Here is a 113,180-nt window from a genome sequence, read left to right as displayed (position 1 = left end):
CACCCATTGTTATGCACATGTCCTATGAGGTTGTCTAGAAAATGTGGTATGTGTAGCGTAATGAACATGCTTTTTGATCATTTTTACAAGTGTTTTATGGTCTTTTCGACTTTCCTATTCATGCAAAAGTTTACATTCTAAGAATCAAGGATGTGGGACACGCATGTGAAGGGTATGGGCACGGGACGCTCATGGAAACTGCTGGGGTATGTAGGAATAATTGTTTGAAATAGTTTTATGTTTGCTGTATTGGAATTTGGAATATTAATATATGCAAAGACCGTTAAAATATAGAAGTTAAACTATTTCACATCGAACTACAATTTGAGTCTTTGATGCAGCATAATAAAAGGTCCTTCAGGACACACTAGAGCAACTCGTTAACATAGTAATGCAATGAAGAAGTGTAACTTGCGAACTCACTAACCTAGACTAGTTAATATAGTACTACTGTCCACTTCAGTATAGAAAAGCATAGTCTCCAATGTGTTATTGTGTCCTGACAGAGTTTAGCCTCTAGACATGGGAAACATGTGGCCAAGCTATGTTCCTATCATGTCTACCATGACCTTACTCCTAATTCCGGTCATTTTTCTCGTCTAGGAAACGACATCCTTCCCATCACCCTGCATAAATGATACGCAATGTGTTGGATTACTCATCCACAACCTCAAGCTTGAGTCGAGTAGTGCTTTAGGATTTTCAGTGGTTGTTGCCAAGAATGGGAAGGGTACTATTCTTCCCACTTCCATGCAATGTTAAACCAGAATACAACCCCATTGAGGCCAATTGGGCAGGGAAGTGCTCTTTTGTTGCTCTAAGTGCCTTAAATGCTGGAGCATATAAGCATGCCTATCCGATGACTTATGATATATAAGAGTTAGGTATCTGCTTCTTTGTATCATTCCAATGTACGTCATTGGGTTGGTTAATCAATGTAAAGCTAACTCAAAGCAGTTGTAAGTCTCTAATGTATATTACTTCGTATCCCGATACTACTCATCCTTCAAATATCATAGGGTAATTAAGACGTATGAGCAAGCAAGATTATTATCAAGCATTTATTTCTCTTGTGGCTCACCGACGGAAAACATGCTTTGGCTCAGGATTGTGTTACAGGCTATAGCGAGAGGAGTGATCTGCTCTCTCTCTACAGAGCAGAGCTTCTTATGTTCTCTGCAGGAGGCATATGAATTCCCACAGCACCATATATGATACAAGGAGTAGGTTTGGGGTTTGAAATAGGGTTAATGACAGGAGGCGGCTACTTCAAATTTGGTGATGACTCTCTATGCCCAACTGGGCTAAATGTTTACTCTTTTTGGCAGGCCGTCCAATATAAGCTGACATGTCAAGCTCCCTGCTCTGATACGTTGGAAGGAAAAAACAAATTTCATGCTGACAATATACAGCCTAAGACGACATATATAGTTGACATATATGATATATGGTTTTACTAATGTGGGCAATGAGTCCATGATTACGGCGACCACCAAAGGTGTGTAGATGCATCAGGCAGAGGTGAGCTCTCCTTGGGGTTCTGGTCTCTATGAAGGTGGAGGCCTTATATAGGGGAATGAGCCATAAGCCAGTTCATCCTTGAGAGTAGGGCTGAATATGTGTGATACAGCTTACAAAGGGTCACACATCTTAGTTGAAGGTTTTTCTCCCATGCCTAAAACTTGTTAGAGTAGGGCCACCTCGAAGGGTGAGCCCAGCAGCTCTGACGATGCCCTCAACTCAACCACCAATCCCCAATCCACAAGTCCCCTAGGCCCTGCTCCCAACTTAAGGCAGGCAACAGAATATAGCTGCACATACCTAGAGAAGCTTGAATTTCTATGAAGCTCTTCTTTGCCTTGGCATGGTACCTTACCAGTTTTAAGCTTTAACATGACGTGGTGTTTTAACATTTGTATTCTGCTGACTTGTTGCAGGTGATTTAGTGACTGCATGAAAAATGCACCAAACAAAGCTTGTTAACAATTTGACTCTCATTTACTAGTACCTTTGGCTGGGTTAGATACTAATATTGCCCTTGTCTTGGACTCAAAAGTGATTTTTTGATGATTGGCCTACCATTCCTTAGCATTATGAAGATAGCAATAGATGTTATCTATCTCTTGCTTTTGGTTTTTTGGGTAATCCGGAACGGGTTCCACCAACAGCAACCGTAGGTTGTGTGACCGAATTGTTATCGGAGCCCCCTTCCACAACTATTTCACACAAGCTTTAGCTTGCGGAGAGGGTTATCCAAAGGATATTCCCTTATTCATGCATATATTATAAGCATGATATTTGGGAGAGCTGAACAAGAAATGCAGAAAAGAGGTATATTGCATTTGAGAAAGCTTGTGGCATACTTCTGTTCTGCCTGCTGGATAGTTCTATTAGGGAGCTGAAACGCCATTTGTACATAATCCGTTCATCCTGAATGGATTGTTAACATAGGTTGATTTATATAATGGAGTTCTGATGTACGAGAATGTAAATGGAGGCGAACCCCAAGAAAAAGTGGCTATTGCAGTTCAGGTATGTGCATAGAACGTGCACATGGAACTAAATCTGGATCTATGCTACCAAAATATGTTTTCTGATTTCCTCATATGGTGTCCTTTATTGTTTGTAGCCTTTGTATTTTTAAAGTGGTTGGTCGTGATGTTTCAGATGCTAATGCGGTGAGATCAGAGTACTCCTGGACCTGGAGAATCTCCTGTTGAAAATGTGTTACTGCTAGGATTAGGAGAGAGATGATCACCCCCATGGTAAAGTGACCAAAATGAAAGAAGAAAATGCAAAGGTTTTTTCCAGGGGTTAGTAAGTTTGACCGTAACCTTGTCCTTCTCATAGCGTAGTAGTGTACAAGTATATCATTCCATGTTTATTTTAGCCATATTTCAACGGTACTGTCCTATGGATGTGGGCATGTGATGTATTTTCACCTTTTTCGTCTGGCGGAACTGATTCCATGATTAGTTTTACTGGGCTCATTTTGTTCCCTTTTATAAGTATATAGGGTTCTGCGCATTTGTTGTTTGAATTATTTGGATAGTTGGTTCCTTCTAAATGTAGGTGGATTTGACTAATTGGGTTGCGTAATCTAATTTTGTGTCTCATGCCAGTTCAATTTGCTTGATACATTATTACTTGTATCATATTCCAAGATCTCACATACCACCACATCATATGACTTAATTAAATTTTTTTTTTCTTTTCTGCACAGCCATACCATAAAACTCTTACACATGAATTCAGAGCAGATGAAATTACAGTGGAATTATTTTCACCTGACATTGGAAGCTGTTATTTCCAATTTTGTGAAGTATGAGGTTAATGGACACTATTGCAATTAGATGTCTGATTGAATAATGATTGGTGTTGAAATTCTTAGAAGTTATGTAGGCTGAGGTTGATGATAGATGCAATGTTGCATGCTCGATGTATGCTGCTGGCCAATCAAACTCTTATATTGTCCCGTCTAGAAATCTTTTGCATCAAAATTTTAAAAATTCTTCGGATTGGTTTGAATTTGGACAAGATGCCATTTTTTCAGTCAATATTGCCTATTTTGGAATATTTATCGCACTTTTTATCTACAAACCTATTTATTCATCTTTTCAAAATTTGGAATTAATTAATTTGTTTGGTAAACTAGATTCTAAACATTCGGGTTCCTAATATTACGTTCTTGGGCTTTTATGCTTACCTAATTGTACTTACAAAACTTACTCCCAACCAGCTCTCTTGCTACCAACTGATGCATGGTCCTAACCTATAAGGATTATTTAGGTTGGATCCTTCTAGCACTTTCCCTTGCTGACTAAATTGAAGAAGCATTTGTTCAAGCTTCATAAATTTGAGCTTTACATTTGTTTCACAGCCTCCTCGTGACCTGGACCAATAGCAATGTTAATCTGCTGTAAGCGTTATGGCGGGATCCAAGACCTCAGGGGATCAGCTTCCCTCCACAAGTGTGGGAAGTTGCTAATTGTGCAACTTTTCTTGTTGAAAACAGTACAAAAAAGGGAAAGGCCTTATAGTAACACATTTAGGTAGGTCTGTAGGCATGGAAATGACAAAGGTAGATTTCATGACCTGTTATAGCAATTATGGCCTGCAAATATTAACATCACTATTAGTGTCCCAATAGTGGATTCTTGGGAAAGTGTACCCCAGATACCAAATTGTTGCACCTATAGGTAAACTGGTCTCAACAGGACACACTGATCCTTTGGCCTTTTCATGTACGTCAGTGAGAGACCTTCTATGAGCTTAGCAGCAGACTAGTAAAAGTGTTGGTTATTGTGAACTGAGAGCTTGATTAGGTTACTGACAATGCTCAAGGTATTAGTAACAATGCAACTATATTTCATAAGAATCCAACCGTAATTGCAGCTTGTTTGACAAAGATTTTAGTATCAATTGTGACTGAAGAACTCTTTTTGTGCTGTGAAAATGGTATGAAGTGAAAACTGAAAGTGAATTTCCCAACTATTTTCCTGTTTTTTTTTTTGAAATCTTCCCCTGGTTTATTATCATGTAAAGGCAAATGGACCTCTCACTTAATAACCAAGAAATTAGATAATGAGTCTTAGAGGTTTGGTGTTACTACCAAACCAAACCGAGCCTTGTGTCCCAATCAATTGGGGTCAGCTACATGAATCCTATTTTTTCCATTGAGAGTTGTCTAGGGCTACCTCTTCACTTAGATTTAGTTAGCCCAAGTCATTTTGTATCATAGCATCCAAAGTCAGTTTAGGTCTTCCGTCTTCCTCTCCCCCTTGCCCGACTATCTACTACAATCATGTCACTCTTCTTGACTATTGCGTCTGTAGGTCTATGATAAATATGTCCAAACCACCTTAATCTATTTTCTCTCAACTTATCCTGTTTTGGTACAACTCCTACCGTCTCACGAATAGTAAGAAGAAAATGACGCAGAGGTCCTAGAGTTGAATTAAGATACAAATTTTGACTGCAACTATGCTGGAATTTCGTTCCAAATTATATACACATGATTATTGAAAACCTACAGGTATTTCGTATGCCTTGAATTTTTGACATCTCATGTTCTGAAAGTCATTGGTGCAAGACTCATTTTCCCTTGCTTGTTTAACAGAGTCAATACAATTTTAGTTTTTCATACATTCTAACATCTATGGCTTGCAATTTTTTGGCTTTCCCTATAAGCTAACTTTGAGAGGCATTGTGGGAGTAGAGTTTATGACAAAATTCTTCTGTGAATTTTTGTTGATACTTGGTTCAATACTCTTCAGTCTACAGTTCTTGGTTTGATATACTGTTGTAACAACTTACTTCCACCGAGAAGCTATATATCGGAAGTTAGCATCCAGTGCAACAGGACACGATGGGTTTTCTTTCTCCACTGCTTGATCTCTTTTATAGGAGGACTAGGTTATCTGATTCTTGAATCTATGAAAAAAAAATTCCAGGACTGTTCAGCTAGTTCATTGTTCAGGATTTGACACAGGCCCTGTTTGTATGTCCGGATTAAAGCATTGGATTGGACTATAAATTCAAGGGAACCAGATATTTGGTTTTAAGCTAGAGCAGGTGGCTAGGACTAAACGTCAGATTTGATGTCCCCCAAAACGTGGGATGTACACTTTAGGTATGTGATATTAGTAATGTCCTACTCTTAATCCTATAGGATTACTGATCCTATGGGAATGTATATCCCTTCAGTATTAGTCGAGTCACAAACAAGGCCTTTTGGTATAGTTTTGTAGCTAAAGTGGGACAAAAGGAAGGATTCAGGCAGCAACATTTAATTGGAATTATGTCTTTGTTGAATTAACGTTTTTTTCCAATGGGTTAGGAGATCTGACAAACTTGCTCAGTTTACATCCGTGACACAATTTTTCCTAGTAGAATGGAGCGAATCCCCTTTCTGTCGATCAAAATCATAGTCCTAGAGAGGACATAAGACAAAATGAGACAGGAGAACGACAAAGGATTTGATGCCAGCAGCATCGATAAGAAATGAGTAGAATTATCATTCCTTCTCTTCGGATTGAAGTACATTGATAATAGACGTACTGCAATGAGACAATTATACAACAGGTCAAGGCTACACATATTGTTACCTAATTTAGGATAAAAACATTGTAAAATGAATTTTATCAAAACTTCTCCATGAATAACCCTTCACAGGCACAAAGAGATTCTACGATCCTGCGGAGATGCGGCACACCGAACAACACTAAGGAAGATGTTCTCATCACAAGGGATGCAGAGTTTTGAGGCTGCAGTGAAGTCATATTCTTCCTGGGCTTGATCCAACAGTGCCTTGAAGAGTGGGTGCTTGAGTAAGGTGATATTGATCACGTACCTCGTGTAATCTTCGCCTACGTATACTACTAAGTGACCCTTCGGAACATCGCTTGGAATACACTTGTCTTCTTGCTTGGAAGGCCACAAGGCCCATTGGCGGCAGCAGTCACAACCAGCTGCAGAAGGTATGACTCTACTCCCCATCTTTTGCCACTTGTTAAGGCATACCTTTAGGAATTTTGCCTTAATGGTCTTCATGAGAGACAGAGAGAGAGAAAGGGGTATTGAATTTTTGTGATGCATATGAAAGTGAAAGAGACGGATATACATATATATGAGTGATTTTTTTAGAACATTAAATGGTTGACATGATATGTAGCTAAGGGGAGAGTTTAAGTGTTCATGTGATATTTTAAGTGTGTGTACTTTTCTTTCCTCCTTGTATGTCATCTCTATACGAAATTGTACGAACATGCATCACATTGTTTTTGAATATTAAATTAGGTCAGTGATATTTCGAAGTTTTTTCAACATAAGAAAACAATAAAAATAAAGACCCCACAAGTTGAGAGTGGAATGGATAAGATATGAAACAAGCATGGGATAAGCTTCTTGGGCATAGTGCAATGCCCACTTATAATTGTAAATTGAGTACATGTGGAATGGATATTGTAAAATAATTGGAGTTCGAGAGAGAGGGGGAGTAGGAGAGTGAGAGTGGAGAGCAAGGGTAAAGCATTGTTGGTTAAATTCTTCTTTTGGTTCATCTTGCATTCAACTAGAATGATGACTTCGATGATGATGCGCAAGAAAGTGAGGTTTTAATAGTACACAAACCAAAGTGCACTTTTAGTTGAAAGTTCATTATCAGCCACCTACCGTTAATATATCGTCTAGTTTGCCAAGAAGCGTGGTTGAAGATCACGTGTTCTGATGATGTGAGACGAGACTCAAAGCTGTTATCTAACCACGTTTTTTGGCACAAAATTCGTCATGGTACCAAAATGTGTACAAACTGTACCACTTGTTCTGCCATGTAGGCACATTGACGTTTTTTCCTCCATTTATGGGGATAAGTCCTGATATCTGTACTTTCAGACAAATTGACCATACCGTACCATACACATGCAGGAGATAATAAGTCACATGCTATGGGAGAGGAGATACATATGGTTTGACCGCATAGGAGATGGGTGGAAGGAGTAAAAAACAAGGTTCATCCTTCTCTCGAAATCGATAGTTGATACTTTTGTACTATGGTGGTTCTAATTTGCTGATATTTGTTGCGTTAAAGCTTTCTATTTTTCTTGTCACATGTTAAAAGAATTTACACTACCCAAATCCAATTCAACCTTTTAACAAGGGTGTCAACTTCCTTTACATATGAGATGTAAGATGATATTCGGTGGTTATGGATGTGTGCTTATGATGTTCATATGTTGATGCCGGTTGAAATGAGGATACAGTTGGGTAACAGAATTAGAGACTTGAGATTCGAATATTAAAAATTCATTTACTTACTTTGTGTTGATTCATTCTGTCACAGTAGGTACAGGAGAGCGAGTTATGCTTTACAAGCCAAGAAGAATTGGTTAACGAACCCCCATTGAATGCTTAATTATGGCGTGATTTAGTGATATGGTGGACTGTCCAAGGTAAATGTTAATGGCTTTCCGTGATTAATTGTCACGCTCTTTTTGTTTATACTTGTATGCGAGTTTACAACATTGACCTTTCATGTTTGAAAAAGCGCATGCATAAAGGGTATTTAGGTGAAATGCAAGATCTACTATTAATTCTATTCTCATTATATATGTGGTATTCTCTTTGCTCAAAAAAAAGATAGCAAGATGTCAAAAAGGAAGTGTGGATATAGATAGAGGGAGTGTTAAAGGAAGTGTGGATATAGATATATATATTGTTCACTACTGACACATTTTCACTTTTTTCACTTTTTTTGGTTTTGTTCTTTATTTGAATTTTTTTCGTGTTTGTTCATTTTTGCGCCAAATTTTTTTTTGACTTTTTGATTTGTTTTTTTACTTAAAAGTGGTCCTTATTCAAAATATTTGAGTAAAAGTAAATCTTTTTTACTTTTCCAAGACGAATCAAAAATTCAAAAAAAAAAAAAAAATCGGCGCAAAACAAACAAACATGAAAAAAATAGACAAAATCAGACTTTTTCTAAAAGTTTTAGTGGAATACCACCGGGGGAGACAATTGTTTGCTGTATTTGGTTGTGCGAAGGGTGAGATTCTGGGTTGGACACCCCATTCTAAAATTATTGCCAACAGCTAATGCTTACATTATGAGAGAGAGAGAGAGAGAGAGAGAGAGAGAGAGAGAGAGAGAGAGATGGGCCCTTCTCTGTTGCGCACACAGTCAGAAGCATCAATGCTCAAATGAGTAGAGATACGAGTCGCTATCCAAGAGAGATGCTATTCAAGAGAGATGGCATGAAGGTAGAAAGTTAATTTGAATTGAACATGTTCGAGTTTTCTATGTTCATATGCGATTGGCTCGTTATTGAAATATGTAAACAAATATTGAGGTTCGTTAATTTACACTAGTTTGATTGAAACTCGTTTGATATGATTTTAAAGACCTAATAACCCATAATTGAACACATTTGTAACTCCTTTAATTTTTCGCCAAGTACAAGCAATCGGTTACTCGATCCCTCTCTTACAGCTCCTCAGAAGATTTTGAAGTGTATACAATATTAGGGTTTCTTTGAAAAAGGTTGGGAGAGAAGCTTCGTGGAAGAAAGCCAAACACAAGCACAAAAATGTCGGAGATGGGGGGGGAGCACATGAAGGCTGGGCCACCAAATTAAGCGCAAAGGAGGAGGAGGTGGATATGGAGACAGCTAGTTGGTGGCCACTCAAAAGCACCACCATGCACCTCAGCCTACCGGCCGGTATCTATACGCGTATATATCTGTATGAATATGTTGATTTTATTCTATGAATGAAATTTTAATACACTAAATTCATGGAGTACAAAAATCATGTGGTGGTGGTTGATTTTACGAATGTAGGCAGGGAGATACGTATTTTGATTTAAATGAAAATAAAAAAAGAAGACTCATTTTGGAGAAAACTTAGTTCTCTTAGTATTTCTCCTAATTTTGTGTTGCGTACGTCTATAATTATGAGTACAGATATTTATATGCGTCAGATACGCTCCATATATTCTCCAAAGTAAGTAAATAAACTTACTGGTCCTATTGAATTCGTCTGTGGGCTCTTTTTGGGCTCGTTTGGATAATCAGGAGAGTTTGAGTTTTAGAGTACGTCGAGAATATTGACTACATCATGAAATCAAGATAACTAACGACATAAAATCGCAACACATTTATTTTGAGTTAAACACGTTTTGATACGGCTTGATAAACAATGAGGTTTTGATTAAAATTGTCTTTGTATTTTTGCAACATACGAGTGCTCTACATCCGTATTAGTAATTGAGATCCCATCTTTCATTTTTTATTTATGAATAAATTACCCACCTATGATTTGGTTTGGTTAAAATATGGATATATATATATATACACAAAGGGTGTTTGTTGATCATCTAAACACAAAGAAAGGGTGTTTGCACGTGCATTTAGCTGCCTTTCATTAGCTGGCACCTGTCACACCTTAATTGGTCCCCAACCACCAAATCCAACATCTTACAACTCCCTCCCATGCTTCCTCTGGGGTGGCATTGGCAAGCTTACTCACTTATAATTCAGTATTTTTGGATTGTGATGAAGGCACCAAGGCAGGCATGAAGTACAAGACTAATATTTAAACCAATTAATTAAGGAGGAAAAAGTATATGAATATGCGTGTAAATACTCTAAGTTGATCCTCCATTTTTGTTCTAAAATGATGGAAGGTATTCTATACAACCTTAACGTCGGGGGAGAACGAATAAAAAACCCTCTAATTTCTTGAACATTTGGCTTTAACTCCGCTTTGGTGTTGATTATCAAGTTGTATTCTAGTTTAATTTGAGTTACCAGCATTAGGTTAATATATGCTCTCTACATCAACAAAAATTTTATTCTTTAATTAAATTACCCTCTGGTTCAAATCTAACGGCCCCTTTGAATTGAATGATTTCATGGGAGAAAAAACGAAAAAATTGTAGTCTCTAGCCAACTTACTCATTTGGATCGAGTACTGTGGTGAGAAAAGTACAAGAATAAATTTTTTTTGATAGGTTACTCCCCTTTTCAGCCAATCTCACAAAAAAAATGTGAGATATGATGAGAAATGGCTCCCCTTTCTTATTTTACTCATTTTCTTTTCTTTTCTTTTTTATAAATCTGCTATCTCACCCTTTTTTACAGCCATATCTACCAATAGTCTAAAGTTGGAACCGCTGTTATTATGGTACTACCATTTATTGGCAAATCTAAGGGTTGAAAACTTGAAGATAAATGATTCTCACTTGAGAGAGCTAAATATTGGAAACAATAATTTCACATCCGCTTTTTCTCCTCATTTTTTCACAAGAATTAGACTAGTTTCCAAGAAGATATGTCACTTATTTTCCAGACTAATTCCCACTACTGTCCCAGAATGAGATATGGCTATGACGCAAAGTTCATCTCTCTCTCTCTCTCTCTCTCTCTCCACAATGGAAGTCAATGATCTCCTAAAATTAGGAGTATATAGTAAAACCATTCAGTAACAGTTCTGTCAGTTCAGATGCATGATTCTCTGTTGTTCCATTCCATCCTCACTGCTGAAAGGTTACCGTAACTCTAAATACTTGGAATGAAAATCGAGCTACTATGATACATGGATAATCACAACTAAACTTTCTATTTTTGTACACATCAAAATTGTTATTAAGATCGTGAAGAGAAGAGGTGATCACTTCTTTTGGAAGGTCAACATACAAAAGAAAGCTATGAAACGACTAAGTACACCACTGAGTACGAGGAAAATCAGACAGCGAGTCCAATTGTCAAGATCGTAGCCACTTTCCATCAATGAACCACACCGCGTTATAAGCCACACCCCCGAGTACCTGAAATGAAACTAAAATTTTAGCAGACTTAAATCTACTACAAGGCAATTAAAACTAAAAAATTGTTAAGGGCAGAGGCCGCGCTTTTCACCAAATACCCTGTTAATTAACTCATCTATATCATGATCCGTAGTGGGAAAAGTACATCGAATTCTCCAGTTTGATGAGGTGATTCAGGACCTGGACTTTGGACAGCACCAAAACCAAACCAAAATACGTCACATGCACTTTTTAATGGCGTGTAACACCTTTGGATCGATTTTCCTCATTGAATCTCTTTATTGGACTGACAGAGAATGTATTCATTGGCAGTTGCAACACATTGCTAGGACCGAATGGTTGGATGTTTCGGAATTCTACGGCAACCATTTCAGTAAGCAGAGCCATATTGAAGCATCCAAATTCCCACAGGTCATAGGTATTTTAGCTACCTTCCAAACAGTCTTCTAGCAGATGTAAGGTGTCTTAGAATATACTCCTACGTTTTTAGATATTTTTCCGGAATACCCCAGCTTCTATGTAATGAGCGGTTACCCAAGCACCCAAATAGTGATTTTCCCAGAAGGGTAAAATAATTGCATGTTGTGCAAATATCATGTAGAATCCCTTCCGAAAACCTGATATTAATCAAGCTTGATCGTTCAACAAGCAATGGTGTACGTGGAAGAGGGTGCAACATGTGTGCATCATACTTACCAAAAATAAGAAAACCATTTGTACATCACTCTATTCATGTAACATAAAAAAAATTGCAGCAAGAAAGAAAAGCCAGTTAGGTTACCTTTCAGCATTTGCAATGACAAAAGCTTCTAAAGCCCACTTTGGGTAGGAAAAGTTTCCTACATATTTTGCAACTGCAGTATCTTTATCCTGGTTCGCGATAAGAGTCAAAACAACCGGAAGAAGAACACACCACTGCAGGAGCAAATGAAGTGGCTCATCATAAACAACAATGGAAAATCCAGTAGTACTCCCATCAATTAACTGTGTATATATTTACCATTATGACCTTGTAATACGTACCAGTTGGGCTGGACTAGGTTCGAGCAAGAGGGCAAATACGTAGGCCATGCCAGTCACACAGTATACAAGGCAGAGCAAAACTGCGTAATTGTCTTGAAAGGAGGATCTGGGGTTGTTGAAGAAATAGAACATGGAAAGATAGACCAAAGGCTTGACGACTGTGTTGAAATGGTCTATTGTGTCCTTGGAGAGAAAATAAGCTAGACTGCTCATGCCCGATGAACTCTCTCTCCAGTAATGTATTTTGTCCAGTGAAAAAGATCTCAAGGCTGCTATCTTGCACAGGAGCGCTGCAACTCAGTAAGAATACGATGATGAGTAAGTGGTATACGGTACGACGAAACAAAATATTCCACTCAATATTGCACAATACTAGCATCTTCAGAGTCGTTGCAAGTGTATAATATACACGGCAACATTACATGATTTAATCTTGCTACCCATAAAATGGAAAAAAGATTCAAATCCATTACCACGAAATAAATCAAGTATAATTCAAGAGGAACAGGAATATGATATAAAGCTTCCAAATCATGATTTTCCAACTTACAAATAGCAATCACGGTATACGTATAACCGAGAGCGCCAAATGTTTCATCGCTCACTTTAGCAAGAGTTCCTAATGCTGCTCCAGCAAGTAATAGGATCAGATAATCTGCTGCTTGTATTTTAGCTTCTCTTAGTCTCTGCTTGCCAACCCTGAAGAATATAACCATTTCTCACTATGAAGAAACAAATTCACAAAATATAACATATAGCTTGAGGAAATAGTGATGCAGAACCTGGAAAGATGAAAAATGCACATGGAATTCACATGTAGCAGAGGTTGGGTTAGTTTGGATCCTGTTTTCAGTTTCAAAAGTTACGGGGCAAATTTATTGTCTTATTTGGTTTCAATAGTTGGTGTCATCAAAATAAATTTGTGAATTGCTGAATATGGCTGTAGCAGTAGGCCTGGGGCATTTTATTGGTCAAGTTATGTTATTGCATCATTGTGTATTGTTTTAGTCTCGTCTAGTATTGCCCGTCAAGAGACAAAGTTACCCAACATTCATAACAGGACACGGCCTTGGTAGAATTTGGAGAGCCTACAACTTAGAAACACATATTTGACCTTGATATCTATTAGAGACGAAGATTTGGATAAGTGTGTGACACTTCACGTCATGCTTTGTAACACAAGTTCGACTAGTGTCTGATACTTGATGGGGAGCTTCGGATGTTGGTGTCCCCACAAGCCTACAAGACGCCACCTTCTCAGCTGTGTCTGTGCTTCTTTAGCAATACCTAATGACCAAAAAAGTACCATTACGTAGCTACACCTTTTTATATAAAGTTGTGAATGTCTATGTAACCATGAGATTGCTCACTCTCGTTGATTCTTTCCGAAGCTAGCACATCAACAGCTTGCAAATGATTCTAAATTAATGCAAATGAGAATGGAGAAAGTTTTGAAAATGAGATGTAATTAAAAGAGAGATAGTTATATAGTTATACCTTCCGAGGAAATATCTATACTGGCGCATCACACCAGGAGTAACTCGGTTAGATAAGTCGTGGGTTTTTAAGAAATTGTGCTCTAGACTATCTCGCTTACACTCAACATTGAACATCATATCCTGCCATAAGTCTCCAGCAAAAGATTGTTCAGAAGCCACATCAGGATTTGAATTTGTTCCCCTTGATGATGCTTCAATTTGATCACAAAAATGCATCATATCTGGGGGTACTGGGTAACCATTATGAAGCATCCACCTGACAGGAAGCTGTTGAACAGTCACCCCAGTGCCAGGTTTAACTATACCCTCCAAAATGTCAATGAAGTGGTCTGGAGGATTAACACGTTCTGGCACAGTAATTCCAAGGCCCGTGAAGTATTCTTCCACCTTTTTTACAGATCCATGGTACACAGTAAGACCACCTTTGGCAAGAAGTACTAAGTCATCAAACATCTTGAACAGTGCGTAGCTGAGGCATAAAAGAATAAACTGTAATTAATAAGTTATATGTGGAAAAAATACACACCTGAGTCCTGAGTCTCTTGACTACTATTTTACTTGAGTTAGTATCAAACAAATATGACAAATGGAAAGAAGATGGAAACTGTTATCCGATGAATCCACATTAATCTGTGAGATAGATTGTATGATCAATTCTTGTTCATCAAACATTAATCTCAGCTTGTTCTTCATCTTGATCACTCAAACAAATCCTTTTAAAAATAGACCCTCAGTAAGTCATGCCGACTGCCCATCTAATTCATGCAGGAATTCACCAGTATTGATTTTGACTACAGTATATATTTCTGGATACTGATATTATAAACTAAATGTACTTCTCCATCAAGTTTTCCTCTTTTGTAGCAGTTTCAAATCTTTAGTCCCAGTGTAACAGGGAAAAAGATGGCTAAAAACTTGCTTAGTTATGGTGATAATGGAGTTTCCAATAACAAAATCATCACTATTTGTTCTTTTGCTAGGATATGATGATTAAAGGGCTTGCTTCTAGAGTGCACACAAAATCCAAATACTAGTTGCCATAATAGATTGCCAAGTTACTCCAGTCTTAAAGCTGGATTCTATAAACCAAGCGATTGGGAAGATGAAGGGGTCATAGAGGCGTTTACTGGAGTGGCCTTTACCCGACAACACTTCCTTCACGATGGCCCAGCTCAAAAGGAATTATGGAATCAAGGTTCTATATTAGTACCCCAACAGGGAATTTTAGGATGCTGCTATGGAGCTTAAGGTGGATCCCTATGTCAAAACGCGATTGGGTTTCTGGTGAGTTCTCCACTCCTAATAGCAGTTAATATTGGCTCTATTTGTCATGCCAAGGTAACCACGAAGTGTAAACCTATGGGAATTGCTGAAACACGTAAATTCCTTGTGTCCAGTTGCCATATGGTTCTCTTCACTTTTCACGTATGGCTGCTAGTGATGTGAAGATTACCTTCATTACGCTCCCAGTCCCGATGGCCAAAATCAACAAAAGTTGCAACAAAACCGAAAGCAAACAAAAGTCATGTAAATTTCCTGTTTCAACTCATGCTTTTAGACACTATACCCTCCATTGAGACATAGCAATGCAACTATTAGAGAACATACCTAGGTTGGTGAACAACCATGCAGATGTTTACCCCTTCAAGAGCTTCACGTCGAAGAGCTCTAAGAAGCAAATTGGAAGAGGAACTGTCCAAACCAGATGTAGGCTCATCCAAGATCAAAAGTGAAGGTTCCATGACCATTTCTAGCCCAACATTTACTCGCTTCCTCTGGCCTCCAGAAATTCCTCTCTTCTCTACAGTTCCAACCAAGGAATCCCTCACACCCTGCAGCCCTAAGCACTCAATAACTCTTTCAACAACCAGAACCTTATCAGCTTTCGGCAAGTCAGCAGCCAATCTCCATTATTTCAGAACCGGGAAAAAAACCCAAGGACAATCAGCATTTTGAAACAAAAAAAGAAAAAGAAAAAGAAAGAAAGAGTGAAAACCAAACAAAACTCAAAGTTATAGTGGATAAAGAAGAAATGGCAAGGAACCAAACATTAGGCCTGAAACAAGCTTTGGAGCAGAGTTCAGATATGCCAACACATTGTGTGATGGAGAGAAAATTTCAACATTACCAGTAGAAATAATTAGAACTACTGCACCATTATTACTTGCAATTAAATTATGTGAAGAGCTGAACATCACATACCTGCACCTAGCACTGAACCGGAGGTTCTCCTCCACTGTCAAGTTTCCATGTACAACATCATCTTGTGGGACAAAACCAATAATTTTCTTATATGAGTGAATGGAATCGACTTTCCCGTTTATAAGAATTGAACCTGACATAGTGCACCCAGCAACCTTTCCTGCCAAAGCAGAAAGAAACGTCGTTTTCCCAGCTCCCGATGGGCCCATGACAGCAGAAACTCGACCGGGCATAAATTTCCCTGTAATGCTCCTCATTAGATGTTTCTTCTTCCCTTTCAGCGTAAGGGTTAGATCCTTGAAAGCAATCTCAATTGGAAGCCTCGTCCTGATTTCATCATCAGTTGCCATAGATATTATTCCCGAGAAAGTCAAATTCTTATTCTTCTGCTCCTGAGCTTTCTCCTTCTCAAGTTGACCGTACGCATACTTAAATATTTGGCTCTTTGTATGCAACTGTTTAGCCTGCTTAGGCATTTGCTTTTTGATATTTCTATCACCAATCTCCAGATTAAACCCCTCATTACTCTCTGGGTGATCATCGAGGGAATGCAACATCTTTGTGAGATTGCTGGGTTCCTTTTTGTTTACTTTTGGAGCAGGAGATGATTGCTGAGCTGAACTTGGATTACTGGGGACCATTGGTGGTAATACAGCATGACCTGGTAACTTGAGTTGATCTGATTGTTTAGAAGTTGTCTTCCGTGAAAATGTGCGAGATAATTGTTGCTGCAAACCCACTGCGCGCTTTTTGGCAACATTCTTCGCTGACTTCCACCTTTCTCTCGCTTGTGCAGTTTCGCGCGCACTTCTTGCTGCCGCTTCCCTGGATTTCGCCAGCCTTTTATACCGAGTACTGATGATTTGGTCGGAGAAATTATAAATAATGAGGAGTACAATACTCAGCGCAGCCTACATTGACAAGGGGGATATCATTATAATCAACTCAAATCATCCTACAGCAGTAGTAGAACCAAAGCTGAGGTCAAATTTAACAAATATCAACCTTTTCAGGTTGTACTATAATCAAACACTTACAATAAGAATGATCCCATATGCATGGATGTTTTGATTTGCTGTATTTGCATTGCAGGTACTCAACTTGAAACATGCTGCAAAGTCAAAAGTCGCAAGGAAGAGGTTAGAATACAATGCAAAAATTGTTATCAAGCAAACTAAAAGTTGCAGCATCCTAAAGTAGGCATGCAGAATGTGTGAACAAAAAGGCCAATTATTGTTATTGGCAGAAACAAATCTACATGGACCAACAGTTGTAATTGTACCTTATCCTTGAAAATAAATACGGAATATTATTCATCCTATTACTTGGCAACAATTTAGAGACGTCACAACAAATCAATCTAGAACTATAATCTATTAAGCACGCTATAAGTTTGTGCAAGCTTTCCATCACCAAACCATCAATATCTTGCAATGCCTCCCATTTGTCTCAATAACCAGGGAACTAAATCGAAGAAGGCATTGCATTAGTATTTAATGAACTCTGAGAAGTGCTCCTCTATTCTGATGGTTATACCAAGAAATAGTTCGTAAATAACTTTCTGATTTGGTGGCCAGTGAAATATTGTAACTCAGCAATGAGACAATGCCACAAACATGTTGTGTAAATAGTTTGTTAGTAGACTTTCTCCTTGGAGCTCTACTTCGTGGAGCTTTCCATGGGGATTCTAGGACGTGTAGGTAATCCAGCTATCATCATGACCTAAGTAGGCCGATGACAGCCATTGTTAATTTAACAATTAAGTTATGAACAAAGAACGCCACTTACAAATGGTGCACTTCTGGACACAAGATGTTGATAAGACAGAAGGAAAAGTCAAATACCTGGCCATGCTTGCTAATGACCATTAATCTGTCACACATTTATGCCTCATTGTGTAACCACTTCAACCGAACAGTGGCGCTTTTGTAAGGAGGAGAAATACTCTGGTTTTCTGTCTAGACTCAAGCCCTACGTATCTTTAATTAGCCTGCTGTTTACGTGGAGCTACGTTATTCAAGCTTGCCAATAATTAATTCTCGCACTCTGAGTTCATGGTTGTAAACATTAGCTCAAACCAATTCAAGCAAACTACGCTGGATTTTTTGAATTACTTTGAACCAACCTAAATTCTATTTCTGTTTGATTTTTCAACATTCTAAAGTCTCCTACTTAAGAAACCTAGTGGTGTAATTATAATAGTGGCAAAACAAACGCCAAACAAGTGTATAGCAGCAATGCGAATAAATGTGTTTTACAAGCAACAATACTTGTCCGTATGTCCCCAAAAAAAGAAGAAAGGGAATTACTTACTTGTTTCTGCTGTAGACCCCATCCGGCAATAGTGTCTGGAATGACCAAAGAAAAAATCATAAGCAGATGCAGATGGCAGGCATCAAATACATTGTCAAATTCATGGCCAACATAGACTTATTCAGATGACACTTGGTGAAACATGCAGCAAGTATTTGAGACTTTGAGCTGTAAACAGATAGAGTGATAGACAAGTGATGAGTTTTGGGATATAAATTCAATACCCACTACTGCATGAAATCTTTTGGGTAGTACTTGGACAGTAAGATCCTGCTGAACAAAACATCTCGCTGCTACTAGTAACATCAGCCCAAGTATCTGCTCCACCACAGGTATGATTTACTTTTCCAGGAGGAAGTTGGTAATTGTATCTGCAGATTTTCTCTACCAGTGCATGTATTAGTGGACCATATAAGCCATAACAAACAGGTGATACTAAGGAAATTTTGATGGTGAAAGTAACGAGAAAGACATCTTTTTAGCTTAGAGAATGAACTCACGGATCACATATGCCGGTAGTTTTGTTGAGCTTCGAAATTGGGCAATAGGAACCTAAGGGACAAGCTTCAATGACAAAAGTAACAGACAATGTGTTAAGAACAAGCTTGAGATGTCAATGACTATACGGAAGATATACATACATGTAAAAAAAAAAATGATATAACGATAGAAGTCCAGAGGATGATTTAGAAATTTCTTCTGATGAGCATGCCTAACACTTTTATCTAGGAAGCAACATAATTCTTATTTTGCTGAGATTATCGGTCTTATCTTTTTACCACGTATATCGTGTAAAATGATAAATCCTGAGAAAACTTGACACTACAGTTGCTTTCACTTATCTACAGACTCTTCAGCCTCATTTAGTCAATATAACTCTCGGGCCTCAGCTCAAGTTTTTTGGCATTAACTAGTACATGGAAGAATAAAAAAAATATATCAATCAAAACTGGTTGAGCCTCATTATCCTTAACGTAAGAATTCTTAGATCAAGTTTTTGAAAGTAATCGAATACAAGATTGTAGTTCACTCTGGAACACTTAAAACCAATTCTCACCAGTCACCACATTATTGATGGCGAATAAACAACAAATAGCAAATAGGTAGCACCAAAATTATAAGTATTTCAACTCAAGTGAACCTAAACATGTGTCTGTTAAAAAAAACAACTAAACATGTGCCAGAGATAAATACAAGCACCAATGATGGAGACATTAGAAGTAGACTTACGAATCATGCAAGTAATACCCTGAGGGCAAAAGAAGCCCTCACAACATGGCTGACTGTCAAGAGTCCGCTCTGGTATATCCTTTGAGTTCTTGAGCTCAACCTTCACATTTGGAGCAACTGTTGAAGCCCACCCCGACTCACAACCTGGAACCCAAGAGGTCAAGTTGCAGTTCTTGTTTGGCCGTAAAAACTGAGCATTCGACGACCCCCTCTCCAAGAAGCTATTGAAGTAGAACTTTATTTCTGCTGCAGTACATAGTCGCCGTGTAACATCTCCTATAGTCGCACAAGATGAGAACATGAATAGACAACTCATATGGAGGAGAATTGGAACGTTCAAAGACCCCATTAATTAAGCTCTTTATTGTGCTGCACACTTAACCGCCATTGGCTCTGTTCCCGCTTGCTTTTATTGGAATTAGTCATTGCAAACATTTCCGGGAGTAGCAACAGAATTGGAAAAGGGGTAAATACCATTTTCTTGTTAGTTATGTAGCTGAAATCAAAGGTGTGATTCTTTCATTTATTTTCATTGAGTAGTTTGATAAGAAAAACTCAACGGTTTTTCCACAATAACATGCTATCATATGTATTTGACATTCTAAACCATCTTTTGGTGCTATAAGATGAACTTGAAATAAATACAATACAAAGTGAAAAAAATACTACCTTTTATTTGCTTAACGCAATTGGTCACAAAATCCAAATTGTTCGAAAAATTAAACGCTCCATTCCAATCAGCATCCCTGCAAAACCGCGAACATTTTCTTTCTTCGTAAACAACACAAGAAATAGATTGAGAAACATTCAATAAAGCAAGACACTTTACGAAAAAAATTAATCGATAGATGGCATCCATATGAAGACATTATTATTTCCTTTATATCTTATACAAAAAATAAAATACTCACACATCCTTTATGCAAAAGCCCAAATTTTCGGTGATGTCTTTGTTAAATACGGAGGTGAAATTGGATATCTGGCTGTATATAAGCGCCGTAACAAAGGGCGACATTGCAGCATTACTGGATTGGCTGTCGTCATCTCCATCGGCACACCAAGCACATGGGAAAAACCCCGAAAGGAGAATCAGAAAGAATAGCAATTTCATAACCCAAAAGGCATTATTAACACCAGCTCTGCTCGTCAGAATCATTTCCCCGACTGGTGTAAAATCTACGAATGTGTAAAATATGTGAAGAGGGAAAATCACTCAAGAAGACAGCACAAAGTACTCAAAGAATGGATTGAGTTTGTGCTTGTCCAATGGTGATTAACCATGGCACAAAGCCGAGGCAAAATTTTCAGTTTAGGATTGTGAATGGTGATTCCAGATTTGATTTGGGTATGTTTTGTTTGGGACGTGGTAATGAAACAAGAATGGAGGTTGGTTACATGGGCATGGGGATGACGGTTGGAGAGAGAGAGAGAGAGAGAGAGAGAGAGAGAGCTGTTTTGGGTGTGTGTGTTGTGGTTTGAGAGAGTTGTAGGGTGTGGAAGGAGGTCCATGGTTTTTGGATGAAGAAATGGCGGGGAGTGATGGCTGGCGAAATAGATGGGGAGTGATTTCTGCTGTTCAAAAGAAGAGTTTAATAATTCTTTTGGGCTAGCTGGAAATTCCACGGTTTCCACTTTCCACCACTGGTTGTGGCCCAACCGTGAATTCATAGTAATAATTTAAATTATTTATGTTATCGAGCCCGCATAGTAGTATGTCTGTGAAAAAAATCACTTAATCAAACATCAATAGATACATAAAAATGGAAACTTTGGTACATCAAAATGACGGTCATAGACAATTTAATTTAAACTTATTAATTTTTCATTTTACAAATCAATATTTAATTTTTTATATATCTATCGATGTTCAATCAAGCTAGTTTTTGGTATGGATGTACTACTTTGTCTCTATAAAATGAACGGTTTGTATTACTACAATAAGCACACGATGAGGCCCACAAATGTCAATGATGGAAATCTTTGAATTCTACCTTAGGTGGACAGAATTTAAACTCTAAAAAAAATAGTACTCCGTATACAAAGGAATTGGCAGGAATTGAAATGGAGTAGATCGGAGTCGTGGAAGTCATATTTATAGTCTCCTATCGCCGTTCTGTTTGGATCTTATTTGATAGATTTCATTGAGATTTTTAATACGTTGCAAAAAAAATTGAAAATTTATTTTTCATTTACATTATTTTTAAGTTTGAAAATGTGAAATAAGTACTTATTTTTTTTAAAAATGTTCTGAAACAAGGCCTTAAGTCTCTTGAGAGGGTTTCAACTTTCAACGAAAAGACATAATGTTGATAGAGTGATGCGGGTTAAAAAGATAAAATTTAAAAACAAAGTCGTTACTTGGTATTTTACTGTTACTATATTGTAATTAAACAAATGAAACTACATAAATAGATATGTAACCAAAAAATATTAGTTACAATAATGGGGGAGAGTGGGGTAAAACGGGGAAGCAAATATCAACCCGTCGTATTTTCTTATTGAATCGAGAAACACCTGCTCGGTTTGGCGACGGGAGGTCGGAGACGGGGCAATGAAATTGTCACACTAGACAAGCAGCTACTAGGGTGATTCATGATTTTTTTTTCTTGGATATAAGATATGGTATGGTATTTTCTTTCGGGCCAAATTCTGAAGAAAAGTTGTATGATTCGTAAACACTCTTACCGATATCGGATTGAGATGATTTTTTACAAGGACCTTAAACAACATATTCTGAACAAAATGAGCGGCTCCGATCATCTTTGTGGGACCCAAGATAGGCGCAAAATGGATCTGTACGCAGCTACTGTACTTGGGCTGCTGTACCCCTAGCATTTCTCAAAAAGTTACACATTACTCTACACAATATATTTTTACTTTTCATTATTCCCCATGAAACAAAATGAGACATCATTATTACATATTGAGGGTTGCCTTTTTTTGTCTCGATCAATTTTTTAAAAAAAGGGTAGAAGAGTAAGTTCATCAACTCCTACTCGTGAACTTCGGAAGAGCCAAATCTTTTTGGGACTGCAAAAGACGTTGAAAGGAAACAACAACTAAGGATGGCTTAAGGCAAAAGCCAAGCATCCAAAACTTAAAACAATCAAAGGCTAATAGTTTGTTATAGCCGTATATTACTCTGTTTGGGAGCTAAGTACAAGATATGAAGGTGTTAGCTGGCACTCCATCTCGCCTAACATTAGAGTTAGTCTCTAGTAATCAATCACTTACAAGATTTTGTACTAATTAACTTAACAACTCAGGAAGCGATATGTAAAAGGGATTGAAAAGTGGTAAACAATTATGCATGCCTATATCGTTAAAGCAGGAAATATGGGCAGAATAGCAAGTAAAGCAGTGAATGACGGAAGAAATACCAACAATAAGAAACTCTCTCAAGCAGTCAAAATCTTGTGCATGCCGTGGTATTTGTTGCATAGGCAAGGACCAAGCTTGAGCATGTCAAGTTGTCCTCTGCTACTTTTAACATAAAGATATGCATAGAAATTGATCAATATTACACCAACCATGAAGTTAAACATCAAAACAAAGCTATCAATTATCGTTTGACGGAGCTAGGACAATATATATTTGCATTTGGATGACATAAACTAATGACAGAACAATTGGTGACATGAAAATAGTAAACTGGACAGAACAAAACATGGCTTCTTGCGTACACAAGGTAGTAGCATGAGGACGGTAGGTTGGTGATCTAACAGGAAACTGGCATACACAAGGTAGTGGGTTGAATACGGTAGATTGGTGATCTAACAGGAAACAGGGCTCCATTCTTTGATTTCGAAATGCAGATTATCCAAGACTCAGAAACAGTACAAATCAAATCACTGTTATGACCTTGGAAGCTTCCCCTCAATCTTGGAACAAAGGCATGAGCCATGTCTTTTACTTTTTTCAAGTCAGGAGATGTATGTGAGTGCTATTATAACTCAAGGGAGATATGAGATATTTTAAGTATCAAGAGTGGACCTTAAAAACTTAAGCATCAACCACTTTATAAAATCCTAGGATATTATGTTACTCTCAATCCTTTACCCTTTGCCAATGCACTATACATGGGCAAATAGGGTCGTCCCATTTGCTCAGGCATCGGTGAGAGTCAAACAAACCCAATGGATTATTTGATCCAATCTCAGTTACTAGCTATGTTGTCTTGAGCAAGATGCTGACAAGAAGTCTATGAGATTTAGAAAATCCATCGATGTCATGTCCCAAATCTGGGAACATGAACGGTTGTGAACCATGAAGCAATCATGGAACACGAAACTTAAATAAAAATACTTTAACAACTCGAAACAAGTAAAAACTGAATACTATATAACATTAAAATATGCAATCTAAACCAATATTTTCTGTAACAAGATGGCACAATGTCTCATATTTTCCAAACTCCAAATTTAACAATGGAAGTGCTAATAACTAAAAGTGTGAAAGTTGATTGACACGAGAAAAGAAATAAAGATGTAAATGTCCTAAAGGTCCAAGCAGAAGGTCTCGACAATACCACAAAGTCCACTACACTGCTCCATAAACTAACTTCGAAAAAAAATGTGGAATAAATCCTCAGCTCAAAGCTCAGTGAGTAATCAAGTACGCTAAGGATAAAGAGCATAACGTGGCATACGTATAAACGAATGATAAGTGAAGGTTCCAAAGATGTGGTTTCAAATAATAAAGGTCGATGGCTCAACGAATCATATCAATAACTAAACAATCATGAAGTCAAAGGCTCAAAAATAGTGTCAAGGAGATGAATTGATTACTGATTGAAGATTTATCACAACAATAATCGAACAATGATAACAAGCATTTTATGCCCAACAATTTTGCACTATAATATCATAAAGATGAACAACAATAATGAGGTAGTCCAAACCAAAGTAGGAACCATAATTATCAAGTACCAATTACCAAATGCCAAATATTTTCTCAGGACTTTCCCCTAGCCGATTCGAAATAAGGTCACAAGGTATTTCACAAATCTTTTTCCTATCCATTGAGCACTAGAGTCACTGGGTATTTGAATTTCACAAGTCTTTTTTCTAGTGGCCAAAGTCACCATGATATTTCACGGGTCTTTTCCTTGGACTTTCACAAATATATACATGGTCCCAAACACAAAAGAACAATGGCGAATCGGAGTCAACTGCACCAAGAATATTCTCCGCGTAGTTGCATAGTTTCAATAATATTATGAAGACAACGAAATATTGACACCAATAAAAATAAGAGCAAACAATCAACCATAAGTTTTATCAATGAACCTTGTATGCCAAAGGATATGTTAATCGTCAATAAATATGAGAGCATTGAATAAGAATAATTTGTATTGGATCACAACAAATAAACGAACGGTCAAGAATAGATAGGGTCAAGAGGATTCCAAAAGAAGGGATCACATGTTTAACCACTCACCTCAATCAGAATGATAGATCGCAAAGTGTAATGCTCGAGTACTATCTAGTTTGAATAAAAAGAATGCAAGTACTAAAATCAGTGGTCTGCTTGGGCATTACAAGTGGTATCAGAGCAATTCGTGTACAAGACCATGTGGGCATTGGACTTGGTAGGTTTAATTTGGTTTGGATTGGTAATTTTGTGCTCAACCCCTCTTGAGGGTGTGCGGCAATAAAGGTGGGGAGATTGTAACACCTCGTCCCACATTGGAAGTTTACGTGAATGATCTTGGGTATATAACAAACCATGTGAGCTACTATACTAGTACATTGGATTTGAACATTTTGGGCCATATGGTATAGCTTGTAGATAAAATCAAAGTACTAGACCAGTGATCTGCTTGGGGCGTTACAGTTGAGGTATGCATGCGTGTAGTGATCAGACCTTGGATCACTTCTATATCTACTCAATCTGCTAAGTAACTAAGCTATGTCTAACATTGAATAACTCATCGAGCATTTGAGACTTCTAATCATCCAACAATACCTCAAAAAGGTCCATGGGGATCCTAACATATTCGTCAAACTTGTTAAATTTTTCAAGAATTTTTCTAATATAATGATTTTGAGGCAAAACAAGTTCATTAGATGTTTTGGTGATTTTCACATCTAGCATACCATGCTAGACCCTTATCTTTCATGTAAAATTTTGAATTCAACATATTCTTGATAGATTTGATAATTTTATCATTACTTGCGGTAATGGGATCATCGACTTAAGACACAAAACAACATATTGTCGTTGGCATAAACACATTTGTCGCACTTTGAATCCACTTGACAACATAGCATTATCAAACTTCTCATGACATTGTTTTGGTGCTTGCTTCAAACCATATAATGACTTTACAAGTCTACAAAATTTCCTACCTTGCCCCAGGGCAGAAAAACCATCAAGTTGTTCTTTATTTAGATTTCTTTATTCAAATCTCCATTTAGGAAAGTTGTTTTAACATCCATATGATGTATCTCATGATTTCACAAAAGTGTGATTGCTAGTACCATCTGAGTGGATATTATCCAAGTAATAGGTAAATACGTGCCGAAGTAATCTAGACATTCCTTTTGTATCATTTGATCAAAAGCCTAGCCTTGTACTTGTCTCTTTTCTTTTCTTTTTTATCCGAATACTTGTCAATTGATCCATCGACTTTTATCCTTATTTTCAATATCCTTTTGTACCCAAAGGCTTACAACATGGAGGAAGATCCACCAATTCTCACTTATGGTTTTGAAAAACAGAGTCAATTTCATTTTTAATAGCCTCTTTCCATAAATGACCATTTAAAGTGCTTGCAACTTATTTGAAGCTTTGAGGCTCATTTTTCAATAGATATTTTAAAAAGTATGGACCAAAAACATTGATGTTCTAACCCTTTTGCCAACTTCATCTTCTTGCTCTAGAGTGCTTTCACCGGTAGTCTCCAAAGTTTGCTTAAATAAAATTTGATTCTTTTATAGACCGACATAAAAAACATGTGTTCAAAGAACAACGTGTTTCTAGACTCGCATGATCATATTTATAATTTGATATCTCATACTCAAGACACAAGATATCGATATGAACTGCTATTGTGTGCATAAATAATGAACACAAAATCTAACAATTTTTGGACCTATCTTGACCCTCTTAGGTTTAGGTACAGTCACATTTGCAAGACAACCCCGCATTCTTAAGAACTTATAAGAAGGCTTTCAACCTTTTCGAAATTCATATGGGGTTTTATCCACTTTATTGCGTGGTATGTTATTTAGAATATAACTCGCGGTTAGAATCCCACCACCCAATTTTTTCGTTGCAAATCAGAACTTAACAACACAACACTAATTATTTCATAAAATACAATTCTTCTGTTCAACAATTCTGTTTTGTTGAGGAGAATATTGTGATTTGATGAACAATTCTATTTTAGGCACAAAATTCATCGAACAGTGATTCATACCCACTAACTACCTCGCATACTACCCAAAATTTTAATCTTTTTTGGCAAGTTAATTTTCAACTTCATTCTTATACATTATTAATTTTCCAACGCTGCATCATTACTTTTAAGCAACTAAACATGGTAATATTTTTTGCTATCAGACAAAAGTAACAAAAATACATATTTTCACCACAAGTTTGTACATACTTCAAATCGCACAACATTGCGGATTAGTCCTAGTGGCTCAGTACTTCTTCATTCACTAGGAACGCAATTTTAAAACACAACTCTAGGCACAACTGCATTCAAAATCGTTTGATATACATGTTGATCCACGTACATTAGACGGTTCCAAACACAATTATGTCCGAAAGTTGCATTCCTAGACTTACTAAAATCAAAATGAACGGTCCATTCTCTTAAGAGTCAAGACCAATTCAATTACTCACGTCACGTTGCATTCCACATTCATTTCTTCCCACAACTGAAGGAAAGTGTTCAAACTATCCTAATAAAACCGGATCCATTTGCTTCAAGGGAAAATTATTACCCAATGCTCCGACCAGCGGTGCTCCACGAGCTTTGTTCACCATAGTTGTGGAGTCAGTGTATGTGGGACTCATATTTGATGTGAGTGAATTTGTGTGATTATGTGTATAAATTTGTGTGATTATATATTAATTATTTGTGGAGCATCGGTGCGTGAGAGAATGGTCCTCCACCACACTCCCCATGTGGCTGTGCTCTAGAAGACAATGATGATACTGAATAATCACTCAGTCCATGTTTTTATAACAAATTGATGTCTTTTTTTTCCAAAGTAACGTCTTATATATATGTAAATTTTTTTCAAACATCGATTCATATTTTTATACTCCTTTGATTTCGAAGAATTATTAAATCCCAAAAATACAACAAAAGCTCTACAAAAAATAAAATTACCGGAAAAGGTCTTACGGAAAAAAAAAAAAGGAGAACGCAGCCTTAAAGCCTTGAATTGGAATCATTGGATCATCAAATCCAAGTCCATGTCCCAACTCGCTTTTTTCAAGAAGACTTTTGGCTGCCCCACCCGTTGGTTCGTGTCCATTTCCAAATGCCGCCTTTCACACGTTTTACGTTTAAAGCCCGCCTCTGCCTGCCTGGATTGGGTTTCCTTGTACCACCTGCTCAAGACTTGAGACTTGTCCTTCACGCGGCACTCGAATTCCTGCTTTCACATTTGAGAAGCTTGAAAAGGTGGGTCTTGTCAAAACTTTCTTTATTATCCATGACTTGGGCAGGTGATTTCTTCATGTGTGAAAACACAGTGCATACACATTATCCGTATCTGCTTACAAAACTTGGATTTGGGTATTCTTTTCGCTTTGGTAATTTTTGGAAACTTTAGCTTGTCAAAGGTCTGGTTCTTTTACATTTTATGTACCAAGATTCTTCTGGGTTTCGTTTTGATTTGACTTAGAGGTGGGTTTAATCATATTTTCAAGATTCATCAGTCTGCCATATGATTTTTTCGAATTAAAACAAGTGTGTGTGTGTACATTTTTGGCATATAAATTGAAAAGCTTGATTTGGGTATGCTTGTGATTATGGTAGCTTTGGGGGACCTTTACATTGTTAAACGCTGCTTGTGCATATCACGCTCCAATGTGCTTCTGGGTTTGATTTTGCTATATTTATGGACCCCTTCATTTTGGGGGCGCTTATTAAATTATTGGTCAATTCTTGTTGGTGTGCTTGAAAATGGTAGTCATAGTATTTCTTTTGATTGTTTGTTGTATGGACAAGTCAATAAACCACATTGGAATCTTAGCCCATGGAAATGGTGGTATTGTTTGTGTTGAATTGGTCTTCAATGACTGATTTTGTTTCTATATTGAAAGAGCATAGTACAAAGATCCCAAGTTCTACTATTATTAGATTTCTTCCTATTTCTTTTGTTAATTTTACTTTCTCATTAGTAGTGATTTTCGATTCTCGCAGCCACGATTTTTCCCTAGTACTAGTACGCCCACTCCCTTAGTTCCAACATATCAAGAATATCCTATAAATTTTTTTTTTATTGGAGTGGATTCATGATTTGAGGCTTTCATTTTTTTTGAATTTGTAGTAAAGGTTTTGGAATTTATTGGTGGCCATGAAGTGTTTCTACTTCTACTTTGGAAAGAAGAAGGATGAACTCAAGAGCAAAAAATCCATATCGATTCACTCAAATTCCACACTTACAAGTAGTAACACAAGGACATCTGGGTCTAGTATATCAAACACAAGCACAGAGTCAACGGGAAGAAGCCCATTTCCATGTTTTACTCAGAGGTCTACCAATCTCAGATTATTCTCACTTTCAGAGCTTAAGACGGCCACAAAGAATTTTAACCGTGAGGCCAAAATTGGAGAGGGTGGCTTTGGTTGCGTATATAAGTGTGTTGTCAAGAGTTCTGAAGATCCACAAAGGAAACTTGATGTTGCTGTAAAGCAATTGGGAAAAAGAGGATTGCAGGCAAGGTTATTTATGTTCTTTTATGTGTTGTTTCGTTATAACATGAGTTGAAAATTTCATCTTGTTTTTTCTATATTCAAAAAAGGTGGTAATTGATGTCATTTGGGTCGAAGTACGTGTGTTTCTTGCTGGGATGTACTCAGGAGTTGGTGTTTCAACTCCCAGATCTTAGGATTCTGCATTCCATACCTGCAGCATGACTTCAGAGATTTAGAATAACATCAGTAAACTTGGAGTAGGTACATAATTGCAGATTCTGTGTGGCATTCACAAATTTAATTGTCATGTTATTCATCTCTTTAGATATGAGTATGTCTATTTGCTTTTGGGAACTGTGCAGTTATGGAGTCTAATAGAGTGCCATACAAGAATTAGAACGTGTCAAAATCACACAATGTTAGTGGAGCCGTGTAGTTTGCAGGAAAGCGAAGTGGTACATACTCACAGGTCCTATATATAATTCCATTTGATAAGTAACCCCTTCGGGCGATAATGAGGGAATTATTAATGCCACATTCTGTGAGGGTTTTCTATAATTTTTGCAGTTTCATGTCTTGCGGTTATTTAATCCGACTAGCAAAATGTTCCGACCAAAAGCGTTATACATGGTCCACTTGGACTTATAGGCCTATCCGATGCTTTAATCCACAAACACACAGACCACAAAGGATAAGCATGGCATCTTAACTGCTCAGTATTGGTCAGAATTCAGTGATTGACCAAACAAGGGTGTGTTAAGAGGAAAGGAAAGGAGAGGAATGAAAAATCAGAACGAATTTTAGTGTGATGCTATCTGTTACTGCTACCTTCAGTTTTGCGGTAGTAGATATGAGTTGATTAAAAGACTGCTTCTAGAAAAATTGCTCATCTTTTGACAGACTCGTCTTACGTAGACATCCAAAATTTATTCCGGCAAAGGTCAAGTTGAACAAGAAGTAAAAGGACAAGGACAAAATGAAGATGGTTTCCTTGCAAAGGCACCATGAAAGGGTCAAACCTTCATGTTGCTGCTGACATGTCACATTGAAAGTACTCATATTGTCCGCACCAACAATTAGCATGATGTATACCTCTCATGCAATCCTGCGTGAATTTGTTGTTCACCTGTCTTTGCCTGATACTATCTCAGTAGTCATGGACGAATGGAAATTCAATCTTTTGGGAGGCGAATGCATGTATCCTACTATTGGGGTGGCAAATCTGTATCACTTGAAGATGTTCATAAAATTATGCTTTTCAAAACTTTGGGGTCCGTCACCACCCCCACCTTGGGTCCATTTTTGTGTAGTCTCCTGCTAACAATCCTAATATATTTACCTTGTGAGGCAGTTTAGAAGATGGGGAGATACGAAAGGTTTTATATGCTGTTAATGTTCTCTTCCCACCTTTTTTTGGCAGGGGCACAAGGAATGGGTGACAGAAGTGAATGTTCTTGGAGTAGTTGAGCATTCAAACCTTGTCAAACTAGTGGGCTACTGCGCTGAAGATGATGAGAGAGGAATCCAGCGACTTCTGGTTTACGAATATATGCCTAACGGAAGTGTTGAGGACCATTTATCAAGTAGGGCGGAGTCACCTCTTCCCTGGGCCATGAGGCTGAAAATAGCCCAAGATGCTGCCCGTGGCTTAACATACCTACATGAAGGAATGGATTTTCAGGTACTTTTGGCTGCTAGAGTTATGTTGAAGGATCATCATTCACAGTTGCTAGGTGTTTTTTGGTTCATGACACATGAATGTTCTATCATACATCAAACAAATATTTTGGGTACTTGTGTTTTAGATCATCTTCAGAGATTTCAAATCTTCAAACATTCTCCTGGATGGGCAATGGAATGCAAAGCTTTCAGACTTTGGATTGGCTAGGTTGGGCCCTTCCGAAGGACTAACCCATGTCTCAACAGCGGTATGCTTCAACAAAATATTATGTTATTACACATATTATTTACTCTTAAGTGCTACCTAATTTAAAATTTGTTTAGTAAGATCTTCAAAGAAAATGTAACCTAGGCACCAAATCTTCTTTTACTTTGCCAAAAAAGCTGAATAAGAGTCGTGGACCCAGTTTGAGTCATCTTGTTGCATAGACATTCTTTTTGGTGTATCTTTCATGTATTTCTTACGAAAAGCTGGATTTTATGGTTGGCCATAATTTGAGTAAAAGGTTATATGGAAGAGTCACTTTCTGTAAATGATGCCAGGATTAGAAGTGGGTACGCAATCTACATCTTCTAGACAATCATTAGTGGGGTCTAAACTGGGCATTGTTTTAGACTGCAAACATTGAATTTATATTTGAGCTATTATTTTCACTTTCCGATTTTGCTTTCATGAACAGCTTAGCATTGTATCTACTTTGCCTTTTTGTGATTATTTGCATATAATCAAGTGATTTATACCTTTTACATACAAGCTGCTTTTCAATGCTTATAACTGTAAGCATGCATTCTACACTTTCTGTTTTTTATGATGAGGATGTGCGGCCCACATATACCACGTAGTTACCTAGCCTTGGGATAGCAGCCTCAAGGGAGAGTGAGGAATGGAAATAATCATTGGTCCACCTCTTGAGATTCAAACATAAGACCTGTTGAAGAGAGTCTCAAACCATGGTCACTCGGTGCAGTCCACAGTACACTTCAATGAGCGTTTGTCGTAATTAAGCAATGAAAGTGATCGTCAAGCTAGGATACTTAATAATAATCTGGTGTAAAACCTCCTACAAGTTTCAGTAGCTGAGCCGGTAGGTATTGTTATGTAAAACGAAGCTAGTATCACTCTATACTTGGGCATTTGCAGTAAGCTGGATTTGATTTCAATCTATAACTGCACATTGGTTTGCTATTGATTTTGGTGATGCCTTAAGACGAGTCTTCTTTCTTTCCTGTTTAAATCACGAGCCCTTGGGTTTTCCTGAACTCAATTCTCTCAATATGTTTACTATTGCTTGAATTGAAGGCCTTCATTTTGAGATTTAAATGATGTTGATTTCCAAAAAGTATGTTCCATTGTGAGTGAGATCAAGACTCAATGGCAGAATTCGTTTGATAAAGACACAACAGGTTCGAATAGCAAATATGAGAAATGAGAGTGTCATGTCCTTCACATAGTTGTGCTGGCAAAAATGCTTCGCGAATTAACTCACTTCTTTGTGATTTATTGATCATTTCATCAGGTTGTGGGAACCATGGGATATGCAGCTCCCGAATACATTCGAACTGGACACCTCACATCAAAAAGTGATGTATGGGGTTACGGCGTCTTCATTTATGAACTCATCACTGGTAGACGCCCTCTGGACAAGAACCGCCCCAAGAATGAGCAGAAGCTTCTAGACTGGATAAAGCCATTCACATCAGACACAAAGAAATTTCACCAGATATTGGACCCTAGGATCGAATGGAACAGTTCCCACAAGTCTGCCCAAAAGCTAGCTGCAGTTGCTGACCGGTGCTTGACCAGGCATCCAAAGCAACGCCCAAAGATGAGCGAGGTGTTGGAGATGGTGAACCGGATTGTTGATACATCACAAGAAATGAGCAGTTCTCAATTACCAAAAACAAAAGGCTTGAAGCCAACGGTATCAACCTCATGGAAATGATAGTGGATAGGTAAGAGTGAGCAAGAGAGTGGTTGTGGATATGAAAATGGTGTATAGTCAAATCTTGAAAGGGCACGACGAGTGCACTGCAATTTCAGCAGAATCTGTCACCTGGGTTTGGTTGGTATTTGGAGAAGCTTATGGAGGTGTGAAGGTAACAGTTCCTGTGGATTTGTGTATGGTTCAGAATGCTAAAATGTGTGTAAGGCCAAGCTTGAACTGGGTTAGAAATTTAGGAGGGCGCAAAACAGGGGTTTTGGTTTTCTACAAATTGGGAAGTTGAGAATTTTGGTCTTTAGCTATTAGAACTAGTACATTTTCATTTTGAAGTCTTCATTTGGATCATGGATTTGGGGATGGATTTACGGAGAGCCCATTGAACCCTGTAGCACTCAACAAAGGAGAATTTACCATATCATATTCACTTCACTTTTGTTAGCTGTTCTCTATGTCAATCCTTCACAAGTCAATGATCCATACAGAGCCTAAAGCTTGCCAGGAGTTTCTGAGTACTCCTTCCACGTTTGAGCTGTAAATTGCGGATGGAAATCGTTTGGGTTGCGGAGAAGCTTCCTGAGATGCCAACCAGGTGGTTGAAATGAAACTGCTGAAATTGGAGTATTTATTATGATGTGAATTGGAATAAATATTCTGTTCTCTTTCCATTCGAGGCATGTAGAATATGGTTAGTACTTCTTTAGTTCAAAAGCAATATGTATTGTTCCCTGCCGATAAAAATGAAAGAAAGAAGGTATCGTTCCCTTCTTCAAAATATTCATTTTAACTTGAAAATATATTGGTGTTTAATTTGTATGTTTAAAATGTATTCAGTTTAACTTGAAAGAGCATGTGTTAAATGGTGTTTACATAAGCACCCGGCTCCATCGTCTTTTTGTTTTGTTTTTATTTGTTGTTTCTGTATTTTCGGACTGGTAGTGTCCGCTTTTATTGTACTGTTTTCTTGTATATAATATTTGCATTTTTTGGTTTGGTCGGGAAAAAAATGACCGGGCTTCTCAAAGATGCTTATGATGTTTAACGATGACATTCATCTCGACAATTAATGGTTTAGATTTGCGAAAGCATCTATTGTAGGATACTATATCATCAAAATTGGCGCATTAAAAACACTTTGGACGGGCTAGGATCATGTGAGCGGAGCTCGTAATCCAAACCGTTTCATTTACGTAATTTCTGAACTAGTGAACTGAAGGGGTACCGAATCTGTTTGGTCTTATATTTGAATGAAAATAATGAAGTTAATGAACTCAAGATGTGCTGCTGGCTAATTAAAGAAATGCAATTGGATGTAAATAAGGGAGCTCATGGGTAAAATATACCTAACTTTATCCATCAAATATGTGGTACCCACAAACAACAAAGTCAAAATTTAGTTTTAAGCAATTTCACATTTTTTTGGCCCAGATATTATTAGAACAACATAACACAATCGACTGATCGAGGGGTCACCTTGTATTTCATTTTCTAATACTCCGTAGTTCATATTTTCCTTGTACTGCCTCAGTAAATACCACAAAAATACCCTTTTGACCCACACAAAAAAAAAAAAAAGAGAGAGTCCCGATTGGAGTACTTGTAGCAAATTATATGAAGTGCATTAAATTGGCGGTCTTAATCGGCTCCCATGCCAGAAAAAATAATTTGCAGTTTAATTTGGTCATGCACTGATAAAATTACATCAAATTTAACTCATAATACTCAAGATATAAACAAATCTTTTTTCAGTATACGAAATTTTGGTCTGTTTTATCTGCACAAAGTGATTTACTCCAATTTTTCAAGAATTAATTCTTCAACTTGTCAAAATCTTCTCTTTGACTTCTATAGTACAATTTTAATGAAAATGGTTGGTATGAAACAAAAATGATTTTTGCAATCTAATTTCTCATAAATGCACTTCAAATTTGTGTTTTAGTACTTACATTGTGTGAATATTTAAGAATTACGGTAGTAAATGAAAATTTTTTAGTGTATTTATTAAAAAAAAAAAAAGTGGAGTTTAAAAATCATTACCTGGCATAAAAAGCTAAATACTCTCTCCATCTCATTTTAAATGTCTTTTTTATTTGCTCCTATTTTGTTTGTTTGAAACGTCTGTCTCATCCGGCATGAAAAACTAAATACTTTCTTCGTCCCATTTTATTTACGGAGTGCATTTTTTTAATCTGCCTCCTATTTTGTTTGCTTAATTTCCTTTCAATTTTGAAATATCACCAAATATTTACACTCTTCGAAAAGTCAAGGAAAATGCGGTGCATTTCCATAAACTACTCCTCATGAATGACTAAAATTCGATTTGAAAATTAAAAAAAAAGGCGATAATATTGGCAATGTAATCAAATTTCACAAGGAGATTGTGCAATCATTACATGTCTCCATGGAAAACAAAATACTGTACTACTAGTACGATTAATTAATTACATCTCCTTCCCGAGGACGTCTTCTTCGCATCTCCCATCACCCACCGTCTGCATCAACAACGCCGTGAAAGGCATGTGCCGTCCGTACCCACTTCCGGCCAAGTGCGGCGGCGCTTGGCACAAGTCCAGCCTCCAGCTGGGCGGCCCCACAGTCCCCATCCCACTCGCTATCTGTCCCCCTTTATTATCATTACTATTAACTAAACGCACCGGCTGCACTCTACAAGTATTCGCCACGACTGCCGCCGCCGCCACCGAGGCCGAGGCCGGGGCTGCCGAGAAGAGAGAGAGCGCGCGGGCCGCCGGGATGGCAGCGGCGCCATCGGTGGTGGAAACGGGCATGTTAACGGCGGCAGCGGAGGGGAATGTGGGTTCGGCGTGGCGGAGGAGCCAGGCGATGGTCTCGCCGTCGGAGCGGTGGCCGAGCTCGCGGGTGAGCTGGAAGATGCGGGCGGCGCAGAGCGGCGGCAGCCGGATTCGGCGACCACGGCCGTTGACCTTGGTGTGACGGTCTTTAGATGAAGAAGAAGAGACGCCGATTTTCCGACTAGGAACTAACTTAGTGGTAATGTCCAACGGAGGGGGAGCGAAGGGGGGAGTTGAGAAATGGGTTTGTTGACGGGATGGTGGGTGTGGTGAGGGAAACTTGTGTAGGTCCTGCTGGACCATCTCTGAACACATCTTTCCTACTCCATAGAGAGAGAGAGAGAGAGTGGTGATGGGGTGGGGGACAATGAAAGAGTCAGATTTTAGGGTTTCTTCTATATGGCGGAAAGAGGGGCGTGCGTTGGGGATTCTATTGACCCCACTGAGGGAACACCTCCTTTTATACTCCGTAGATAGAGAGTTGGGCTGGGGCATCAGAACTTGTGGGCTCCGGACCCACTGAGGTAGGACTCAAAACACTCGAAAGGAAGAAAAGCTATCCAGGACGGTCGCTTTTCGCAAAAACAAAAAGAAGTGAATTTAAATTATTTTTTTCCTCTTTATTTATTATTTTATTTTTTAATTTTGTGTCAAATTTTTATGAATTATTAATTCATCTAAACTAGAGAAATAAAATAAATAAAGACAATATAAGTTACATCAACTCAAAGTAGGAATTCCTTTCCTTTTAGCACTTTCAGATAATAACGGAAAATAGCTTCTCATGAACTTGACTACGGCCGCTACCTGTTTACACCATAATTTAGTATTTAGTCTAATATGATCGATTGGGTCAAAATGTTACACGTGTCAACACGTTTTAGACTAATTAATAAAATGTAGTATGAAGCCTGTTAAGGAAAAATCAAGTGGACTGATCGACGGTTGATATTCAACTGAACACGTTTCAGAATATGCATCACATACAGATCGTGGGCATGACAGTTAATGCAAGCAGGCAGTTGAAGTAATTACAACGTTGGGAACATGTGAGATCATGGAGAAGTAACCGCCTCGTGCAGATAGTGGAGCAAGAATAGGGAGCATGGAGCCACTTTATTCAAATCGAATGAGGGAATTCCATATGATTTGAATTTCAAGTCGATGACAACCTATAAATACAAGAATAGAAGATATTTAGAACCCCCCAATCAATCGCCCGAAAGCTTCTACTTTTATCTGTACTTTACATTTCTTGCTCTAGGAGTAGCTTGTAACGTAACTGTCTGTTCGATTGTGTTCTCATAGTCGATTGACTTCTACCTCGAGGAATAATAAAGTCCATTTTGTTGTTCTTCTTCCATCTCCATTCACTTCATTAAGTTTGCTTCCAAAGAAGTCCTGAAATACGGCAAGGAACCAAACTCCACCACAACAAACACCCACATTTCCAGCACGCTCAACAACTCTTAGTCGATTCGTTGACTGTAAGTAAAATAGACAAACAATTTTGGCGCTAGAAAGGAGGGCACTTACTAATTTGGAAGTAATGGCACCAGCAACAAGAAAGCAAGGCGACCGACCAACAGAGCCTCAGAATGAAGGCTTGGAAACCCAAAACGATGTGATGCATCCTGAACAAAGGATGCCAAAGAATAGCCAAGGAAATGGCTTGAGTGCGCCAACGGATATACAGAGCCGGTCCATGCAGTTGGCACAGGTTTTGTCTAACCCAGAAGACGAAGCGGCACAGGAATTGATTACCCTAATGAGAAGGGTGGTTACACCCCCATCTATCATAGATGTTGATGCAAATGGTGTAGTTCATGAACAGTTGCAATCCGGTGATTTGCCTAGACAGGCCCCTCAACAGGTATATTCAAACCCAGTATTTGACTCAAATATGAACATGCATAGTCGACCATTTGTAGGTCCAATTGCTTTACGATCCGCAAGGCCAACCAGTTTTTATCAGAATGTTCCATCTATATATGAAGTTGGAAACAGAAGTGGGAATGGTCTAAATAATGGTCTAAATCCTAGTCAGAATCCTCAAAATGGTTTCACATGGGTCCATGTTATGAACAATGGTCAGCACATATACAGTTCTGCACAAACTGTGCCAAATCATGGCAATTACACTTACCACACTATGCCAGCTGTGTCAAATAATGGAAATAGTGGTCAGTACGTTCACAATTTGCCAAATAATGGCAATGGAAACGGTCAGAACGTCCCTTTCGTACAACCTCACGTACCAAATGTTCTTAGAGCCCCAGATCCCATGAATATTAACAGGGCACAAATATTAGAAGTCATTCAAGATGTATACGGACCAGGGCTGCGCAAGGTAGAGAAACCTATGTTTAGGAAGCCTTACCCACATTGGGTTGACAGTGTGCCTTTACCAAGGGGATATAAAATACCTGAGTTATCATTCTTTAGTGGTATGGAAAACCAATCAACAATCGAACATGTGGGCCGGTTTTGCCTGCAGTTAGGCGAACTGGGCTTGGATGATGTTTTTAAATTGAAATTGTTCCCGCATTCATTAACCAAAACAGCATTCACGTGGTTCATAAGTTTACCTGCAAATTCCATTCATACGTGGCAAGATATGGAAGAACAATTTCATGCTCAATACTTTAGGCACGAACCAGAGGTTTCGATTGCTGATCTGGCTAAGTTAAAACAAAGGCCAAATGAAACGGCAGAACAGTTCTTAACTAGGTTTAAGAGATTAAGAAACCAGTGCCACTGTAATGTGCCAGAGACCGAGATAGTTCGAATAGCTCAGGATGGTCTCGAGTTTGACTTTAAAAAGCAGTTTAATGGATCTAATTTCAAAGATCTATTTGAGCTTTCTATGAGAGCATCTCAATTTGAAGCTATTCTGCAGGAAGAAGAGCAATTAAAGAATACATCTCTAGGAACATATTACCAAGATGTAGAAGGAGATATTGAAATCGATGTAGCACAAGTTGTGGGAAAGACCCCCATAGTTTGTGACGCTCTGGTTAAAGCAGAAAAACCAATGAATATGCCTTCATCCCAACCCAATAGGCGTGGGGGGCAAGCAAATTATAGACAGTATTCGTTTGACTTAGCACAAGCTGACCAAATATTTGATGAACTGTTGAAACAAAAGTTTATCACCCTCAGTCCTGGGCATATTATTCCTTCTGATAAAGATAGAAAAGGAAAAGAATACTGCAAATGGCACAATTCATTTAGGCATAATACTAACAATTGTGTTACATTTCGGAATTGTGTACAGGATTTGATCCAGAAGGGGTTGCTGCAATATGCTAAAGGTGACAAGGACCCGATGGGTATTGAATCCAATCCGTTTCCAAAGATTGAAGTGAACATGGTGACGGCCAGCCTAGCTAAAAGGCTGGGTTCCAATATTGAGAAACAAAAGCAGAGGGATGAAGATCAAATGCAGACTGAAGAAGAGTCAGCAAAGTCTCATACTTCCAGGTTCCCAAACGATTACCTCTGTATCAGGTGTGGACATGAGGTCCAGTATGGAGAAGCAATCATAGCAGAAAAGGAGCAGAAAAGTGCATTCTCCAAGTCCGGACTGAGGTTCAACACAATGGGGGGAAACGATCTTCAAATATATGTTGGAGCCAAACTGATTTATGAAGGCATAGATCCAGGGCTTTTTAACAGAATAGAGTCAGAGCATTGCTATGGGCCAGATGATGGACCATTCTTATTCAGAGGACACCCAGTGGTGCCTGCAAGGCCCGGGGTACCTTCTTGCCAAGACCTTGAATCAGTGGGGTACCATTTTCCTAATTGAGGGAGATACCTTAGTCAAAGGGGTGTTGGTTCTAGAAGAGGTATTGGACCACGAGGTAGAGGACCTTATGGACGTGGGTGGCACCAACCCAGGATGGTAATGCCGCCTAATCATGATCATGAAGATTGGAGCACGCTTAACCACCCAAAATTCCCAGCAGAGGGTTGGTATACCAAAGTATCCAATTCACAGAAGAGGAGGCTTCAAAGGAAATTTGCAGCCAGGGCTTATAGTGGTCCATGGGATCATGTTTTCGAACCACGAGAGAGAGTGGAACCATCAAAGGTTTCAAACATGGTGTGGACCCGAGAGCAAAGAGAAGCCAGTGTGCAGGGAAAACCAACTCTTAAGCATGGGGGGCAAGAAAGTAATGCTGCAATTTCTCCCCAGTCGACTGCCCAACCAAAGGGTAGGAAAGAGTTGAAGCAGAGCTTGAAGAAGAAAATGGAGGAATTCCAGAAACTCATGGAAGCAGACGATGATGATCTCTTTGACGAGGGTTCAGAACAGGAAGACCTAATCAAAGATGCGTCCCCATCTCCATAGAGATCTGCAACCTTTGGTGAAAGTCTGGCCGCAATCCAATTCGGGTCAGTACCTATAAATTATCAGTGTAATATGATTTTAGTTTTGCCAAAGCAGTTCAAGGCAAAACCAAATCAGCCTAACTTGGCAGGTGACGTCGAAGATACCACTCAATCGATTGTAAAAATAATGGATAAAGAGAAGCATTCTCAGTCACAGCCCATTAACGTCGAGACGGATGAACACGGAAACAGTATCGTGGTTCTTAGAACACCTGATGATGCCTCCATAAGGCATTTGAGACCACTATATATTAAACTGCATATGAATGGCCAGCCTATTTCAAAAGTGTTGGTCGATAATGGGGCAGTAGTCAATATATTACCCTCTAGAATGTTGAAAGTCTTGAACAAAACCGATGACGATTTGATCCCAACAGAAGTCACAGTGGGCAATTTCGCTGGAGGATGTTCTCCTGCTAAGGGGGTTATATCTTTACAACTGCAAATTGGGACTAGGAAGATGAATGCAACGTTTTTTGTAATCGATTCTTCATCTAATTACAATGCCTTACTAGGCAGGGATTGGATCCATATAAATAGTTGTGTACCATCTTCTTTGCATCAGGCTTTGATCTTTCTGAAGCAGGAGGAAGCAGCAGGAATGGAGGTCTTTTGGGCAGACCGACATCCATTCAAAGCAGAGACCAATAATATCGAAGCAGATCTCTACAACGAACATTTGTGGCCAACAAGGATAGAAGACTCAGAAGTCAGATCTAACCAAGTTGGGGTAGCTGAGAGTCAATTCCTCACATACATTAAGGAAGGATTCCAGGAGCTAAGCAAGGATTTCACCAGGCCTAACATTATATCAAGGCCTGTCAAAAGCGACCAACAAGTTTTTAATGTTTAGAAATTTATTCAATACAGGAAGTGAAGAGTTGACTACTGTTAAAGCCACTTTTAGGAGATTGTTTTCTTTTCTTGTTGACAGAAAGTTGCAGGCAGACGAGCCTATTTCTTGTAATTGGGCTGAATGTGTTTTTGATGATAGCCCATTAAACATGAAAGAGTTAGGTCTAGCAGACTTGAAACCAGCACCGGCTAAGCTGGATGATGATGGGGCCCAAGTGAAAAATCCCATGGAAGAAGTAAATCTAGGAACTCTAGAAGATCCTAAGATCACGTATGTAAATGCCACTTTGCCTGATGAAATAAAGGAGAAGTTTAAGTATTTGTTGCGTAAATTTAAAGATTGCTTTGCTTGGAGTTATGATGAAATGCCAAGTTTAGATAGATCTTTAGTCGAGCACAAAATACCTATAAAAGAGAATTATGTACCTTTTAAACAAGCACCCGGAGAATGAAAGATGACGTTCTTCCTCAAGTCAAAAAAGAAATGGAACGCTTATTCGAGGCAAAGTTCATTCGACCGGTCAAATATGCTGAATGGGTCTCAAATGTGGTCCCAGTGTTAAAGAAAAATGGGAAAGTTAGAGTTTGTGTTGATTTCAGAGACCTAAATACCGCATCACCAAAGGATGAATATCCAATGCCTGTTGCTGATTTGCTAGTCGATGCAATGGTAGGTTATCAAATGCTGTCCTTCATGGATGGTAATGCTGGCTATAATCAAGTATATATAGCAGAAGAAGATACACATAAAACAGCATTTAGATGTCCTGGATACATAGGGACGTTCGAGTGGGTGGTTATGGCCTTCGGATTAAAAAACGCAGGAGTAACCTATCAAAGAGTTATGAATTTGATTTTTCATGATTTTCTACATAAATTCTTGAAAGTTTATATAGATGATGTTGTTGTAAAGTCAAATTCAGTTGATGAGCACTTACATCATCTTGAACAGACTCTGGAAAGGATGAGGCGTTACAATTTAAAAATGAATCCTTTGAAATGTGCATTTGGTGTTACAGCAGGAAACTTTTTGGGATTCTTGGTGCATCAAAAAGGGATTGAGATTGATAAAACTAAGGCTGATGCTATCTTGAAAGCACAAGCCCCAACCAATAAAGAAGAGCTCTAACAGTTCTTGGGAAAGATTAATTTCCTTCGAAGATTTATTGCCAATCTATCTGGTGAAAACAATGGCATTCTCCCCATTATTAAAATTGAAGTCAGAAAAGGATTTCAAATGGAAACAAGAGCATCAGAAATCTTTTGATATTTTAAAACAATCATTGGTAACGCCTCCCATTCTGATGCCTCCAATAAATGGAAAACCATTGAAGCTATATATATCAGCAACACACCGTTCGATTGCAAGTCTGTTAGCCCAGAATAATGAACAAGGCCGAGAGCAATCAATTTACTACCTAAGCAGAAGGTTAAATGATTGTGAAGGAAGGTATTCATGTGTTGAAAAGATTTGCTTGGCATTATATTTTTCAACAATTAAGTTAAGGCATTACCTTTTGCCAGCTAAGGTAAAGATCATTTCCCAAACCGATATAATAAAGTACATCTTGTCTAGGCCCATTTTAAGGGGGAGACAAGGGAAATGGATATTAGCCCTAATCGAGTATGACTTTGAATACGTGCCTCAAAAGGCAGTAAAAGGACAAGCTTTGGCAGATTTCCTATCTGAGCATTCAAATTTACCCCTGGAAGAGGATACCTTTGAAGTGCATTTTTTGGAACTCAGACCTTGGAAATTGTCTTTTGATGGTTCAAAAATAGACAATGGAGTTGGGGCAGGTGTTGTTTTGACATCTCCAAAGGGAGAAATGTTGCAATTCTCTTTCCAACTCGATAAGAGTAGAGTTTTGACAAATAATCAAGCAGAATATGAGGCCTTAATCATAGGCTTGGAAATAGCGAAAGATTTGAATATACGATATCTGAAAGTCTCTGGGGATTCACAATTGGTCGTTCGACAAGTTACAGGGCATTATAAGTGCAATCACCCATTACTGAATTTGCAGCTTGAAAAAGTTCGACGTCTTGCTCAAAACTTTGATGAGATATGTTTTCAGCATATCTTGAGACTTCAAAATAGCGAGGCCAATCAAATGGCTCAAGCAGCTTCGGGAGTTAAAATTCCTGAAGGGGACACGGAAAAAGTAATCAGAATCCAAAAAAGGTTTTTACCTTTCTCAGAGGAAAGGGAAAAGAATCGATTGGATGTATTGGTAATCGACGTTTCTGATGATTGGATGGTTCCAATAAAGAGTTATCTTCTGAATCCTAATGACAAAGTAGAAAGGATTGTCAAATGCAGATCCATCAATTATGTTCTGTTAGGACAGGATTTGTATAGAAGAACTTCTGATGGTCTACTACTGTTATATGTTAGCAAAGACCAATCGATGAGGATCATGGGAGAGGTTCATGAAGGAACTTGTGGTGCCCATCAAGCTGGTGATAAAATGAGATGGTTGATTAAGAGACACGGGTACTATTGGCCAAACATCCGAGCTGATTGCATTCAATATGCTAAAGGTTGCCCACAGTGTCAAAAGCATGGACCTATCCAGAGGATACCTGCTCATCAATTGCAATCGATTATTAAACCTTGGCCGTTCAGAGGTTGGGCAATCGATATGATAGGAGAAATCCACCCAGCGTTTTCATTACAGCACCAATTTGTGGTAGTAGCAACTGATTATTTTACAAAATGGACAGAGGCAATACCTTTAAAAGGTGTTTCACAAAAACAAGTGATTGATTTTATTGAGGAATATCTTTTATGTAGATTTGGAATTCTTGAAACTATTACTGTTGATCAGGCATCCGTATTCAATGGTAGAGAAGTTATCCAGTATGCTCAAAAATATGGAATACAAATTTTGAATTCTACTCCGTACTATGCCCAAGCTAATGGGCAAGTCGAATCGACAAACAAAATTATAAAGAATACCTTGGCGAAGGTAATCGATGATAACCCAAGAGAATGGCATGATCTGTTGCCCAGAGTGTTGTGGGCATACAGAACATCACAAAGAGAGAGTACTAGGGTAACTCCGTTCGAATTAGTCTACGGGCACGCAGCGGTTTTGCCAGTCGAAATTAACGTTCAGTCTCTAAGGGTGGCACGTCATTATGATCCTGACTTGCAATATGAGGAAGCAATGTTTTTGGACATCGATGGATTGGAAGAAAAAAGGTTACATGGCCTAAACCAAATTCAAGCCCAAAAGAAAAGAGTAGAAAGGGCTTACAACAAAAGAGTGAAACAAAAATCTTTTGCAGTTGGAGACTTAGTGTGGAAAACAATCCTCCCAATCGATTCAAAAAGGAAGAAAGGAAGATTTGGGAAATGGTCTCCAAATTGGGAAGGTCCTTTCCGTATTGCCCAAATCCTACGAGGAGGTGCATATCATTTAGCATCAATCGAAGGGGTTCTTCATGAGAGAACCATTAATGGTAAATATTTGAAACATTATTTTCCGTCTATGTGGGAGAACATGAGTTAAAACAAAATATTTCATTTCATAATCAGAAGTTGCCCATGAGTAGGGCAGCATTACAAGAGGCAGCCCAAACAAAAACAAGAGATCCCAAAAAGGATCTGACAAAAGAAAAGAACCCAAGAAGGATCTAACAGAACAAAAGAGAACCCAAAGCGGGAACCCAAAAAGAAGAAACCCCTATGGGGACCAACCTACAAAAAAGGAAAAGATCTCAAGTGAGATCTAACAAAAAAAATACACCAGGACTTCCCCACAAAAGAAGGCCTATTCTTTAGGCCATTCTTTCCACTGACCAGAGGTGCCAGCCATGGAGGACCTGATGTCAGCAGGATCAATCGAAGGAGGCTTGTAGTCGATGGTGTCCCAGTTGGCCACCACAAGTTTGATGGCAGACTCCATCTTTTCCAGTCGAAGCGCCATGCCCTCCACTCGATCGTGGATAGCCTGAATCCTTCGTTTGCACTCATTATGATTTTCCATGAGTGCCCACGAGAGCTCGGTGGCCAGTTGCTTGATGTGAGCAGGAGTGATTTGCGTAGAAAGAGGAGTAGAGGAGATGTTGGTGGCCATAATGTAGAAGCACAAGTGTTTGAGCTTATACTCAGTGTTGGTATTTATAGACTAAGGAAGATCTAAAGACGTGGGTCGTGGACAGTTATCCCGAGGTAAAAATCAAAAGACGTGACAACTAATAGGGTTAGTGGGTTTCCCAAAGTAAGGTGGCTTAAAATGCTGCAGCATGGCATTATTTGTTGTACTTAACCGTCAGTTATTATTGTGCATGTTCCCTAAAAGTAGAGGGAAACGTCACCATAATCATAACGTAGTGTTTTCATGATTATAGGTGCCCACGATCCGGATATATAGGAATCAAGGGTTTTGATTGTATGGTTTGCTCACATCACATTTGTAAGTAAAGGAATACGAACCAATTATGTGAGGTTTATTCCTATTTGAACATTATGTGAGTTTAGTCCTTGATTCAAACATGTGAGTATTCCTTGATCCAATCCAAACATCTATAAAGTGGTGTTCAGAGTCATTTCAAACAAGAAAAGGGCCATGGAAGGCCTAACACTTGTTCAATTGCCATTTGAAATATTGGCATATCACCGGCTGATAGATAATAAACAAAAGTACTTATAATAAAACTAGTCGATTGACTGCAAAACTAAAGTCATTCATGAAGAAAAGAGGACCTAAAAGCCTCCCATTTAACTACAAGTTCATCACATTTAACTCTGTTTCTCTGCAAGTCCTCACGGGCAGCAGAGACATGAACTGAGACTCCTTTGCCTTCCTTTGCTAAGTGTTTGAAGTCTTTGTCAAGTTGGCTTGCTGTTACCAGAAGATTTCCTTTCTCAGTCTGCAGTTGACCCAATCGGTGTAACAATTCCTTTTCTTCCTGATCAATAGCCACGAGTCTCGACTTCAAAGTCGAAGCATCAACATGCATATTCGATAACTTCACTGTCAAGTTGGAAAGGTTACCAATCAAGTCCTGCTTTTGACTTATTTCCTGCTGGTAATATCGGAAGAGGCTGATGTTGTCACCCAATGATGATGCATAATTTTCCAGGATGATTTGTTCCCTGAGAGGGAAGACATGCCTTTGTGACAGGGATTCAACACAGGCACTAAAATCTGTGGACTTCACTGTCATTAATTCCTCAAAAGGAAGCTTTAGGAAGTCAAAGAAAACTTGGATTTCTTTCTGGGTCTCTGCACTGAATTGAAGGAAGAAGAAAGAGCTACTGGATTCTGAAACTTCAGTGAGGGATCGAAAGACTTGAGAAGTCGACTCTATCTCCTCCATCAGATGGTCCAGTGAATCACTAGAAGACTTAATATGAGCAGAATCCTCAACACCCACAGGATTTGTTGCCGTTTTGTTCACTGAGCGAGGAGATGTGTTTAGAACAAGGACCTTTGGAATACTTGCAGGGATCATACCTGCTGGTGATAGGACTTGATTCCCAAAGGGATTACCAGAAGGACTAGAGGCCACATCCTCTGCACCTTGTCCACCTCCTTGGTTAGGACTGGTTTGGGCAATGGGGGCAATCTGAACAGGACCCTCTACTGGTCCTTTCTTTTCCAAATCCTTTTCGATTGGTGCTGATGGAGCCTCCAAATTAGGTACATTTGCCACCCGTGGAGAAATCATTTCCTCCCTACCGTCGCCTTGTTGATTTAAATCAATTTTCTGAATTTGTTGAGGATTGGGGTCAACAGTGGTTTTCCGCCCTGGTACAGCATTGACCACATCTGTTGCAGGCTGAGTTGTTGTGACAATGGGTTGTCGAATGGATTGTACACCAAGCTCAGCAACATCTGGCATCAGCACCGAGCCCTCACCAACTTGCATAAAAGGACTGTCATCCTGCAGCAAAGGATTTTCTTGGTGTAGCAGTTGTTCCTGTAACTCTGGCAACCAATCAGCCTGACCCAAAGGGTCTGATACTGCTGTATCAAAAGATTCATATTGATCAATTGCCAATTCGGTGTCAATTGTCTCTCCTGCTGAAAAGGAGAATTTCTGGACTTGTGAGGATTTTGAAGAATTTTCCTCTTCTTCCATTTCTTCAAAGGCATCTACAATTTTGGTCCCCTTGCCTTTCTGTAAAAGAAAGAAAATGAGAATAGAAAGGCTTTTGAAAAGAATGAAATCAATAATGGAAAAGAGAAGATGAGAATGTACCCTTGGAGCCAACTCTTTGTCACTCGAGCTTTGTTTCTTGGTGGGCTTGCTTGTTGGTTGCTTTGTGGGGGTAGATACTTCACCAACCTGTCTTTTAGGTCTACCAGTGGAAGGACTTTTAGAAACCTTTTGGCTCACACCTGATGTGATTTTGAGAGTCCGCGTCCGTGGCCTGGTTTCGGAGTCCTTGATCGATTCAGCTTTCCTTTTCCTAGTGTTCCCACTTGGCACAGATGATATGGGAACTGCTCCTGCATGAGGCACAATGGCCTTAGAAGGTTCATCAGGCAGTCGAGCTGTTATCTCTGTCAAGAAAACAATGTCTCAATGATTAGTAGAAGCATGACTAAATGAATTGCAAACCAGTGAATAGCTATGCTTACCAGCCTTATCCTGGAGGTATTTGTATTCAGGGTCAAGCTTGTATAGGCAGTCTGAAAGTGGAGCACTGAAATAAAGGGCTCTCATAGTCGACCACCATTCATCAAAAGCAGACAGGGTCACATTATTGGTCTTGAAGTCAATGAACTGAAAGGCTTTCACACGATGTTGAAAATTGCTGACCATCAAGGATATCATTTGCGAGTCCTTGGCCTTAATCGTTGGCCTGCTTGAAGCCATCTCAGCAATGTTGGAGTGAACGAAAGGCATTGGAATGCCTTGTGCAAGGCCAAATTGTCTGGCACATTGACAAGGAGAATAATTTTCAAAACCACAGTTCCCAAAAGGAGTATTATTTAGGGCAAAGCCAACCGGGATAAGTCTTGGAAGAAGGATGCTGGCCCAGAATAACCGTTTGGACTGAGTCATTTTCTCTGCAAGCTGGGGAGAGGCTGGTGGAATACCCTCATAACATGGCCTTAATCGTTCAAATGCATATTCGAATTTATCGAAGGGATAGAAAACAGGCCAATTCTTTTTGTTATCTTCATAGAAGAAGGTGAAGTACCTTTGAAAGGATGACTCCTCTGTCTGAGTCAGAAAACCTAAGAAGTATTCAGCATAGCTACGGCATGTTTGTAAGGCTTCATCCGATCGAAGAGGATTGTTTAGCTTAGGTTTCAGTTGGGGAAAATATGCATACAACCAAGCTTGGAAAATCCAAAAAGGACCACCACAAGAATCTGCTATCTTTTTTGTCAACAAAGGTAAATAAACCCTTATACAGGGATTCTAGAACAAATGGGGCAAGGGCCAATCTTTTTACTTGAGCCATACAGATGGCCAAGTTAAGGTATTCTTTGGTAACCCTAAGCCCAGGAACTGCCATAAGAAATCGGCAAATCCAAAACAGGTAAAATGCAACCTTATCATGAAAACAGGGTCCAGATGCTTTGGCTTTGAAATGAATCTTATGCCATTTCGAATAGGACAAAGCTATGGTACACAGGGTATACCGTATGTCTAAATCATGACAATTTATGATTTTCATTATGACGATTTTTGGTTTTCTAATGCATATTTTTGATGCTAGTTACGACTTCTACTTTAAAATTTACCTGTTGAACAGGTCATTAGCAGGTTATCCATAGTTAAAAAATATTGTTATTATGTAACCATAATTATTCGTACCAGAAATCATAATATTTGTACTCCAACCAAATATATGTGTACAATATCACAAATTAAAAAATGCTACTCACAAATGTTATGACAATACCATAAATTGGCATTATCTTACCACAATGAGTCGTACCAAAAATTCTTTTACACGTATGATATTTCGTAACAAAATCAAAATATGTCGTACTAGAATCAACAATTGTTATACCCAAACAAAATACATGTGTAAAATACCAAAAATTCAGTAAAATAACCAAATTTGTTATGACAACACCTAAAATTGTCATTTTCTTACCACAACGTGTCATATCAAAAGAAAACATATTTAAATACTACAAATTATATAACAAACCATAATTGTTATGACAATACCATAATTTGGCATTTTCATGTCCACAACTGTCATAGCAAAGAAAATTGATTAAAATATTCCGTAACAAGACCAAAATACCACAAATTCAGTAATATAACCAAATTTGTTATGACAATGACATAAATTGACGTTTTTATACCCATAACGTGTTGTATGAAAAAAATTCAATTGGAATGTTCAGTTAATGATAGTTATAATCAACAAAATTTCAAACCATAAATTCAGTAATATAACCAAATTTGTTATGACAACACCATAAATTAACGTTTTCATACCCATAACGTGTTGTATAAAAAAATTTAATCAGAATATTCAGTTAACGATAGTTATAATCGGCAAAATACCATACCATAACTAAACGTCGTTAGCGAATATATTTTTAGAATGATCGATCATAACTGTTAGAATACCAAGTCATACAATATTCAGCATTGTCACCAAAATTAGATATCGATAACTGCGTAATAAAAAAAGTTTAATATATCCAGATACAAGAATGAAATTGATCGCTTATCATTACACCCTTAATTAGACAAAAAAAATCCTTTTACTATTGAATTCTGATGCCGATGAAAGGGCTTTTTAAACCCTATCGAGCCAAAAAAATTACGTGGATTATTTAATCAACAAGTATAACGAAATCAATAGTTTTGATCGTCATTATGGTGTCGCGGTTGCAAGTTAACCGTACATTCAGTTACAACAGAGAAATTAGTTTTATATCAAGTATATTGAATGCACAATTCTAAATGTTCTTTTGGTATGACACATTGTGGTAAGAAAATGTCAATTTTTTGTGTTGTCATAATAATTATGGTTATGTTATATAATTTGCAGTATTTTACAAATGAGGGAGAGGAGAGAGAGTCAAGGAAGAGAGAATAACTTATTACCTGCGAAGCCATTTTTTCATTTTATTAATTGATTTAATAAATGAGTGGTCCGGATTATTCACTTTTAAATCCAAGAGTTTAAAATCATGGTGCGTATGGTACACCCCCTAATAAGGGGTGTGTACCATAGGACTACCCTTTCGAATAACTAACCCCAACTGACGGAACAATGAATGGGGGATCATATGGATCAGGAGAAAGTAGGGCATTTACCTCACAGCCTAAGGAAGGGAGGCCGGTCAAATGAGAGATATCCAAAACTGTCGGAGACAATAAGCCACAATGCAGAACTAGGGTATTGGATGATTTGGACCAGAAACAGGCGGCAGCAGCTAAGAGTTCAGGATTCATGTCTAAGGGGAATTGTGAGAGCTCGATTGTCTCACGAATCCCCATTGTCTTCCAATCCTCAAAAAGAAACTTCATCATACGCCTTACCCAGTCTACCTATCCCATTTCGACGGTATAAGGCCAGGAACGAAGGCAGGTGTTCTTATCCCAGCCTGACCATTCCAGCGACGGAAGCTGTAGGAGGAGTGGATCACGTTCCCCCACTGGGTAAACCTCTGGAAAGCCATCCGGAAGAGCTGACGAGAAAACTGGACCCAATATACAATGAGAACTGACGTTATCGTCAGGAATCAAGACTTGGGTGCTGTAATTAACCCCATTTCGGTACGACTCAGGGAATCGGAAGGAATCCTCCGCTGCTGACTCGGTAGCCGGATCTTCAATTGGATCACTGACAATCTGTAGTTTGGATTTCGGTGCCATTTGAGAGCTATTTTAGGGTTTAAAAGTTGTTTCAGAATTTTGTGCGAGAAGAAGCTCGATTCGTGCCCTAAAATTTGAAGTGCTCTGCCTTATATAGGTGGTAAGTTACTAAGAGAAATATTTACCAAAGTTAATATTTAACTCAGGTAAATAGGGGGGCATTGTTTACACCATAATTTAGTATTTAGTCTAATATGATCGATTGAGTCAAAATGTTACACGTGTCAACACGTTTTAGACTAATTAATAAAATGTAGTATGAAGCCTGTTAAGGAAAAATCAAGTGGACTGATCGACGGTTGATATTCAACTGAACACGTTTCAGAATATGCATCACATACAGATCGTGGGCATGACAGTTAATGCACGCAGGCAGTTGAAGTAATTACAACGTTGGGAACATGTGAGATCATGGAGAAGTAACCGCCTCATACAGATAGTGGAGCAAGAATAGGGAGCATGGAGCCACTTAATTCAAATCGAAGGAGGGAATTCCATATGATTTGAATTTCAAGTCGATGACAACCTATAAATACAAGAATAGAAGATATTTAGAACCCCCCAATCAATCGCCCGAAGGCTTCTACTTTTATCTGTACTTTACATTTCTTGCTCTAGAAGTAGCTTGTAACGTAACTGTCTGTTCGATTGTGTTCTCATAGTCGATTGACTTCTACCTCGAGGAATAATAAAGTCCATTTTGTTGTTCTTCTTCCATCTCCATTCACTTCATTAAGTTTGCTTCCAAAAAAGTCCTGAAATACGGTAAGGAACCAAACTCCACCACCACAAACACCCACATTCCCAGCACGCTCAACAACTCTTAGTCGATTCGTCGACTGTAAGTAAAATAGACAAACACTACCCAAAGTGCACTAACAGTGCAACGACCGTCACGCGGGACCAACTCCGGGTCCCTTATAGATGATCCAAGCATTCAATAATTTTAAAAAAATAAGTGGACTTGTGAAAAATCAACTCAATTTGATACGTGTAGGTGCTCAAATTTTTTTAAAATTAATATTAAACAGTTCGAATCATCTATACAGAAACCGAAGTGGACCTGCGTGACGGTCGGTGCTGGTTGGTCCCCATAGCATAGAATCTTGACTGTGAATATGATGTTTCTCGTTATTTGGGTAAATGGATTTCGTCCTTGTTTCATTACTGATTATTCATTCTGCATTTTGCTAAGAGCTAAAGCCAAAACAAAACTTCTTCTCAGTACCATGAAAAGGCGCGCCCAATTACCGCCTTAGCAAAGATCAAAGTATGCAGCATATCCAGGGACTGAAAACAAAGACAACACCAGACACCTACTTATGTGCAACAACAAACGCACACGAGCCTTCATCATTGAAGTGTCCACCAATGTACCAGGAAGACAAGCTAAAATTCTACTCACACATCTTTGGCAAAACATGTAACAACCTTCTTCAGTTCATCTACATAACACGACACAAACAAACTACACCTATGGACATCATGTCGAAGTAGACCCATAATCGAAATCATATAACAGATCTAAACTCGATTTCTACCTATTTTTTAATGTAAGTAGGAGGGGATAACAGTACATGAAACAGGTTCGGTGACATATATTGCTTTAACTAAGTAGGTGGAATTAAAGGATAATTGTATGCAATATAACCAAAAACTCTAACCCACCACAAATGAACAAAGTGGTGACTCATGCATATTAGTTGATAGATTTGTTGCCAGATGCAGAGGCTTGTTCATCAATGTTGGTAAGTGGGGTTGTGCTTTTCCTATATGATTGAAACTAACGGCACGAGGCTGAGAGCCTTGTACACTATGCTAGCTGGCCTTAAAAATCCCACTCCAAATCTCAAAATTACCCCTAAACTTTGGGTGCGTTAAAAAGCTCTCTAACTGGATCAATATAGGAGGACTATGTAGAACCGACACGGATATGTTTCCACTCCATTCACTGAACTGTCAAGAGACTTTCTACCACATAGAACGAGTAACAATTGATAGAATGTGTTTACGAAGTGTATGATCTATATGGGTGATGAATACGGTCCCACAAAAGGTGGGAACAATCACACATATTCCCATGATAACTATGTAACCTGCTCCTCTATGTAGCACGGATACGGATACAGACACGGACATGGCAATTCTAAAAAAATGGAGATACGGACACGGCGGGGGACACATCACGTGTATAAATTAATTAATTAATATATGTACATATATAAATATATATATATATATATGTGAACCATTGTATATGAATAATTTCACAACTTGAATAAACTTTTTTCAAAGGCATAATTACAGTTTAACCCAAATGTTTTGAATAATTTCATATTAACCCCCAAAATTTTAAAAAATATTACATTTTGACCCCTAGTTGTGTCCCCGGCATGTCCCCAGCCATGTCCCCTATCAAAAAATAATAAAAATTATTGGACATGCCACGTGGCGTGTCCAATACATGTCCCCGCGTGTCCCACCGTGTCCAATACATGGACACGGAGCCCTTTTGGAGTGTCGGTGCTACATAGCTGCTCCTAGCCATGTGCATTCTGAACACTAAGAACCAAATATTGGAATGTGATTAAAAGGTATACAGTACTCGAAATAGGAACGATAAACATACCCATGAAAAGAGGGGGCCTTAAAAAGGCCTTGTTTATGGCGAAACAGAAACGAGCATCCACTGGCTCATCAGAATTGCAAACCAGGTTCATATCCGGACAAAAAGGGAGCTTTAAATGCAATTTCAAAAGTTTCAACTCCAAGCACAAGGATTAGTGATGCAGAGCATAAATTAGGAAAACAAAGCAGTAGCAGTTGAAAATTTCATTTTCTCAATACTCTATAAAAGACTGAACATCAAATCCACCACAAAATTATAGGTAGTATACACACTTATCTCTCAATGATATGCAACTTGCCCAAACTTATAACTCCTCCCTGTGAGCTCAAGCTGGTTTAGGGTGAGCAAGGATTCGAACCCCCAAATTGTGGTTCGCAGCCATTAACTCAAATCCTCTGAGCTACAGGCCACACCACATCTAGCCCATCTCCATTGGATCTTTTCCCAGAAGGGCATTCTTTTGAAAAGGACAAAAGCCATTTCAGGCTAAGAACCTACTCTATGAAGGCTGCTCACAAGTGTAGAGTACAGGGTGTCATCGGGTGTAAGACCCGCTTCTTTCATCGCATCATACAATCTAAAAGCTTCATCTGATCTCCCCTCCTTTGACAAGCCCGAAATCATTGCAGTGTAAGTCACTAGGCTTGGAACCAACCCTTTAGCTGGCATTTCATTGAACAATTCCATTGCCTGATCTACTGTTCCAAAAATACATTCTCCGTGTACGAGTGAGGTGTATGTGTAGACATCCGGCATCAACCCCTTCTCTTTCATCTCGTCTCTTAGCTTATGAGCTTCATCCAACTTCCCCTTCTTGCTATACCCGTCTATTAATGCATTAAATGTCACTGTATTAGGTATCGGACCCTCCTTCTTCATCTTTCCAAACAGCCTCAAAGCTTCCACAAAATTCCCTTCCTTGCAATATATATCAATCAATGTAGTGAAAGTCACCGAGTTTGGAGCTATTCCCTCATTCATCATCCCGCACAATAACCTCTTTGCCTCCTCATGGCGGTTCGATATACAGAGTCCAGTAGCAATTATGTTATTTGCAAACACATCGGGTTCAAGTCCTTTTTTCTCCATTACACACTTCAGCCCAAACGCTTCATCAATCATCCCTTTCTTGCAATACCCGTCCATTAGCGTATTAAATATCACCTGATTCACATCTATTCCCTTGCTTTGCATCTCATTTAACAAATCTTTTGCTGCCTCCATTTGGCCAGCCTTGCACAAACCATGAATCACGGCACCATATATGTGAGCATTAGGAACGATGCCTCTTTCGCTCAACTCATCGAACAACTCAAATGCCCTTTTCATATTTCCTAACCTGCTATTCCAACTAATTAACAAGCTGTAAACATGAACATCACCCGCTATACCCTTGTCACGCATTTCTTCAAAAACCCTCTCAGCATCTTCAATCTTGCCTGAGCTGTAACACCCTTGAATCAAGAGTGTATAAGTTGCCACATTATAGGCCACTTCTTCCTTCTCCATAGCAATCAAAATCTCCTTAACTCTCCCCAAATCCAATCTCTTTACATATGCATCAATCAAAGTATTATACGTATATAGGTTGGGTTTAACCCCTCTACCAGCCATTTCATTCATGAGTTCTCTAGCCTCATCAACCCTCCCCATCTTACACATACTGTTAATCACAATTGTGAGTGAGTAAACCGTAACTCCTACGCCGGAATCAACCATCCGGCGAAAGAAATCAAACAATAGCTCCACATGACCATGTCTCTTTGATGCAAGTAAATAAACAATGCAAGACCTCTCATCTATCTGAAACCCGCTATTTTTCATGTACTCAAACACTTCTAAACCCTCTTTAAACCTCTGATTATCAGCATAAACCCTGAACAACATATCATATACCTTCACAACAATCTTTGGTTCTTTGCCATCTTGAGCCACTAAGGAAGCAATATCTGAAAACGGGTGTCTGAAATTGTCGGCAATCGCAAGCTTGTTCAGTAAATTCTTGGCTTGGGTAAACTTTCTGGCTTTGAATAAGCGGCAAACAAGCATTATGAGGGATTGAAGGTCGAGTTTAAGAGATGGGTTGGGGTTGGTATAAAGGAAATCGAAGAAGTGCAAGCAAGACTCGATTGGGACTTGTGGGTTTGAGAGAACAAGGAGGGTTATGTGGGGGTTGAGATTGGAAAGGAGGGAGGGTGGGATTTGGAGGAGGGGTTGTGCTGGGTCTGGTTTGATTAAGGATTTAGAGATCAAATGGGCGATTTCTTGGTTTGATTTTGGGATGTGGGTTGTGGGGAAGACTTTCTTGACTGTTTGGAAGAATCGTTGGGATGACATTTTGGCAGATTTAACGAATTATGGATATGTATACCTTGATGCCAGGAGGATTCTTTTGTTGGTGTTGGGGAAAACCAATTTATTTTGAGGTTTATGAGCTTCGCAATCAGCAACCCTTTCATTCACGACAGAAGAGGAGGACCTTGGAACGGGAGGATATGAACTTGGGGTAAATTTCACTGACACCCCATGAGGTTTCCCTAATGTACAGATTTCCCCCCCACGTTTGGAAAATGATTTTCAAAATGATTTGCCCAACCTTGAGGTTTGGTTCCGCATTACACTCGCACCCCATCTGACTAGTTCCTGCAAAATATGTGGCTTACATCAGCTGAAAAGTATTTTTTTGGACCAAATTACCCCTTGAGAAGATTGAAAGCATAAAATTTGGACTTTAATAACCTTGTGAACGTTGGGACTCTTGTATCCATTGGGGAGTGAGTTAGCTACCTATATCTATTTATCAAAGGCTCACAGTTTTACGCACAAGGCATTCCTTTGCAAACAGAACACACTGCAAGTGAAGAGTTCAAAGCCAAAATGAGAAGAGAAGCCCATCTTTGGACATCAAAGTCAAAGTTTCAAATGGAAAACAGCCATGTTCTTTGCATCATTCGGTAAAAAGATTTTCTCATCTCATTACCCTGTTCGTAAGTATAGCACTCAAATGGAAAAAGCATGCCTATGTAATCCAGAAGCATAATGAAAAGATAGTTGAAGAATTGCACACATTCCCACTCTTGATAGTTCATTCCAAAGTACCACAACAATGGGTGCATATTTCGACCCCAAAAAAAAGTCAACAAGGCCACATTGCCCACTTAAACCAAATACCATAGGAGGCATGGGAGCAGATCTTTGGAAAATAATATATTCTACCTTATTGTATACAACTAGTTCATTTACACCTACGTAACTAACCATAAAAAAAATGCAAGGAATTCCCAATTGGAAAATAATAGAGTAGGTGATACTACCTTCAGTTAAGCCCAAACATGTACCACAGAAGCCATAACCAACGAGGAAAAAAAACCACCTCTCTCTGCACATACATGTATCCATCTATCTCTGTGTGTGCGCGTGCGCGCGCGCACCTTCGCTTGGGAATCAGAACTTGAATCATACCCCCAAGGTTGCCCAAAAGCAAAGCAAGAAAAAAAAAAGTCAATCAAAGGGAAATCCCCGACTATGGTAGATCAGAAACTTATAAAACCCTAGAGCCCAAAAATTGGGTATATTCAACAAATCATGCAATTTGAAGAAGGAAAAATGTAAATCCCACGATTTCTAATCTAGATCAGTTACTTGCCTTTTGATCTTGCACAGTAGTCTTTAAAGATCGTGCGATTTCTGATCTCAGGCTCCACCGACTACTGATTTAGCTTCAAACTTTTGTTCCCCCAGCCCATTTGGATCTTTGGTGTAGATTCACCTGAAGAACTCACCATTTTCCCAAAAAATCGCACAATCTCTCCCTCTCTCTTTCTATCTGTTTGTGTGTAGATATGGGTGCATGTGGGATAAGAAAGTTCTATAAATAAAGCAGAAATCCTAGCCGTACCGACCAATTTCAAACCGAAACCGTACCGACGGCCACTCCGGGCTGTCTCCGGCCACCGGACGGCCAATCCGAGCCGTTCAAAAATTCTAAAAAAAAAAACCGAGGGGCCCTACGCGAGAATAAACGGCATCCGATGTGTGTAGGGTGGTTAGATCGAGTACCCTATTTTTCGTGTATACTCGTGTATATATGTATACGCGAAAAATAGGGTACTCGATCTAACCACCCTACACACATCGGATGCCGTTTATTCTCGCGAAAGGCCCCTCGGTTTTTTTTTTTAGAATTTTTGAACGGCTCGGATCGGCCGTCCGGTGCTCGGAGACAGCCCGGAGCGGCCGTCGGTACGGTTTCGGTTTGAAATTGATCGGTACGGCTAGCACTTCTCTAAATAAAGTAGGTGCAATATCCTTTTAACGCTGATAAAAAAAAAATTACTCCCTCCGTCCCAATTTATTTTGTCTACTTTTTGACTTTAGCATGTTCCAAATTAATTGTCCAACTAAAAGTTGACTTGGAAAATTTTCCTTAATGCCCTTTCACTTTCCCTCCGTCCCAATTTATTTTGTCTACTTTTTGACTTTAGCATGTTCCAAATTAATTGTCCAACTAAAAGTTGACTTGGAAAATTTTCCTTAATGCCCTTTCACTTTTCAAATATCATGTATTGGGAAAATCGCACTCTCATCAAATACCAAAAAAGTGAAGGGGGAAAGGATCAGATTATGATGCCCCAGTCCGGTTTAGGGGCATCCATGCCCCCATTTTCCCTCAACGGTTGGATCTCTCTTTTTGTCTCGGTCATTAGTTCAATCCCACTCATGGGTAGTGTGGCCATACATTGTGGTAAGTATGATCATAGTAAATGGTATGTACAGCCAATTTTCTCCTTCTCCGCACATTTCTTGAAACTTTCTAATCTATGTGGAGAAGACCTCACATACCTCACAACATCACGGACACGAAGAATAGACTCACTCATTTCTTTCAAGCCATCACCCACAATAAGATTTAAAATGTGTGCACAACATCGCATATGTAAAAACTCGTGTTTCAAGACAGTCTGTTTCCAATCAATTGGTTTCCTTTTCAAGAACTTAATAGTCGTGCTGTTCGAACTAGCATTATCTACCGTCAATGTAAAAATACCATCAATGCTCCACTCAAGCAACGATGACTCAATTTTTTTGTCAATGGTCTCTTCGTTATGATCTTCAACTCGACAAAAGTTTAAGATTCTCACTACACGTGCAGTGAGACACATAAAGTTAGAGTTTGTATTGATGTCCATGTATCATGTAACGCCCCCAATTTTGGAAACGTTAAATAGGCAATTTTATTGAAAAACTAAATAGAGTCTGGCTCAATATTACAACATAATTCTCCCAAGAGTACTTTATTAAACAAAAGGAGGGTAGACTAGGGTTCTTATCTACTACTCCGCCTCTTCTTCCATTCTGGCCAGCTCCTCGGCTCCGAAAGCTTCCAAGGTATAATGTTCACCCTGTTCATCTATGAGGTCTGACACATTATACCGGCGTCGCCGCCAATATAATATGTCAGGGTCACCAAAGGTAACACCGTGAGCTTACAAAAGCTCAATAGAGTAAACCCTACCCACTAACTCATAACTTACAAACAGTAAATCATATACGACGAATAGTAACAATCACACATCCACATTCACTATTCAAGTATCGTTGGTGTCCATGTTTTTCGGTGTTTCTCCTACGCAACTCATCGTAGACCGTGTCTCCATTTTCACTTTTCCTCACCAAATCAACATTTTCAAAATCCGTTTTTAACACACCCAACCTCGGTTCCGCCGTTCCGGGTTCCCGAGTATCCTCACAATGGTTCCGCCGCACCGGGTTCCCATTGGCACACATTTGCATTGGCTCCTCTCCGCGGATAACCAAGCCACACACCCAACCTCGGTTCCGCCGTTCCGGGTTCCCGAGTATCCTCACAATGGTTCCGCCGTCCCGGGTTCCCATTGGCACACATTCACACACACATCTCACATAATGCCATCAAAATCGGTCATTATGTAGTTTCAAAAATATTTCCTCCTTCGAAACACATTTTTCTTGTTAACCACACCCTAGGTGTCATGTTTCTATTTTCTTGATTTCCGTGTCTCGTTCTCATGCATAGACTCCGCGGTAGGACTTTTCACATACGCAACCATAAATCATTCATTGTAATCTAACAAGATCATCCAATTCTATATTGCTAAGCATGCTCGAAAAGATCAAAATATGAATACTTCAAACCAAACGTTAAAATCTTATCTTTCGAAAATCGTTATATCTTACTTTTTGAGAAATTCAATACAACATATGTTTATTTAAGACAAAGTCATTTATCCAACATGTTCATACCTCCATTAGTGAGATAAACTTATTGACAATCATGCATTTTAAACGATAAGCTTATTTACTTGAAACCAAACAATAGGTAATCTTATCTACGATAGTGATACTTTGAATCAAGAACATGCTACTTTCTAACGTAGATTCTATACTATACGTAGAGTTATTGGACTAGGGTTCTACGTATACTTAGGGAAGTGAATAGAGAAAATCTACCTTGATCTGAAACTTAGTCGGGGCCGAATAAGCTAGTTGGAAGATTTTCTACGGCGGTGAAACTTGCGAATCTGGACCGAACTTTGGATGGCAATAACTTGGTCAATATTTGGCCGAATACGATCGTTCTTGGGTCGAAGTTGAAGCTCTCGAAGTGCTCTACGACTTTCGTGAAGGGAGTTGATCCTAGAAACTACTTTAGGTAGGAGAAAAATGGTGATAAAGGAGAAGACAGTATGCTGTCTGGAAATAGAAATCCGAGATTTTTACTGAACTTCGGATGCCGATATCTTTGTCATTTCTTCGCCGATTGGGATGGTTCTTGGGTCTAACTTGAAGGTTTTGAAGTGCTCTACAACTTTTCCGAATGGAGTTGGTTCCAAAAACTACTTTAAGCAGGAGAAAAAGGAAGATTCGTGGAGGGCAGTAAGCTGTCTGGAACTGAAAATGGTTTTTGGAGAGGAATGAAAGCAAGGGAGTGAAGGGGTGAGTTGAACTTGAAGTGAACTTGCTATTTATAGGCACAAGTCTTGGCTCCCTCCCCCCTCCATATGGCCGCCCCCCCCCCCCCCCCCCCCCCCCCCCCTCTCCTCTCTTTTCCCCATGGATTTGCTCCATAGACTTGTCAATTCAAGACCATAATCAAAGTCCTAGCATTTCTTCACTTGTCAATCCAATAATAGGCCAAATCCTAGGTTATAATAAAGGTTCCATGGCTTGTCAAATCCTAAAATGGGTTGGCTTGTAAGAAAGAATAACATCATTGGCTAGGATCATACTTAAAGTGGTCTAGTCAAGGGTTGTCAAGTAGTAGCTTGTGTAAGTATCCATAATTTGCACACACACACACTCCCTCTCTCTCTCCCCATCCGGCCTCTCCCCCTCTCTCTCTCTTTCGGATTTCTCTCTCTCTCTCTCTCTCTCTCTCTCTCTCTCTCTTTTTGGTACATATATATATATATATATATATATATATGTATGTGTGTGTGTGTGTGTACAAGTATATATATGTGTGTCTAGGAAAGTAAGTCTTGGTTTACTAGGTTTTTAAGGCTAAAATCCTAGGGTTGCATGCATGCATGGCTAGGTTAACTAGTTTTGGAAGTAAAATGATGATATTCCTTGGCCCATGATTTTGTATGGTCAAATCAAAGTCTTATTGGCAACTTGATAATCAATGACCAATGGTCAAAAATTTCCCTAGCATTCATGGACCAAAGGGTAAAGGAATATGGGTTATAATTAGGGTTTGAAATGACTTGTCATGGGGTATAATGATTACCCATAAAAGTCTAAGGGTTCAATTAGGGTTTCGGGGGTTCAAAAGGCTCCAAGACGGTCAAAAAGGTCCAATTAGGGTTCGGAAAGTGTAACTAGGAGAAATGGTAGTTTGGTTTGTTCAACTAGTCGGTTGGAAATTAACTCTACTAGTCAAGTAAGGCTTTTAATCAAAAGAAAGAATTTTAAAAGGACTACAACTTAATTATGACGAATTAACGGAATTTAAAAGAAATATTTAAAGTAATGATAAGTGATTAAAAGAAATAACAACATTTAAATGAAATTTTTATTTAATAAAAATTAGAGTCGTTACATATCAGTTGTGAGGCAAATCCTACAACCCGTCAAAAATTTCTTCAATGTTTCCCTCTCATTGTTATAAATTACAACAACCTCTCTAGATATAGTTTGGCGAGAAGGGACTGGTGAGAACTTTGGTTGCATGACATTACAAAACTTCCTAAACCCAATCCTCTTAACGAACCTAAATGGTAATTCATCAATAATGACCATCTCCGCAAGAGCTCTCTTACAATCATCAAAAGAAAAGACACTCATAACAATCTCTAACACCCCCATCTGTGGGTTTGAATGAAAGGTTTTGGTGTCCATGTTGGCCTCTATTAGGATATAACGGGCAATTGGGGTTGTGAGCTTTCAAATTGCTAGTGCCATGTTTTTTAGATTTAGCCGCAAATCGTTACTTGCAACACTTACATTCACCGAATTTGGTTACCTTACCCTCTAGAATTCGGTTGAAGTGATCCCAGACATCAGATTCGTATTTTTCCAGGCTCCTTTTTAGGTTTCGGCACTAGTGGTGGAAGCTTTCTTTTCCTTTTATTGTTTCTAACTGTATCGACCATATCAGCTTCAACATCGACAACGTCGACAACAGGATTAGGATTACCTTCAAGTTCTTCAACATCATCCTCAACTACCTCATCATGTGAGAAATCAAAGAAGCCCGAATCCATCACCTACAAATGAGTGTTCTCAATATCAACCACCGGGTAATGAAAGAAACTCTAAGAATGAAAGGAAAACAGCCACATAAGCATTAACGTTTCGTACAAATGTTTAAATTTCTACACACAACTCTTACGTTCATAAGCAACAATGCATGACCTAGCCTATTGCCTTCTCAATCCAAAGACTTGCAATTTTTTAGAAAAATCAACACATAATTACACATGCAGCAGGTTACAAAATTGAAACATTTTTGTTTCATGGTTGTCATTTTCACTTTCATCATTCAGTGAATGAACAGAATCTGAGGGCATTTGTTTAATAGGGTGAAAATTATTGCCCGAAGTGTTTGTATTTGTTTCCAGTGCGCAGTGGTGGTATCTTTTTTGGCTGATCAAAATAATCGAGTCAAAGAGGATCAATGAAATGTGAACCTGTGGAGGAAACCCAAATCGCAAAAAACACTTTCGAAATCGCATGTAGAGTCATTCCGTGCATAGAGACTTAGAGAGAGAGACGCGTACCACTGTAGAGTATCACAGTCCATCGCCTGAGGTCCGGAGTCACGGAGTCGATCGCCGGAGGCCCTGAAAGCGTCTGAGTCTCTATGACGGATTTAGGGTTCTTAGGGGATCGATTGAGAGAGAGAGAGAGAGAGAGAGAGAGAGAGAGAGAGAGTAGGGGCGGTAATCGATTAGGGTTCTTGGGGGAGGAGAGGATCAGAGGACTGAGGTGGGCGTGGAGTTGCAGAACGAACGAATCGGGGAAGAACAGAAGAAATTTAAAAGGGCGCAGCTATTAGTCCAGTTGCTGATACCCACGGCCGATTAAAACTTTTACCAATTACGGATAAAAATGCCCTCAGTTTGACCATTATACTCTTAAGACCTCATATTATTTGATCATTTTACCCCCTAAGAATATTACATATAATCACATTCCTCCTTTTGATTCCCTGATTTTCCCTCCCCGTTCTTCAGAGAACGACGTCTCCTCCCTCCCCATTTAAATTCCTCCATTTTCATTCCTACCCAACTCCCACCACCCACGCAAGCCCCTCCCAGCCAACCCTATTAGTCTTCTTCCCCTCCTCTTTCTCCTAAACTTTCAAGGGAAACCTCAATTGCTTCATCTCCCTCCATTGAAAAACAAGAAATAGTTGACTCATCAATACACCAAGATTTGGAGTTGGAAGATCATACAATGGAAGTTGAAAAACAAGTTGATAGCACTGATGTTGTAATGACGAAGCAAAAACCGCTACAAGAGATAAGCTCGCCCTCCATTTTCAATTTCAATTTCAATTTTGGCCCATTTCAAATTCAATTCTAGCCCGACACAGTTTGACACACAGTGCCGAAATTTTACTAACTTTTCGGACTATAATGTCTTAATTATGTACAGCTATTCGGATATTAATATCCGAATATTGTCAATATTTTCGGACTCTTATATCCGAATTTGGTGCCAATTTTCAGATAATAATATCCGAATGAAACTGCAGAGAATCCTGCATTTACCTGGTTTGTCTTTGGGTGTTGCAGGGTGACACTTCAACACTTGGTAGTTATGTAGAGCGATCAACTATACCTACTTCCACTCGTCCTCCATACGATTATACAAAGTATTTTACAACGAAGAAGGTGAGTGTTTTTTGATGGAGCATTTATCATGTGCAATCTTATATTATGGGCTATAATTTTTTTTTACGTGTGTGCAAGTTTTCCCATCCGATGAAGCGTTGTTAAATTGGATAAGATGCACTGGTAAACAACACGGGTTTATCATTGTGATTAAGGGATCTGAGAAATGTATTAAGAATCGCACACCTAGGATGAGGTTTTCATGTAAAAGGAGCGGTAAGTATAGCCCATTTATGAAGAAGGTTGATGGGAATAAGGTAGCTGTATGTGAAGAAGAGAGTGCGGTCCACAGGTACCAAAAACTGTGAATGCCCATTTGAATTGAAAGCTGTAAAAGGGCAATAATGGTTGGACTGTCTCTGTCCACAATGGCACTCACAACCATCCTCCAGCGCTAGCGGTGTACTTGGAGGGCCATTCGTATGCCATACAACATGTCTTATTGTTAGTGTGTGTTACAGATTCTACAAAGTCCTCAAAGTCTGTCATTCCGTTTCATATTGGGATGTTGACTTGTATTGCCTTAACTTTGAATTAGTCCAGACCTTGTCTCAAGTGCTAAACCATTGTGCCTGAAAGCTTTGTGGTGGAACTAAGGTGTAGCAACACTGAATTGGTGATGATCTTATCATCTTATGAATTGGCTTGTACGTATTTGTAGGGGGCCGAAATATCCGAAGGATAGGTGGATCCTTAGGTGCTTCGCCAAACGATGTACGCCTATCCGAACGCACGTAAATTCGAGTTCGCTCGGTGATCCTATCCATTGCCCGGGGATGTCCTCTCGTTCGGCCGAGTTGTTCTTCGGATAGCACGTCAAATACTCGGAGAAGTTTCGTCCATTAGAAGGGAGTTCCACCGAGTATCATCGTTTATGGAACCTTCCGGAAGGATCTGTTGATAAGTAAGCTGTCATTTCTGATATTCGAAGTGACATCTTTGAGCGATGTGACCTTTCTGACATCGACCCATGTGACTCTGAAAGATCTGGGAAGTGGCGCTCATTAAATGGCCTTGCTGCATGACGTCATCCGAGCATTACTCGACACGTGGAAAGTAAAGCCAACTTGCTCAGCACTCTACCCCTTCGCCTATAAATAGAAGGGTACTACCACTAAGCAAGGGGATCGGAAAAACTTCTCTTCAACTGCATTCTCTCTTCCTTACCAACATATTTCTTACTAAACTTCTTCTTCTCCTTTCTCCACTTACTGACTAGTTCGTCGGAGCTTCTTCCCGGAGGAACATCCCCCTCCAGTTCTGCAGGTACATCAAGTCCAACACCATCTCCCACGGCCCAACACACGAAGAAAGCTACACAGGGAAGATCACGAAGAAAACCACCCCCACAATTGGCGACTCTGCTGGGGAGGAGGTTCTCTGTGGTGTTCTTCGTGTTCTTCGTGTTCGTAATACCAGTTAGAGGGCCTGACTCGGTAGCAGTTCAAATTCTGTCCGCTCCTCTCGTTTGAACGGAGCAAATGGCTCAACGCCTCTCACCTCCGAGTCCAGAGAACTTCACGCTTGGGTTGCAGAGCTATGGGTCTATCAACCTCGAGCCCCAACAAGCGGCTAGGATGGTTCCCCACGTCGCTCGCCAACTTTCCTTTCCACCCATCGAATTGGATATCGCCTTGGCGGAGCAGAAACGTCAGGCGGCGATTATTGGCCTGCTTCAACAGCGGCTGGAGGAGAGGGACGGAGGGATGACTATAACACCTACTCACGGGCATCCCGCCGAACCTAGCCGACTGAAGGAACATCGCAAACGAAGCAGAACATCTCGTCCAGTTCAAACGACCGAACTCACCGTTTCCGAGCGTCGAACTGTCTTCGAGCGTTTTGACCAAGGATATCAACCACCGGCGACTTTACGTCCTCGGCTGACGAGCATTATTCATGCTGAGAGTTCACGATCTTCAACTACAGGCTCCACAGCCGGAACCAATAAGGGAGGCGCGTCAGCCCGAGCACAACTTCGTTCCGAACGACAACCGAGTCCAAAAAGTGGGAAGAGGCCCGTGGATCTAAACGATCCACCTCGGCGCACACACACCGGTAGTAGCCACGAACACTCGGTAAGATCCCGACATAATTCCAAATGCCAGGAAGGACGGCACTCCGCTAATTCAAGCAGCAGCCGCCGCCGAGCAGACAGCCGAGAAACACATTCGGAGCATGATAACACGATTATCCTGTATGATCAATTTACGGGCTTGCCAACCATGTATCAACCCATCGACCCAGGTTTTGAGCCTCGGCGTGCTCGTTTAACAGGCTCAAGAGGTGAAGCTCGTGCGCCCTCGGATATAGCCACTCGACTGCCGAACGGGAAAGAGGAACATCACCGGCACCATCGACGAGAACGCAGAAAGACTCCTGAGCCGCATGCTGAAGTTCCTCTCCCTATCGTCTCACATACCCCAGTTCAAGAAGACAATTCGAAGCTCGGGAAGGCAAAGGCTTCCCCTTCGTGGATGCTATACAACAGGAGCGGCCGCCAAATAGGTTTGTCATGCCGAAGCTGAAACGTTATGAGGCGAAAGAGGATGCAGTCGCGTTCGTTTGTCGCTTCAGACAAACTATGAGCCTCCATAACTTTTCCGACACCCTCATGTGCAAGATCTTCCCACTTACGCTGAGCGAACCAATCATGTTATGGTACAATCAACTGAAACCCAAGTCTATCACTTGCTTCAAAGAGTTGGAGTTGGAGTTGGAGTTGGAGTTTAGTAAACGTTTTGTAACTAGCAACATTCAATCGAAGACATTATCTATGCTGGTGAACATACGGAGAACAGCTAGAGAAACCCTACGGCTTTATACCGAGCGCTATTGGGAGGTCTATAATCTTATCCCAGACTGTGATCAAGGAGTCGCGGCTGAGTCTTTTATGAACGGGATCCAGCCTCGGCAATGTTCCGTGACCTTTCACGTAACCCGCCTAAGACAATGGGAGAGCTCATGACCATAATCAAGAAGGATTGTGTTCACGAAGAAGCCATGGCCGAGCAACATACACCAAAGGCTCTAGAACCTGCCAAAACAACAACTGGGCCGAAGAAACAAGTAGCGAATGTTCGTCAGGGGCAAGGAGGCCAGGGTGCCTAGGGCGGTTCAGGCCAAATGACCAACAAGTCGATCAACAAGGGTCGACCACCAAAGCACCCTCAGCAACAGTCATGGCAATAAACGAAGAGAGAACCGCGGCCAGACGAGTACGTGGCCGAATATACGGCGTTTACCGAACCCATCTATAAACTTCTCAACATCATTAGTAAAACTGTCATTCTTTGTTTGGCCAATAGTACTCTTAGGCACCGTCGGAAGCGGACCGGGGATGTGTACATATCACAAGGAGCGCGGTCACTACACTACCCAATGCCAACCTTTCAAAAGGTATCTGGAAGAGCTTGCGGCAGCTGGGCATCTAAATCAATGGATTGACGTTCGACGAAGTCCACTTCCTCCACCTCCACCTCCACCGATCATCGGCAATCTCGTAAGCGTTATACAAGGACTGGTTTCCGAAGATAGGGCAACCGAGCTTCGTTCAGAGATTGACAAAGCCATCACCTCTTTGCCCGTTTGCAGCGTCGGCGTTTCGGGAGAGCGAAAATGGGAAGATCCGAGCTTCGAAAACCCTATTACTTTTTCATCCGACGACTTGAAAGGTGTGCAACTCCCTCATACGGATGCCCTTGTTGTCACTGTTGCTATTGATAAGTCAACCGTTCAACGAGTATTGATAGATCAAGGAAGCTCAGCAGACGTAATGTTCTATTCAACATTCCATAGCCTCGAATTATCTCTCGCTCAACTTCGGACAGCGTCTACTCCCCTCGTCAGTTTTACTGGAGCCCTGGTTTGGCCACTCGGCTTAATCTCTCTCCCCGTGCGGGCTGGATCATGGGTTCTTGAGATCGAGTTTGTGGTGGTCGCTTCTCCCAGCCCATACAACGTAATACTCAACCGAACCTGGCTGCACGAGATGAAGGCAGTCGCCTCTACCTTTCACCAGGTGGTAAAATTTATTGAATGGAATGGTCGTCAGGAAAGTCTCCGAGGGGATCAGATCCAGTCAAAGAAATGCTACATCAGCACTGTAACAAGCAAACAAAACTTTATGGAAGTACAATGCGTGGCGGCCACTCCTGTCCCAGTAATTGAAGATGTTGGTGTGCCAGCCGAGCAACGATCTACCGAGGAGTTAATAAGATTTTTGATCCCCGAGGGTGAAGGAAGATACTTTTTAATTGGGAGCTCTTTGAGCGTGGCCGAACAAAAGGAGATGTTTGACTTCCTGATGCAAAACATAGAAGTATTTGCTTGGACTTCACAAGAAATGCCGGGTGTGGATCCCACATTCGCCGTGCACACATTGAATGTCGATCCAAGTAAGTGGCCGGTGGTGCAGAAAGTCCGACGCTTGTCCGCCGCACACATCGAAGCCGTGATGATAGAGGTGGACCAACTGTTAAAGGCCGGCGCCATTCGGGAAGTTCTATATCCCACCTGGCTTGCCAATCCAGTGGTTGTGTCGAAGAAGAATGGGAAGCTACGGGTTTGTGTTGATTACACAAACCTCAATGACGCCTATCCTATGGATCGATTTCCCCTCCCTCGGATTGAACAGATGGTGGACGCAACAGCAGGATGCGAGCGGTTAAGCTTTATGGATGCATATTGGGGCTATCATCAGATAGCTTTGGCTCTGGATGATCAGGAGAAGACAGCCTTTATTTCCCCTCGGGGAACTTGCTGCTACAAGGTTGTGTCGTTCGGCCTGAAGAATGCTGGTGCAACCTTCCAACGCTCCATCACGAAGATGTTTCCTGGTATGCTTGGCAGAATACTGGAAGCTTATATCGATGACCTGGTTTGCAAAAGCACATTCGCTCGGGACCACCTTCGGGATCTGGGAGAGGTCTTTGATGTTTTGAAACGGCGGAAGTTGCACCTCAATGCTGAGAAGTGTGCGTTTGGCGTAAGCTCGGGGAAGTTCCTTGGGTACATAGTAAGCCGCCGAGGAATCGAAGCTGATCCCACACAGATCTTAGCCGTGCAAAATCTCCGAGCTCCGACTACTATAAAAGAAGTACAACGACTTACAAGAATGGTGGCTGCCCTGAACCGTTTCATCTGACGTTCGGGTGATCTTTGCCGTCCGTTTTTCCGAGCAATCACTACTAGCCGACGCAGATTTGTATGGACCGAAGAGTGCGAGTAGGCTTTGCAATCCTTAAAGCAATACCTGTCCCACGCTCCTCTACTCGTTAAGCCCCTTCCCGACGAAGACTTATATCTTTACCTTGCTGTTTCGAATCATGCTACGAGCGCGGTGCTTGTTCGGAAAGAGGGGATGGAGCATCAACCAATCTTCTATTCAAGCAAAACAATGACGGACTCTCAGACGAGGTATCTGCCCATGGAAAAATTGGCATTGGCCCTCGTTTCAGCTAAAACGAGCCTCTTGCCTTACTTTCAATCCCATAGGATTGTGGTCCTCACTGAGTTTCCTCTCAAAGCTGTCCTTCGGAAGACGGACACGTCAAGCCGGATCCTGAAATTCTCTCAAGACTTGGCCAATTTCGACATCCAGTTTGAACCTCGGACCGCTATCAAGGGTCAGGCCTTGGCCGACTTCTTTGTCGAACTCAGTCCTGGACTGCAAGACGAAGCCAATGCCTTGGCCACCGCTGCGGAAGAAGCTCGGATTCAGGACGAGGAAGTTTTGGAAGAACCATGTAGCCGTCCCGCGGAGCCTCTCCGCGCTCGGTACACCCTCGGACGAAAGAAGCCGAAGCGGCAATGGAAGCTCTTCTCTGGCGACGCCTGGCGAATGACCGTCGATGGAGCCTCCAATGTTCACGGAGCTAGAGCGGGCATCGTCCTTGTGTCTCCGAGCGGGACTGTGCATGAAAGCGTGGTTTCGATTGGGTACCCGGCGACGAACAATGAAGTGGAATATGAAGCTCTGATTGCGGGCCTCCAACTTGCTCTTCGGCTTGATGCAGATTCGGTCCACGTCTTCTGTGACTCTCAGCTTATTGTGGGTCACTTAAACGACGATTATCAAGCCAAAGACCAGCGTATGAATGCTTATGTAAGTCACGTATTGGCCCTGTTCCGAAGAGTTGGCCGAGTGGAAGTAGAATGGATCGCTCGGGAGCACAATGCGCATGCCGACGCCCTGGCAGGTCTTGCTTCGGTTTACCGGACCTCGGGCAGTCGCACTATTATTTTTGACGAAGTCGCAACACCGAGCTTTGAACAATCGTGTCAGCAAGTGATGACGGTCTCCCTCGGTCCAAGTCAACTGGATCCAGTGATTGATTATTTGAAGAACCAGGTGTCACCACCGAACAAATGCGACGCGCACAAACTCCGTTGCCGAGCAGCCAATTTTTTCCTGGATCCAAACGACAACCTCTACCGACGAACTTTCACTGGCTCGGATTTGCGTGTCGTCCACGAAGATCATGTGCATACCGTTCTGGAGGAACTCCATTCGGGAAGCTGTGGGGTGCACTCAGGAGGACGGTCCCTTGCACAGCATGCGCTGACGCAAGGCTATTGGTGGCCGAAGATGGTTAAACAGTCGGAGGAGTACGTGAAGCGGTGTGTTCGGTGCCAGCAGCAAGCGTCTCTCATCCACCAGCCTGCCTTCCCCCTTAAATTGATCACTAGTCCATGGCCATTCGCGGTTTGGGCTTTTGACATAGTTGGCAAGATGCCAAAGGCGCCTGGAGGATTTGAGTATATGCTCACGGCCACAGATTTGTTCACTAAGTGGGTTGAATCTTCCCCCCTGGTCAAGACCACTGCAGGCGACGTGGAACGTTTTATTTGGAAGCATATCATCTTGCGGTTCGGCGTACCATACGTCATCCTTTCTGACAATGGTTCCCAGTTCGTCGCATCCACCATCAAAGCTTTTTATGCAAAGTGCCACATTACGATCCATAATTCCTCCGTGGCTTACCCTCAAGACAATGGACGGGCCGAAGCATCTAACAAAATAATCACTCGGGGGCTTAAGCGCCGTCTGGACCGAAAACTCAGTAAATGGGTGAAAGAGCTTCCACACGTTTTATGGGCCTACAGTACCACCCCTCGGCGGTCTACCGGCCGTACCCCATTTGCTATGGCCTACGGTATGGAAGCTATCCTCCCCTTGTCTACTATGATCCCAACAGCCCGAACAGAAAATTTTAACCCTGTGAATAATAATGCTCTTGTGGGGGCCGAGTTAGACTTTGCCGAAGAACTACATGATTATGTCAACCTTCGGCATGCGGCGTATCAACAAGAAGTAGCCAAGGGCTACAACCGCAATGTCCGCGCTCGTCCGTTCAACGTTGGGGAATTAGTGCTTCGGATGGTCACCGAAGCATCAAAGCTAACCAAGCTGAAGGATCCCTATGAAGGACCCTACCGAGTGGCGGAGAAGATTGGACACGGCGTCTACAAACTCGCTGAGATGGATGGGACGCCAATTGCTAATCCATGGAATGCTCAAAAACTTAGGAAATTCCATGGCTAGTACTGGCATCCTCCATTTTTCATTTCTTCTCTTGTATTTAAATTTTTGTTCAGAAGGCACGTCTTTAAGCGTCATGTACTTAATGCAAGTTTGTTTATTTATCCAGTTGTTTCTCTATTATTCTTTTAACTGGGGTATCTCATCTAGCCCCGGGTTCATGCCCTCAGGGCGCCGGTACTTCCTCCCCATGACCGATACACTCGGTATGCACTTCATTTGTTCGGGGCGAAATACTCATAGCCCACGAAGATTTATTTGTTCGGGGCGAAATCCTCATAGCCCACGAAGATTTGTTTGTTCGGGCGAAATCCTCGTAGCCCTTGGTGCTTGTGTTCGGGCAAAGCTCTCGTAGCCTACGATGGTTTGTTTGTTGGGAAGAAATTTTCAAAGCCAGTGATACCAAGTATGCTCGGGAGGACTTCTCGCAGCCCAAGTCTTTTCCCTCGGATGAACCACTCGCACCTTCAGTATTGATACCTGATTATTTTTTGTGTACCCAATTGTTTGCCTTACTGGATTCTCATTTTTACACTATGACCATCCACTAAGACAGGGGGCTTATACTTGGTTACACAATGAACTTAATTCGAACAAAAAGACTTGGCAGGTTCTTATACTTAGCTACACAATGAATCCAATTCGAACAAAAAGACTTACTAAAGAGATTTGCAAGTTTGATAAAACAAAAAACGGTTATCATTCATCAAGGCATGGCGGTCGTAAACCTTTCAGCGCCATCCTCCAACCTGTTTTAATTACATCCAATGGTTCGGCAAGGTTCCAATTGTTCGGAGCCAACCATATTCAAAAACAAAAAAAAAAAAAAAAAGGAGAGCCACTTCAAGCTAAACTAGACTAAATTCAATTTGTTGGAGCATCTGCAGGGGCTGGTACGGTGGTAAAGTCGGCAGCGTCAGCTGTTGTATCTTCTGCTTCAGCTTTGGCAAGGGGGAGGGGAGGTACTTCCACCAGAGTCCTCCTTTCATCGTCGAAACCCCTGTTATATCCGAGCATGAAGCTTTCCTTGTGCTGACCCTCCTTAATTTTAACCTGAACTTCCAGAATTTGGTCAGCCACATCCTCCTCGGCTTGGGTGTACCCCTTGTCGTACCCCTTATAATACTGTTCCTGTAGCTCCTTCTCCAGTTCCTTCTTCATCTCCTCTCGCCCGAAGGCTCTTCCCTCAGACAGGCCCTCCTCTTTTCCTTCGGCCCTTGTGCGCTCGGCCGAGTCTTGGAGTCCCTTTATCAGGTCATTCAGATTTGTAATCTGAACTTTCTAGCCTTGCCGCACAAGCTCGGATTGCTCCAAGCTCTTCTTATAGTCCTCGGCAACGCTTTTGTTATGCTCAACCGATTGCTTCAGCAGTTTAGACTTCTTATCGTGTTCGGTGTGATAACATTGGGCACTCATGATGGACTGGGTGGCCTACAGTCAAAGCAAAATGAAAGTTATTCCGGGAAACTAGAGCGAGTGTACAAATAATCATTGCAAGTACGAGAAATTTACTTACTCTTCCAACATGAAAGTAATACTCGCTCAAGGCTGCTTTCAGAGACGGGGGCTTTGTATATCCCTCGGTAAGGCCAGCCCAGAGAGAAGAGTAAAAGCCAGAGAGGGGTCCTCCTTCAGGCTGTCCAATTTTAAAACTTATTTTTTGCTCGGCGTGACAAAGTTAGGCACCCACGGGGTGTCGAGGTCCGAAGCAAGCTCCATTCTCTCTCTCTCTCTCTCCCCCTGCGTTCCCTTCGGTAGCTCAACTTCCTGGCTCTTCCCATTCTAAGGTGGTTTTGCCTTTTTGCTCGCGAGTGTATCCTTCGGGGAAGAATGAGCGCTTAAAGGATGTTTTTTAGAGGGTGGGGGGGGGGCGGGGTTTTCTTGCTTGACACGGAGCCCGAAGCACCCCGAGGCTCCAGCCTTCCTAAGCTCGGCCTTCTCCTTCTCCTTTTCCTCCAACTTCTTTTGGAGAACGGCCTTGATACTCCTTGGAGGCATCTCTTCTTGCTCTCGAAAGGGCTCTTCCTCGGTAGGTAAGCGGATTGTCCCTCGGAGAGGTTTATCAAAGCTCAGAAGAAACTCCTCTGGAATATTCTCGGAGCCAACTTCCGAAGCTTGCTCACGATCGTTGGTTACCTTTCGTCGGATCCAACCCCCGTACGTAGCTTTGTACCTGAGGATTGTCGGGGTGTCCCTTTCCTCCGCTGGAATGGTGAGGAGGGAATCAGCAAGACCACAACCCCTCGCCGCCCTTAAGAGAATCTTGTTGAGCTTGGTAGTATTTGCCGAAGAAAAGAACATCAAAAACAATAGATAAGTATAATAAGAACAAGAATAGGAATAGCACCAAATTAACGAATAACTGTTCTTATTTGGGGTCCCCCTTCGCGTGGCGATTTCGAGTTGTCCGCACTCTAGTTCGGGGAATTGAAAATTTCCTCGAACTTCAACGTAATCGGAGGCCCATTTCTCCGAGTCGTACATACCCTCGGGAATGATTTTTTCCATCTTCCTTCGGGAGCACAGGTAGTACCGGGAGTACGTAACGTTTCGTGACATCATGTAATTCTCAAAGAAGTGGTAGGCTTCGAGCCTGAACATCTTTACCTCAGCGAGCTTGATTACAGAGTGTATAATACGGTAAGAGTTCACACTCAACTGGCATGGAGTGAGATTGAAGCGGTGAAGGATCTCTCTCAAGACTCTCTGCATCGGGAACCGTAGGCCCCCTTCCATAATCGCCATCAAGGGAACGGTGATGTGTTCGTCACTAAATCTTATTCGGGGGCCCCGGACCGGCGTGATAATGACATCATCAGAAACGTCGTAAACTGCTCGGAAGAGGTTCAAGCTCTTCTCATCTTGGAAACACTCCAAATAAGGGCAGGGATCCCTCCCCGTTCGGTCGGGAATTACGTTGGGATCCAATTGAACGATTTTTCTCTTCGCCTTCGGAGGTTGCGACGAAGACTCTCCGACGACGCCGGTTTCGTTCGTTCGGCTTGACGAAGCGACAGGAGTTTCTCTTTCCGATTCAGCTTCGTCTGTTCCCTCGGCGTCTTCTCCCTTTTCCATTTTGTCGTGATGAAGCTCTCTATCAGATGATTCCTCATCTATGTCTATTATATTGGGGTCTGGCCCCATTGTTCGGAGGGGAATCACCCTAGCGGGATAGTCGATCCCTTCTACTCCCTCGGGAACCCCGCCACTTGACCCCGTTCGGTAGCTCCGGGCGAAGTCTCTGATTACTTCGGCTAATTCAGGATCAACTCTACCAAAATCTGAAGCTCCGGTATTCACCGACTGATAAGATTCACCCGACGAAGTTGACTTTGAGGACTCCATACCTAGAAACAAATAAGTGCATGGGATAAGACTGTTAGCGATTTGCATGGCCAGGAGCCTTAGTGCCTATGTCCGGTGTTCTATGTTATTCCGAGAGATCTCTAGTCTACTCGATTACTTCCCAAACGATAACCCTTCCGAAGAAATTCCGAAGAAGGGATTCCTACCGCTCAAAGAAACGATTGGGAACCCTACGTGTCTCCAATGAGGGAACCAGTGATTAAGAAGCTTAACACGAATTACCAAGCTTCTCAACGAGTGTTCCTTTGGGAAAAACTCATACTTAAAGTTACCCTCGTGTTCAGAAGAACACGAGTTGAAGATGAGCATGTGTTCGGAAGAACACATGAACACGTGGGAGATTAGGCGACTGTTTCAGTCCAGGCAAAAAAAAGGAAAAAACCCAACTTTAAGGGGGCTAAAAGCATTTGAAAATAACCAAAATGCATCGACAATGAAAGAACTCGAGAAATACCTGAAAAAATCGAGAGAAATCTATGATCAAATCCTTCAAATCTGCAGATTTCTGGCGATTTCTGGTGTCGAACGACGCTTGAACAGGGAAAACGATTGAGAATGGGGGAAAAAGTGATTTTCTCTCTCCATCCCCCGCCCTTTTATACTGAGTGAAGAATTCGAAGCGGTATTGAACCCTGACCGTTGGATTTGAGCGAGAGATTGATGTGACGCTCGATGAAGGACATGTGGCAAATAACGAAACGAGCCGTACCACCACCCAATGTAATCGTGACACTTAGCAACGTTTCAAATCGGCGGTTGCAGAAGCATTAAATGAAACCTGCAAGCACGTGTCAAAAGAAATTCCAAGCATTTTTTCCGTTCAACAACTTCAACGATTCGTCAAGTCATTAGTTCTTTGGATCTTCATTGACGTTCGGCCACTTATTATTCAACTCCTCCTTCCCGTCCGAGCAAGTAAAGTAGGAGTTGAGGGGCTATTGTAGGGGGCCGAAATATCTGAAGGATAGGTGGATCCTTGGGTGCTTCGCCGAACGATGTACGCCTATCCGAACACACATAAATTCGAGTTCGCTCGGTGATCCTATCCATTGCCCGGGGATGTCCTCTCGTTCGGTCGAGTTGTTCTTCAGATAGCACGTCAAATACTCGGAGAAGTTTCGTCCATTAGAAGGGAGTTCCACCGAGTATCATCGTTTATGGAACCTTCCGGAAGGATCTGTTGATAAGTAAGCTGTTGTTTCTGATATTCGAAGTGACATCTCTGAGCGATGTGACCTTTCTGACATCGACTCATGTGACATTGAAAGATCTGGGAAGTGGCGCTCATTAAATGGCCTTGCTGCATGATGTCATCCGAGCATTACTCGACACGTGGAAAGTAAAGCCAACTTGCTCAGCACTCTACCCCTTCGCCTATAAATAGAAGGGTACTACCACTAAGCAAGGGGATCGGAAAAACTTCTCTTCAACTGCATTCTCTCTTCCTTACCAACATATTTCTTACTAAACTTCTTCTTCTTCTTCTTCTCCTTTCTCCACTTACTGACTAATTCGTCGGAGCTTCTTCTCGGAGGAACATCCCCCTCCGGTTTTGCAGGTACATCAAGTCCAACGCCATCTCCCACGACCCAACACACGAAGAAAGCTACACAGGGAAGATCACGAAGAAAACCACCCCCACAGTATTTCAATTTGTTGATTGAAGCAACAAATTATAGAAAATGGTTGTGGCATAATTTTTATTCCTTGCAGTAACAAGATCTTAACTTGTACAGTTGGTCATAAATGTAGCATAAGTTAGCTTTTGTGTGAACCCAAGCCAGGGTGCGTACATACCTCCTTGATGAGTTTAACTTTCTTGGAAAGCCCACACTTTGAATATTTACATTTGCACATCGCAATTACGTAATCGCAGATTCGCATATGGTATCAAGTTGAGTATTTTGAAATTTGTTTGAAGTACCAAACTCTTTTAGACTTTGATGTCAATGTTATGTTTCTCACTATCACTATCACTACACTTGGAATGAAGGGGACTAATCAGACTGTAATGTCTGAATGAGATATAAACTTTTGGATATTAAAATCCAAATGAGGTAATAAATTTTAGATATTAAAATCAGAATGAGGCGATAAATTTTGGATATTAAAAATTCAGAATGAGTTAACAATTCAACTTTTATAATATTTGAATAGCGGCCAATAGGAAATTAAAATCCGAATGAGGCAATCAATTTCAGATATGAAAATCTGAATAGGTGCCAAACAACTATCTGAAATTGTGGAAAATAATCGGACTCTAATGTTCTATTAAATTTGAAATACACGAAATAGCAGTACGTACTATGGGTTTCTCAAGAAAAATTCAAACAAAAATCAAACGGAAAAAAAAATCTCGTAATAACAAGATTCAAAATTTTATAAATGTTCAACTTCAAAATCGTTGGTGATGCCGGCGTGTTGTGCTTTCTTCTCACATATCTTTCGCCTCAAAGTTATGCTGCTGTTGTGGTGTGGTGGGAGTGGTGTTGTGGTGGTGACCGGAGAGAAGAAGAGACGAGGGAAGAGAGACAGAGAAACGGGGTTGGTTTGGTGTGATGGGAGTGGTGACTGGTAAGAGGAGGGTTGTTTCAGTGTGGTGGGTGGTGGCGGTAATGGTGGGTACCAGTGGTGGCGCTGTGGGGAGGAACGAAGGAGAGAAACCTAGGTCTGAGAAAAAAAGAGAAAAAACGGACGGGGGAGAAAGAGAGGTGTGTTGGGATATTTGAGATTGTTGGGTTGTATGTATAAGGGCAAAATGGGGAGTTCAGGGAATTTTTTTTGGTTGGAAGTAGCAAATCCTTATAATGTGGTGGTTTGTAGGTAGCAATCGGCTGCTGGTAGTAGAAAGCGGGCTGCGAATAGCACCGCCCATTTAAAAATGTTTGAATCGCATTAATTTTCGGTTTTAAACACCTAGTTACTTGGCTCTCCATTGTGGAGACCAGGGTTCAAGTCCTATTGTGGACGGTTTGTGGGTTCAGTGTTATGGATAGCATCTAAACCCCATATAGACTAACTCATTAACTTCCTTTACTAATTCCCTCTAATGTATACAATATTTGCAAAAATAAAAAACCCACTTTAGTTATTTCGTGAGAAAAAAAACCGTGAAATCGTGAATTTAATCCAAAAACACCTTAGGTTTGGTTTGGTTTTTGAGTGGTGTAAGTTAGGGGTGCACATGGTCCAGATTGATACGATTTTCTAGAAAATCAGTAACCAGACCATTTTAGACAGTTCTAGAAAATTAAGAATCAAAACCTAACCAATATATGCGTGGAACCTAACCAGAACCAAATCGAAAGATCGGTCTGATTTTGGTTCTGTTCTGATTCTATCCAATTAGCATCCAAGCACTTATTCATATGAGCTCATAAAATTAAAAAATTTTAAAGTACCAAAAACTCATCGGTGAAATAAAAATAGAAATTTTATTAAGAACTTTCCTAACAAATAAGATTTATTCTCTAAATAAATTAACTTTAGCAAGGAAAAGATTAACCTACCAAATTTAAATACATATTTAATTACACAGACATATAGGTATTTATATGTATACTAGTGTTTACCCGTACCTACGGCACTACCCACCATTTGATGGCATTTTTGTAATATATTTGTAAGAGTGTGGGTGTTTTCTTAAGGGAGTTGGAGAGCACATACCAACAAGGTAGACTAGTATTTGCCTGTGTCTACGGTATTACCACCATTTGATGGCATTTTTGTAATATATTTATAAGAGTGTGGGTGTTTTCTTAAGGGAGTTGGAGAGCACACACCAGTCCGTGGATCAAATAAATCTCAGTCTTTTTTTAAACTTGTGTTTGTGTGGTCCTCACACCCTTATATTTTATTTATATGTATATTGGAGCGGTTCTGGAGACCCTTAAAAAAACCTCTAAACACCCCCCCCCCCCCCCCCCCCCCCCAAGTTTCCGATTGAATTTTGATGATCCGAGCCGCTCAATGTAATCAAAACGTGATTTCAAAGATGTTCGCTAGAAATCAGCAAAAAAATGACTGAGAAAGACTTCATCCGAACAGTTTTTTATTAAACGGTTCAATAAAAAATTGCTCAAATCAAGCCCTTTCCGGTTATTTTTTTTGCCAATTTCTCGCGGGCACCTTTAAAATCACGTTCTGAACACATTGAGCGGCTCGGATCATCAAAATTTGATCGGAAACTATGAGATTAAGATTTTGAGGGTTTTTTTAGAGATTTTTTTAAGGGTCCCCGGAACTGCCCCGTGTGTATATATATACACGGTTTAGTTTGGTTCTAACCACTGTTTTTTAATTGGAAACCAGTAACCAAACCAAAATTAATGATTTTTATTTTTTTGAACCATAACCTAACTCATTAACCGCAGAACCGGACCAAATAGGACAGTTCGGTCAGGATTGGACCGGTTTTACGGTTCGAACGATTTTTTTGAGCACCCCTAGTGTAAGTTGGTCCCAATTTCCAAAAATTACAATCCATCTTCAATGATATGGTTTGTGAATTTATGCTACTGGTTCTGATTCTAATTCGATCTGAATCGTCTATATATATCTTTATAATATAGATACACCAAATAGAAACATAGGTTAAGCCCTATAGTCAATTAATTTTCCAATTTACATTATTTTTTTAAAGCAATACTTCACACCTATCACATAACACACTATTCATAATTCTGTTCTCTAACTTACCAACACAAAAGTCATTGAGTCTCATAGTTTTAACCAAAATTTGGGTTGATTTCAAAGTGGGAGTGGATCCACTTTTACTTCTCATCTCGCCACAACACCAATACATGCAGCATCTGTTCCCAATATACGTGCACATAGCATTTTTGGGAAGTGGACCCACTTTTACTTGTCACCTCGCCACAACAACAATACGTGCAGAATTCGTTCCCAATGTACATGCACATAGCATTTTTGTTTATTCTATAAACACTAATAGAATTGACTTTAACCTATTAGTTTTGGTTTATCTTGTCTCTTCAATTTTCAGAAATTTAATTACTCACTCCGTTCCAAAATAAGTGGTCTTTTTGGGATTCCGTGCCATTTTAAAATACTTATATCTTTCGATTTATGAAGTTTTATGTGATTTTGAAAACTTTGTTTAATAAAACTAATTAAAATCTATCAAATAAGATCTATATTGCATATTTTTTAACACTCATATTGAAAGATATAAGCAATTGAAAATGACACGTTTTTTCAAAAAGGTCGCTCATTTTAGAACGGAGGGAGTAATAATTTGCGAGGATATCTCGAAATTTCAAGCAAACTGAAACCGAATCGTATTTTACTGATTTGGATTGGTTTCGTTCAGTGAATAATTTTATGGATTGATTTGATTTTCCAAATTCTCAATTTGTAGGTATTAGTTTGATTCTTAGTTTATTTTATATATAAAACCGAACCTATCTGATCCATGTTCACTCCTAATTACCATAGATTTCAAAAGCACTTGACTTGCTGTAGTGGATAATGGATATGCTATGTAAAAACGGTCCAGCATTTCGATTTGTGATTTATACGGTTCAAAGCGGCTCTGCATTGCAAACGGCTTTGGAAGGTTGATTAGACTGGAGCTTATGCCAGTCAACGGGCCACCGGGTCCAATTGGCCGGGCCGAACCAGGTTTCAAAACATTGCTTATTTATAAGAATGAGCAATAAAGTGTAAGCCAAAAAAATTTGAACAACTTTATTCATTGCTGTCTGTTTAGAAAAAAAAAATTGAGAATTATTTGGTGTATCACTTATGAATTCTTCCGCCAACAAACAAATGACCTATAAAAATCATAAAAATAATACAGAAATTGTGTATAGAATGTAGTGGCTCAATGTTGTTTCAATTTGAAACAAAATCATCAACGAAGATTACTTTGATATAAAAAAAAAAAAAACGACATTTACAACAAGTCCTAAAAAGTTTTTGTTTTCTTTTTGAGAAATTTTTTAAAGAGCGTTCACAACTACCATTATTCCATACCATGTACAAATGCTCGACTTCAACGGAAAACAACAAACTATTCAAATCAAATAGTGGATTTACTTGCAATATTACCAAGGGATATCGAGCATCGAATAAAAGATTGGACAGAACAAAAGGACAAATGAGTGTTCAAACTTCAAATAGAAGAGGGATAAAATTTAAAAGGCCAACATATTCGGCCCTACTTGGGCCTATCTACTAGCTCATATGAATCATGATATTATTGAACAAAGACAAGGAATTTGGACATAGCAATTATCGTTCGACCACGTATTATGTCCCCGGAAAGTCTACGGTTTCCGACCCAAAATCCCGATCAAAATCCTGACGCCCTGCCGGGCACACTCTGGAGGGAATAAACGGCATTCGACGTGTGTAGATGATCCAAACAATCCATTTTTGTGTCTGGATCGGCCAAAAATGGAGTGTTTGGATCGACCACCTACACATGTCAGATGCCGTTGATTCCCGCGATGCCCACTTGGTTTTTTTTTTAGAATTTTTGGACGGCTCGGATCGGCTGTCCGGTGACTAGAGTGGGTCCAACGGAGCGTCGGGATTCCGATCGGGATTTCTCCGTCGAGAACTGTAGCACCACTGTTATGTCCCAATGGCAATCCCACTCCTTTTCCTTATTTTGACCTTCACTTCATTTACAAATTGCTTAAAATTTCTTTCGGACGAACCATTTCCATTGGTTGCCACTGCATCCTCCAATGTCTTTCTTATTTTCTTCATCCCATTTCGTAGCTTGTCTGATGTTTCTCCACTCATCAGACGGTTGATATTATCTGCAACTTTCTCCCTCGTAATTGGCCTTTCATCGCATAAGTTGAGTCCGACCTTCCAATCATCGACCACCAATTTCCGGTTGGTGAATTGATCGGTCAAAAGGGGGAAACAGAGCATAGGAACACTACACCACACGCTTTCAAATATCGAATTCCACCCACAGTGCGTCAAGAACCCTCCGACCGCAGGATGAGATATCACCTCAACCTGACAACACCACGGCACAATCACCCCTCGCTCCTTGATATCTTCCTTGAATCCAGCGGGCAAGAAGTCCGTATCGTCAGAGCTCACAATATCGGGCCGAAGCACCCAAACAAAACTCACCCCACTAAGCAAAAGCCCATGGGATATCTCCACAATGTCGTGCTTACTAGTGTGGGCATAGCTACCGAACGATACGTACAAAACCGACCCGTGAGGCCTGGGATCGAGCCATTGGGTGCAGTCCGACTCGGGCCATAGGTTCGTCGCCACGGGGCTCTTGGTAAACCCGGTCGGGAAAACGGGCCCGATTGCATAAGTGGGCTGCTTCCGATGCAGGGCTGAGATTGTTTCTGGCTCCAGCTCTTGCACTGTGTTGCAGATGATTATATCTGCCTTCTTAACGTCCGCGAATGCCTTGTAGATTATCCGGTGTACCACGGTCCATATATCGGCAGCTTGGAGATACGACATCAGATCCGTTGGTTTGATGGGCCCTACGCCCGGTATGTATTCTATGCTGTCTTTACGATTATCTGGTTAAATAAGAATCTAATTAGCGAATCACAAGTGTGATTAAACACATCTCTGAAGATAAATCTCAACAGAAAAAAAAAAAAAAATCAAAAGAACACATCTGAACATGCATGTTTTTTTTTTTTTGTAATGCAGAGTGTCTCGGGCCATCTTGCGCGCACCTCAAACTTTTCCCGACAGTCCTTCCCACAACCGTTTCACACGCGCAGGGAGATGAGGTGGCTCTAAGAATTGCTGGCAAAAATAATTGAACTTGAGACTGACCTGAGGAGGGAGCAAACCCATAAGTCTCAAGCGCCAATTACTTGGCCAATTGGGTGTGAACTTGCATGCTTTTGGGCTTTATCTAGAGTAATTCTCCATCCAACGCTTTTGGAATGCATGTAGTGTATTTCTAACAAATTATGCAGTGATTGATTTTGCAGGTGGAATATTTTTTGATCGGTAAAGAAAAAACTTTATTATTAGAAAAAAGATAACAAAAAATACTCCAAAAATCGGGAAAAATAGGAAAAGAAAGTATAAAGAGACTGTCAAAGAGACCTGAGACCAAACTCTTCTACTGTTGCTACTCACAAAACTTGACATGCACCTCAGCATCCTTTTTTTATTTTAATTTTTTTTTTTGGGTGGGGGTGGGGGAAATATAAAACCAGAAGTTGACAAGAAAAAAACTGAACGATTTTTCAGGTGGAATATTACAATTACTCTTTGTTAAGTTATTGGTTACTCGGAGAGATTTTTGGATGGAGATGAGGTTTCTTTACTCTCTTCTATTGGAGATGTACCTTGGATTCAATTAGGTGACTTCAATGTTGTTCGGAGGCTGTCTAAAAGATTAGTGGGCTTTGATAGAGGTGCTGCTAATAAGTTAAATGATTGCCTTGATAGCATTAATTGAAATGGATGATATGGCTTTTAAAGGCATGTGGTTTACTTGGTCTAATAAGAGGGGGGCCTTGGAGATATAAAGAGCAAGTTAGATATTTTTTTTGACACGATAACGGGAATTCTCATTAGAAACAAATCAACCATTTACATTTTTTTCCAGCAAAAAAACCACCTCGGGTGGAATACAACCTGAGTAATTAACAAGATTTTTCTTAAGGCATAAATCAGCAAGACTTAGATAGAGTCCTTATTAATCCTACATGGTTGGACAAATTCCCAGAATCAGAAACAACCGTTTTACCTCTGGGAATTTCTGACCACTGCTTCATTTTGGTGGATGTCTTGCCAGAGATCCCCAGGAAGATTCCTTTCAAATTTTCCAGTTTTTGGATGAGACATGATCAATTTAAGGCTGAGGTCCAAAAGTCTTGGGGCACACCTTTAAATGGTTCATGTCATTCTCGTTTGTACGGGAAACTTGCGAGATTAAAACCAATTCTGAGGGCTTTTAACAAAAAGTTTTACTCACAAATTGGGGACAGAGTTCATCAAGCTAGACAAGAGTTAGCTAGCTTTAGTTCAAGAGTAGTGTCTTCAAAAACAGAAATCTAGGGTTCAATGGCTTGCCTTAGGGGACCAAAACACTCGGTTTTTTCACCAAAAACTAAAGTCTCATTGACCAAGAAGCAAAATTTTAAGTTTGACTGATGGTTCGGGTACAAGATTGACAGATCCTGAAGCTATCAAGGGTGATTCTTGGTTATTACATGGGTTTACTTGGAACACCTTTTGTTCAGAAGGTTGACGCCTCCCATGTGGTCAGTCTTGTTGTCACTCAGAGACTTCCCAGGGAGTTAAAGAGAGAGTCTCTCCAAGCTTGTTTCTCGCACGGAAATCAAAGAAGCTATGTGGTCCATCAAAGGGGATAAAGCCCCTGGTCTAGATGGGTTCAACTTTGATTTCTTTCACAAGAATTGGGACATCGTGGGTGAAGATGTGATTCGAGCCATCCAATTGTTTTTTCAAAGTGGGATAATGCCAAGACAATGGAATTGTACTGCTCTGACTCTGGTTCCTAAGATCGATCCAATCCCCTAGTTCTATCAAAGATTATGGGCCCATTGCTTATTGCAATGTGGTCTACAAATGTGTGACTAAAATCCTTGCTAACAGGATGTAGCCTCTACTCCTTGCTGTTATTAGCCTCAATCAATCTGCTTTTGTAAAAGGAAGATCAATCGTGGACAATATTTTGCTTATGTAGGAGATTGTCAAGAAGTATCATAGAGAATGTGGCAGCCCTAGATGTGCTATTAAGATGGACTTAATGAAGGCCTATGACTCAGTAGATTAGGATTTTCTGCTAAACATCATGAGGACTATGGACTATGGATACAGGTTTGCATTACCTCTCCCATGTTTTCAGTAGTGATAAATGGGGAATTGGAGGGGTTTTCTCCTGGAAAGAGAGGATTACAGCAAGGTGATCCACTGTCTCCCTATCTTTTCCTACTCGTTATGGAAGGATTCACTGCCCTCTTTCAGTATAAGATTGGTCATTGCCTTGATTTTGTGTTTCATCCAAGATGCAGAGCTTTAAACATCAACCATCTAATGTTTGCTGATGATCTCTTTGTTCTTTGTGGGGTGCAAGCTAAAACATTTCAATCAATTGGTGGCAGATATGTTGACTGATTTCCATTTATTCTCTGGTCTTGGCTCTAACTTGCAGAAAAGTACCATTTTTTTCTCAGGAGTCGATGAGGTAATCAAAGCTTATCTTAGTACTATATTAGCTATCCCTATGGGAACTTTACCTGTGAAGTATTTAGGGGTCACTCTTATTTCTACTACTCTCAAAGCTGATGATTGTGCTCAGTTGAAAGAGAAGATCCTTAGTAGAATCCAGTCTTGGTCGAATAAAACCTTGTCTTATGGAGGCAAGGCCCAATTGGTACAGTATGTTCTTTTCAGCATCCAAGTCTATTGGTCTTCAATTTTTATTTTTCCTCAAAAAGTGCTGGGTGACATTGAGAGAATGTTGAGATCCTTTCTTTGGTCTGGTCTTGAACTTAAAACGTCTGGTGCTAAGGTGGCATGGCAGTTTGTGTGTGCCCCCAAAGAGGAGGGAGGTTTAGGATTCAAACTTCTTAAAGACTGGAATAGAGCTTCAATGTTAAGACACTTATGGGCCCTGTGTTTAAAGTGTGATACGTTAGGGATAAAATGGATTCACACCTACATTATTAAAGATCAAAGCTTGTGGAGAAATAAAATTCCTAATGAGGCTTCTTGGACCATTAGGAAGATTTTTAATCTTAGAGATCTAGCTCAACCGTGGATTAAATACGTGATTGGTGATGGATCCTCTACTTTTCTTTGGATTGATAATTGGCATGCTTTAGGCCCTTTATGCCAGAAATTGGGTGATGCTGTAGCAGTCGACAGAGGGAGATCTTTGCTTAGTTACCAAAGTGTCTACCATTATACATCAAGGTACACTACAAGAAAAAACACTTTTGCCGACTAAAATAATAGTCGCCAAAAGGCTGTTTTTAGTCGCCAAAACCTTTCCACGACTAAATTTTTGGTCGCCACTTTGGTCGGTGACACTTGGTCTGGGAAAGTTTTTGCCGACCAAAATTTTTTGTCGCCGAAGATTGTTTTTCCCGACAAAATACTTTTGTCGCGAAAGGTATTTGCGACTAAGTTTAGTCGCCAAATCTAATTAATTCAAACCTTTTCGGAAAATCATAATTACATATGGCGACCAAACTTTTGGTCGCCGAATACAACTTTCCCCGACTAAAACGTTTTTGGTCGCCGAATACAACTTTCCCCGACTAAAACACTTTTGTCGCCAAATGTCATGCCAAATAAATAATATTTAAAAAAATTTGGGTGCCACATGGCCCCATCTTTGTACCGCCACGTGGATCAACCTGGATCCTCCACGTGGCGCGTGTGGAATAATCCAACCACATGCCTTTGCCAAGAATCGAACCACCGACCTCCTTTACCTTATAAGGGTGCACAACCACTGGGCTACACACTTAACTTGTGCTATATTCATGAAGATAATATATTTATTACATAAGAAAATAAAATACAATATATAAAACAATATTTATATATAATAATACATTTATTTATAATTTACCCTAAAATAGTGATAATTAATTTTTAACTTTATGCTCTCATATTAGAGCCATATGAACAAATGAAAAATGTAAGTTAATCATAAAAGCCATAGAGACAAATATTTATTATGACCCTTTAGCATAAAATGATCTGAAATCCTCTTCGTATATTTTTTATTACTGATATAACTGTTTTTTTTATTAAAATTCAAAAATTCCTAAGAACCTAATCTAAATTGATAGTCCACTATCGCAAAATCCCAACTAAAATCCTTTCTTCTACCAAAAAGGACTCTCTAAAACACTACCCTTGAGTCTTCGACATCTAAAAAAAAACTCTAACTTCTAAAAAAAAATTATCCTCATCTCACTCCGTTTCTTTATCACATTGAAGCTACCTCCTCCTCCTCCTTCTTCTTCTTCTTCTTTTTTATAATTTTGTTACATGCCTAAGGTCATAATAGTCGAACATGTCCCATTTCAAATGAGTTTAACGTAACTTTTTTTCCTGTCTTTGCTTTTTTTTAAAACGCTTCATGGACCTTTGGTTATGTCTTGCTAATAGACCTGAAAAGCGTAAATTGAGTTAGTGTCTAATTTTTTTAGTTCCTTAGTAGCGTAGGAGGGTTTTTTTTTCATTGGAGTTAAAAATGGAGAAACCATGGCCAGATAGAGATTTGAAAAGTTCTTCGTAATTTATTTTTTTTCATAGTGGGGTTTTTATGATGAGAATTTGTGCAATGTACCAATGGGCATCTTAGAAAAACTAAATGACCCACAAACGGCATGTTATTTTCATTTGCTCAGATACATTTTGTAGATGCACGCTATTTGATTAAATGATGAACGCGGATCTCCTCCTACCCAGTAGGAGGACTTCCTCCAACCTCAGACTCACGACAACCTTTCCATTTGCTCAGATACATTTTGTAGATGCACGCTATTTGATTAAATGATGAACGCGTATCTCCTCCTACCCAGTAGGAGGACTTCCTCCAACCTCAGACTCACGACAACCTTTCATCGGCCTAAGCTCCTTTCTCCTTAATCTGCCTAACCTCTACCGAATAGAAATTAGCCCAACCCATATTCCACCGTAGGGAAATTAATCCTTTTCACCATTAACTCCAACAATTCAATGTCCTTTTTTTCTCATCTAGGAATTAGTTATAAGGCTAGATAATCTTTTTTTGTCTGAAAATATAATAGAGAAAAATCCAAAAAAACCAATAAAAAACACGAAACAACACATATCCAACAGATGAACGCCAATGGAAAACCTTAAAAAAGAAAAAATTGGAATAGCTAATTTGGACGTTCAATCAAATTCAAAAGAGTCCAGAGCAAAAATGTCATTGCCGTTTGAATTCCAACAATGTCATGCCGCAATTGAAAAATATTTTCATCGGGGTAGATGGGAAAAATGATATCGGTAACTCATTTTATAGTGGCTAGAAGTTGGACTATGTACTCCCTCCGTCCCAAATTATTTGTCCGGTCCGCAAAACGGGGTGTTAAAAATAATACAATTTTTGCAAGAAAAAATCAAAAGTTTTTTAACAACTTACTAGATATCAATGAGTATTTTTAATTTGTGAAAAAAGTTTGAATTTTTTCTTGAAAAAATTGTATTATTTTTATCAATCCGTTTTGCAGACCGAACAATCATTTTGGGACGGAGTGAGTATGATTCATTGAATGACAAGATTATGCAATTTGATTGATTCTTGTAAAGATTAGCGGAAGAGTTAATTGGATAAATTCTATTAGATTTTTCCTCTTCCTTATTTTAAATGAAGGTTTAAGGTTTTCTCCATTCATATGAGCATTTTTTTTTTTTTTTGGCTTTGCTGAGAATATATGGAAGAGGGGAGAAACTGAATTTTTTTTTAAAAAAAAAAGTGTAAGGAGAAAAGTGAGATTTAATTAAGGAGCTTTTTTTTTTTGTTACTTCGGTAGCATTTAACATTAGATTTAAGGAGTTGCCATTTTTTTTAAAAAAAGTGAGATTTAATTAAGGAGTTAACGGTGAAATATGGGTTAAACTTCAGTTAAGTAGATGGAATAAGTATATAAGTTTATTATAATATAATATATAAATTTTTGGTGACAAAATGACCTTTGGTAGCCAAATGGTAGCCTTTTGCCGACTAAAGATATTTTAGTCGCCAAAGGTTCACACAAACGGCGACAAAATGAATTTAGTCGCCAATTGGTAGCTTTCCCCGACTAATATTTTTGTCGCCTAATGTTTTTCTTTGCCGACTATTGGTTGGTCGCCCATTGTTTGTTTTTGGCGACCAAATGATCGTTGGTAGCCAAATGGTAGCGCTTCGCCGACTAAAAATGTTTTAGTCGCCAAAGGTCTACAAAATCGGCGACAAAATAGAATTTAGTCGCCAAATGTCTACGATCGGCGACCAAAAATATTTTAGTCGCCAAAAGTTGACAATTAGCGACAAAAAATAATTTGGTCGCCGAAAGTTGGTCGCCAAATGTGTTTTTTCTTGTAGTGGTAGTTGGAAATGGCCTAGACCTCGGAGTATGGCCACAAGGGAAATTGTTGCACATACCCCCCCCTATTTTGATCCCAAACATTGCTATTCCTGATTCGGTTAGGTGGATCTTAAGTAAGGATGGCAAGTTTTCTGCCAATTCTGCTTGGCTGGCTTTGAGGGCTGCTTTTCCTAGCGAAAAGTGTTTGGTTTCCCCACCATGTTCCTCGATGGGCCTTCATAGAGTGGATTACTTTTATGGGTCGTCTTTCTACAAAGGACAGGTTGCTTAGCTAGGGAATGGAGATTGATGCTAATTGTGTCCTCTGCCTTGGTGCCATGGAGTCCCATGAACACCTATTTTTTGAGTCTCCATTTTCTAAGGAGGTTTGGAAAATGGTATTAACCAAGAATCAAATTGCATGAACTGTTTTGGGGCTAGCTGAGGAAATTGATTGGGTGTGTTCTCAGATGATTGGTGCCTTTATCTCTAGCAGAATCTACAAACTCTCGTTGGTAGCTTCTATCTACTGGATTTGGCGTGAAAGGTATACCAGAATATACCAAGGTAAAGCTCTTCCTACTCCGCTCTTGGGATCTCACATTATTAATGAAGTTCGGGCATGCCTATGCTCTTGGAGAAGCCTCAAACGGACTGATTGGAACTGTTTGCTGGCTGATATATGGGACTTAAATTCTAGGATTTTTAGTTCCTAGCTAGTTGTCGGTTTGTCTAGTTCTGTTGTTTTTTGTTAGCTGGTGTTTAGGCTTTGGTTCTCGGTTATTTCCTTGTTAAAGCTCTTTGTTGGTAGCCATTTCAGAGTCTGTATTGGAAAACTCTATACATTCTGTTTGTTTGCTCTATAAAGTGGTTAGTTTACCCCCCAAAAAAGTTATTGGGAGCAGAAAATCTCATTTCTGGAGCAACCGTAAACAAGAGTTTACAGCGCTCAATCGTAACCGTTCAAAAGTGTTTTGAACAGTCTGGATGTTAATGGAACTTTTCCGAGGAAGAGTTAAACTTTTCTCCGGAAAAACTTCATTAAAATCCGGAAATAAACTTTTGGACGGTCACGATGAACTGCTGCTTTAAACAAGTTATTTCTGGCTACTCTGGAAATAAATATTTCTCTATTGGGAGATAAGGAATAGCTCACATAGTTTATATTGCGATAACTAAATAGTCAGAAAATACGTATAATGTACTGTAAAAGTTATCACACGGTACTCGAGGAATACACAAGAAGTCAAGAAGTAGTCCTTTTTCTGTTGTGCTAGGTTCCAGTTGTTTGAGCCTGCTCATGCTTGCTTTTATATAAACCTAGCATTCAACCCGTTTGATGCACAGGCAAAATTAATATGCACGGTCGAGATTAACATACATCTACATGATGTGTTAATCATGGACATTCTCCATACAACTAACCCGTTCTAACGTTGTGCCCGTTTGATGCACGGAAACGGAAAAAAACCCAATGTGAATCTACTTTTTTCTATTGCCCCGTGCATCGAATGAACACAACGCTAGAACAGTTTAATCGTATGAAGAATGTCCACGATTAAAACATCAAGTATGTTAATCTCGCCCGTACATATTAGTTTTGCCTGTGTATAGAACGGGTTGAACGCTAGTAGTGTGGATGTGAGAGGGGTTTTTGTTTTATGTTTTGTTTCAGGTTTTTTCTGCTCATAACTGCCCTGTGAGCCGAGCCTTTGAACGTGGAGTGTGTGTGTGTTTTTTTTCATTAGGCCAATGGGTGGGATAGGACATGGGGTTCTTTTCTTTTTTTTCTTTTTTTTTTTTTTTTATAGTTTTGCCTTTCGGTGGGACATGTGTAAAGTGGTGGAATTTTTAAAGTTTAAAAAAAGTCAAAATTTCAGGAAATTAGAAATGGGGGTTTGGAGGTTTGGAGGTTTGTAGGGCTCAAATACATCACTATAGGATATAGATGGGATGGGATGGGATGGGATGATTGGTTGTGAAACTTTCATCGTTTCAAAAGAGTTAGCATCAAATCTATGCATAGAAAGGGTATTGAAAGAAATAAAAGGGAAATAAAAGAATTTGAGTACGTTTCCCGTAAAGTACGTGTACCCCGTGCCGATATATATATTTTTTAAGGCCCGAAGTGAATTTTCTATATTAAACCCCCTATATATTCATGAATTCCTAAAAAAAATGATAAAAGTACAAAAAATAACCAAATAAATCAACAAAGTAATTAAGTAATGTGATAAGTTTTTTTTTTACCCTTTGGGATAAGTTTTTTTAATCAAATGTAAGAGCACATATTTTCTGTAGTTTTGTTGTGGTTGTTAGCTGAAAATTTTCAACCAAATAATTGAGTAATGTGATTTTTCATAATACAACAAAAAGTAAAACAATAAATGAAAGAGGAATGGCCTGAAAAGTGAAAAAATAAATATGGAGTTGCATGAGAGTCGAATCACACACTCCCAATTGCATGACAACATTAAGCGACCACTAAACCAAGTACCTAGTTTATGTGTTTATTTGAAAATATTCTAATATTAATATGTAAATTACATTACAGTAGAGTCTCAATTTTGGGCCAAAATTCAGGGGTTGAAAACGGTGAGATGACTCGAATGGCTAATAGAAAATATTTATCAGGGATATGCATTCATTGTTAAACAATCTTCAAGTTTTATTGTAGCAATTTAAGATAATTGATTTTCACATTTTCTTTTTTAATAACCACACTCCTTTTTTGTCCTTTTGACAAAATTAACCTTTAATTTGTATCCTCTTTCACACTTGGATGGACAACTTTGTAAATTCACACCACAAAAAGACAAAAAAATGGAGTATGGTTATAAATAAAGGGAGTATGAAAATTACTACCCTAATTTAATCGAAAAGTTAAATTCACTTCTTTTGTTGTTGGTAGAAGTTTTGAAAATTTAAAGCTAACCACATCTCTCAAAACATTTCAAACCATAGGGTAGATTTATTATCATGCATATATTTAGAAGGGCTCGGGAAAAGAAAAAAAAAATTTACTTAGAAGGGCGTAATCTTTCAAAAAATGCACCCGAGTCTCAAGAGAGAGAAAATATCAATCATTAAAAATTAGAGAGGATAACATTTCTACAAGTGGATGATACGATTTCAAATTTCAAAAATGCTTTTTACGGGATAATTTTAAATGATCAGTGGTACAACTTCGAAATCCAAAATCAAATACGCTATCAAATAGCTAGGAGCCAATTATAAACAACCAATATCAATCCACAAGCTTTTTAATCATACATACATACATGCAGATTAGCTAGTTTTCAAAATGGCACATAAACCCACAAATCATGGGCCGGGGATGACTTATCCAATAAGAGTGTAATGATTATCTTTTATAATAAAACCCAAATTAGTTAATTAGTCGAAATAGTCGGCCAATTACACGGATTTTCCTAAATGAGATGTTGACAAATCTTTTAGTTAATTAAAGCTGTTGATTTTACCACTCATTTTTTTGTTAAAGCCACTCCCCTGTAAGTGTATTTTTGGCAAATGTATTTTTGGTGTAAAAATACACTTACAGAGGAGTGCCGTTAACAAAAAAGTGAATGGCAAAATCATTTCTCTTAATCATAGAGCGAAACTTTTTGCACTGTGGTTCTTTTGGACAGAAACCCAAGTATATATACATTCTGGACATCGACACTGACTTTTTCAAGTCGTCTAGTATCGTGGTTCATGATCACAAACTTGCTGCAGTTAAAACTCGAATATATTGCTATTTTTTTCAAAAAAAATAACGGGACTTTGTTATTTTATATTCCGCTGTGTTGATTATTATATGATTGGAATCATATTGGGAATGTTGCAGATCTGTATTTTATTATCTTTGAATTTAGTCTCTCTATTTTACTCACTGTTTTTGAATGGTGTGAGGTTCCCATATGTGTTAGTATTTGGCTTTCTTAGTCAAAATGGTGCGTGGTCCCTTACTCCCACCATTGTCTATGCATTATTGTATAGTAATGCATATTGTTTTCAACTTTTTGTGTAGGTGAGTGGATAATGGGGGACACTATTTTTATGGGTTCTACAAAGTTACGATTAGACTAGCTAGGTCACCTTTTGTGTGTGTGTGCGCGCGCACATGGATGAATGCAAATTCTAGTAGATTTGGACAAGGTTATTGTCGGTCTAATGTTGGTTTTTGAGATGTTGAAACAATGCTAGTATAGTTGATTGAAATTTGAACTTTAATTGTTGAGACAATTCTGAAACTTTAAACTTCAGTATTTTTTGTAGGCCATTTTTGTTGAATGGGATTGAAATCCAAAATCAAATACGCTATCAAATAGGAGCCAATTATAAACAACCAATATCGATCCACAAGCTTTTTAATCCTCCATACATGCAGATTAGCTAGTTTTCGAAATGGCATATAAACCCACAAATCATTGACCGGGGATGACTTATCCAATAAGAGTGTAATGATTATCTTTTATAATAAAACCCAAATTAGTAATTAGTCGGAATAGTCGGCCAATTACACGGATTTTCCTAAATGAGATGATGACAAATCTTTTAGTTAATTAAAGCTGTTGATTTTACCACTCATTTTTTTTGTTAACGCCACTCTCCTATAAATGTATTTTTGGTGCAAAAATACACTTATAGGGAAGTGCCGTTAACAAAAAAGTGAGTGGCAAAGTCATTTCTCTTAATTAATTAGACTTTGAAAAAACAAAAACATTTATGCATTTGCTCACAATTGCACACGTAAGAGAGAGTTGTAAAATAGTATCGAGCTAAGCCGGGCAAAAAATAAGTTGTTTAAGCATTTTGTTGTTCTCATATAATTGAGGTGTTTGAGACAACTTAACCCCGTGCTATTTGATTTTGGAGAATCAATCTTACCGTTAAACACATCAATAGTAATTACATCTCGAGACTTATAAAATAATGAAATGTTTGTGCGAATGGTCAAATAGACGGAACCGGTAATCAGTTTCATTTTATATCGCACAAGGGATCGATCACTCGCATGAGAACATCTAAATTCCATTTGATTAGTGTCAACAATCTTTCACAAACTCGATTTTGAGTGGTATAATTCGTTTTAACGGTAAGAAAAAGAAAGAGAGAGAGGTCACGTACCGGAACCACCAAAATGGCCGTTTTCCCTTAGCAAGTCCAAGTGATAATACAAAGTCAACACCAAAGCCGGTTCAGTCCAAAACGAAACATTAACCAACTTATACTTCTCGGCAACCATCGACGGCCAAACGTAGAACGTGTCGGCGACCAAACAAGTCGCCGGAGGATCCGACCGGCGCACTATATCTCCGACCAACTCATCCACGTGGGCTGAAAAAACGTGCAAGACACACTCCATGAACTGATCGTGATTCAATGACCGGTCAAACCCCAGGGGGAGGCCGTCAGTGACCGTGGCATACCGGATGTCGAGGCCAGATTTTCTTGCCCCGGCGAATATGTCGTCGCCGGGGGAGGAGTGGGACTTGGAGATTTGGTGGTGGATTGATTGGGTGTTGATGAAAGTGATGGTGAAGCCCTTTGTTGCTAGCTTGATTGCCAGGTGGACGAAAGGGATTACGTGGCCTTGGAGAGGGTATGGGATCATGATGGCATGAGGGTTTTGGAGGTTGTGGTTATCAGCCATTGTTTGGAGAGAGAGAGAGAGAGAGAGAGAGAGAGGGGACAAACAAATATCTCGGGTGGATGAAGATGGGAGATCAGTTTATCAAAAATATACTCACACAACAATTCAAATACAACAATTTACACAATTTCTCACCCTCACATATATGTAGGCTTCACACATATTACTATGTGTGGGCCCCACATGTATTTGAAATGTTGTGTAAGTTGTTGTGTTTAAATTATTATGTGAATAGCATTGTTATCAATTTATCTTGTGGCCTTGTGGGTTACTATTTCATAGAGGGTGAACGTGGCACGTGCATGACACAATATTTTCTCAATAGTGAGTGCGTAATTTTTTTGGTATCCAGGTCAGTTTATATACACCTTAACTAATCCTCGTGTTAGGACCAATTATACCGTTCACATGTAGAGGGCTCAATTAAAAATTAAAGTAAAACTCTGTATGAATTAATCTTACAAGAGTTAATAACACCTAAAAAAATTTTGAACCTAAGACTTAAAAGAAAAAACAGATTATTAAGCCACAGGCCTTAGAATCAGATTATATTTTATCATATGAAGTGGTATTTATGACTTTAGCGGTTGATAACTCTAAAGAATTGGTCATAACTCATATGCCGAGAGCCAGTCCTGCTGCAGAGACGTGGACCACCGGCCCTCGTTGCCAAGTAACTATGTACCTTCGCCACTTCTAAATAAAAATTCGGATAAAAAATAGTCAGACCCCCTCATCTATTGTTTCTTATCACTTTAACACTCTCTATCTTTAAAATCGATCATACACACCACCTCAGCTATTACTCGATCTGAAATGTGTAATGCCGCTAACAGAACCCGTGCATTGACTGAAATGACCCTTTTTAAATACAGTAATGCTACCCACACAGATTTTGTGCACAGATTTTTTGTGTGGCCCACTACGGGTCCCACACAAATAATCCGAGCCGTTCATTAAATGTAAAACATTTTTTCATGGGCCTTCGCAAAAAATCAGCTCAATCCGATACTCATAGATGCTTGATTCAATCATTTAACTTTTCATTCGAATCTCAGGATAATGAAAAGTTAAATGATTGAATCAAAGACTTATAGATATCGGATTGAGCTGATTTTTTGCGGGGGCCCTTGAAAAAATGTTTTACATTTAATGAACGGCTCGGATTATTTGTGTGGGACCTGTAGTGGGCCCCACAAAAAATCTGTGCACAAAATTTATGTGGGTAGCATTACTGTTTTAAATAAGGGCTAATGAAATAGGCTAGCATTACTGTACATCCTCAACATACATCGACTACATTGTTCTCTCATCTCTCTCTAAACTCTGCATCTCTCACCAAAATCAATCGATTTCAATGGAAAAATTGAAAATCTGAGCATCAAAAACGTTGAAATGCATAACGGCAGCGGCATGGTGGCAGCATGGGGTTTTTAGGGTTTTGGCAGATTGTGGTCTCGACGGCAACTTGGTGTTGTGGTAGGGATGTGAGGTTTGACCCTTTATGACGGTGGATGGGATGCGAGGTTCACGACGGTCTTTGCGGTGGCAGTTTTCCGATCATTTTTGGGACCGGCGACATACAACGGGTTCACGATGGTCTTGCTTCGTGGCGGCGGTGGCTTGGTGTTTCAGTTTCCCGATCAAATTTTAGGGTTTGGGTGTATTGGGCTTTAATGTAGAGCTAATACCCTTGTGTTTGGGCTTTTAGGACTTGTCTGGTGTTTGGGCTACAAATATCCCATTTGGTCTTTATTGTTTTATCTGGGCTTTGTGGCCTTTAAGATGTTGAGCTCTGGTCCTTGGGGTTCACTCCTTGGTTAGCGTCTTACTAATCAAAGGTTTGAGTTTTAGATAGGCACTTGTTACCTTTCTCCTTGCCCTTTTAATCTTTATAATCCTTCAAAGATTAATAAAACTTTTTCGCCGTTCAAAAAAAATAAGAAAACTTCAAAGCACAGCAAATCGATTTGCTTAAACCATTGCATTTGCGAAATATGAACTGGATCGAACGGGTATTTACTGAACCCTTGATCTCTTCTTTTTTTCTTTTCTTTTTTTCTTTTTTTCGATTTTATGGCTTACGTAGTTACGTAGGTAAGGATTGTGTGTGTGAAGGGTTGTTTTTTTTTGTTACATAGTGTTTGATTTCTGCTAGGGTTCCCAAATCATAGAGCGAAACTTTTTGCACCGTGGTTTTCTTGGACAAAAACCCAAGTATATATACATTCTGGACATCGTCACTGACTTTTTCAAGTCGTCTAGTATCGTGGTTCATGATCACAAACTTGCTGCAGTTAAAACTCGAATATATTGCTATTTTTTTCAAAAAAAATAACGGGACTTTGTTATTTTATATTCCGCTGTGTTGATTATTATATGATTGGAATCATATTGGGAATGTTGCAGATCTGTATTTTATTATCTTTGAATTTAGTCTCTCTATTTTACTCACTGTTTTTGAATGGTGTGAGGTTCCCATATGTGTTAGTATTTGGCTTTCTTAGTCAAAATGGTGCGTGGTCCCTTACTCCCACCATTGTCTATGCATTATTGTATAGTAATGCATATTGTTTTCAACTTTTTGTGTAGGTGAGTGGATAATGGGGGACACTATTTTTATGGGTTCTACAAAGTTACGATTAGACTAGCTAGGTCACCTTTTGTGTATGTGTGCGCGCGCGCGCGCGCACATGGATGAATGCAAATTCCAGTAGATTTGGACAAGGTTATTGTCGGTCTAATGTTGGTTTTTGAGATGTTGAAACAATGCTAGTATAGTTGATTGAAATTTGAACTTTAATTGTTGAGACAATTTTGAACGTTAAACTTCAGTATTTTTTGTAGGCCATTGTTGTTGAATGGGATTGACTGCATTTTATTTTTTAAGGCTAATGGATTTTACTTTTAAAGCTAATGGTTTTGGCTTTGAATGGGTTTTAATTTCTACTATTTTGGACTGAGAACTATCGACGGATGAAATGCCATTCATACATCAGCATATTTGTAGATTAGATTAGCCTCTAATTTTAAAGTTCTTATAGGGGCTGGTACCCCACATTTGCAAAGAGGGCCTGCATTTATGTTGTTGAAGGAGGAAAAAGACAGCTTATAGAGGAAGGAAAGGAGTTGGGAATGAAAATGCCTAGTAGTTGAAACTTGAAAGAAGTAGGGTTTTATAAGCTTTAGGACTTAGGAGGGAAAGGATCAAAAGGAGGGAAGTTTTCCTCCAAAATGGAAGGTAAAATACTAAAAATGATCAAAAAAATTAATTCGGATAAAACTTGCCAATTTCCGTCCAAAATATAAACGGAAGGGCGTTAAGTGATAAATATCGAGGGGGGGGGGGGGGGGGGGGGGGTCTGATCGATTTTTAAAATAAGAAGTGTAAAGTGATAAAAAGTGATAAATGAGGGGGCTTGACTGATTTTTACCCTAAAAATTCTAACTTCGTCCTTATTATTACCTGCGTCTTGTAAAATTAGCATGCCCAGTAGTTATTTGTCCTTTTAAATAGATATCGGGAAAAAAATTTCAGTGCCGAGCGGTACCACGTAGTATTCGTTCGCGCATTCGAGCCGTTTATTTTATTTTTAAGCAGCTCAGATTTGGAGAGAAAAAAAAAAAGAAAGACAGTGTTGGATGAGAGGAGAGAGAGGGTTTCAATCCAAACCGTTCAAAAGTGTATCGAATGGCTCGGATGCGTCGAACAGATACCACGTGAGATATACTCACTCGGCACTGAAAAATCTCTCTAAGATATCGGGGTTAAAAAGAGTGGAGGTCTACGAAGGTTGGTGGAAAGAACTCGAAGGATATTCCCATGTGTACGCGCCTCTGGAAGCTTGTATTTTTGCTTAGAATACTTGGGCTTCAGACAGAATAAGGCAAAGGACAAGAAACAGCTAGAACATTGTATGGCCCATATAGCAACTATACTCCAATATATATCTCCGGCAGTATTTTTTTTATAATAATCATTAAATCATGTATCCGTGCCGCCTCTCATGCAACTCAACTAATCACATTGTCCCACTAGCAGGATTCTATTCAGATTTAGAGCAAAAAGCGGGGTTCCATTCGAAGGCGGAGCAAAACTTTAAATAGATCAGCTGAAAGGAATTCATTTTATTTGAAAAGTTTCGAACAAGACATCTTAAGAGGAAGCACATCTCTAAATCTCAAGTATTGAAATCATATTGGGTACATCATCTTACATTTGGAAATGTAAGAAAATTTAATTTGTAGGAAGAATATTGTTGAACCCATCATTAAGCTCAGCAAAATGATAAATCTGTTGAGTTGTGGGCCGGGACATTAGACAGGGATTTTTTCGGCTTGACATCTATTTATCTAATCTATCAATCAATCATCAATCAATTAATATATTATAGAAATGTGTTTGAACGCACAAGTCTTTAAACCTTCATTTCTAATTTTCTGAATTTTTCATTTTTTTTGTTTATAAACAGAGAGAGAGAGAGAGTATAAAAATTTGTTTGAGCCTCACAAGCCTTTAAACCTTCATTCCTAATTTTCTGGATTTTTCACTTTTTTTTGTTTATAAAGAGAGAGAGAGATTGATTCCTAATTTTTCGAATCTTTCACTTTTTTTTGTTTATAAAGAGAGAGAGAGAGAGAGAGAGAGAGAGAGATATGTGGGAAAGTGGGAGAGAGAGAAGGGAGGGGGGAAACGTGGGAGAGGGAAGGAGAGAAAAAATTACTTTATATAACTAGGTACCGTCATGTGATACTCTAAATTGAATTGGGAGATGGTGTTGTGCAGTGTGTGCGCAGCACCGTGCTGCGAACCTTCAACAGCTCGGATCTCATCTCGGCAATGAACGGCTTTTGATTGTTGGTTGTCGAGATGAAATCTGAGCCATCAGATGCACGATCCGACGCTCGGACTGTGCACTTTACTGCATAGCATCAACCCAAAGTCTCTCTAAATTTATTTTTCATCATACATCTTTCAGTGTATAGAATGAGACTAATGCTAGCATGCATCGAATACGAGACCAAATAAAATATTAAATTATCTTTTTCATCAATTAGAGTTTTTGCCCGTTTGATACACGGGGATGTAAATAAACCAATGGAATTTTTTTATCCCGTGCATCAACCAGCGGTGTACCTGTTCGATACATGAGAACGAAAAAACACTAATGTAATTTTTTTTCCCGTACATTGAACAGGTACAACGCTAGTATACTACTGTATACGGGTAGTCCACTATTCTCCGTCCAAGTTGATCCACTTGGGACGAGAGACTAATCTGGAGGTCCTAATCATAAAATAAAAAATGTTGAGGGCTCATTATGAAATAAAAAATATTGAGGGCTCATGTGGTATCTTATCTTATTGTCATAATTAATAACGTAAAATTTTAGTGAATTAGGACGCAAATTAACAAGCGCTGACTGCAAACTGCAAAGGTTGTAACTAATGAAAAAATTACACCCACTACTAGAATGAAAACTTTAGCCAAAAGTTAAGTCTTAAACCTTTTTACTGAGATAATTGTATCTGATTAGTTTTTGGTTTTACCAATATCACATTTACATTACATATTTACCTTATCCCCAATTATTCTCAAAAGTAAACATACGAGATTCATATTAGTTGGTAATCTGACAACTCATATGCCGGGTAAGCTTATAATTACGCACACCTCAACTAATCATGCGGAGTCCTAATTAAAGTCAAAACAAAACTTTGTATAGACTAGCCCCAAATAATTACTCCCCCAGTCCGTGTTTGTTAGTCTATTTTGGGCATTCATGCCGTGTTTTAAATTGTCTATATCTTTCAATTTAATTATAATAGATTTCATGATTTTAAATTTTTTGTGTAATAGACCTAATTGAAATTTATCAAATAAGATTCATATTAAAATTTTTATATATTCATATTGAAAGATATATACAATTTTTTAAGGTATGTGGAATAGTGAAAAGTGGATAAACAAACACGGACGGAGGGAGTAGTTGATAGAATTAAGAGATTTGAACTTGAGATCTTAGAAGGTAGTAAATCCCTAAATCACGGGCCTTGACTACTTGTAGGGACAGAGCCATGAATTTCACTACACGAGGGCAACCATATATGCGAAACAAAAAAAAAAAACACGTATAGCAACGTAAATACATTAAAACTCAAAAAAGTACTTTACAAAATAACAACACTCTATACTTAATTATGTTTCACATATATTAACAGATTGCAAAAACAGTAACAACTTACCTCAGTCTCTAGTAAAACGATTAAGCAAAAACATACCTATAGCTTAGATATTAGAGCATCCCCAATGGGGATGTATTATGGAACCGGATGGATAGTTATTTTAGATGAAAAAAGTGGTTAAAAGTTAGGTGGATGTAAAATAGAACCCACCCCTCTCCAATGGTGAGATGTAAAAAAGGGATGGATAATTAACCAACTTTCTCTCCTCCTTAATTTTCCCCAGCTTTCTCAACCCTAATTCAAGTACTACTTCCATTGAAAAATAATTTTGGTATCTGGTCATCGGGGACTTAAAAAAAAAATTATTCCGAAAAAAAAAAACTTTCGTTCACAAGTTTACTTTTACTTTTATCTTTCTTTCTCTCTCTCTCTCTCTCTTTCCCTCTCCCCTTCTACAAATCACCACCACCGTCTCTCTCTTCTCTGGTTCTACAACCAGCCCCCCCCCCCCCCCTCTCTCTCTCTCTCAACCGAAGGAAAATCTTGGCTGGAAGGGCACAGCCGGCGAGGGTTTCAGAAGGGCACAGCCGACAGCATGGATATTTCCGTCCATGGATTGTCAAGAATCGGGGTTGGAGACAGTGATCTCCGGATTTCGGCGTCTTTTACTAGATTCTTGCGTGTTCTTCTAATTTCCGACGACTTTCCGACGAAATCAGGTAACTCCGACTATCCAAAATTCTGATAGAATCAGTTGGGTGATGACCTGTCAATTATAGCTGTAGTCAAATGGGGATGGAAATATCCATCTCTGCCATTTTATATCTCCAAAATTGCTATTTTACATCCCCATTGGAGCAAGTTTTTTTACATCTGGGTTGTATTATAATTATAGCACCAGGTTTACATCCCCCATTGGGGATGCTCTTACCAAGACTACTTAAGGTTCTCAAAATCTCCTCCTTTTTCCTATTTTCTCAAAACTGCCTTCAAAGTCTTAACGATTTGGGGTTTTTTTTTGGGTGAAAAATTGAAAGTTTTATTAATTGAATATTTACAATGTTAATCCTCAGATTTTATGTTTCGCTATATTTTAACCCTTAGCCTTTAGAAATTAATGTTGATATCATTGTATTTCAAAGGTTACTATGATTTGATTTTTTTCCAAAATACCAGAGGGGGGTGAGCCTATATACTTTCATAGATAATTTAGTTTTTGATATAATGGTGGAGTATTTTCTTTTTTCTTGTTGCATGAGCGACCACCCCTACTGGCTCCATCCCTGAATATTAGATGTGGCATCAGACCTTACACACACTACTTAGTCGAAAACTACGTTGAAGGGGACTTCACACGATGAAAGAAAAAGAAATTGACTGTGGATGGTCAATTTTTTGGATTGGGAATATAGCATTTGTTATCGATAGAGATGGACAATCCAGAGCATCGACCCCTAGGAAATTAATGAAATAGTTGGGAACGAGAAAGAAAAGAATTAACTCATGTGTGACCTATCTAAAGATTCTAAACGATGAATGCATGAGAATAGAGACACAGACATTATGGAAGCAAGCTAGATCTAAGCTAGCTATATATGGATGCCCAATCAGCAAGATCGAAAACAATGAATTTTTTTTTTTTTTTTTGCCAAAAATGTTAGGAGTTTTGACGCAGCAGAATTCACGGGAGACTAGTTAGCGTAGTAGTCCAAACGAGATAAACAACTCGTCGCAACGAGCAAATTTTGCGCACAAGAAAGAAAGAGAGAATGTCTGAATATTATTGATAAAAAAAACTATATAAACTATAGGTTACAAACCATTATATAGGCTGAAACCTTAGAAACCCTAAAAAATAAACTTGAAAAATAAAAAGTCGCAGAATTTGGGGCTTTTCCTAAAACTGAAAACAGGAAAGAAAAACAAGACTTTCCTAAAAAGAATCAACTTAAAAGAAATTACAATCTAAGAGTTATTAATGAAACAAATCTTTCCTAAAACGGCAGAATAATGCAATAGAAAGCCTAAACGAAGGAATTAGGCCGAAAAGCACCATTCATCATCAACCTAGGGTTGATTCATCATCAACCCTGTATTGACCGGAGTGCAAAAATAAGTTAGCCCACCAAGTTTGAGCCCATTCCGAGCTCGTCCGAATTTAGCCAATTTGGATAATCTGAAATTAAACACCATTTGGACTTCCGAGGCTTGGCTCGGTCCACCTGATTATGGAATTGGGCCTCCACATATTTTACATCAAGTTTTCATTGATAGGAGAAACAATATATCAAGAAGAGCAAGATCCCCACAATACAACGAGCAAATCAAGCCACAAGGGAGATGCCAGCAACAAAGCACCCCACTCCCACACATAAACCTTCTGGGCACAACATTTGCCGCAGAAAAAACGCACAACTAAATCAAAAGAAACCCCTGAAAACAATGATTGAGAGGGTGACGGTGATATTATTTTAAAAGCTCTAATTCCATATTAAAAAATAATTGTCAAGAACATAAATTTTTTTTATAGATCGATATCAAAACATTGTCCTACAACATGCCTTTGTATACTTTATATAAAACTTGATGAGCAAGAAACGTAAACGAACTAATTAAGAAAACATGTGTACAAGAAACCTAGATTAATTATGAAATTAGTTCGGGAAATGATGAGCCGGTTTCATTTTTTCCATCCCCTCTTGCGCCAGGATTGTCATTTATGGCATCATGCCAGGACTTTTTTTTAAGATGCTTTTACTATTCAATCCTCACTTTAAACGCATAACATATAAAATATGTGGATGATGTTGACTGATGCTGACGTAACATATTTAGTTACTTTTTGCATTTCAAACTTTAAAATTGAATATTTCTTACTATATATATCCATTTTTCATGAAATTTATAGTTTTGGAACCTACTCAATGAGATCTATAAAACAAGATCCATATTGAATATAAAATTATGTGTAAAAAAAATTAATTTTTGAGAGTGCGAATTCTTCATTTGAAATGTGTAAATTCTGCATTTTAATGGGTGTGAATTACTTTATTTTGGAAGGTATGAATTATGCATTTGAAGAGTGTGAATTCTTTCATTTTGGAGTGCAAATTCTGTATTTTGGAGAGTGAGTTGTGTAGAGTATGTGCGAATTTTACATTTTCACACTCAAAATTTAACAAATTCAAAGAATTCACAACTTTGGCAAAAACAAAATTTACACTCACAATTTAACAATTCACACTTAGAGTTCATCCATCTATTTTTAGTTTTTTAGTAGTTTTTTTTCCAATATTCTTAGAGTTGAGGCTTAGGGTTTAGGATTTAGAGTTGGCATTTCGCAAACCCTAAACCCTTAAGCCCACAACGATAAGCAGTTGTGCGTAACATCCGGTTCACCCCCTAGGGTTCATCCATCTATTTTTAGTTTTTTTAGTTCTTTTCAATATTCTTAGAGTTCCTATTTGATAGAATTCACATGCTCTGTTTGACAAAATTCACATGCCATATTTGAAAGAATTCACCCCCCCTAAAAACAAAATTCACCCACCTTATTTGATAGAATTCACATGCCCTACATGATAAAATTCACACCCAAAAAAAACAGAATTCACCCATATTTGATAGAATTCACATGCCCTATTTGACAAAATTCACATGCCATATTTGACAGAATTCACACCCCTTAAAAATAAAATTCACCCAACAAAACAAAGAATTCACATCCCTATTAAGGGTGTGAATTGTGTTCAACAGGGGTGTGAATTCTTTTATTTTAGAAGATGTGAATTCTGCATTTGAAGGACGTGAATTCTTTAACCTTGGGGTGTGAATTGTGCATTTAAAGAAGTGATTTGTGATGTGTGAATTCTTTCAGTTTAAAGGGTGTGAATTTTTAATTAAGCGGTGTAAAATAACTTTTTTTACATGTACATAATTTCATATTCAAAATGGATCTAGTATGAAAGATCTTATTGAGTAGGTTTTTAAAATATTTTTTTATATGAATTTTCGATATGTACAACAAAAATTATAATTGTTTAAAGTTTAACAATATATGAGATTTATATATAATTATGTATGTATATGTACGAATAAGTATGTGTACGTAAACATGTGACAATTCTAGAGAGAGATAGAAAAAGTTATGATTAGAAATATTATTTGGTAGTTTCCAAACAATGCTTCATCACAATTTGTTTATCAAACCACTAACAAAAGGTAATGGATCCCGCAATATTAACCAACTAGTGTTTACCCGTGTCTACGGCACTACCCACCCTGATTGGAATTGATTTGTACCTTGCCGCTAGATTCGAACTATGAGCAAAAGCTAGTGAGGGGCGAGGAGGTCTTGATTGTGGAGAGCTTGAAAGGCGGGTTAGTGTCGTCGTGAGTGGTGGAGGACGGTGAAGGAGAAAAGAGCGCATGAGAAGAAGAGAGATGGTCTGGGTGAGGTAGTGTTTGTGTGGGATCAAAGAGAGAGAAGGAGAACTCTTCTGAAGTAGGGTTTCAAATTTGAAAGTGGGTGTAATTTTGATCGGTGGCAATTATGTAATTAAACGAAAGAGGCTGGACAATTTAATAGAAGGGAAATTTCACCTCAACCATTGGATCAATTCAATCTCAACCATTGCAACAATTTGTCCCTACACCATTGTATTTATAATAGAGATATTCATGGGTTGGAACGCTACAATGGGATGTTTCATCCATATGGGATAATTTTTTCTAAATCTTAAACCCAAAAAGCGCTTAGAAAGGTGTTGGCGGGGTATTTTCGTGAAAGCAGTCCTTATTCGGGATGAGGTTGACACAGAGTGTCCTTATGCGGGTCGGCGTGGACAAATTTATCCGGAATGAGGTTGACACGAGGTGTCCTTATGCGGGCTGGCGTGAACAAATTTGGGACTGGCTTGTAAGAAGCCCAAATAAGTTGGGACGAATAAGATCCAATAAGAACGAGTCCAACTTATGATGCTAAAGAGTTCACGTAACAATCATATATAATGCATGATCACGGTTGGACCAAACTTTGCAATTTTGGATGCTTCTCTACATGCATGTGAGATGTCCTACCTCATGATATTGAGTACAAGTACTGTACGAAAAAATCTTCAATGCAACGATTGTTTGAAATGCTCATTCACTTAGTGTGGGTCTCATGTATGTATAAATCTTATACTATGTGATAAAGGCATTACAAATAACCGTTACATTGAAAATTTTCTTAAGTGTACCGCGTGCCATAAATTTTTCTTTACTGTTCAAAAAACACAATAAGTCCACAACCCCTTGTGATGCACATGAATTCGCAGAATATACAGAAGTATATAGAAATATTTACAGTATAGATGAAATAAAAAGATCTCAAGTATACTACAAGACAAAAGTACTCTCATGGCAACTTGTTCTGATGATGAGTACTCTAGAGACTTGAGCACCAAATTAAATCTCAGATGGGTGCTAACAGTGTTTCAATCCTATGGCAGTGCATCACTGATTAATAGAACTCCTACTTGTGTTGCTGTCTTATCTTGGGAAAAGTATACCTTAGAGCAAGTCATGTTCTTGCTGGGTTGCTTGTGCGGCGGCGCCACCATTCCTTATCGCAATCGATGGGGACTCATGTGTTCCTGAGAGCACCACATTTCGACAGCTAATTTGGATTTGTTATCTCTTTCACCTTGGGAAAAACTAGTGTTTATTCAGAGAAATACTACAATACACACTTCTTATTTGAATGTGTATCATATGTAACCTTCAAAATGTTATGAATTGTAGAGAAAATATTACAAATATATCGTATTGCTAAAAAATTATGAATCGTATAAAGGTTACGAAATACACCAAAATGTTATGAATTATAATGAAAATATTACGAATTATACTGCTGAAAGGTTCTGAATTCTAGAACAATTAAAAGTTACAAAACACACTAAAATGTTATGAATGAACCATAAAATAGATACATATGGTACACCCTTTTAAGGGGTGTGTATTGTAGATTTTTCCGTTCATGAAAGACGTCTATCAGAGACAATATTTGAAACTAAACTCATTCATCAAAGACGGACTTAGTAACTTTTAGTAATTTTTGGTGAATTTTCATGAAAGACGGAAAATCTTTGATTCGTCTAGTTTTTACTGTATTTTTTGAGTGATGTAATGGTTTGTTAACATAATACTATATATCTCAACTTGAAACAAACCGTGCTTTGAAACAGGAAGCGAACCGTGGTTAAATAGTTTGAACTCATATTGTTATTTGCAGAAAATTAATCAAACCTTCTGTGGCCAACTGAGCTAAGAAGAGTAGGAGAGATGTGAACGTTATCCAATTTGTGTGGAACTTACGGCAGGTTCAATTTCAATGATCAAAGCCGTTCAATATATACGACTTGCATATTTCAATCATTGCTGAAAAAATTATCTCACTTAAATATCTATAAGCACTTGATCAAACTGTTTAATATTTTGTCTAAAATTATGAACCATAATTTTAAATATGACATATTAATATACGAACAAAATCTTACTCATAGGAATAAATTGATTTTTTTTAGCATGAATTTTTTAACAAACAATCAATTTTTACAAAATGAATGATTATGATCATAGAAGTAACATCTAGTGGGGACTCTACACAAATTGGACAGTGTTTACTACCTTTTTAGACGGTGAACAAAATAGCACTCCGTAAAAATGTGAAACTCCTTGATTTGTCACAATGCAATACGCAAGCTACTATCGCATGAAAAACAACCATCAAGAGTCAAGGGTCAGTAGATCATCGTCAGAGCTTGGCTACTGCTGAAAATTGTAGGAGTATTTCATAGCACCCCTGATGCATACTTGTGGTTACGCAAATGGCTAGAACAACGATTCATTCAATCTAAACTCAATGAAATTCAGACAAACCCCTAGTCGAGAACACACATTTCTGCATGACCAACCCATCGAATTGAATAGTCTTTCCAACAAATTGCTGATGCAAGAAGCTTCCTGGGACTCCTCGAGAGCCTCTATAAAGGAGAGAGAGAGAGAGAGAGAGAGAGAGAGAGAGAGAGAGATTGGCTTGGGGGCAGGTAAGATTGAGAGAAATTGGCTTGGGAAAGGTAAGATTTTCGTAAACCTCAAATGTTGCATAGTTGTTCGGATAGACAAAGTTGCACAAACCCCACCAATTGTTCGGATCGATACTTTTATCCGAACAAAACCACTTTTCTTCAGATAGCTCCAACTCGATCAACCAAAATTATATGAATCATTCAACAACTTTTTAACCATTATAACTCATTCTAAAACTAAACTAAAATGCGAACATTCATGCATGGTATGTTCAGGAACAAAATTACTTTAGAAAGTAGAACCCTTCCTTTTTTTCTTTTTCCCCCTTCACATACTATTAGATTATTAACCACCAACTCATCTAAAAATTTAAGTTATTAGGGAGGGGCGGACAACTTTATTATTTATACCTTCAAGACTTCCCTCACGTGTAGCTAGACTCTCCCACATAAATGGGCTAAACACGTGTAAATATTTTAACACTAGGTAGGCGGTATGGTTCAAATACAAGATCTATTGCCTCCTCTGACCTTCCATCCATACCATATTAAATTATTAACCACCAACTCATCTAAAAGCTTAAGCTGTTAGAGAGAGAGAGAAACTTCATTATTTACATTCTCAACACCTACTGGTACTCAAGTTCATGCTCTCTCTCTCTCTCTCCAAAAAACCAAAAACCCTAATTCTCTTCATAACCGCCGCCGCCACCTCCCACCACCCCCCCCCCCCGAGCTTTCGATCTTCTCTCTCTCCCCCTTTCTTTTTTCTCCTCAAACCCTTGTCGAATTCGAGTTCTCTCACCATTTCTTTTTGCTGCCGGTTGTCTTCCCTATTTCGTCTCTCCTATTTGTTGCTCCGGTATTTGCCAATCACCACATCCAGGGGTGGTTGGTTGTCCTAACGGCTACGATCAGACGGAGGCTAGAGTTGAATGAGGTAGAAAGGATCTCACCATGTGTTCGTTGTTGGACAGTTGTGGTTTTGCCTAATGGCTAAGTAGGTCCTTTCGACTGGTGGTTGGCCATGGAAGCTTGGATGCGTAGGCAACACGGCGGTGGTTCGATGCTAGTGTATGAAAGTGCTCAGCCTCTGGCTTCCCAAACTGTTTGTGAGGACCGAATCGTCGGCTCCTAGGCGGTGTTTCCCTGGGTTCCGGTTGCTCGCGAGGTTCGCAATGGTGTTGGACTGCATGCTTGTCGCCTGTGATGGCTGTTTTGGTTGGTGGTGTTGGGTTGCAGTGGTTGTAGGCGGTGATGGGTTGCAGTGGTGACATTGGGGTTGTGGTGTTGGATGGCGTGCTGGGCTGGTGGTGGCGGTTGGGTTTCGGTGGTAAGGCTGGGTGGTGTTGGTTGGTGGCGTCCTAGGATGGTGGAGGTGGTTGTGTAGTAGTGGTGGTGATGGTTGTGCTTGTTGCCGGTGCTTGGACTAGATTGGGCTTAGGGTTTGTTTTGATTCTTTTTTAGGGCCAAGCCTACGAGGCTTTAAGACTTTATTTTTTGGGGCCTGGCTCTCGGGGTGTTGGTGGGCTTTGTCTTGACGTTTTTCTTTTCTTTTTTCATCCAGCCTTGGTTCGATTTCCCTCCCTCTCTCCTTCCACTTGATGTACCATTTGTCAAGTGTTTTTAATAAAAAATTTGTTGCCTATAAAAAATAATAAAATAATAAAACCCTACTAGTACTCCTTTGTTTTGTTTTTTTATCTCTCAACGGAGCTGATCAATCATCTGATCAACGAACTAAACGAGAAATACAGAATACCAAAACTAATTAACCCCATGACCAAAAGCCTACTTATTATATAATTGTATTGGTATAAGCATATAATGTGTGTTTCGGGAAAAAAGAGAGCATATAATATGTGTGTGTGTGTTTTTTTTTTTTTTCTAAAGTGAGAAAATTATACTCGATTGATAAACGTCAAACGGTACTTACAGAACGGAGATCATTACAAAGAACTTGGACAAATCTAAACTAATCGTCTAACAAATACAAAACGAGTAAATCACAAGGCAATCGATGTCTTTCATCCTAACTCAAACATAGTTTGATGCAACAGCGACACTTTTAAACTGCCCAGCATCTAATTAGGAGTCTCAAACGAGAAAAAGTGCAAAGTTAAGGACAAAAGACACCAAATACCTAGACGATCAGATGCACTCCAATCATATGCACACCAATGAACTCCCAAAACTACAGATTTGCCAAGCCGTTACAAGTTGCCCCACCAAAGACATCGTGTAAGGATAGAACGTTGAAGCACAGATATCATTGTGAGGCAACTAGGGGTGTGCATGGGTCGGGCAAGTCGGGTAACATGTTTTTAGGCCCCGAATCCGAACCGAACAAGTGGTAAGAACCGTCCGCGAGCCTAATTTCTTACGTCGGGTTTGGTCAGGTCCGACCAAAAATCGAATTACTCTTTATGAATTGGTCGTGTCGGGTAAGAAAGGCACCCACCCAAACCCCGAACCGAAATCTGATTTTTAACAAAAATTGAACCCGTACCCGACCGAACCACATATTCAACCCCGCCCGAGACCCTTCAGGTCGGGTCGAATTGGGTCCACGAGTGGACGAGTATTTTGCACAAGCCTAGAAGCAACCTTGATTGAGAGAACCAGATCAATAGACAAAATTCATCCAAAGACGAAACTAACTCTTATAAAATGAGAAACAAAACTCTCATAGATCAAACGACAAGTCGTTGATTTGAAGAGACGGAAGAAAAAAAGAAAAAAAACAAAGAAAGAGATGGAATAGTACCACGACCTTCCTCTCCCGCTGTCGCACACGAGTATGGAACCCAGGGGCAGAGACGGAGGTAGTGAGGGCTAATAGGGGCCATGGGCCCCTGTGTTTTGCAGAATTTTATTTTTTTACTATAGTACACATGTTGCCCCGGTGAAGAAAGAAACTAGAAACAACCATTTTCTTCGATAGAACTTCTTTACGGGGCATCCGTAAATAAAGTTTACGGCGCCCAATCGCACGCGTCCAAAAGTGTGTTGAATGGTCTGGATTAAAAATCAAATTTTGACTAATAAAAATTAGATGTTACTTGTCAAAATTGAAAAACATATCTCAGTCATTGATTGCTAAAATGGACGGTCAAGATTGTGTGGAGCCATGAATAAGTTTATCTCTCTCTTCAAACACGTGAGCCACAACCAAAGACCATTTTCTTCAAACTAGAAACAACCTTTTAGTTGTTTTTTGTTTGTTCGATATTGTGTTTGTATTTGGTGTTATTTGACATTTGAATCCTTAGATTCCCGAACTTTGACATTTCAAAATTTTATTGTTCATAGTTTGGCTCTCGCGTGTACAAAATCCTAGTTCCGTCCCTGCAAGAGGGGAGGGGTAGGGAGAAGATGAGTTGTGGTGACTAGGGTTGACAGAGAGGGAGATAGATAGGGTCGGCTGTCGATAAAAGATCAGCTTGAGAGAAGTATGGTAGAAACAAAGAGAAGCATATAAATGTGTGTTTAAGACCCCATTATAGACCTAGTTGTCCTAAGTAGAACCACGCCTGGGAGTGCCAAAATATCCAAGGGTATTTTTGTCTCCGTGTGTGATTTATAATGGTCATGTGTTGGTCACATGTCCTTTTCCGGCCAAAACCCTAATAGACAGCTGACAGATCGAAGGTGTTAACTGGCAAAACTCAACACAATGAGTGGGTTGAGGGTCGTTTGGTGTTTGCTACCTCTGTTGGAGGACTTAAAAACTGTCAAACAGTTAACCAATTTGGTGTTTGTTACCTCTGCTGGATCTTCTCTAATGCGCTTAAACTTTTGCCATGCTTGAACAAGTTCAACATGGGAATGGTATAGAAAAAAAGTACCTCCATTTCATGACTCCTTCTCCCCTATTTCACATAGCTTTGTTTGGGATTTTTGGCTTTTGTTTTTATTCAAATTTTTTTCATATTTTTTAATTTTGCTTCAAACTTTTGTGAATTATTGGTTCGTCTTGTGACGAGGAATTTGAAAATAAAAAAGTAAAAAATTATGACGTTTACCCAAATCTTTTGGAACTATCCAAAATAAAGCCCAAAAATTCTAAAAATTCCAACTTTTGAGGTTTTATTTTGGATATTTCCCAGACTATTTGGATAAAAATCATAATAATTTTTTAAATTTCTCTTTACGAGACAAACCAATGACCCCACAAAAGGTTGACGCAAAACTAACAATTGCAAAAAAAATTAAATAAAAACAAAAACCAAAAAGCTCCCAAAAAAGCTACTCCAAACAGGGGCTTCATAAAGGCAGATGATCTCCTTTATGATATGAAGGGACACTCAGAAGTCCATTTTTGTGCGGATTCGAATCCTCTGTGAGGATTGTCCATGTGAGGATTTTATTTTAATCATGCTAACACATAAATGAGGGCATCCAACGGACGAAAACAAGTCATGTCGCTACCCGGATCCGAATCCTCTGCGACGATTTTTCCTGTGAGGATCATGTGAGAGTTTTGTCCTGATCATACCAATACATAAATGAGGGCATCCAATGGACGAAAACAAGCCACATCGCCACCCCTTAAACTTCGAAATCAAACGTCGTCTTTTCAGAAAAACAATATCCCAAACAAGATCTGGGTTAGGCCTGGGTAACAGGTCGTGTCGGGTTGTGTTCGTGTCGTGTTAGTCGGGTTCGTGTCACAAATCACTCAACTCGAACCCAACCCATTTAGAATTCGTGTTTCTCGAGTCGTGTCATTTTCGTGTTTCGTGTCAGAAATACTCAACCCTAACCCGTTAACTTCGTGTCCGGTTCGTGTCGTGTTATCGTGTCTGTTGCCCAACTCTATATAGAATTACAGATATACCATATATTATGTATATACGTTCGTGTTAATGGGTGACACAGATTAGTAATCGTGTTAGTCGTGTCAATTTCGTGTCTCGCGTGTTCAACCCGAACCCAACCCATTTAGAATTTGTGTTCTCGAGTCGTGTCATTTTCGTGTTTCGTGTCAGAAATGTTCAACCCTAACCCGCTAATTTCGTGTCCGGTTCGTGTCGTGTTATCGTGTCTCGTGTCTGTTGCCCAGCTCTAATCTGGATCTTGTGCAAGGAGGAAGTACTCTGGCAGAGTACAGTTAGTAGGTACCATCTTTTAATATATACTCCTACGAATCATTTACGATTGTTTATTTTACTATCTTTCTTTTTCTTTTTCTTTTTTGTAATTACGAATAAGTGCATCACCAAAACAAATAAAACTATGCATATTATTGATTAAGTTACGCAAGGATGGGTTTTTTTTTTTTTGATAAGCTTACGCAAGGATGTTTCAA

The 113,180-nt window shown here is 39.4% G+C and overlaps 7 protein-coding genes and 1 long non-coding RNA gene across 20 annotated transcripts; 2 read left to right on the top strand and 6 right to left on the bottom strand.

Moving 5' to 3' along the window:
* Positions 1-5,977: 5,977 nt before the first annotated feature.
* Positions 5,978-6,736, bottom strand: LOC131324733 (uncharacterized). Its single transcript, XM_058356828.1, has one exon. It carries the CDS (start codon positions 6,622-6,624, stop codon positions 6,169-6,171), a length of 456 nt encoding a protein of 151 aa, XP_058212811.1. The 5' UTR covers positions 6,625-6,736; the 3' UTR covers positions 5,978-6,168.
* A 4,357-nt stretch (positions 6,737-11,093) lies between these two features.
* On the bottom strand, positions 11,094-21,089 carry LOC131324732 (putative white-brown complex homolog protein 30). Its single transcript, XM_058356827.1, has 14 exons — positions 20,501-21,089; positions 20,259-20,335; positions 19,590-19,865; positions 18,860-18,923; positions 18,584-18,730; positions 18,360-18,394; positions 17,084-17,157; positions 16,047-16,957; positions 15,453-15,749; positions 13,843-14,313; positions 12,896-13,044; positions 12,346-12,635; positions 12,104-12,237; positions 11,094-11,322 (listed from the first exon to the last, which is right to left on the bottom strand). Exons 1-14 carry the CDS (start codon positions 20,743-20,745, stop codon positions 11,166-11,168), a joined length of 3,327 nt encoding a protein of 1,108 aa, XP_058212810.1. The 5' UTR covers positions 20,746-21,089; the 3' UTR covers positions 11,094-11,165.
* A 6,986-nt stretch (positions 21,090-28,075) lies between these two features.
* Positions 28,076-33,887, top strand: LOC131324730 (serine/threonine-protein kinase PCRK1-like). 10 transcript variants are annotated; one of them, XM_058356817.1, is made up of 5 exons: positions 28,076-28,233; positions 29,110-29,494; positions 30,893-31,153; positions 31,278-31,400; positions 32,670-33,887. In XM_058356817.1, exons 1-5 carry the CDS (start codon positions 28,091-28,093, stop codon positions 33,093-33,095), a joined length of 1,338 nt encoding a protein of 445 aa, XP_058212800.1. In that variant the 5' UTR covers positions 28,076-28,090; the 3' UTR covers positions 33,096-33,887. The 10 variants fall into 10 exon arrangements, with proteins under 10 accessions (XP_058212800.1, XP_058212806.1, XP_058212805.1 ...); XM_058356823.1 differs by having other exon boundaries at positions 28,102-28,233; positions 29,105-29,494; XM_058356822.1 differs by having other exon boundaries at positions 28,151-28,277; positions 29,105-29,494.
* Positions 33,888-35,423: 1,536 nt separating this feature from the next.
* LOC131324729 (transcription factor PCF1-like) lies at positions 35,424-36,285 on the bottom strand. Its single transcript, XM_058356815.1, has one exon. The coding sequence runs from the start codon at positions 36,215-36,217 to the stop codon at positions 35,534-35,536; it is 684 nt and encodes a 227-aa protein (XP_058212798.1). The 5' UTR covers positions 36,218-36,285; the 3' UTR covers positions 35,424-35,533.
* Positions 36,286-42,984: 6,699 nt separating this feature from the next.
* Positions 42,985-45,306, top strand: LOC131323889 (uncharacterized). The gene is made up of 3 exons (XM_058355728.1): positions 42,985-43,848; positions 43,987-44,363; positions 44,967-45,306. The coding sequence occupies exons 1-3, from the start codon at positions 42,985-42,987 to the stop codon at positions 45,304-45,306; spliced, it is 1,581 nt and encodes a 526-aa protein (XP_058211711.1).
* An 8,485-nt stretch (positions 45,307-53,791) lies between these two features.
* Positions 53,792-63,022, bottom strand: LOC131324727 (pentatricopeptide repeat-containing protein At2g32630). Of its 4 annotated transcripts, XM_058356813.1 has the most exons (5): positions 62,867-63,022; positions 62,284-62,353; positions 56,918-57,429; positions 56,343-56,454; positions 53,792-56,246 (listed from the first exon to the last, which is right to left on the bottom strand). In XM_058356813.1, the coding sequence occupies exon 5, from the start codon at positions 55,938-55,940 to the stop codon at positions 54,090-54,092; it is 1,851 nt and encodes a 616-aa protein (XP_058212796.1). In that variant the 5' UTR covers positions 55,941-56,246; positions 56,343-56,454; positions 56,918-57,429; positions 62,284-62,353; positions 62,867-63,022; the 3' UTR covers positions 53,792-54,089. The 4 variants fall into 4 exon arrangements, with proteins under 4 accessions (XP_058212796.1, XP_058212797.1, XP_058212795.1 ...); XM_058356814.1 differs by lacking the exon at positions 56,918-57,429; XM_058356812.1 differs by lacking the exons at positions 56,343-56,454; positions 56,918-57,429 and having other exon boundaries at positions 62,115-62,353.
* A 17,909-nt stretch (positions 63,023-80,931) lies between these two features.
* Positions 80,932-94,698, bottom strand: LOC131324725 (UDP-glycosyltransferase 86A1-like). The gene is made up of 2 exons (XM_058356810.1): positions 94,088-94,698; positions 80,932-82,426 (listed from the first exon to the last, which is right to left on the bottom strand). The coding sequence occupies exons 1-2, from the start codon at positions 94,611-94,613 to the stop codon at positions 81,495-81,497; spliced, it is 1,458 nt and encodes a 485-aa protein (XP_058212793.1). The 5' UTR covers positions 94,614-94,698; the 3' UTR covers positions 80,932-81,494.
* On the bottom strand, positions 83,066-89,949 carry LOC131324726 (uncharacterized). The gene is made up of 2 exons (XR_009199423.1): positions 89,835-89,949; positions 83,066-83,134 (listed from the first exon to the last, which is right to left on the bottom strand). It is a non-coding gene; the product is annotated as an uncharacterized LOC131324726 (long non-coding RNA).
* Positions 94,699-113,180: the final 18,482 nt, after the last annotated feature.

The sequence above is a fragment of the Rhododendron vialii genome, chromosome 4a, assembly GCF_030253575.1.
Source record: "Rhododendron vialii isolate Sample 1 chromosome 4a, ASM3025357v1".
In the NCBI taxonomy this organism is placed as follows: domain Eukaryota; kingdom Viridiplantae; phylum Streptophyta; class Magnoliopsida; order Ericales; family Ericaceae; genus Rhododendron; species Rhododendron vialii.
Note: the sequence above shows the minus strand (reverse complement) of the source record. Positions and strands in the feature narration are given on the sequence as shown.

Coding starts and splice junctions, on each gene's coding strand:
- LOC131324733 (XM_058356828.1), bottom strand. CDS start 6,624: ATGTATATCCGTCTCTTTCACTTTCATATGCATCACAAAAATTCAATA.
- LOC131324732 (XM_058356827.1), bottom strand. CDS start 20,745: ATGATTCTGACGAGCAGAGCTGGTGTTAATAATGCCTTTTGGGTTATG. Junction 18,924..19,589: donor GGGTATTACTTGCATGATTC/GTAAGTCTACTT, acceptor TTGTCATTGAAG/CTTGTCCCTTAGGTTCCTAT. Junction 12,636..12,895: donor GTATACCGTGATTGCTATTT/GTAAGTTGGAAA, acceptor ACTGAGTTGCAG/CGCTCCTGTGCAAGATAGCA.
- LOC131324730 (XM_058356817.1), top strand. CDS start 28,091: ATGCCGCCTTTCACACGTTTTACGTTTAAAGCCCGCCTCTGCCTGCCT. Junction 28,234..29,109: donor CATTTGAGAAGCTTGAAAAG/GTGGGTCTTGTC, acceptor TTTGTAGTAAAG/GTTTTGGAATTTATTGGTGG. Junction 31,154..31,277: donor ATGAAGGAATGGATTTTCAG/GTACTTTTGGCT, acceptor CTTGTGTTTTAG/ATCATCTTCAGAGATTTCAA.
- LOC131324729 (XM_058356815.1), bottom strand. CDS start 36,217: ATGTGTTCAGAGATGGTCCAGCAGGACCTACACAAGTTTCCCTCACCA.
- LOC131323889 (XM_058355728.1), top strand. CDS start 42,985: ATGTTGCAATTCTCTTTCCAACTCGATAAGAGTAGAGTTTTGACAAAT. Junction 43,849..43,986: donor CATTACAGCACCAATTTGTG/GTAGTAGCAACT, acceptor ACTGTTGATCAG/GCATCCGTATTCAATGGTAG. Junction 44,364..44,966: donor GATGGATTGGAAGAAAAAAG/GTTACATGGCCT, acceptor TCCACTGACCAG/AGGTGCCAGCCATGGAGGAC.
- LOC131324727 (XM_058356812.1), bottom strand. CDS start 55,940: ATGTCATCCCAACGATTCTTCCAAACAGTCAAGAAAGTCTTCCCCACA.
- LOC131324725 (XM_058356810.1), bottom strand. CDS start 94,613: ATGGCTGATAACCACAACCTCCAAAACCCTCATGCCATCATGATCCCA. Junction 82,427..94,087: donor CGGCCATTTTGGTGGTTCCG/GTACGTGACCTC, acceptor TTATTTAACCAG/ATAATCGTAAAGACAGCATA.